General features: G+C 34.3%; 3 protein-coding genes and 2 long non-coding RNA genes across 10 annotated transcripts in view; 3 read left to right on the forward strand and 2 right to left on the reverse strand.

Moving 5' to 3' along the window:
- The first annotated feature begins 18,747 nt into the window (after positions 1-18,747).
- On the forward strand, positions 18,748-20,235 carry LOC123535867 (uncharacterized). Its single transcript, XM_045318622.2, has one exon. It carries the CDS (start codon positions 18,748-18,750, stop codon positions 20,233-20,235), a length of 1,488 nt encoding a protein of 495 aa, XP_045174557.2.
- Positions 20,236-28,290: 8,055 nt separating this feature from the next.
- On the forward strand, positions 28,291-85,124 carry LOC123537020 (TNF receptor-associated factor 6-like). Of its 5 annotated transcripts, none has more exons than XM_053529333.1 (8): positions 28,291-28,309; positions 54,580-55,109; positions 55,647-55,815; positions 63,630-63,786; positions 64,509-64,670; positions 74,381-74,452; positions 77,486-77,563; positions 79,036-85,124. In XM_053529333.1, the coding sequence occupies exons 2-8, from the start codon at positions 54,653-54,655 to the stop codon at positions 80,266-80,268; spliced, it is 2,328 nt and encodes a 775-aa protein (XP_053385308.1). In that variant the 5' UTR covers positions 28,291-28,309; positions 54,580-54,652; the 3' UTR covers positions 80,269-85,124. The 5 variants fall into 5 exon arrangements, with proteins under 5 accessions (XP_053385308.1, XP_053385307.1, XP_045176492.2 ...); XM_053529332.1 differs by lacking the exon at positions 28,291-28,309 and adding an exon at positions 28,379-28,466; XM_045320557.2 differs by lacking the exon at positions 28,291-28,309 and adding an exon at positions 46,061-46,214.
- A 14,512-nt stretch (positions 85,125-99,636) lies between these two features.
- Positions 99,637-144,179, reverse strand: part of LOC123536581 (acyl-CoA synthetase short-chain family member 3, mitochondrial-like) — a 58,983-nt gene continuing 14,440 nt past the window's right edge. Inside the window, exons 10-18 of one of the 2 annotated variants that reach the window (XM_045319894.2) lie at positions 142,256-142,359; positions 132,595-132,690; positions 128,371-128,437; positions 127,562-127,643; positions 127,024-127,146; positions 124,679-124,778; positions 108,313-108,488; positions 106,408-106,495; positions 99,637-105,104 (exon numbers count right to left, since the gene is read on the reverse strand). In XM_045319894.2, the coding sequence (XP_045175829.2) occupies positions 105,088-105,104; positions 106,408-106,495; positions 108,313-108,488; positions 124,679-124,778; positions 127,024-127,146; positions 127,562-127,643; positions 128,371-128,437; positions 132,595-132,690; positions 142,256-142,359 (853 nt within the window). In that variant the 3' untranslated portion in view covers positions 99,637-105,087. The remainder of the gene's footprint in view (positions 105,105-106,407; positions 106,496-108,312; positions 108,489-124,678; positions 124,779-127,023; positions 127,147-127,561; positions 127,644-128,370; positions 128,438-132,594; positions 132,691-142,255; positions 142,360-144,179) is intronic. The other variant, XM_045319892.2, reaches the window with a different exon arrangement.
- LOC128550382 (uncharacterized) lies at positions 117,553-121,003 on the forward strand. The gene is made up of 3 exons (XR_008368250.1): positions 117,553-117,626; positions 118,564-118,683; positions 120,851-121,003. It is a non-coding gene; the product is annotated as an uncharacterized LOC128550382 (long non-coding RNA).
- On the reverse strand, positions 134,122-137,071 carry LOC123541055 (uncharacterized). Its single transcript, XR_008368251.1, has 2 exons — positions 136,559-137,071; positions 134,122-135,393 (listed from the first exon to the last, which is right to left on the reverse strand). It is a non-coding gene; the product is annotated as an uncharacterized LOC123541055 (long non-coding RNA).

Genomic DNA, 144,179 nt, shown 5'->3' on the forward strand with positions numbered 1-144,179 from the left:
AAAAAGGGTAAAGTTTGGGTTTTGAACTATCTAAAGATTATGCAAAACCCCCCCTGGAACAAATATTTATTTATTTAGATACTACTCTACGCGGGCCCCCTATAATAATTCTTTTTTTTTGCTTTTAGAAAAGGTTTAAACCCCAAAGGGGTAAAGAAAGTAAATATAAGATTCCTTTAAAAAATTATTCATTTTTTCGGGGTTTTTGGGAAAACAAAAATTTTTTTACCTCCAAAAAAATTCAAATAACACTCCCAGCTGACAGATGAGATGAATTAATTTTTTAGAGCAAAAGCTGCGGGATCCCGGGTAGAGTAATTGTAAAAAAAATTTTAATTCTAGGGGTTTCCAAATTTAAATTTTTTTTAATAAATTTGGGGTTTTTGATCTAATTCTACTGAAAGATTTTAAAAAAGCAAAAATGGTCATATTTTAGGGAAATGATGACGCAATCAATTTGATACACAACAAACTAATAAACCTTTAGAAAAGGGCGGTTTAAAAAAAACCCACAACTGTTATTTTTTTTAAATTTACAACGACCTAAACAAAAGAAATTCAAAAAGAACAAACCCCCATTTTTTAGATACATTTAAAATTTAAAAATCCAGATAATGATAATTGAAATTTTGAGCTCCGGGCGTTTTGGGAAGTTGGAAAAGGGGTTTTTTTTATCCAGAAACAGAATAAAACAATACATCAAAAATTTTAATGAGGGATTTTAATAATTTTTATTAAAACAAAATAACAAAACTAATTGAAAGCCCTTTTAAATAGTTTTAAATTTTTTAAAAGTTTTTTTTGGATTTGTTTCATTTTAATTTTGGGAAAAAAAAAAGGGAAAGTAACTACAAAAACCCTAAGCATTTTCTTTAAACAGCTAAATTAAATTTTCCCCACCAGCACTAATATTCGGGGTTTAAAGAAATTGTATTGTTTTGAAAAAACGTTGAAATAAAAACTATTGGAAATGAACTTTTTTTTGGGTTTAAAAATAAAAAAAATTTTTAAAATATATAATGTCATCAATTTATTGAATATAAAGTTTAACCTTACAGAGGGACAAAAAAAAAAATTTGGGGCCCGGGGCCTAAAACAACAAAACTCCAAAAAAATTTAGATTAAAACATAACAATTACAGGAAACTTTCCCTTTATTTTTTTAACAAAAACAAAAATTTAAAATCAAATTAAAAAAGCTTTGCAAATAAAAGGGTTTAAAAGAAATTCCCAATTTCAAAAAAAAAAAAAATGTCCAGTAAAGGGGCCAAAATGGTGGATTTTTAGGACCCCTTTGGGCGGTTTGTTAGGAAAAAAAAATTCTTCCAATGGCAGCAAAAATACCCCAAAAAATTTTAGCCCCCTAGGCATTGGTCTTTATCTGGGCTAGCCAGTACGGGTGTTAGTAAAATACTTGGAAATGGAAATGTTTTAAAGTAGCAAATGATAAGAAAATATGATTCACCAACCCTTACAAAAAATAAAAAGAAAACAATTATTAATCTGGATGTTTAAAATTTAAACCACAAAAAAAAAAAACAAGAGGGTTGGCTTTTTAGGAAATGTTGGCGGCAAAGTTAGGAATACCTTTGATTACACCCTTTTTTTTAAGGGGGAAAGGGGAACTTGGCCGGGGCATACAGATTAAATTCTCAAGGGAGACCTTACAGACAAATTCCTAAAGTAAAAAAAAAAAAAAAATTTTAAAACAAACCAATATCTAATTTTGAAATTGAACAATGGGTAAAAAAATTTAAAAAAAAAAAAACCCTTTGGGGGTGTTTTTTTAGTAAAAAATTTCCTAAAATTAAAAAAAAATTTTTGAATGGGGAAATTTAAAAAATTTGGACGACTCTTTTGGGCCCTGGAACACTTTGGGGTTTTGTTATTTAAATAATATGTACTTAAAACCCTTTTGGACCCCCTCCACCAAAAGAATAATTCAGAAATAAACCAAATGAAAATACAACAATGTTAAAAATTCAAAAAAAAAAGTATGTTTTTTTGGAAATTATTTTTTATTTTTCATTAAAAGGTTTCAAATAAATTTACCATTGAAATGATTTATTTTAAAAAATACAAAAAAATTAAAAATCAAAAAAAAAAATGAACAAACTATTAAAAATTTAAATTTTAAAAAAAAAGGGAAAAATTTTTAACTGAAATTTTAACGGGAATTTTAAAATAAAGGGGAAATTTTTCAATAATTTTAAATGAAAAAGTAAATAAAATAGAAAAACAAATAGAAAGGAAATTTAATAAAAAACCTCCTTTGGGGTTTTTTAAAAAATTAAACCCAAAATACTGATGGGGGAAATTTTTTCCCAATGGAAAACGTAAATCCTAGCCCCTGGTTTATTCAAAAAGGTAATAATGAAAAATTTAAATTTTTAATTGTCTTAATTATTCTTTTTTAAAAATTTAAAATTTAAGAAAAAGGGAGAAGCAAATTTTAACAACTAAAAAATAAAGAAAATGTAATTCTTAAAAATTACAAGAAAAAAAAATAACAAAAAAAAAGAATCTTTTTCTTTTAAAATTTGCAAATAAATTTAAAAAAATATTTAAATTTATTTTAAATTCTTTAAACTTAAGAATTTCATTTTAAAAAATTTATGGTTCTAAAATTTTAAGATTTAAAATTTAAAAAATTAAATTTAAAAATTTAATTTTTGGGTTTTAATTTAATTTTAAAATTTAAAAGAAAAGCTAATGAAACAAAACCCAAATTATCAAAAATTATATTTTTTAATCGTCATAACTTTATAAAGATTTTTTTAAATTTATACAAAAAACAGGAAAGATTGTTTTTTAAAAGAACAATAACTTTAAAGGTGTGTTTACGGGGGTTTTTGAATTAAAAAAAGTATCTTTGTTTTTTTTATGAACTATTTTTTTCTTTAACAACAAGTTTTTTTTTTTTTTCCTTTACTTTTTTTTAACATTAACTTCGTTTTCTAATAAATATGAAAAAACCTTTTATTTCTTAACCCGAAAAATTTTCCCCAAAACAATTACTACCCCGGCAGCTTCCATTTTTTAAATTTTCCAATTACTTTTTTTTTGTAATCAAAATAAAACTTTAAATTTTATTTATCGTAATCACTTTTAAACAAAAAAATTCTTTGTCCTTTAAAATCTTTAAAATGCATCTTTGGTTTTTATTTCAAACATAATGAACCAGTGTCAGTAAACAATTTTTTAACAATTACCCCCCTTTTTTTCCTTTTAATATAATTAAAGGAAAATCAAACTTTAAAATTTTTTTTTGAAAAATCTAGAATCACTTTCCCAAACCCTAACAAGGTCTGTTTAATAAAAACTTTCTTTTATTCTATAAAACCCAAAAAAACAGGTTGGGTTTAAAACCCTTTTTTGAACTAACAAATAAATTTTTTGGGCCCTATGATTTTAATAAAAAAAATTTTCCCATCATGGGGAAATTTTTAATTTTTAACCCCTTTTGCGTAAATTCCCATCGTTTCCCCGAAAACAAAATTTTTTCATTAATTTTAAAAAATGTCCTTTTTCAATAAATTTTTTGCTTTAAAATTTTTTTAATTATTAAAATCAATTTATTTTTTTTAACCCGGGACTTTCCGAAAAAGGGTTAAAAAATTTTAGGGTTTTTTTTTGTTATTTTTAAAACCCAAAAATTGTGTATATATTTCAAGTTTTTTTATAATAACCCAAACATAACTTTGTTTTTTCATTAAAGTTGGAACCAACTTCTTTAAAAAAAAATTTTTCCTTTTTTCAAAATTCCCCTGTTTAATTTTTAAAACCTATATCAAAAGCCATTAAATCGGTTTTTTAATTTTTTTCAGGAGCTAAAGGAAAATTTCTTTTAAGGGGTTTTTTTAATGTAATCTTTTGGAATTCAAAAATCACTTTCAACTATAAATTTATTTTTAAACCCCTTTTTAAAAATTTAATTTTTTTTTTAAATTTGGGTTTTTCCCGGTAAAAAATTTTTAATTTTCCCAAAGGGGGGTAAAGGTTGCAAAATCCCAACCGTAAAGGTTATTGGCGCCGAGGTACTAAGTATTTGCTTTCGCCCTTTTGAATTATAATCCTTCATATATTTTTTGGGTTTTGCTTTACTTTACCCTTTTTTGAAATATAACTTATTCCTCCTCCAGCCCCTTTTTTCAATAAAAAGAAACATATAAAATAAAATTTTAATTAAATCAAATTTTAAATTCCATTTTTTTTTTAAAACTTTCACCCCAAACAAAACCGGGCTACTAAAAAAATGACAAGGATCAAATTTTTGTAGTACTCTAAACATAGTTTTCAAAATTTTCGAATACTTTCAGCAAAAAGTAATACGTCATTTTTTTAAATATAATCATGATATTCTCCCTTTGGTTTTAAAATTTTAAAAATTTTATTCCAAACTTTTTAGCATGTTTTATATTTATTAAACAAAAATTAGTTTTTTTTAAAATTAAAAAAAAAAATCTTTTTTAGGAGGTAATTTTTTTTTCTTTTTAATTTTTTAAATGAATCCAAGTAATCATAGGGTAAAAAACCCTTTTTTTTTTAAAATTCTAAAATTTTTTTTCAAATTCTTTAGATAAATAAAATTTTAAAAACTGGAAAATTTTTTTAACCCCAGGTTTTTTTCCAAAGATTGAGACTAAACTGGGAAAGAATTCAATTTAAAAAAACCCAAAGTCCCGAAATCATAAATGCCAATACCCTTTTCCCTATTGTTTTGGAATAACAAAATTTTTTTTTAAATTTCCCAAATTTTTTGCATAAAAAAATGACCGTCATAAAACCTCTTAAATTATAAAAATAACAGGAATTTGTTGTTAGTTTAAAAAAAATATTTCATTCGAGTGGCACTTCCTCTGAATTTTCCCCGTTTTTTGACAATGGGCACGGACAGGGTTTTCATTTTTTCCCTTTTATTCTTTTTCAAAAAATAAAACAAAAATTTTTTTTTTTAAATTCACCCTTTTATCTTTTTTTAAAACATTCTTAGTTCTTTTTTAAAAAAGTTCTTTAAAAATTTTTTTTACAATATTTTCCCCTTTCCCAAACATTTTTTTTAATAAACTTTCAAAATGCATTAGGTCCTCTAAAATTGGGGTTGGGTTTAAATATATTTTTTCGTCATAACAACAAACAACTTTAAGCCGTAACCAAAAACTATTTTGATTTTGGGTATGGTTCAGTAAATGAAGATTCAGTTGGGTGGTAAAGCAGTTAAAAATTTTTTTTTGTTAATTTTTTCAAAACCCCATAAATTTAAAAAAAGGGAATGCTAAACCTTTATGATAATTTTTAAATTGTACTTTTCCTTTTTCCCCTTTTTTGGGATTTTTTTTCACTTTGGGTACCATTTAAAAGCTAAACAATTTGGGGGAAAAAGTTCATTTAATATTTTTTCTTGAGTAAAATGTTGCAGAAATTTTACCCAAAAATTTTCCCTTTTTTTGAAATTTTTTTTTTTGTTTTTCATTAATCTATTAAAGTCTTTTTTCCAAAAAAATTTTTTGGGCTACAGGTTTTTGAGGGCTTACAGTCATCATCATTTTTTTTTAAACATTTAATTTTTTCAATTTTTTTTATCATTATAAAATTGCAAAAATGTCACAGGGGTTTTTTCGAATGATATTTTGATAAAGTACAATGGATAAATAAATATTTTTTTTTCCCTATCCCCAAAAAAATTAAATGATATTTCATTTAAAACTTTTATTTTAGGGGAAATTTTAATTTTAAAGTAACAGGGAAAATTTTAAAAACCCTATAAAACAAGATCGTTTTAAAGTTTTTATAATTTGAAACTCTTTCAGAATGCTTTTTAACAGGAAATTTGGGAAGCAAATGACACCATCTAAAAAATTCATTATCATCATTCTTTATATTTATTTAAACCTTTTTAATTTAAATTTTTTAAGGTTTTGGGAATTCTAAAAAAAATTTAAGCAGCCAATGGCTATACTTATATCTATTTATATAATGAGGGAACCCCAAATGACCTATTTCCAGCCACTTCCTTCAGAAATCCCCAAAAACCAAACATTTAAAATTTTTAAACAAAAACTTTATGTAAAAAATTTTTTTTTTTCGTTTTTGGGGTTTTAAAAATTTCTAAAGCCTTTGATTGAAAATTAAACGATTTAATATTTTATCATTTTTTAACCCTTTTTTTCAAAAGTTATTTTTTAAAAAAAAACCCTTTATTTTTAAAACCTTTTAAAAAATTTTTAAATTTAGATTTTTTAAATATTTCCCTAAGAGTTTGGGTTTTTAGTTTTAAAAAAAATTGATTTTTTGGGTCTTGTCTATATGTAATTTTAATTTCAAATTTCTTATAATATTGTTTTGAAGACCTCGATTTCCATCCCATATAAAATTTTAATTTTAAAAAAAAAAACTTTAAACAAAAAAAGGATTAAAAAAATTTAAATTAAAAAAAAAAATTTTAAAAAAAAATAAAAAAAAATAAAGTTTTTAAAAATTTTCTTTAAGAAAAAAAAAAAAAAATTTAAATTTTTATCTTTTTCCATTAACTTTGATATTCCACATTTTACTCGGTTTTTCCCTCACCAAAACATTTTTATTAACCCAGCATTTTTTTCCAAATTCTTTTGATCTTTGTAAAAATGCTTTTAAATATTTTTTCTTCATTTGTACACAGGGCGGGGTTTCAAAACCCTTTTTTTGGATTGTTTTTCGATAATTTTTTGGTCTGGGACAATCACAAAAACTTTTAGCATTTTTTTTTTTTCATTTTTAAAACAAAACCACAGTCCCCCTTAAATAAAGTTTTTTTTAAAAGAAATAAGGATCTATAACATTTTGAAAATTTTTCAAAGACAAAAATTTTTTTCATCGCTAACTATTTGGGTTAAGTTTTTATTTTTTAAAAACATTTCTTTCTTTTAAGAACTTTCCCTTTTATTAATTTTTGTCTGGATTCATTATTTCTCCTAAAGTGCTTTGATAATTTTTGGGAAAAATCATTCTATCTACCCCCCTATAACCATCATATATAATATACTTATAGAAAAAAAAAACTTTAAAAAAACCCCCACCTAATTAAAATTAAAATTGATTTAGAAATTTTTTTTATATTAAACTATTTCTTTTTAAAACGAAGATAACATTTTTAAATGACTGTTTTAAAATTTTAACTGGAAAAAAAAGGGAAAAAAATATTTGAAGGTTCTTGAGCAGAAGTTCAAAAAGGTTTTTAAAAGGGTTTTAACTTGCGAAGGGGGAACCTTTGGTTTCACGTGGAACCAAAACATTTTCCATTCGTGAATTTGGTTTTTGGAATTATTTTTAAAATTAAGGGTTATTTCTTTAATAAAATCTAAAAAAAAAGTACTTTTTTTTTGATGCAAAATTACCTTCCCCCGATATAAATTTTTTTTCATTTATAACCCAAAAAAATTTTAAAAAAAAAATCTTTTAAATTTAAAATTAATACAACCCCTTCCCTTTTTTTTTTTACTTTTAAATCCGGTTTTAAATTTAAATTCCCTTTAAATTCATTTCAAGAGGTTTAATTTAAAATTTTTTTCTTTCTGCTTTCAATAGTAATTTTAAAAATATCCTGAATAACTTTATTTTATCTTCTTATTTTCATTTTTTAACCTGCTTTTGTTAAAAGTTGTTTTATTTTTTTGGAAAAAAAAAAAAAATGTGTTTTTTTTAAAAAAAATTTCTTATCGTCAAGGTTTTTTGTCTGTTTGTAAAAATGGAATTACTGATGGAACAGCGCCAAACAAATGCTACAAAAAAAGGGAAAAGGGTGGAAAAAGTACTAATGCTCTTTAACAACCAAAAAAACCTGCTGTAATTATAATCCATTTAAAAATTTTCTCTCCCACCAAAAATTTTTAAATTTTTTTTGGGAAGAGCAAAACTAGTTTTGTTAAGTGAATAAAATTTAAATTTATCTATTTTTGTAATTTTTCCCTTATTATTAGAAATTAGATTTTTAATTTCCCCCTTTAAATAATTAAAAATTTTTTTTTTCAAAAATTTAAAATTTTTTTCAAAATCGCTAAATGGTACCCCTAACTAAAATTTTTTTCCCCTATAACCTTTCCTTTTTAAATAAAAACTTGTTTTTCTTATAGTCTCCCTCTAATAAATTTTTCTTTTCTAAAAACTTTTTGTGTAGTAAAGGGAAAAATTTCTTTTTCAAAAATGAACCTTTAATTTTTTCATCCAATTTTTAAAACTTTAAAAGTGGGATTTTTTTGGGGTTTTTATTTTTAAATTTTTTAAATTTTAAAAATTTTCCCCCTGTCCAATTTGGGTTAAAACCTTTTTCAAAATGTCTTTTTAAATTTACTTAAGCCCAAAATTTGATCCCAATTTTTAAAAAATTTTTTGGCCCCTTTGGTAACCCTTTTAAAACCCCCGTATAAATTAAAGTAAACAGTACCTTTATTTAAGTTTTTTTTCTAGCTTCGGTTTTGGGGTCCCTTTTTTTTACCCCAAAAAATTTTGTTTTTTTTATATTTTTCAACCATATCCTGCAATTTTTTTAAATAAGTAAAAATATTATTTTCTTAAAAAATTTCCACATTAAATTTTTTTTAAAAAATTCTATTAAATCTTTCTATTACTACAGCTTTGCCTTCATTAAATGTATGATACATATTAATCTTATTTTTTTTTCAAAAATTTATTCAAACTTTTTATTTAAAATTCTTTTCCTTCCTCTACCCATAAATTTTTCTGGGGAAAACGTCCTTCCCAAAATTATTTTTTCAAAAGCCCTTTATTTAAAAGATTCTCCAGTTTTTTTTCTTTAATGGAATAAAACCCCAAACATATTTAAATAAAAAATATCAATTAAAAGTTAACAAGTAATTTTTCTCCTTTTTTTTTTATTTTGAAAAGCTTGCAAAAGTCGACCCAAAATCAGCTGCCAAGTTCATCAATATCATTAACAAACACCTTTGTTTTTCCCAAATTTTTCCTTTTTAAATTTGGGTTTTTTAAAATTTAAACTGCTAATTCATCGCTCCAGCGGTAGCTTGGTGCAGTGAATCCGGGGTATACTCTACCCCCCTTTTCCCGTTTTTTGACTTTTGTTTTTGTCCGAGACCAATTTGGTGTATTTCGTTTAAATTATGGGTTTCACAACTAAATTTTTTGCAATCTTTTCTCCAAATGTTTTTGATTTAGTTTTATTTAAATTGGAAAGCATTTGCTTATTCACATGTACCCTTTTTTACATCACTGTCAAAGCATAAATCATGGTCCATACATACTGCATCCATTCTTTGACAGGGGGTCCATTATCGGGGGGAAATTCCGGGCCCCACAATAATTATATCCTGGAAGTGTTAAACCTTTCTTAGGTAATAAAGGTAACATTGCTTTGTGAATATCTAAATTACCCCCTGTACTTTTAAAACAAACTTTGATTTCACTTTCCACAAGATGAACAGGTAGCTTTTATCATTTTTTTCCTTCCTCCATTTTTGTTATAACAAATGGGGTTTATATTATCATAATCTTCTTTCTTTCAAACAATATATTTTATTTTGTAAACTCATCTATATCATAAAGTATTTAATTTAACTTTAAAACTTTTAATTGGGTTTAAAACCTGTGGATTTTAAATTGACCGGCATTGTCGGTTCGGACCAAGGGTTAAGGTCAGGGGGGTCAGTCCGGACCAAAACAAATCTTTTTTTGGTTAACCAAAGGTTTTCATTCGGTTTAACTAAAGATTTTTAAAAGGTTTTAGGGTATCAAGGGTATCAAGTTAGTATTTAAGTTTAGGGTAAGATTAAAAGTCCACTTATAGAATAGGGTCAAGGGGTCAGGGGGGTCAGATTGACTTCGCACAAACAATTACTATACTACTACCGATATATTTGACAGTAAATAAATATTGATTTTAATAAAGGACTTAACACCTAATAATATGTATTGTAAATATTTACAGTGCAAATCGCTCTCTTTAATTTACGCGCATTGTTATAAAATGTCCGTCGGAACTGGCGAACCAACTGTAGTTCAGCATTATTACAATACACAGTCGGTATTGAAATTGTGTTTCCAATACATGTGCTCATTAGATAAATCCTCAATATCAAAGTGAAAATAAGGGATATTTTTGTATGGTTGCAACACGTGAAATTGCTCTAATTTACTGACAATGACTGAAAAAAATAGGAATTCGTACGATAGATAGATACTGGTACTGTGATAAACCCGAACAAAATGAGGTTTTTTTACCTGTAACTTTTTTATTTCTGCAAAATGAAATCAATGGCCCGGTTTTCAAAAAAACTAACCTTTGCAGAAAACTTTATATAATTAAAATTTTAAATATTTAATAAGCCAACTCACAAGAAGTGATGGCCTGAAAGGGAAAGTAAAAAGGGACTTATGAACGTTGACTGATATAAATTCAAACCCCTTTGCATTACAAAATTCCCCTTGGTATTATTAATATTGAAACTTTCCCCCAAAAACTGCAACAGTCATTCTGATAAAGGTAATGAAAAATTTAAACCCAAATGTCAGGCCTTAAATGTGTCGACAGTGAGCATGCGCAAAAAATACCCCCTTCCCCAGTAATTTTGAATAAATTTTTTATACAAATTAAATTTTAAATCATTTATTATACGAATATTTACCAATTTTGTTTTTGTTTACACCATTGGTGTTGTAAGTGAAACTATTTGATGGTGTGTCAATTTTATAAATAACCGATTGCATACGAATATTTCCAAGGTGTTCGACTTTATCATCTGTCCGGGTTTATCATCAATACCAGTAGACAAAACAACAGTGAGGTAACAATATATTCTTTTATTGTTTTAATGTATGAGTTGTAAGCTACAATAAAGAATACCCATTTTATGAAAATCAAACTGGAAGTTAGAAATAACAGAAAAAATTAATTAGGTCATGAGTCATCATATACCTGTCAAAATTTGTCATTAGTTTTCACGAGCTGTCAAAATTATTTTTATCTCTCTATTTTGCAAATTCATTGTTTTTGAAAGTATCTTAGACGGACATTGTAATGTGTAACTTACTTACATTCCACTTTAATATTTGTGCTTGAAATTGCTTTGTTGAGCTCACCGACGTCACATATGAATGTCTATTGTTTTAGTTTATTGTCTGTTATAAAGGTACCAAATCTCAATATTAAGATATAAAAATTGTTCCTTTCTGGTAGACAAAGGAAACTATTTGGTTGAATCATGATATAACGGTTTTTGGAAAGAACTGAATATTCTTTGGTTTTTTGTTATTCACCGGAAATTCAAAAAGTGACATCACCTTAAAGAAGCCGTTCCGGACGAAACCTAGAAATTGGTACCAGCCCTGACTGTCTGAATAGCTACCTCAGCAGTTTTTATTTGACGGTTAAGAAACAAAATGGAGAAGATTATGAATGGCAACGGAAGGGCGGTCAGCATCCAAAACATGTCTGCTCTATAATTCAGTTTTCGTCGGATCTTCACAAAACGTGCTGACAATGTTTGTGGGCATTACATCTCGGCCAATTTCGATAACCAGCCAAATTGTACCAGGCACTCTTTGATTATAGTCCTTGAATTACTCGAAAAACGGGGAATTTAGCCTTGTCCGCTCTTTTAAGTCGAACAGTTTTTTTTCCGATCTTCACCAAATTTGCTGACAATGTTTGTTGGCATAATATCTCAGCCAAGTATTATTGCCACCCAAATCGCCAAATGGCTGTTGTAGGGAGGTTGCACCGTATACTTTTTTAATGATGATACGCAGAAAAAACAACATTCAATGAATTACGTATATTACGTTTGAAGTGAAATAAATATAGAATAAAAAGGTCATTTAAGGTCTAACATTGTTCTGTATAATATATATTTGCACTCGTACGAAGCTGGGAAAAACTAGAAAAGGCAGGAATACAATATTCAGTGAAACATTTTTAATTTAAACTATTATTATAGTAAGATAAAATAGATATAGAATAAAAAGGTTATTTAACATTGTACTGTACAATACTCGTACCCAGGGTACTCGTCCAAATGTATCTCCGTATTGTACAGAACAATGTTAAATAACCTAATAGTAAAATCGTTCAGTCTTAGTTTTAACATCGTTTAATAAATACTCTTATATTAATCCGTTGCCGCCGCCAGAAGAACGACATATTTCGATTATGTCGCTATCAACAGATCTACTAAAACAAACAAATCAAATCGTTATCTCACACCTTCTTTCAATATTTGGTCTACAAAGCTACCCGAGGTTTGTTTACCCAAGCAGCAACATTTTTTTTCGGCGACGCCGTCTAAATTCGTTTTTGTTACCTATGCCACGTGACTTCACTTTGCAAATCAAACTACTTGATAACGCATTATAGATAATTTATCAAAATGGAAGATTTATGCAACACTCTGCCTGATTGGACGAGAGTGTCAATTTCTTTCACTCTGTTGATTGTGCTACGCTGAGTGAAATGTAGACAAAGCGTTTATCCTAAACGACGCTGTTCACAGTTTTAAAGCTAACTTTGGCTCAGTATATTTAGCAAGAATATTGATATATCTCAAAATGATAAGTAAGTTTAATAAATATGATAAAAACCTGTTCAAATACCAACATATATCAAATTAAAGAAAGAGCTGAATACGGTCTGCGTATCACATGAATAAGGGTGTGATAAGAGTCTTTTATGTAGAGAAGTGCTTTTTAAAAGATTTTCCTTGGTACAATTGTCGTCTGTTTATGAAAAGGTTTCTTGCTTTTGTGACTTATTCAGATTGCATATTAAAATGAGTACTTGTTTGCTTTGATATATTTGTTATAAATTATCTAACTGATTTATTATATATGAATATTTTTCTTTAGTATGGTATGCAAATATTGAACTCAGTTGAAATCTGTTTTATTATATATATGCTATATAATGGCTGAATCTCATTACTCTGAAATTAAGGTATCTATGTGATATGACTACGGTCAAACTTTGCTTATGAAACAGAAATATTGAAATAATTACAATTGTATGTTTTGCTTGACCTTCACTTTTTTATAGGTGTGACGTCATTGTCCAAAGATTCATGAAGGGCGAATATGCATTTGTTAAAGCAGGATCAGTTGGCCTATTTTAGAAATAAATAAAATAATAAATACATGTAAAAAATCCTTTAATTGATTTTTTCTCATGTATTCTAATCAAACTTGATTTGTAGCATCTTTATTAGGCTCGCAGCCATCTTTGTTCAGCTGGGACATTTAACCCATTTTAGGGGCTGCTAGAGCTAAAACTAGAAATGCCTTAATACAGCGTCTCATAAACAGCTTGGTGGATCTTTGTCATACTTGGTCTGGAGCATCATTATAAGGTCCTCTTCCAAATTTATTTATATAGGAACTTGGGCCCTATTAGGGACCACTATAGCTAAAAGTAGATATGCCTTTCTTCGCATTAACCACTAAAATGTAATGGATTTTTATCAAACTCGATGTGTCACAATATCGTAAGGTCTCCTGCGATTTTGTTACAAATGGGGATAGGGACCAATTTAGCTAAAAATATAAACACGTTTAATGACCTCTTCTCATGAACCGCTTCATGAATCTTTATCAAACTACTGCTGTAATTATTCGTCTAAGGATAAACGAAACAAATTTGCAACCCTACGAAACCTTTGCGAAAAATTAAAAGAGAACCATTTAAATTGTTAAAGTGCGGTGTTTAGTTTTGCAATTTGAAAAATGTTAGATGAAAGATGAATGTTAGATGAAAAATTCATAAACTTCTTTCCTTATTACCATTCGCCGACCATCATTTTTAAAGATATTTCTTGTTAAACCTATATATATTTTAAATCTTTTCAATGTAGGAGATTTATCGTTATAGAGCATTGTGCTGCCTTTTAGCTCGACTACACGAAGTATAAGGAGAGCTATCCTACACGGCCCGGCGTCGGCGTCTTTCCGCGTCCCCACCTTGGTTAAATTTTTTAACACTTTCTCTTTTTTTCATCATATCTCTGTAATTACTTCATTGATTTGATTCAGACTTAAAATAGTTATTCCTCATCATCTAACATAAGGGCCATAACTATTGCACCAATATTTCATGATTTATCCCCCCTTTTCACTTAGATTTTCAGGTTAAAGTTTTGATGCACTTTCGCTCTATTTCTGTTATTACTGAATGAATTCGTTTTAAACTTAAAATAATTGTTCAACATCATCACCTACATCATATGACACAAGGTGCATAACTCTGACACAAATTTTTAATTAATTATTCCCCCTTTTTACTTAGAATTTCCGGTTAAAGTTTTGATACACTTTTAATCTCTGTTATTACTGAATGGATTTGATTCATACTTGAAGTGGTTGTTCAACATCATCACCCACATTATATGACACAATGTGCATAACTCTGGCAACAAGTTTCATGAATTATGCCCCCTTTTACTTAGAATTTAAGGTTAATTTTGATGCATTTTCACTATATCTCAGTTATTACGAAATGCATTTGATTCAAACATGAAGTAGTTGTTCAACTTCATCACCCTCATCATATGACACAAGGTGATTAACTCCTGTACCAATATTTTATGAATTATGCCCCTTTTTTGGTTAGAATTATAGTTATGTAGTGTTTTGATACACTTTATTTACCTCTCTTATTGCTTGATATTTTTGACACAGACTCAAGCTGTTGTGCAATATCTTCATCCACCATTGGAGTCACTCCAGTGACAGCTCCAGCTTCCTCAGATGTGCTCAGTTTCACTATCCAGCTTCGAAATAGTCGAGCGCGCTGTCTCCTGTGACAGCTCTTGTTAAATTGTCTGCTGACCGCGTTAGACGGGGTTACGCGATATAAAGGGACATTATATAATGAATTCGAACGGTCGGACCAGAAAGTGACTGTTCCTAGCTGGATCACGTTATATGCTAGTATCCGCTAAAATTAATGCAAGTTAGACAATATAGTGACCTTAAAATGGTTAAGCAATTGTAGTGACATTAAAATGGTTTACATGTAGATAATTCAATTATAGTAACCTTAAAGTAGTTTAAATGTGGAAAGATGCCAACTATAATGAGCATAAAATGGTGTATATGCATTTTTACTATGTAAAATTTTTATTATAATGGGTCACAGTTGGAAATAGTAAATACATTTAAATATCTAGGTGTAGTTTTTACGTCTGGTGGAGCATTTAACGAAACCGACAAAACTTTATGTGGACAGGCACTAAAGGTAATTTTCCAAATGAATAAATATCTGTATAAGTTCACGGCCATCCCTCCAAAACATATTCTTGAGCTCTTTGATAAGCTTATTCTACCGATAGTAAATTACTCGTCTGAAGTTTGGGGTTTTAACAAGGGTATTAATGTTGAAAGAATATCTTTAAGCTTTTATAAAAAAAAGTGTTAGGGGTTAAAGTTTGTACACAGAACAATTTCGTTTATGGAGAGTTAGGTCGGCTCCCATTGTTTATACAAAGACAGATACATATTATTAAATTTTGGTTGAAATTATGTCACTGTGACGACTCTAGGTACACTAAAATGGTTTATAATCTACTTAAATTAGAATCTGAATCGCACCCAAATAAGCCCACATGGGTCACCAAAGTCAAATCCCTGTTATCAAAACTTGGCTTTTATCAAGTATGGCTGAACCAAAGCGTTGGAAACCCAAATATGTTTTTAAATTTATTTAAACAACGAGTACGCGATGTATATTACCAAGACTGGAACGCTAGCTTGCAAGAATCAAGTAGGGCACTATTTTATCGAAATATAGCTTCCTTTGAATTTCAATCATACCTTTCTTACGTTAATGTAGAAAAATATAGAATTGCTTTGTCTAAACTAAGAGTGTCATCACATCGATTAGAAGTAGAATGTCGCAGGTGGAAAAAGCCAGTGAGCACTCCGTATAATGAAAGAACATGTCCTTGTTGTTATTAGCTAGAGGATGAATATCACTTTGTATGTGAATGTCCTTTATACAATGAATTACGTAAAGTATATATAGATAAGTACTATCGTGTCAGACCAAGTTATTACAAATTTATTGAGCTTTTATCAACTGATAACGTAAACTCCATGAGAAAACTGGCAGCATATACCTTTAAAGCCTTTGAAAAGAGAAGAAATCTGTAATTCATGTCCGTTTTTGTTAAAATGAATCTTTCCAATATAGTCTATTACTGCCTAGAAGCAACAGTCTCTCCCGCTTATTTATTCACTTGTTTGCTTATATAAGCGTTTAAAAATTGTGTATACTGTTTTGTTTAGTTATAGGGATATATGTTTGCAATTATCTGCATGTATATGAGATATTATATGTACATTGTATGTTCATGGGCCATAAATGGCTTACAACAAAATAAAGAAGATATATGTTAATTCTGTGTCACTAGACAGAAATGTGTGGGAGTATATTAGAGGTACTAAGCATCTGCGTGGAGGTTATGTGTTTTGTTCTCTTTAATATTGTACAAAGCTCTAGATTAGAACAGAATTTTTTGATAAAGTTTAGAGTAATTTGAAAGCTTATTTTGCCATATTTACTAGTACTATGTGTGTTTTGATATAGATGATGCTTACAAAATTATTTGATATTCTAACACGACCAGCAAATAACCTATATACACATAGGAGAAAAACAATCAACGGTAATTTTGCAATAACCCATGCGCATGCAAAGTATTGACATCATCCTCTATGTACAGAATGATCCATGCGCGTAGCACGAATTATAATTTTTGTCGTAAAAAGTAAAGTTACCAGTTGATGACTAGTATGTCGTGTTAGAATCGAAATAAATCGTTTTTTATGCGAAAGAATATATCGCTTAGGCATACGGCCTTCGTGATATATTCTTACGCATAAGAACTCAAAACATCACAATAAACCACGCTTGGGAACTTATCATTTCTTAAAAAAATGAGAGGGCCTTTAATTGTAGCCAAAGAGATAATGGTTGCTTACTCTGAATCACTTTCACTTTACTTCAGGTCGTCATGTGAGGAAGACCTCCAGCTTGCAGATAGTTGGTGGCTCACCAGCAGACGATGACATATCACTAACAGACGACACTTCTGTCAAGGTTTTAAAAAAGTTAAAGGTCTTTTTGTGATAATATAAGTCATTGAAAACTTAAAAAAAATATTTCAGTTTGGAGATATTAACAGCGTGAATGAAGTTTGATATATTTTTTATTTAAACATGCTTCATGATTGAATGACAAGTTGCGTTTCTTTTATAGTTACGTATCAGCTTTTGCATAACTTTGGTTTGTCTGATTTTACTCCTTTGAAAATGATACTGTAGTTTTAGGAAAAGTGTGTTCTTTCAACGTAGGTATTCACATTTGATCGCTGTCCTTGATTTATTGTTCATGCTGAAATTGTACTAGATACTTTGTCGGGATAAAATACCAAAACTCATTGATGGGCATTACTGATGTAAATAGTTTGAAAGTAAAGTACATGTAAGTTACAGATGTATCACTATAATTGTATGTAAGTAACACATCTTTTCTTATTAGTGTATGTAAGCTGCAAATCTATTCCTATAATTGTATATAAGTAACAAATCTATTCCTGTAATTGTATTTAAATTTCAGATCTATTCCGATTATTGTTTGTAAGTTACAGAATTTTCCGATTATTATATGTAATTTACAGATCTATTCCCGTTATTATATGCACGTTATAGATATATTTCAATTATTATATGTAAGTTAGAGATCTATTTCTGTTGTTATATGTAAGTAACAGATCTATTCCTGTAATCATATGTAAGTTACATTTCTATTCCTCTTATTATATGTAAGTTGCAGATATATCCCTATTATTATTATTGTATATCCAAAACTGTAAGTTACATACCAGTTCCTATAATTATCTGTTAGAGATCTATTCTTCTTATTATATATAAGTTACAGATCTATGCTTATCATTGTATGGAAGTTAAAGATCTAGTCATGTTATTGTACATACCTTTTTACTGCGTGATTAACGTTGTAGCGAGCTTATATATATCACAGTATACATACGTTCAAAAGTGAATAAATGAATAAATGCTTACTTGAATATTTTATTGAATCGCTTTGTCTTTCCTAATTACAATAACTTACAAATTTAGATTTTCGAAATGTCTTACATAAATCTTGGCGGTTAACTCCCTTATAAAGGAAACTTTTCTTTCAGAAGCCAACTGTTACTATAATGAAGTATTGCATAGAATGATGAGGAGATAAATCGTCACTGTTGAATTACGTAGAGACTTGTAGGGTTTTTGTCCCTTGATTACAGCAAAAGTTCAATTTAATTAGAACATGATATAAATAGACCATTGTCTCAAAAAGGAAGTAAAAATCGGACATATGAATATTTACGCTCAAAATGAATTTGATAAATTTTCTATTATTATTAAAATATTAAAGTTTATTTCAACAGGATAATTGTGGAAAACTATCAGCTCAATAAGCAAAGATTTTTGGAATAAAATAAAAAGTTCAAAGTTTGAACTATTAACTATGGCAGTTTCGGGTCGAAAGCTTTCCGATTTTCAAGGTTCTATATCCAAAGGGTCCGCAGAGGACTTTGACCATAGATGTGAACCATGTTTGGCGATTGGTCAGCAAATAGAAGTTCATGGATTTTGTGTGGACTGCCAAGAATACTTTTGTAAAAACTGCTTTGCTTATCATCGACGGATAAAGGCGACCTAACATCATCACCTGGTCAACAAAGTTAATATGGATAAACATGCTGTTATCAAGAAGGAGTCCGACGAATGCACTGAGAAGTGTCAGGTGCACAAAAAGGAATTTTTCTGCCCAAAACATGAAGCTCTTGGCTGCAACGATTGTATCGTCCTAGATCACAGAGCATGTGGCATTGACTATATACCTGATAAATGTGCAGGTATTGGGGACAGTTCAGAGTTCAGAGAAATACCGAGGGAGCTGGACCAGAAGGTAAATGAGGTCGAGGATGTTATAAAGCTGGCCTCATGTAGAGAAAATGAATTAGATTCATGCCATGACAGATTACTCAAAGAAATTATAATGTTTCGCAAGGAGATAAATGATCGCTTAGATCAACTACAGAAGCAAATGCAGACAAAAGCTGACAAAAAGAAAACCACAGATAAACAAACAATAAACAAAGTGCTCGGAACGTGTACAACAATTTCTTCAGACATCAAACAACTACAGTCAAGACTACAAGATTACAAAGCCTCACAGCAGAATGGACAACTTTACATTACAGTGAAACAAGCTAAATCCAAACTAAAGTCAGAAGAAATAAAAGAGGCAGAGAGAAGTTTAGAAAAGACAAACATGCAATACACATTTGAGCAAAACCAAGATCTGGAAAACATGCTTTCAAGACAAAATGCATTTGGAAAGCTCACACACTCTTCTTCTCTTGTAACTATAAAACAGGGGAAACCAGTTGAAAAATTAACCAACACAGGAAACATAAATATAACGACGAAATCAGATTGGAAAGGATGCTGGATTACAGGGTGTGCTGTCCTGTCCTCTAAAAAACTTGTGGCGGCTGACAATAAAAATAAAAAACTGAAAGTTGTTGACATAAAAAAGAAAGCTGTAATAGAAGAGAAAACACTTTCTTCACAACCATGGGACATTGCAGTAATGCCCCAGGACCATATTGCTGTGACAATGCCAGAGAAGAAAGAGGTCTTTATAATAACAACAGCAGGTGAACTGTCAATTATCCGCAAGTTTCCAGTTAAAGGAGAATGTAGAGGTATAGATTATCATCAAGGTCATCTATATGTAGTTTGCATGAATCCGAAGTGTATATTTATAATAGATACACAAGGTAACATCATAAAAACAATTTCACGGGATAAAGAGATATTTAGTGCACCCAACTACTTACTGCTAAGTAAGGATCTGAGACACATCTTCATCAGTGACTTTGATAGCCACAGGGTCGTCAGTATAACATTACAAGGTGATATATCTGCTGAATACAAAAACAAAGACTTTAAATTCCCCGTGAGAATGGTGATGCTAGACGATGGATCCTTGCTTGTGTGCTGCGGTTGGGCAAATGGCAGCATACGTCGTATCTCGGGTGATTTGAAGCAATGTCAGACAATGACAGATGATCTGTCGTACCCAATGTCTACCTGTTATAATCGTGATCAACATGAGGTCTATGTCGGATGTTTTAGTAATCAGATGATTGTGTTGGGTGTAAAATAATGTGTTTTATGACACAGTCAACATTTCGGATCATGCAAAAGTACAATTGTGTGACATGATTTTCACTTGTTACTGTATTTCATTTTATCATTTATATCTAGATAAAAATATGTAACTTGTGTCATAATATTTTAACTTTAAATCCCTATCATTTCAATATATTAGTACTCCACTTTTTTAAAACCACAGAAATATACCTACATGTATGCAACAAGTTATTGCGGATATAATTCTAAAAGTCTCTATTATCACACAACGTATAAAAAACTTTTGTTCAATGGACATCGGTTCCAGTGATGCAGGGACTTTGAAGACGGAAATATATATGAACGAAAATAAAGCCTCCTGTATGTGAATTTAGGAACTACTGACAACAGGGAGGACCCCGACATGTGTTCTCCAAGAAGACGTAACGTAAATGACTAAATATAATATTCCAATAAACGTCGGTTTCACGAACTATATTGCCCTATGTGTCTGTAAACTCGAGTACATGTACATCGTGGAGGGACTATTACATCCTGTCTGTGAACATCGGTTCCTGTGTGTCTGTAAACCCGAGAACATGTACATCGTGGAGGGACAATTAAGTCCTGTCTGTGAACATCGGTTCCATGGATAACATTGAGGGAAAATAAGTTGCTGATACATTATCATATGTCATCAGTCGTTATATTGATATCTTTAAAAAGTATTTCATAGCTACAGTGTTTCGTTAACTAGACTAAGCTGTATAATAGTAGAATGTCATGTTGCTCTTTTCATTTTATGTGTATTTTTTCATATCATATTTAAGTTTTGCCGCTGTATGAACACGTCTGCAGATTTTCATTTTTATCGTGTTGAGCGACCTGTAGAGTTTCCACTTTTTATGCCCCCCCACCCCCCCACCCCCACTTCGTTTCCAGATTATAATTTGAGAACGCTTGGATCTAGGATCACGAAACGTAATAGGAAGGTTGATCATGACTAGCAAATGACCCATTGTTATTTTGAGGTCTGTATGTTAAAGGGCAAGGTCACAATGACCTAAAATTTTCTGTTCCTTGTGCAATTACTGAATGCATAAATGAGGGACATTTCGTGTTCTACGAGCCCTTGTTCTGTTTTTATCGGTGTCTGAAAATGATAGTGCTCTTGCAATAATTCGTCGTCTTCGTATTTCTAGCATGCATAAATGCAAGAAATGAATGAAGGTTGGAAATAATCTCATAATAAAATACATAAGTTATAATCATCTTGTGATATATTTTTGATACTTCTGTGATTATTTGAAGTTACATCATAGTACTAGGAAGGATATTTGGAGATCTATGTACATGATGTCATTTATTTCATGTTTTCAAGTGGTTTACTGAAATAAAATGTATATTAGGATCTGTCATTGCTTCAGATAGTGGGACGTTATAAACAGCAGTAACAAGGATTATATCTATACTGTTGTTATTATTGTTGGTAATTTGCAGTTAAACTGTTATTATTGTTGTGACATCCAAAGAGCACAGTAGTAAATACTGATGTAACTGCTAAAATTTCCAGCAAAAATAGCTGAACATTGGATCCATGGAAAACATGGAGGGACTATATAAAAAGACGTGTCTGTGAACAGCTGTACCGCGGAAAATATAGTTCTGTCAGTAAACATTGGTCCAATGCACAGCATGAAGGGCAAAGCCTTGTCTGTGAACATCGGAACCACTGACAACTTGGAGGAAAAATAAAGCTCTGCCTGTGAGCATCGGTATCATAGACAACAAATACGGATAGTAAAGTCCTGTCCGGTGAACATTGATTGCATGGACAACGTGAAGGGACAATTAGACCCTGTCTGTAATCATCGGTTCCATGAATAAAAATGAGGGACAATTAGACCCTGTCTATAATCGGTTCCATGAATAAAAATGAGGGACAATTAGACCCTGTCTATAATCATCGGTTCCATGAATAAAAGCTACTTATACAGCATCGCAAGTTGTCCATGGTTATTCTGATTTTGTAAAAAGTATATAAACTAAGCTATGGAATAGGAGCATGCCCCGTTTGTCCTTTCATTTCTTATATTTAGTTTTCATATGATGCAATTATTACTACGGTGTGATCTGCGTCTGAAAATGATAGTGGTGTAATTGTGCACTCGTAGTGATTAGTCGTCTTCGTCTTTCTAACATATATGAATGCATGAAATGTACGAGGGTTGGAAATAACATCATAATAAGGTACAAATGGTACAATCATCTTTTGATATATTATTGGTACTTCTGTTATTAGTTGAAGTTAAAAGAACTTATGAATGAAGAAAAGAAATTTGTAGATCTATGTGCATGCCAATGTCAGGGCCTTATTTACTGAATCGTGGCATGGCCTATTTAAAGCTACTCGCCCGCAGTTTGTGTGAATTATTTCATCATGTTCATTTCCACCAAGTTTGGCATAAAATGTATATATGACACTGAAAAGATGATAAAGTGGGTGACAACAAAACTTAGATATTGGCATGCAAATACTCTTAGATATTTTTTTATAAAAATATCTTGCAAAAATGTTGTGTCAATAAGTTTGTTCCACTTGCCACTTTCAGAGTACCCACTTTTTATAGATTCATATGGATTCTAAAGAGATTTTTTGTATTTCGCCTAAAATGTGTGGCTTAGTCCTTTCTTTTAATATATGAGCCACATCGTGAGAAAAACAACATAATGCGTTTGCGACCAGCATGGTTCCAGACCAGCCTGCGCATCTGCGCAGCCTGGTCAGGATCCATGCTGTTCGCTAATGGTTTCAAGGGGGCGTTCCTTATCAGAAAAATCGGATCTATCCATTGCAATAGGATTTGAAAGCGAACAGCAAGGATCCTGACCAGACTGCGCGGATGCGCAGGCTGTTCTTGATCCATGTTGGTCGCAAAGCCATTATGTTGGTTTTCTCATGGCGCGGCTCATATAGTTTTCATATTATGTAATTACAGATTTTATCAGTTCCTCTCCTGCATCGTTCAGATGTTTGTGCATTGAACCACTGAGGCCTCCGAATGTTTATTATAATTTATCTATGTTTCCAGTGGTTTATTGAAATATAACGGTAGTTGATATTTGAAATATTCACTGCTTCAAACACTGTGATTATCATTTCATAATTTTCGCTGTTACGGAACTATATACATGTACGCGAATTATAAACAATCTTTCCGTGATATACATACAGTAAATATATAGAGGATATTTGAATTTATTAAACGATTTGAATAGAATGATAAAATGCGAGGCTCTGCCGAACATTTTATCAATTTTATTCAACTCGTTTAATAACTTCAATGTGGAAAGTGGCAAATGTAATATTCTTTTTATCACATGTTAGCCTTTCCTGTCGAAACATCAAAAAATCTACTTTCATTTACTTTATATAAACTAGTCGATTTACCAACGTCTCCTTAAGAAATAATTTATAGCAAAACAGTGCATTATCACTATTTATACACGATGGGCGCTTAAACGTCGGGCGTAATAATTTCACGAGGGCGCAGTATATGCACTCGTTCCTTCGCGGATAATATTGCGCTCCTAAACTCGCGCAATATTACCGCTGCAGAACTCGTGCGTATATCCACATACAAAGTTTATAACCTATAAGTATATTGCCAGCATATTCAAAATCATGCAATAAATGTATGCATTTTTTTAACAAGAGCCTCTATTTGTTGACGGGATCTAATGCACCTTCAAGCCCTATTAAATGTTGTAAACAACAGCAGTAAGAAGGATTATGTTAGTACTGTTGTTATTATTGGTGGTAGTTATAGCAGCTATTAGCAGTATACTGTTGTAATTGCTGTGACTTCCAACGAGCATAGCAGTAATACTGATGTAACTGCTAAAATTTCCAGCAGTAACAGCAGTAATACTGTTCTTAAGCAGTAAAAGTGTTGCTGGTACTATAACTTTCCAAAAGAAGCAACATTGATATTTCTGTCTTCCAGCAACTGATTAGCATTTTCTCTCTAGGCTCATCTCAACAGTATTTCTCCGATAGAGACGGAGGCAAGAAATGTTATAAATTTTGTCAGAAAGTGGTATCTGAGAGGATTGTTTTATGGCCAGGTGCTTTATATTTAATGACTCTAACGATTGATGCCAGTCTAGCAACTGATCTATTGCTAACTTCACAATGGTAGTGTAGGCGTCAGCTGCCTTGTCTGCTGGGACTAAGTCATATCTACAGGGAATTTCTGGGATCTTAGGTTTAGGGAGAAGTAGGTATTTATTGCAACGGCTTTATCGAATTTTATAGGAGAGTTGTTAGACTGGCATCAGTCGTTAGAGTCATAAAATGTAACGCACAGGCCATAAAATCAATTCTCTCTGATATCACTTCCCGAAAAAATTTACAATATCTCTTGCCTCTGTCTCTGTTGAGATGAGCCTAGAGAGAAAATGTTTTTCTGAGAAAATATCAGTGTCAGTATGAAGAAACTATTATTATTACAGATTATTTGATCTCAACAGACTTTGTAAGTCTAGAGAGTTGTCTAAAATATTGCGATTCATAAGCTGTTAAAACAGTGTTCTGACGAACACAGACAACTGGGTTCAACTGTCTCTGCCAACTGTAAGCCAATATCTTTCAGCATTTTAAAGTTGGAGATTATAGGTAATGTTTTGTTGTAATTTCAGCATCTTTAAAATATACCTATCTACGTTCAATATATATGTGGTGGTGAAGGGTTCGTTTGATTTCGGCACTCTCTGGAAATGAACCAATAGCCATGCAGGTCTTAAAATATCCCGTGCCATTAAAATATATCAAGGTTCACGACCTTAAGCTATCCCATCCACAAATAAGCAAGTTCTATATAACAGTGCCATTAAAATATTCTAGGTTCACTACTTTAAGGTATCCAGTCCACTGTATTTGATCAGCATTAATAAAATGCACACATTAGAACTTCTGAATAATGGTGCATTCTCCTTTATATTTTTATTACAATATTTCTATATAATGAAGTAGATAAAGACCAAACACGCTGTCAATTTCAAAATTTACTATAGTTCAAGCGTTTCAGCTACATGCCTTCTTCAGGGAATAATAACAATAATATATTTATATCAAATAAATGCATATTTGTATGTCTGCTATATAAAGAAGACATATAAGATATATAAAGTTTCTGACGTGACGCCAATGGTACACCGAGGGAAGAAATGAAGAAAAAAAATCCCTAAACATATGACATTTTATTAATGCAAAGGCGTATAAATTTCGGGTGTTTGTTTTTAGCATTGTATATTACACGGCTACTAAACCCTAGCGCCATCACCAAAAAATAGTGATAAGGAACGGAGATGGTGCAGCTGTCGCCGGTTTTAAAATGTAAACAGGTCGTAAAAGCTATTATAAAATTAAGCGAAGCGTGCGTGTGAACAATTAGTAAACGATTACTTTTAATTACACTATAAAACTTTTATATACTCAGTTATCAATATGACAAGTTAAAGCATAGCAAAAGTTCCTTCTAGGGCACATCTATATAAATATATAATGATCATCTTGTAAAATTTTGGTTGCAATGTCTGTTTAAAATAGTGGTCATCAGTGTGCGGAACCCCTGGATCGGACTCAAGGACAAGACCATTCTACCTTAATGACATTATCCTCCCGTTTAATAAGCAGGGAGTTAGTGGTGCAGTGATTAGCCGTTTGGACTACAACGCCAGCGATCCACGTTCGAATACCGGACGCGGATCGATTCCCGGTTGCGGCTGATATCCCGACTAGAGTTCAGTGCGGCTGTGACTAAAAACAGATTTCAAAAATTGGTGCGCCTGTGATATATCACAGACTCCGGTATATACCAGATTCACTAAATTTGAACGAAAAATATCTTAAATGTATATATTTTTTAACTATGGTGATACTAACCCTAACCTTTAGTCAGTATGTTATAATGCATATTTTACGCTAAATGCATGCAGACATTTAAAACAATGCGTAATTTTGCCGTGCGTTCCAATTGTTAAACATTCCGGGCATGCGCAAAACGGCTGCACCAGATCTGTAATGAGAAACATCGGTTCAGTGCTGGGTGATTTACTTTAATTTGGTACTGATTCCAACAGTATCGGTCTAGACTGGATGCTGGGGAGGTAAATGAAACCTGCCGTGAGCTCGGCTGGAAATAAGTTGTTCCATCCATGCCAGGTGGGGAATTTCGTCGAAAAGAAACTTACTTATTTTAAGCAAAGAGCTATAAAAATAAATAGATTGGCAACTTGAAAGGCACATAGAGCAAATCTCGCCAACCTCCCGTGACAAAAAAAACGAGATCTCGTTTACCGGAAGTGACGCTTTCTCCACGCGCCATTTTGTGTGCGAAAGCAATTATTCATCGGTAAAATAATTATCACCGTACGTATGACCACGCTTCTTTCGATGGCAAAAAAAACGTGTACTTCGTGTCTTAAGACCATTTCAGATTAAACTAATTTTGGTTTAGAAGCTAACATGTATTTTAAATGTAGTTTTAAAGGTACAAATTGTAACTCCATGCTCGCCCATGTTTGTTTTTAGTAAGATAACGCCGAATCACGCTCTGACACGAGCTCACGCGAGATTACAGCCAGTTGCCATTCTGTGTATTTTATACTTCTTTGTTTTAAGCGCCACTGTGGGCGTTACATTTTGCACCAGGAGTGCGTTTATTTCTTTACCAAAAACTAAAATTTTGAAAAAGAACTATGTTGTTTTATACTGCCTAAAATGTCAAGTAAGCATTTACGCTAACACAAATTTTTAAATCTAACAACAAAGTACATACGTTACCACTTTCAATACGAATACACTGATTACAATGTATAAAAATTTGACACGGTCAATCCATTCTCACATGTTACGTGAATTTGTTGCGCATAATTAGCGGGTCGCAATGGGGTTTGTTTTCACATATTGACCATGCATGCATTTGAAGGTAACGATAATATTTATTTTGTTGATTACATGTAAATTTCCATATATATGTCTATCTGTTTGCACATATGTTATGCTCTTCAAGAATGGGGTAAATAAAAGAATCAATCAATCATTCTATGTTATCCGCGGAGCGCGTTCAGTCAGTGAGTCGCCTCAATTAGGAAATACTAAGTCTAACGTCAGAGGTTAAAATTATTTCTAAGGTAACGGAGTTTGATTGGCCAGCTTGTAATGTCAACAACTTCCGAGGTCAGTTGCTCAGTCAAGTGTGACTTACCGGCCCTAAGTGACAATAATTTCTGCATACACTATTTATCCATTGCAGATTGAGAGTTTCCAGCGAAAAAGGGAAAGTAGACCTCTCCTTACAAAGCCGAAATAAACAACATTATATCATGGAATTTGATGATAAAATAGTTATTTATAAGCATAACATATACCTTTATATAGGTGCGATTTTCAGAGTCAGGTTGGCTCTGTTAAATTATTTTCATCTCACGCTTTTTCTGTTTGTTTCTTCATACTGGTACTGATGATAAACCCGGACAGATGATAAAGTAACATAAAAAGTGGATTTACTGAAATTGTATTTGTTAACAGTAAATCTTTAAATGCAGTCATTCTCTGCTTCAGCTGATCTGTCAACAAGTAGCATTAACTCTTACAATAGAAAAGAAATCTCCCAAAGTCCGCCTCCATCAGTCTTCGCAAGGCTTTGATTAATTCAAATGTGCACAGGTGAGCGGTAAAGGACAATTTGACTCTCTCGTGATAATTTATAAGTTGTGGTGAAATTCGGTAAGACTGGATTTGATTCTGTGCAAGGTCCGTACCAGCCGTATTCACTTGGGAAATAAACGTAGTTTTTTATTGCGATGGCACTTGCGTTTTAGCAGAGGAGTGTGCATTTGATGCGATTGGATAAAAATAATTTGGGTATTCCCCGTAATGCTGGTTCCCTTTCACGCATTCGTTGACTGAAACGAAAAGCCGGGTGCAGTGCAAGAATTTCTCTTCCTGTTTTGTAAATTGTTTACAATTTTACCTTCCTTGAATAAATGATTGTACAAAAATTATAAATTTATGTTAAAATATAGTTTAAAATCCTGGAAATGTAAGTTTATTAAAAAATATTTATAGAAATTAGACATATAGCTTTGATATATCAGTTTGACATTAGATTTCGCGACGGACGTATTTTTTAACATTTGGATAGTTGACAGGATATAATTGACAGATGCAGTCAGCCTTCATTCGAAGACCATAACTGAGTATGTTGAACCTATTAATCACTTTTTGGCTCCTTTCCAGTCATCAAAATGGATAAAGTAGCAGATTAAAATGTAGTTTGTACTGGACACATTTGATATTAGCTAAAAAGATTCAGCTTAGACATGTTTATATGCTGTTAAAGGTCTCTGAGCTGAGACAAACCCCGTATTGAAACCTAACCAGAAATATGAAAATGCCATTAGACTTGCCTTTTACTTTAAAAATGTTTTTCTGTATAACGATATGTACGACGCAGGAACACTTCTGGTACAAGGTGTCGGATTTTTAATCCATTTTTCTTTGACTGTGACTCAATGCAGACTTGGAGCGCCGGTATAAATTACAGACTCCAGTATATACCGGATTAACTAAATTTGAACGAAAATATCTTAAATGTATAATTATATTTTGTAACCATCGTGATACTAACCCTAACCTTTAGTCAATATATTATGCATATTATACACTAAATGCGTGCGGACATGCAAAAATATGCATATTTTTGCCGTGTGCTACAATTGACAATTATTTCCGGGCATGCGCAGAAGACCGCTCCAACTCTGCAATGAGTGACATCGTTTTTCTTTTGATCAGACAGGGAGGGTCTTTTCACCCCAAGAAATCCCAAAACACCCAAAGACACCTAAAAAACAATAATTATCCTATTGTTTAGTATCAAAATAATAACATATTTTAAAGTAAATAGTGATAATTTTCATTTATTTTTAATCGTAGAAACGGAAACTGTAGAACATAATAATTTAAGGGGAACAATCCAAAAGCTTAAATGTAATAAAGCTTTAGGCATTATTACATTCCGATCCAGTTATTTCCCTTCTATTCAGAAGTTACTGTGTTTGTAAAAAAATTTAGTAAATTTGAGCAAAAAAGAAATGTTTTTACCTGCTAGGACGTCAGGCATTTGCAGAATGACCATATCCAAGAGAAACAACTCAATATGTAATTCACATAGAGGATTAATGTTAACTTTACCTCCCTTTAACATTGATATCAGTTTCCTTTCAGCTGATGTTCTTGCATGTATTTCCTTGAAAAAACCTATTCTAAAGGTATTTTAACTGTATTAACATGTCTTTTATATATATATATTTAATAAATGATACAAATAAATTAATATTCTAGGTGTCCAGGGGTGTCTTGGGGTGAAAAGACCGTCCGGATCAGACATAATATAAACCATTTAACATAATCTGATGATGAGTTATACACATGAATTTCAAATGGGTACTACTGTCAGCAATATTTTTCCCACCATTGCAGTTGTGACGTGATCAAGTTACTCTTTATTTTGAAAACGAAAAGGCTGTATAGAGTCGGTATTTATTAACCATTTTTGTGAATTTAAACCTTCTGTGGTATGTTTTTCATGAATTTGTTGAAAATGGTTATATTTATAATTCAATTAAATTCATAAATATACAAAATGTTTATCTTGATAATTCAAAAGTAACCATGTGCTACAAACTTCATGGACATAATCAGTTTCTCATGAGAGTCAGTGCACAAATGTTGCAGTTCGACACTGGTAATTAAGGTAACCACATGGGATTCATTTTTTTTTTGACATGCTAGGAACACAGCACTACCCTTTGAATTGGGAATTTTCGTGTTGTTCGCCACAAAAAAAGGACAGAACGAATAATTAATTTTGCAAGGGTTAAACTTCTTAAAATGGTCTTTATTTCATTTTAATACCACATTATAACACTATAAGAAGTATTTAAAATTGGCTGTTTAGATGACTTTTGAGCACTTTTTGCTTTTTCACACTTTTTGGACGGGCATTTCATTGGGAATTTTCTTCAACTAATTGGGAAAAACACATACTTTTTTGTAACTGGGAACAGGCAAAAAAAATCCCTGGGATTGCTCCATAACTTAATGGATGTGTGTGTGACTATCATAAAATGAAAATAGCATCAGTTTAAGTTATCAGGTAGCCAGAACTAATTTGATATAATAATTATGAAACTCAGCATTCACTACCTAAAAGATTTTGTTTAGTTAATCGCTCATGATATGATGATACACAAAATGAAGACATGATGTTTGATTTTGCAGTTTTGACTAGAGTTATTGCCCTTTGATGTTGTGCTTCAGTGTACAGGATATAGACATAATTTGTGAATTGTTGCTTACCTAACTCTTTATTCACTTTAAGGTAGTTTTGCATGTTTTACAAAAATTGTTCTTCAATGTTGAATTTTGTTATTCCATGATTTTTCAAAGAATCTTTTTTCCGAGGAAAGTAGTGCTAATAAAAAGATAGGGTCATTTGCTTGTTGTGTTTGTACCATATACAGAGGTTATGCTGTATTCTTGAAACAGCAGAAAATATTAACAGAAGTTATGCTGTATTTGTGAAACATAGGCTGGGTACAGTTAAAAGGGGTTCTACTGTATACATTAATCATTGGGTACTATTAACAGAGGTTCTGCTGTATTTAACACATACCAGGTACTATAAACAGAGGTTATGCTGTATTCTTGAAACATAGAAGGTTTTGCTGTATTCATGAAACAGCAGGAACCATTAACAGAGGTAATGCTGTATATGTGAAATATAGGAGGTTATGCTGTATTCATGAAACAGCAGGAACCATTAACAGAGGTTATGCTGTATATGTGAAACAGCAGGAACCATTAACAGAGGTTATGCTGTATATGTGAAATAAAGGAGGTTATGCTGTATTCATGAAACAGCAGGAACCATTAACAGAGGTTATGCTGAATTTGTGAAACGTAGGAGGTTATGCTGTATTCATGAAACAGCAGGAACCATTAATAGAGGTCATGCTGTATTCATGAACCATCAGGAACCATTAACATAGGTTATGCTGTATTTGTGAAACGTAGAAGGTTATGCTGTATTCATAAAACAGCAGAAACCATTAACAGAGGTCATGCTGTATTCATGAACCAGCAGGAACCATTAACATAGGTTATGCTGTATTTATGAAACGTAGATGGTTATGCTGTATTCATGAACCATTACCAGAGAGTATGCTGTATTTGTGAAACGTAGAAGGTTATGCTGTATTCATGAAACAGCAGGAACCATTAACAGAGGTTATGCTGTATTCATGAAACAGCAGGAACCATTGACAGAGGTTATGCTGTATTTGTGAAACATAGGAGGTTATGCTGTATTCATGAAACAGCAGGAACCATTGACAGAGGTCATGCTGTATTCATGAAACAGCAGGAACCATTAACAGAGGTTATGCTGTATATGTGAAATATAGGAGGTTATGCTGTATTCATGAAACAGCAAGAACCATTAACAGAGGTTATGCTGAATTTGTGAAACGTAGGAGGTTATGCTGTATTCATGAAACAGCAGAAACCATTAACAGAGGTCATGCTGTATTCATGAACCAGCAGGAACCATTGACATAGGTTATGCTGTATTTGTGAAATGTAGAAGGTTATGTTGTATTCATGAAACAGCAGGAACCATTACCAGAGAGTATGCTGTATTTTAGAAACATAGAAGGTTATGCTGTATTCATGAAACAGCAGGAACCATTAACAGAGGTTATGCTGTATTCATGAAACAGCAGGACCCATTACCAGAGAGTATGCTGTATTTTAGAAACATAGAAGGTTATGCTGTATTCATGAAACAGCAGGAACCATTAACAGAGGTTATGCTGTATTCATGAAACAGCAGGAACCATTGACAGAGGTTAAGCTGTATTTGTGAAACATAGAAGGTTATGCTGTATTCATGAAACAGCAGGAACCATTAACAGAGGTCATGCTGTATTCATGAACCAGAAGGAACCATGAACATAGGTTATGCTGTATTTGTGAAACGTAGAAGGTTATTATGTATTCATGAAACAGCAGGAACCATTGACAGAGGTTATGCTGAATTTGTGAAACATAGAAGGTTATGCTGTATTCATGAAACAGCAAGAACCATTAACATAGGTTATGCTGTATTTGTAAAACGTAGAAGGTTATGCTGTATTCATAAAACAGCAGGAACCATTGACAGAGGTTATGCGGAATTTGTGAAACATAGAAGGTTATGCTGTATTCATGAAACAGCAAGAACCATTAACATAGGTTATGCTGTATTTGTGAAACGTAGAAGGTTATGCTGTATTCATGAAACAGCAAGAACCATTACCAGAGAGTATGCTGTATTCATGAACCAGCAGGAGCCATTAACATAGGTTATGCTGTATTTGTGAAATGTAGAAGGTTATGCTGTATTCATGAAGCAGCAGGGACCATTACCAGAGAGTATGCTGTATTCATGAACCATCAGGAACCAATAACATAGGTTATGCTGTATTTGTGAAACGAAGAAGGTTATGCTGTATTCATGAAACAGCGGGAGCCATTAACAGAGAGTATGCTGTATTCATGAAACAGCAGGAACCATTACCAAAGGTAATTCTGTATTTGTAAAACAGCAGGAACCATTAACAGGGGTTATGCTGTTTTTGTGAAATGTAGAAGGTTATGCTGTATTCATGAAATAGCAGGGACTGTTAACAGAAGTTATGCTGTATTTGTGAAACTAGGAGGTTAACCTGTATTCATGAAACATAGGATACTGCTTCTTTGGTTGTGCAATCTGTATATGTTAACACAGGTTTTATTCTATTCAAGAATCTGTTTGCATAGATTGGTCAGTTATGGAACTCGGTATTACAAAAAATTACTCATTTTAGTATCGGGTTTAAAAATGTGTGTGAAATCTTATATTACAGTATTAAATCTGGTAAGAAAATCTGTATTTTTTCTGATATGATAGTCTGTATTCATTCCTGGATAATTTTTGGATGAAAAAATTCAGTTGGTCACAGATGAAGGGGACAGGAAAAAGTGTTTGTTTTTTTTAGTTACAGATCAATGATTGTAGCTAAAATCAAAACTACGACACTGTCCCCCCCCCCCCCACAAAAAAAAAAAAAGGAGAGAAAAAATCTGGGTTACATATTTTCTACTTTTTTGCAGTCCATTTTTTTCCTTAAGTTACTTGAAAGAAAGTAATACATTATGATTGTTCAGTTGTAAATAATCTGTGAATTATCTGTGAATAATCAGTGAAGAAAAAACTTCACAATTCAATATCCTAAGCCATAGGTTATGTAAGCAAACAAAGAATTGTATTCATCATTTCCATGAGGAAATATTGAAAATATTGCATGATTGCTCTTGTTTATCTAGATTAAATTATTCCACTAAATGTTTCAAAGTTATTGCTGTCAAAGATAGCATAACAAGGCAGTATTTTCACTTCCTGATTTGATAGGACTTATTTATTTGCACACAGGTAGTTTTATCTTAAAAGGGAGATAAGTTTTGTTTGACTTTAAAATGCTACCCAGGGCAGAATGCTGTTAAATCATGTTCTATTGTTCTATAAAACAAAGTCTGAAATATAAAATGCAATTTCACTGAGAAAAGCAATATAAAAGTTATGCAATGGCGTTATTATCCCCCGCCGATGAAATCGGGAGGGGGGTATTGAAATGGCGTTGTCCGTCCGTCAGTCCGTCCGTCAGTCCGTCCGTCCGTCCGTCCGCAGCCATTTCTCAGTAACTACTTGGTAGAATTTCATGAAACTTGAAATAAACATGAACCAACATACTGCGATGATGCCCGTCAAGTTTTTTTTTTGATTGGTCAATTTCCCTCAGAGTTATTGCCCTTGATTTAATAAAAAATGTCCGTCTGCAGCTATTTCTCAGTAACTAACAGGTAGAATTTCATCAAATTTGAAGTAGACATGAACCAAGATACTGTGCTGATGCCCGTCAAGTTTTTTTTTTGATAGGTCAGTTTCCGTCAGAGTTATTGCCCTTGATTTAATGAAAAATGTCCGTCTGCAGCCATTTCTCAGTAACTAGCAGGTAGAATTTCATCAAACTTGAAACAGACATGAACCAAGATACTGCGATGATGCCCTTCAAGGTTTTTTTCGATTGGTCAATTTTCCATATAGTTATTGCCCTTTAATTGTTTAAAAATCCACAGATCTGTACATAACAAACCAACCAATTGGAAGAATTTCATTAAACTTCTTTCATTCTTTTCCATGAACATTTATTATAAACATGTGATGTTGTGTACCTACACCTGGTCACCACCTTACCTTGGTCACCCCCCCCCCCCCCCCCCCCCCCCCCCCCCCCCCCCCCCCCCCCCCTTTTTTTTTTTTTTTTTTTTTTTTTTTTTTTTCATTTTTCATTTTCTATCAATATTTATAATCAACATGTAAACTGTTGTTTCCTCCCCCCCCCCCCCCCCCCCAGCCCCACCCAAACAAACCATTCATTTTCTTTTAATTTGATTTTGACTAATGAAATTATTTGCTTCTTGGTAACATTCTTAACTTTTTGCTGGATATATTTTTTTGCCGTTCCTCAACTCTGACCCTTTCGGCGGGGGATTCCAATTCATCGAATTTGCTTGTTATACTTGTATCAATAAATTTTTGCCAAGAATTTCAGGTTGACTTATGTGTTTGCATTCACTAAACTTAAAAATAACACGGTGGATTAACTTTAAATGTTAAACATTGTTCCTCATCATCATTTTATATTACAATGATTATTGCCTTGACTCTTGAATCAATATTTTCATGAATCCACTCCCCCCCCCCCCCCCCCCCCCCCCCACTTTACTGATGATTGAAAAGTTTTTATTCTCTTATTCATTACCTTTCAGACATTCTTGGTAAATTCTTTGAAGGCTATAACATTTCTGACATTTTTTGTAAATTATATTTAGGCTATGACTTTAATAACATTTCTGATAAATAATATAACTTTTTATAACATTCCTGGTAAATTACATTTAGGCCTGGGAGATTTTAGTTCTGCATGCTTTGTTGGCAAAAATGTTGTTTTCAAGGGCAGATAACTCTTTCTATACTGGTGACCTGTGACATTTACTGCATATCTTTGTTTCTTTTAATAGATGATTGTCCTTCAATATCCAAAGTTTGAAGAATTCTGTTACTGGGAAAAATTTTACCCATCTCATATACAGAGACTCTAGGGTATGCCTTGAAGAAGTTCATGAATAATAATACTTCTAATTTTGCACAAAATAACTGTAGATCTATGAAAGTAAATGCATAAGTAATAAACTGATTATTAGCTTTTGCATTAAGAAATATTGAAATTCAATTTTTTTTCATGAATAAATTGAGTACTAAAGTAGTGCGATTTCTCGAAAGTGTTTCTGAAAGCAAATCTACTTTTATACTCTGAAATCATTGATTTTATTAGGGGGACTATTCTTTTGTGGATTTAGTGTGGGCTGATCGTGATCTACACTGGTTGCAAAGGCAGAATCAATCGTGTCCAGCATGATAAGGGCACTGTCATGTAAAGTTTCATCAAAGTCTGTGCTAATATAACAGTGATGGAACAGAAAGAAAAGTCTAAAGTTTATGACTTAAAATTTGTGTCAGTCCACAGGATCAAATAGAATTCTCATTCATTTTATCATTCAAAAGTTGAAGTCTATGAATTCGTATACCTTAGAAATAGCTGTTCTGGCAAAGACTTGAAATGTCATACCCGCAAAATAAATTGATCTCGCAGTAATCTATAAACTCATAATTTAATCAAATGGTTCTGTTCAGTTGCGTGTGTTTGTACTTTTAATTACATTGCACTTTGACCGGGAATGAGGAAGTTACTATCTAACTGATTTGCTCTATAAGAAGGTTTATCATTGATTTGTAAGATATATAATATTTAAATGAGTAACTTCCTATCCAACTTAACCAATCAACCCCTGAAAAACAGCTGATTGGGCAATATTATTATATTTTACGATACAGCCTGGTGGGAATGTACTTGAATGGACTTTGAAACTTTTAAGGTCGTAAAGTAGCTTCATAAAATTTATGTACTTGCAGATCTGTCAGAAAAATTTCCTGAAGGAGGCCATTCCTTCATTGGCCAGACCAAAATGTAAATAAATACTAGTAGAGGGTCCTCCATTTGCTGAGTGGTATAAGTGGCTGACTTTGAAGCACTTATCCCTCACTTCTGTGGGTTTAAGCCCTGCACTTGCTGTCACATGGGGAATACTGCTGGCCCTACCAAGGGGACTTCTCTTGCCCAAAGGTGCACCTGGGGGTCTTATTCAGCCATTTAAGCTGGCAAAATCACCATACGACCTCAGGCTAGTATTCATCAATGTATGAAGTGCAATGGCTCTATGGCTGCATTTAGGCTGCTCTGTGCTTCTGGGAAGTCTACCTTTACCTTTTATCTTTTAAGCTCATCTAATTTTTTTGAAAAAAAATTGATTAGTTATTGTCATCTCTTGATCGGCGTCGGCATTGGCGTTGCCTGGTAAAGTTTTATGTTTAGGTCAGCTTTTCTCCTAAACTATCAAAGATATTGCTTTGAAACTTGCAACCCCTATTCACCATTAATAGCTGACCCTGTACATCAAGAAACATAACTCTATCCTGCTTTTTGCAAGAGTGATGGCCCCTTTTGGACTTACCAGTAGAAAATATCAGATTTATTGGTTAAGTTTTATGTTTAGGCTTTTCTCATAAACCAACAAAGCTATTGCTTTACAGTTGTTTACCATCATAAGCTGACTCTGTACAGCAAGAAACATAACTCCATCCCGCTTTTTGCAAGAATTATGGCCCTTTTTGGACTTAGAAAATCATAGGTAGGACAATATTTCTGTTATACAGACAAAAAAAATCAGATGAGCGTCTGCACCCACAAGGTGGTGTTCTTGTTTAGAATTTATCCTTATCATGCTGGACGCAATTGATTCTGCCTTTGCAACCAGTGTAGATAATGATCAGCCTGCACATCCATGCAGTCTGATCATGATCTGCACTGTTTGCTGTTCAGTGAGTGTCTTTTTTGTAAGCACCCCTTTTAGCAGTTAGTGGTACTGTCCAAATTGGAAGACGGACAAGTTCATTATAGAAATTTAGCATGGCAAGGGTTAAGAACTGTGAGTAATGCCATAACTTTGTTTATAGCAAATCTATATGAATGAAATTTGGCCGAACTGTTTGCAGATATAGAATACACTTTCATGCAAAATTTTAGTACAATCTGTGCTAATTTAACCCTTATTCTACTAGATTTCTATAATGAACTTGTCCATCTTTCAATTTTAACAGTACCATTAACTGTTAAAAGTTGTGCTAAACCAAAAAGATACTGACTGAATGGCGAACAGTGCAGATCTTGATCAGACTGCATGGATGTGCGGGCTGATTGTGATCTACACTAGTTGCAAAGGCAGAATCAATCGTGCCCAGCATGATAAGGGCACTGTCATGTAAAGTTTCATCAAAGTCTGTGCTAATATAACAATGATAGAACAAAAAGAAAAGTCTAAAGTTTATGACTTAAAATTTTGACAAATATGGGCCCTAGACTGTGTGGTGTGACTTAAAAACATACTAAAAACAACTGAAAAAATATGCCTCAATTAAATGTGCTTTGTATTTTATATATTTTTTTTATTTTATGCAAATTGAATAAAATCTGGATAATAGACTTACGATCTGTTTTAAAACTTCCTGATCTGAGCTTTGAGATCTGATTGCAGGACCGTAAATTTATACATGACTGTGTAATTGTAATTTAAAAGGAGTTATTTTACAAAGGACATTTTTTTCCCAGATTTTATATTCCTGTTTTAGAATTTAAGAACATGTTGGTTAACAAGTGTTACTGATGGAGTTTCTACAGATTGGCTATGTATAAATTTAATTATTATTAACTTAGTCTGTAGATAAAAATCATTTGTTTAAATCATACTTTTATTGCAGAATTTGATATTGATTTAAAATGTGAATGTTACAAATTGCTATTTTATATGTATCAGTACTTTTATGCTATTTTGTAATCTAAGTTGTAGCAGGTATGCAACACCAAGTAAACTATTTGCTGTAAAATTATTTCATTTCCTGGACAGATTTTTTTGGGGTTACATTTTAAACAGAGTCTGTAGATTATCATCCACATTTAAGAAATATTGCATAGCAGAACCATGTTTAAATATATTTAAACATGAAAAAGAGGTTATGCGCTTGCAGAATAATCTCAGGTGGGCAGCGTCAAATAATATGTGACATGATATCAATAATTATTGCTGTGCTTTAATGAACATAAATAAATATAATTTTGCAGATTAGAATTTTCATTTAAAAGGGGAGTGAGGTAGGTAAGGGGTCGTTTATTTTCTGTTTCTAATTAATGTATGTAAAGAAAGCACAATTAGCTTAGATAACAAAATATTATATGCAACAGAGTTAAATTCAGTTAAATCAACTGATGATAAAACATGTACCCTTGTTTTGTAAATTTATAATGTCATTGCTTCAGATAGTGTGATTATAATTTAATATTTTTCACTGTTACGAAACTACACTTGAACGCGAATTATAAATAATCAGAAATTCTTTCCTCGATATATATTCAGTACATATATATTTGTTCTGACTATAGACCGGACAACCAGACAGTGTCAGCAGTATTATTACAAATGCAAAATAACCACAAAATTACAATTTTAAACAGATCTGAACGTTTTTCATCACCTCATAATACATTTAATTGCTAAATTTGATTTCAAAGTGTATCTCATACACTCCATGACGGTGACTTAGACTTATCGAGGCCACAGTTTTCGCACTGAATAACAGCAGTAACTGAGCACCAAGCATGTTCAGATTCCATAATTAAACAATCTTTGGACGCACGTTGCCAGCATATTCAAAATCAACCGGCAAAGCAACACGTGTATCTCATTCTCTATTTGTGACGCGGTTCAATGCATCTTCAAGCCCTAGCTATTAAACGTTATAAACAGCAGTAACAAGGATTATGTTAATTAGCAGTTAAACTGTTATTATTGTTGTGACATCCAAAGAGTATAGTAGTAAATACTGATGTAACTGCTAAATTTTCCAGCAATAATAGCTGAACATTTGATCCATGGAAAACATGGAGGGACTATATAAAGACGTGTCTGTGAACAGCTGTTCTGTGGAAAATATAGTTCTGTCAGTAAACATTGGTCCAGTGCACAACATGAAGGGCAAAGCCTTGTCTGTGAACATCGGAACTACTGAAACATGGAGGAAAAATAAAGCCCTGCCTGTGAACATCGGTTTGATAGACAACAAATAGGGATAGTAAAGTCCTATCCGGTGAACATTGATTACATGGACAACGTGAAGGGACAATTAGACCCTGTCTATAATCATCGGTTCCATGCATAAAATTGAGGGACAATAAGCTACTAATACCGCATCGCAAGTTGTCAGTGGTTATTCTGATTTTGTAAAAAGTATATAAACTAAGCTATGGAATAGAAGCATGTCCCGTTTGTCCTTTCATTTCATATATTTAGTTTTCATATAATGCAATTATTACTACGGTGTGATCTGTGTCTGAAAATGATAGTGGTGTAATTGTGCACTCGTAGTAATTCGTCGTCTTCGTCTTTCTAACATGTATGAAATGTACGAGGGTTGGAAATAACATCATAATAAGGTACAAATGGTACAATCATCTTATGATATATTGTTTGTACTTCTGTGATTAGTTGAAGTTACGTGATTGTACTAATAAACGAAGAAAAGAAATTTGTAGATCTATGTGCATGACGTTGTCAAGGCCTTATATACTGAATCGTGTCATGACCTATTTAAAACTACTCGCCCACAGTTTGTGTGAATTATTTCAACATGTTCATTTCCACCAAGTTTGGCATAAAATGTATATATGACACTGAAAGATGATAAAGTGGGTGACAACAAAACTTAGATGTTGGTAAAAATACAAAAAGAATGTAATTTTTCTGCATTATTTCAAAAGCGTTGTACAACGGTGTACTACCTTCTGCACAATATATTTTTTTTATAAAAATATCTTGCAAAAATATTGTGTCAATAAGTTTGTTCCACTTGCCACTTTCAGAGTACCCACTTTTTATAGATTCATATGGATTTTAAAGAGATTTTGTATTTCGCCTAAAATGTGTGGCTTAGTCCTTTCATTTAATATATGAGACACATCATGAGAAAAACAACATAGTGCGTTTGCGACCAGCATGGTATATGGATCCAGGATCCATGCTGTTCGCTAATGGTTTCACTAATTGCAATAGGATTTGAAAGCGAACAGCATGGATCCTGACCAAACTGCGCGGATGCGCAGGCTGGTCTTGATCCATGCTGGTCGAAAGCCAATATGTTGGTTTTCTCATGGCGCGGCTCATATAGTTTTCATATTATGTAATTACAGATTTTATCAGTTCCTCTCCTGCATCGTTCAAATGCTTGTGCATTGAACCACTGAGGCCTCCGAATGTTTACTATAATTTATTTAGGTTTCCAGTGGTTTATCGAAATATATAACGGTAGTTAATATTTGAAATATTCACTGCTTCAAATCCTGTGATTATCATTTCATAATTTTCGCTGTTACGGAACTTTATACATGTACGCGAATTATAAACAATATTTCCGCGATATACATACAGTACATATATAGAGGATATTTGAATTTATTAAACGAGTTGAATAGAATGATAAAATGCGAGGCTCTGCCGAAAATGCGAGGATCTGCCGAGCATTTTATCAATTTTATTCAACTCGTTTAATAACTTCAATATGGAAAGTGGCAAATGTAATATTCTTTTTATCACATGTTAGCCTTTCCTGTCGAAACATCGAAAATTCTACTTTCTTTTACTTTATATAAACTAAAGTCAATTTACCAACCCCTCCTATACTATAAACGACGTCAAACATGTGGTATATAATAGTTCTGACTGTAGACCGGAAAACCAGACAGCGACAGCAGTATTACGACAAATGCAAAATAATCACAAATTTTAAATTTTAAACAGATCTGAACGTTTGTCATCATAATACATTTAATTGTTAAATCTGATTTCAAAGTGTATCTCATACACTCCCTGACGGTGAAAGTTTCGATGCTGACACAGCAATAATTGAACTTAATACATACCTAAAATTATTTTTCATTGAGTTTCAATGGACCGCGATCGTGCAATATTTTTCCATATTGACGTTGAACGCTTTCATATCGGACGTTGAATGTTTTCTTAATGTTGTAATGGAAAGAATCGCGTGACGTCCATGGCGTCCACGCGCACGTTGCAACAACAAGTTGACGTCATTTTCGCGGAAAAATTAATGCGCGTCAGTTTGATTGTCTGTCACATTTTCGGAGAAATTCTTATTGTATTTTTCCTGTCTTTCGTTAAAGAACGATGATTTTGACACATATCAATTATTTGATAGTGGGTATGTAATAAAAAAGGTTATCATCTTTGTATGTGGATATACATGTATGCACTCGTTCCTTCGCGGATAATATTGCGCTCCTAAACTCGCGCAATATTACCGCTGCAGAACTCGTGCATATATCCACACACAAAGTTAATAACCTATAAGTATATTGCCAGCATATTCAAAACCATGCAATAAATGTATGCATTTTTTAACAAGGGCCTCTATTTGTTGACGGGGTCCGCAATGCACCTTCAAGCCCTATTAAATATTGTAAACAACAGCAGTAAAAAGGATTATGTTAGTACTGTTGTTATTATTCACGGGTGTTAGTTATAGCAGTATTAGCAGTATACTGTTGTAATTGCTGTGACTTCCAACGAGCATAGCAGTAATACTGATGTAACTGCTAAAATTTCCAGCAGTAACAGCAGTAATTCTGTTCTTAAGCAGTAAAAATGTTGCTTGTACTATAACTTTCCAAAGAAGCAACATTGATATTTCTGTCTTCCAGCAACTGATTAGAAAGTCTGTTGAGATAAAATAATCAGTAATGATATTAATTTCTTTCTTCATACTGACACTGATATTTTCTCAGAAAACCATTTTCTCTCTAGGCTCATCTCAACAGTATTTCTCCGATAGAGACGGAGGCAAGAAATGTTATAAATTTTGTCAAAAAGTGGTATCAGAGAGGATTGTTTTATGGCCAGGTGCTTTATATTTAATGACTCTAACGCTTGATGCCAGTCTAGCAACTGATCTATTGCTAACTTCACGATGGTAGTGTAGGCGTCAGCTGCCTTGTCTGCTGGGACTAAGTCATATCTACAGGGAATTTCTGGGATCTTAGGTTTAGGGAGAAGTAGGTATTTATTGCAACGGCTTTATCGAATTTTATAGGAGAGTTGTCTAAAATATTGCGATTCATAAGCTGTTAAGACAGTGTTCTGACGAACACAGACAACTGGGTTCAACTGTCTCTGCCAATTGTAAGCCAATATCTTTCAGCATTTTAAAGTTGGAGATCATAGGTAATGTTTTGTTGTAATTTCAGCATCTTTAAAATATACCTATCTACGTTCAATATATATGTGGTGGTGAAGGGTTCGTTTGATTTCGGCACACTCTGGAAATGAACCAATAGCCATGCAGGTCTTAAAATATCCCGTGCCATTAAAATATATCAAGGTTCACGACCTTAAGCTATCCCATCCACAAATAAGCAAGTTCTATATAACAGTGCCATTAAAATATATCTAGGTTCACTACTTTAAGGTATCCAGTCCACTATATTTGATCAGCATTCATAAAATGCACACATTAGAACTTCTGAATAATGGTGCATTCTCCTTTATATTTTTATTACAATATTTTTATATAATGAAGTAGATAAAGACCAAACACGCTGACAGTTTCAAAATTTACTATAGTTTCAACGTTTCAGCTACATGCCTTCTTCAAGGAATAATAACAATAATATATTTATATCAAATAAATGCATATTTGTATGTCTGTTATTTAAAGAAGACATAAATTTTGAAGTTTCTGACGTGACGCCAATGGTACACCGAGGGAAGAAATGAAGAAAAAAATCCCTAAACATACGACATTTTATTAATGCAAAGGCGTATAAATTTCAGGTGTTTGTTTTTAGCACTGTATATTACACGGCTACTAAACCCTAGCGCCATCACCAAAAAATAGTGATAAGGAAAGGTGATGGTGCAGCTGTCGCCGGTTTTAAAATGTAAACAGGTGAGAAAAAAATTGCATTTTATTCTATATTTTCATTTATGGAACTTATTTACTCTAGGTTGACTGTTACTTTGTTGTTTAAATATTACGTATATTTTGTTGTCAAGAGCTTTGCTCCTGATTCGCATATTTGTACTTTTTGACCTCTGTATGAATTCCAACTACATTTCGATGCGTAAACACACTATTAGAACATGCGAATACTCTAACTTTGTATGATGAATACAAATACAAACAACAGAAGCAGTGAAATCTCCCCTAGAATCAATATACAAGTATTTTTCAAAAGTGGTAGCGCTATTGCATCAGTGATGTCGCTATTTAGTTGTGGTGGCGCTGTGGCGACGGACGGTTAGCGTTAGAATATCTGACTAGAAATAAATAGTATTATTCCCAAGAAATCTGGTATACTTCCATGGATTGTCATTTACCTTTTTATTCTGATGTCGTAAAAGCTATTATAAAATTAAGAGAAGCATGCGTGTGAACAATTAGTAAACGATTACTTTTTAATCACACTATAAAACTTTTATATACTCAAGTATCAATATGACAAGTTAAAGCATAGCAAAAGTTCCTTCTAGGGCACATCTATATAAATATATAATGATCATCTTGTAAAATTTTGGTTGCAATGTCTGTTTAAAATAGTGGTCATCAGTGTGCGGAACCCCAGGATCGGACTCAAGGACAAGACCATTCTACCTTATTGACATTATCCTCCCGTTTAATAATCAGGGAGTTAGTGGTGCAGTGATTAGCCGTTTGGACTACAACGCCAGCGATCCACGTTCGAATACCGGACGCGGATCGATTCCCGGTTGCGGCTGATATCCCGACTAGAGTTCAGTACGGCTGTGACTAAAAACAGATTTCAAAAATTGATGCGCCTGTGATAGATCACAGACTCCGGTATATACCAGATTCACTAAATTTGAACGAAAAATATCTGTATATATTTTGTAACTATGGTGATACTAACCCTAACCTTTAGTCAGTATGTTATAATGCATATTTTACGCTAAATGCATGCGGACATTAAAAAAAATGCGTAATTTTGCCGTACGCTCCAATTGTTAATCATTCCGGGCATGCGCAAAACGGCTGCACCAGATCTGTAATGAGAAACATCGGTTCAGTGCTGGGTGATTTACTTTAATTTGGTACTGTTTCCAACAGTATCGGTCTAGACTGGATGCTGGGGAGGTAAATGAAACCTGCCGTGAGCTCGGCTGGAAATAAGTTGTTCCATCCATGCCAGGTGGGGAATTTCGTCGAAAAGAAACTTACTTATTTTAAGCGCCACTGTGGGCGTTACATTTTGCACCAGGAGTGCGTTTATTTCTTTACCAAAAACTAAAATTTTGAAAAAGAACTATGTTGTTTTATACTGCCTAAAATGTCAAGTAAGCATTTACGCTAACACAAATTGTTAAATCTAACAACAAAGTAAATACGTTACCACTTTCAATACGAATACACTGATTACAATGTATAAAAATTTGACACGGTCAATCCATTCTCACATGTTGCGTGAATTTGTTGCGCATAATTAGCGGGTCGCAATGGGGTTTGTTTTCACATATTGACCATGCATGCATTCGAAGGTAACGATAATATTTATTTTGTTGATTACATGTAAATTTCCATATATATGTCCATCTGTTTGCACATATGTTATGCTCTTCAAGAATGATGGGGTAAATAAAAGAATCGATCAATCATTCTATGTTATCCGCGGAGCGCGTTCAGTCAGTGAGTCGCCTCAATTAGGAAATACTAAGTCTAACGTCAGAGGTTAAAATTATTTCTAAGGTAACGGAGTTTGACTGGCCAGCTTGTAATGTCAACAGCTTCCGAGGTCAGTTGCTCAGTCAAGTGTGACTTACCGGTCCTAAGTGACAATAATTTCTGCATACACTGTTTGAGAGTTTCCAGCGAAAAGGGGAAAGTAGCCCTCTCCTTACAAAGCCGAAATAAACAATATTATATTATAGAATTTGATGATAAAATAGTTATTTATAAGCATAACATATACCTTTATATAGGTGCGATTTTCAGAGTCAGGTTGGCTCTGTTAAATTATTTTTATCTCACGCTTTTTCTGTTTGTTTCTTCATAATATAAAAAGTGGATTTACTGAAATTGTATTTGTTAACAGTAAATCTTTAAATGCAGTCATTCTCTGCTTCAGCTGATCTGTCAACAAATAGCATTAACTCTTACAATAGAAAAGAAATCTCCCAAAGTCCGACTCCATCACTCTTCGCAAGGCTTTGATTAATTCAAATGTGCACAGGTGAGCGGTAAAGGACACTTTGACTCTCTCGTGATAATTTATAAGTTGTGGTGAAATTCGGTAAGACTGGATTTGATTCTGTGCAAGTTCCGTACAAGCCGTATTCACTTGGGACAAAAACGTAGTTTTTTTTATTGCGATGGCACTTGCGTTTTAGCAGAGGAGTGTGCATTTGATGCGATTGGATAAAAATAATTTGGGTATTCCCCGTAATGCTGGTTCCCTTTCACGCATTCGTTGACTGAAACGAAAAGCCGGGTGCATTGCAAGAATTTCTCTTCCTGTTTTGTAAATTGTTTACAATTTTAGCTTCCTTGAATAAATGATTGTACAAAAATTATAGATTTATGTTAAAATATAGTTTAAAATCCTGGAAATGTAAGTTTATTAAAAAATATTTATAGAAATTAGACATATAGCTTTGATATATCAGTTTGACATTAGATTTCGCGACGGACGTATTTTTTAACATTTGGATAGTTGACAGGATATAATTGACAGATGCAGTCAGCCTTCGTTCGAAGACCATAACTGAGTATGTTGAACCTATTAATCACTTTTTGGCTCCTTTCCAGACATCAAAATGGATAAAGTAGCAGATTAAAATGTAGTTTGTACTGGACACATTTGATATTAGCTATGTTTATATGCTGTTAAAGGTCTCTGAGCTGAGACAAACCCCGTATTGAAACCTAACCAGAAATATGAAAATGCCATTAGACTTGCCTTTTACTTTAAAAATGTTTTTCTGTATAACGATATGTACAACGCAGGAACACTTATGGTACAAGGTGTCGGATTTTTAATCCATTTTTCTTTGACTGTGACTCAATGCAGACTTGGAGCACCGGTATAAATTACAGACTCCAGTATATACCGGATTAACTAAATTTGAACGAAAATATCATAAATGTATAATTATATTTTGTAACCATCGTGATACTAACCCTAACCTTTACTAAAGGCTTTAGTCAGTATATTATGCATATTATACAGTAAATGCGTGCGGACATGCAAAAATATGCATATTTTTGCCGTGCGCTACAATTGATAATTATTTCCTGGCATGCGCAGAAGACCGCTCCAACTCTGCAATGAGTTACATCGTTTTTCTTTTGATCAGACAGGGAGGGTCTTTTCACCCCAAGACATCCCAAAACACCCAAAGACACCTAAAAAACAATAATTATCCTATTGTTTAGTATCAAAATATCAAAATAATAACATATTTTGAAGTAAATGGTGATAATTTTCATTTATTTTTAATCGTAGAAATGGAAACTGTAGAACATAATAATTCAAGGGGAACAATCCAAAAGCTTAAATGTAATAAAGCTTTAGGCATTATTACATTCCGATCCAGTTATTTCCCTTCTATTCAGAAGTTACTGTGTTTGTAAAAAATTTTAGTAAATTTGAGCAAAAATGAAATGTTTTTACCTGCTAGGACGTCAGGTATTCACAGACTGACCATATCCAAGGGAAACAACTCAATATGTAATTCACAATAGTGACATAGAGGATTAATGTTGGCTTTACCTCCCTTTACATTGATATCAGTTTCGTTTCAGCTGATGTTCTTACATGTATTTCCTTGAAAAAACCTATTCTAAAGGTATTTTAACTGTATTAACATGTCTTTTATATATATATATTTAATAAATGATACAAATAAATTAATATTCTAGGTGTCCAGGGGTGTCTTGGGGTGAAAAGACCATCCGGATCGGACATAATATAAACCATTTAACATAATCTGAAGATGAGTTATACACATGAGTTTCAAATGAGTACTGCTGTCAGCAATATTTTCCCCACCATTGCAGTTGTGACGTGATCAAGTTACTCTTTATTTTGAAAACAAAAAGGCTGTATAGAGTCGGTATTTATTAACCATTTTTGTGAATTTAAACCTTCTGTGGTATGTTTTTCATGAATTTGTTGAAAATGGTTATATTTATAATTCAATTAAATTCATAAATAAACAAAATGTTTATCTTGATAATTCAAAAGTAACCATGTGCTACAAACTTCATGGACATAATCAGTTTCTCATGAGAGTCAGTGCACAAACGTTGCAGTTCGACACTGGTAATTAAGGTAACCACATGGGATTCATTTTTTTTTTTGACATGCTGGGAACACAGCACTACCCTTTGAATTGGGAATTTTCGCGTTGTTCTCCACAAAAAAAGGACAGAACGAATAATTAATTTTGCAAGGGTTAAACTTCTTAAAATGGTCTTTATTTCATTTTAATACCACATTATAACACTATATGGATATCAGAAGTATTTAAAATTGGCTGTTTAGATGACTTTTGAGCACTTTTTGCTTTTTCACACTTTTTGGACGGGCATTTCATTGGGAATTTTCTTCAACTAATTGGGAAAAACACATACTTTTTTGTAATTGGGAACAGGCAAAAGAAATCCCTGGGATTGCTCCATAACTTAATGGATGTGACTATCATAAAATGAAAATAGCATCAGTTTAAGTTATCAGGTAGCCAGAACTAATTTGATATAATAATTATGAAACTCAACATTCACTATCTAAAAGATTTTGTTTAGTTAATCGCTCATGATATGATGATACACAAAATGAAGACATAATGTTTGATTTTGCAGTTTTGACTAGAGTTATTGCCCTTTGATGTTGTGTTTCAGTGTACAGGATATAGACATAACCTGTGAATTGTTGCTTACCTTACTCTTCATTCACTTTAAGGTAGTTTTGCATGTTTTACAAAAATTGTTCTTTAATGTTGAATTTTATTATTCCATGATTTTTCAAAGAATCTTTTTTTTCCCCAAGAAAGTGGTGCTAATAAAAAGATAGGGTCATTTGCATGTTGTGTTTGTACTATATACAGAGGTTATGCTGTATTCTTGAAACAGCCGGAAACATTAACAGAAGTTATGCTGTATTTGTGAAACATAGGCAAGGTACAGTTAAAAGGGGTTCCACTGTATACATTAATCATTGGGTACTATTAACAGAGGTTCTGCTGTATTTAACACATACCAGGTACTATAAACAGAGGTTATGCTGTATTCTTAAAACATAGAAGGTTTTGCTGTATTCATGAAACAGCAGGAACCATTAACAGAGGTTATGCTGTATTTGTGAAACATAGGAGGTTATGCTGTACTCATGAAACAGCAGGAACCATTAACAGAGGTTATGCTGTATTTGTGAAACGTAGGAGGTTATGCTGTATTTCTGAAACAGCAGCAACCATTAACAGAGGTTATGCTCTATTCATGAACCAGCAGGAACCATTAACATAGGTTATGCTGTATTTGTGAAACGAAGAAGGTTATGTTGTATTCATGAATCAGCAGGAACCATTAACAGAGGTTATGCTTTATTTGTGAAACGTAGAAGGTTATGCTGTATTCATGAAACAGCAGGAACTATTAACAGAGGTTATGCTGTATTTGTGAAACATAGGAGGTTATGCTGTATTTGTGAAAAGTAGAGGGTTATGCTGCATTCATGAAACAGCAAGAACCATTACCAGAGGTTATGCTGTATTCATGAAACAGCAGGAATAATTGACAGAGGTTATGCTGTATTTGTGAAACGTAGAAGGTTATGCTGTATTCATGAAACAGCAGGAATAATTGACAGAGGTTATGCTGTATTTGTGAAACGTAGAAAGTTATGCTGTATTCATGAAACAGCAGGAATCATTGACAGAGGTTATGCTGTATTTGTGAAACGTAGAAGGTTATGCTGTATTCATGAAACAGCAGGAATCATTGACAGAGGTTATGCTGTATTTGTGAAACATAGGAGATTATGCTGTATTCATGAAACAGCAGGAATAATTGACAGAGGTTATGCTGTATTTGTGAAACGTAGAAAGTTATGCTGTATTCATGAAACAGCAGGAATCATTGACAGAGGTTTTGCTGTATTTGTGAAACATAGGAGATTATGCTGTATTCATGAAACAGCAGGAATCATTGACAGAGGTTATGCTGTATTTGTGAAACGTAGAAGGTTATGCTCAGCTGTATTCATGAAACAGCAGGAACCATTAACAGAGGTTATGCTGTATATGTGAAATGTATGAGGTTATGCTGTATTCATGAACCAGCAGGAACCATTACCAGAGAGTATGCTGTATTCATGAACCAGCAGGAACCATTACCAGAGGTAATTCTGTATTTGTAAAACAGCAGGAACCATTAACAGAGGTTATGCTGTTTTTGTGAAATGTAGAAGGTTATGCTGTATTCATGAAAATGCAGGGACTGTTAACAGAAGTTATGCTGTATTTGTGAAACTAGGAGGTTAACCTGTATTCATGAAACATAGGATACTGCTTCTTTGGTTGTGCATTCTGTATATGTTAACACAGGTTTTATTCTATTCAAGGATCTGTTTGCATCGATTGGTCAGTTATGGAACTCTGTATTACAAAAAATTACTCATTTTAGTATCAGGTTTAAAAATGTATGTGAAATCTTATATTACAGTATTAAATCTGGTAAGAAAATCTGTATTTTTTTCTGATATGATAGTCTAGCTGTATTCATTCCAGAATAATTTTTGGATGAAAAAACTCAGTTGGTCACAGATGAAGGGGACAGGAAAAAGTGTATGTTTTTTTTAGTTACAGATCAATGATTGTAGCTGAAATCAAAACTACCACACTGTCCCCACCCCATGCTCCCCACCCCCCCACAAAAAAAAAGAAAATAAAAATTAAAAAAAAAAGACAGAAAAAATCTGGGTTACATATTTTCTACTTTTTTACAGTCCATTTTTTTCCTTAAGTTACTTGAAAGAAAGTAATGCATTAGGATTGTTCAGTTGTAAAAAACTTCACAATTCAATATCCTAAGCCATAGGTTATGTAAGCAAACAAAGAATTGTATTCTTCATTTCCATGAGGAAATATTGAAAATATTGCATGATTGCTCTTGTTTATCTAGATTAAATTATTCCACTAAATGTTTCAAACTTATTGCTGTCAAAGATAGCTAACAAGGCAGTATTTTCACTTCCTGATTTGATAGGTTATTTATTTGCACAGGTAGTTTTATCTTAAAAGGGAGATAAGTTTTGTTTGACTTTAAAATGCTACCCAGGGCAGAATGCTGTTAAATCATGTTCTATTGTTCTATAAAACAAAGTCTGAAATATAAAATGCAATTTCACTGAGAAAAGCAATATAAAAGTTATGCAATGGCATTATTATACTTGTATCAATAAATTTTTGCCAAGAATTTCAGGTTGTCTTATGTGTTCGCATTCACTAAACTTAAAAATAACTCGGTGGATTAACTTTAAATGTTAGACGTTGTTCCTCATCATTTTACAAGATCATAATTATTATTGCCTTGACTCTTGAATCAATATTTTCATGAATCCACTCCCACTTTACTGATGATTGAAAAGTTTTTATTCTCTTATTCATTACCTTTCAGACATTCTTGGTAAATTCTTTAAAGGCTATAACATTTCTGACATTTTTTGTAAATTATATTTAGGCTATGACTTTAATAACATTTCTGATAAGTAATTTAACTTTTATAACATTCCTGGTAAATTACATTTAGGCCTGGGAGATTTTAGTTTTGCATGCTTTGCTGGCAAAAATGTCGTTTTCAAGGGCAGATAACTCTTTCAATACTGTTGACCTGTGACATTTACTGCATATCTTTGTTTCTTAGATGATTGTCCTTCAATATCCGAAGTTCGAAGAATTCTGTTATTGGGAAACATTTTGCCCATCTCATATACAGAGACTCTAGGGTACGCCTTGAAGAAGTTCATGAATAATAATACTTTTAATTTTGCACAAAATAACTGTAGATCTATGAAAGTAGATGCATTTGTAATAAACTGATTATTAGCTTTTGCATCAAGAAATATTGAAATTCACTAATTTTTTCACGAATAAATTGAGTACTAAAGTAGTGCGATTTCTCGAATGAAACACTTAAATTCTTAGTGTTTCTCAAAACAAATCTACTTTTATACTCTGAAATCATTGATTTTATTAGGGGGACTATTTTTTTGTGGATTTAGTGATTGTGTCAGTCCACAGGATCAAATAGAATTCTCATTCATTTTATCATTCAAAAGTTGAAGTCAATGAATTCATACACCTTAGAAATAGCTGTTCTGGCAAAGACTTGAAATGTCATACCCGCAAAATAAATTGATCTCGCAGTAATCTATAAACTCATAATTTAATCAAATGGTTCTGTTCAGTTGCGTGTGTTTGTACTTTTAATTACATTGCACTTTGACCGGGAATGAGGAAGTTACTATCTAACTGATTTGCTCTATAAGAAGGTTTATCATTGATTTGTAAGATATATAATATTTAAATGAGTAACTTCCTATCCAACTTAACCAATCAACCCCTGAAAAACAGCTGATTGGGCAATATTATTATATTTTACAATACAGCCTGGTGCGAATATACTTGAATGAACTTTGAAACTTTTAAGGTCGTAAAGTAGCTTCATAGTAGAGGGTCCTCCATTTGTTGAGTGGCATAATTGGTTGACTTTGAAGCATTTTGAAGCACTTATCCCTCACTTCTGTGGGTTTAAGCCCTGCACTTGTTGTCACATGGGGAATACTGCTGGCTCTACCAAGGTGACTTCTCTTGCCCAAAGGTGCACCTGGAGGTCTTATTCAGCCATTTAAGCTGGCAAAATCGCCATACGACCTAGGTTCGTATTCATCAATGTATGAAATGCAATGGCTCTATGGCTGCGTTAAGGCTGCTCTGTGCTTCTGGGAAGTCTACTTTTACCTTTTATCTTTTTTAGACTTTAAGAACTGTGAGTAATCAGTTTGCCATAACTTTGTTTATAGTTTTTCTGTATGAATGAAATTTTTCTGAACTGTTTGCAGATATAGAATACACTTTCATGCAATGTTTCAGTACAATCTGTGCTAACCCTTATCCTGCAAAATTTCTATAATGAACTTGTCCATCTTTCAATTTGAACAGTACCATTAACTGTTAAAAGGGGTGCTAAACCAAAAAGATACTGACTGAATGGCGAACAGTGCAGATCTTGATCAGACTGCATGGATGTGCAGGCTGATCATGATCTACACTGGTTGCAAAAGGCAGAATCAATCGTGTCCAGCATGATAAAGGCACTGTCATGTAAAGTTTCATCAAAGTCTGTGCTAATATAACAATGATGGAACAAAAAGAAAAGTCTAAAGTTTATGACTTAAAATTCTGACAAATATAGGCCCTAGACTGTGTGGTGTGAATTAAAAACATACTAAAAACAACTGAAAAAATATGCCTTAATTAAATGTGCTTTGTATTTTATATATATTTTTTTATTTTATGCAAATTGAATAAAAACGGGATAATAGACTTACGATCTGTTTTAAAACTTCCTGATCTGAGCTTGGAGATCTGATTGCCTGACTGTAAATTTATACATGACTGTGTAATTGTAATTTAAAAGGAGTTATTTTACAAAGGACATTTTTTTTTCCAGATTTTATATTCCTGTTTTAAAATTTAAGAACATGTTGGTTAACAAGTGTTACTGATGGAGTTTCTACAGATTGGCTATGTATAAATTTTATTATTATAAACTTAGTCTGTAGATAAAAAAATCTTTTGTTTAAATCATACTTGTATTGCAGAATTTGATATTGATTTAAAATGTGAATGTTACAAATTGCTATTTTATATGTATCAGTAATTTTATGCCATTTCGTAATCAAAGTTATATCAGGTATGCAACAGCAAATAAACTATTTGCTGTAAAATTATTTCATTTCCCGGACAGATTTTATTGGGGTTACATTTAAAACATAGTCAGTACAGAATTATTGCTAGATTATCATCCACATTTAAGAAATATTGCATAGCAGAACCGTGTTTAAATATATTTAAACATGAAAAAGAGGTTATGCGCTTGCAGAATAATCTCAGGTGGGCAGCGTCAAATAATATGTGACATGATATCAATATTGCTGTGCTTTAATGAACATAAATAAATATAATTTTGCAGATTAGAATTTTTTTCATTTAAAAGGGGAGTGAGGTAGGTAAGGGGAAGTTTATTTTCTGTTTCTGATTAATGTATGTAAAGAAAGCACAATTAGCTTAGATAGCAAAATATTATATGCAACAGAGTTAACATCAATTAAATCAACTGATGATAAAACATGTACACTTGCTTTGTAAATTTATATGAGCCGTGCCATGGGAAAACCAACATAGTGGCTTTGCGACCAGCATGGATCCAGACTAGCCTGCGCATCCGCCCAGTCTGGTCAGGATCCATGCTGTTTGCTAACAGTTTCTCTAATTGCAATAGGCTTTGACAGCGAACAGCATGGATCCTGACCAGACTGCGCGGATGCGCAGGCTGGTCTGGATCCATGCTGGTCGCAAACCCACTATGTTGGTTGTCTCATGGCATGGCTCAATTATTACAGGTGAACCTGCTTAAGCAGCCACCTGAATTAAGTAGTCACTTGCGTTAAGCAGCCAGTCAGCTCACATCCCATATGGACAAGTAGTTATTTCCTCCTGACTTAAGCAGCCACCTGCGTTAATCAGACATACTTTGTCATTCCATTGGCTGGCTGCAGATGGTAGTGGACTGGTAATGACACTGCGCAATTTCCGTATGATCAACTACCCTACTACAGGTTCAACTATATGGGAGTATATCTCTGATGAGTAGCATTAAATTTAGTATCTAAAGAAGAGATTTTCTATTTCCAGGTGTAACTTCTTTACAACCATTATGCATGGACAGGAGAATGTCGCAATGGCAGCAGATTATATACATTAGCTGATGGAGAATTCATGTCGTGCTGGGTCTTTTCCTAATCTACCTCCAAATACGGGTCAAGATGTTACGAGTTTAAGCGGCTCTCAACCTTCATTAACTTCTATTCACAACCGCCAAAGTGTTCGAACACCAAGGTCTGCTCCATTAGGGAGTGGAAATGTCAGTCATCCGCCACTTTGCAGAAATGTATCGGCGGTGACTGGTGGTGCATCCATTGTTTCGGGTAGTCTTTATTTTCCAAGCGGCAGTTCATCAGTAGAGACTGGGAATATTCGGTTAGCAACTGGTAGTCTGCCTTTTGCGTCAAATTCTTCATGGCCTTCAAGTGCAGTGCCGAGAGCTAATGCTTCATTAGCACCCAACAATGGAGTCTCATCGGCACCAAGTACCGGGCAGTTTCCCGCAACAAATGCCGGTAACCGTGACAGCAGTGGCAGCAGCAGTAGCGGAAGTAGTGGGGGTAGGTTTGCTTTTCTTCAGACATGCTGAATGATAGTCTGTATTGTAGTAGTTTTGTACATCAGCTGGTTTCTCAGAAACTGTTTTAACAACATGTTTACCAACTCTCTACAATTTTTGGCATCATGAAATGGCCTCACAGGGCATGTTACGTAATTGTATCTTACTTTTTGTCAAAATTATGCCTCTTTTTCAACTTAAACATGTTGATGAAAGTGGCTTCTCATCCACTACTTGGCTGAATGCTTTCAACCTCCACACACATCTTTGGTATTTTGAGACAACAGGGCAGGTTGCTAAATTCTGCCTCATATTATGTCAGAAGTATGTTTCTTTAATCTTTTGCATTTAAGCAAGTTTTTCAAAGTTTTGTGTGTAAGCAGGTTTCTCGAAAACTTCTAGACCAAGTGCTTTCAAACTGCACGTAAGTCTTCAGTATAATGAAATAAGGGCTCTGAGCCTGGTTCTGTAACTCTGACTTCATTTTACTTCCAGTTTATGATAATGTTCCCATTTTCACTTTTTTCTTCTGTTACAGATAGTGGTTACGCCCATATCTTAGACAATGAAGAAGGTTGGGACTTGGTGTTTGTGCCACATCGATCAGAGAAATACGACTGTCCAATATGTCTGCTGGTTCTGCGCGAGCCCATGCAGACGGAATGTGGCCATAGATTTTGTCGTGCATGTATACTTAAATGGCTCAGGTAACTTACTTTTAACCACTTACTGTCATTTTTTTTTCTAAAAAAAAGCTTTGGTACTAAAATACATTTTTATACCCTTAAGTCTCTTCTCTTAAACCTTTTGTTTCCATCGACCTATCAGGTTTAAGTTCTTAATGTTCACCTTTGTAAACTATTGGATTCCTGATATGGATTATTGTATAAAAATAAAATAATTCTGAAATACATTGATGTTTATAGCGGCTCTTTCCTCATATTAGTGATGAAAAAATTAATTGAAATAAATTGTGCTTCTTCAACATGATTGCTTAAATGAGGTTCATTTTACATGTTTTAAGTTCAGGGCCTAGTTGTTTGAAACTTTAACTGGCTGTTGAGTTAATGGCCGGTAAAACGCCAGTTAAATTTTGATTCAAAATACTAGTCTTGGTGGGAAGAACTAGTTTGATGTTTTGAGTTTACTGCAAAGAAACTCCATAACTCATAAATTTGTTTTATTAAGTCTTCTAAAATGTCAAAATATAACCCTGAAAATTAATCGACTGTTAACTTGATCACCTGTTAAAATTTTGCAGGACAGGGTCCTCTGATACCGGTAATATAAACTGGAACAGAATTCTTCAAATGTTCAATATTATAAAAAAATTAAGACATTAATCAGTTATATTATAGGGATTTAAACAGGGTTTTGTTTGCACTGGTGCATTATATAGTTATTAAAATAAAAATGAATTAATATGTCAGTATGACGAAGTAGTTTATTTTAGTTGAGAGAAGTGAATTTTGACGTTAAATGTGCAAAATACTGCAGCAGAATTTGAATAGAAATACTGGAATGCATTAAAAGTCATTCACTCTGATAATTAAGTACATACATGCCAAACCCAGTGTAAGATAAAAATTTCCTTTTCTAAGAATGGAAGAAAATTAGGTTGCATAATGTTAACACTACACGTAACCGAATTTATACCTGATATCTATTGAATACCGAGTATACATGAATAGTCAACGTACTACTTTAATAGTTAGATACATGCTTACTGCAGATTATATATAGATTACTAGGTACTAGCTCAGTTTTTAGAAATTTTCAAGGTCATTCGCATATAATGTAATTTACCTATTCCAAGAAGACCCAGTTTTGTGTGACTGACTTATTTAATTTCTACTGTAAAATCATTACTACTTGTCAGAGACTATTATTGTGGACTTTATGTTTAAAAGTAATTCCCAGTATAGAAACAAAGTTCTCATTTACACCATCTTTAAATTTGAAATCATAAAAAATTACATCTAAGTTCTGTAACCAAGAAATTTTAATCAAGCTACCCGGTAAGTTATTGCTAATGAGTTAGAGTCCTTACACAAAGTGGCTTGTATTCCAAAATAAAATCAGTAAAAAGATCCTTTGGAAGCATAAAATGCAACCAAGCAGAAGAACAGCAGACTCTATTCGATTGAGTCTGTTCATGGAAAAAGAAAGATTAGTTACAGTCACTTACACACAGCCTGTATGGTTAAAACAAATCTCTGACAGCTGTGTCAGGGAATTGACTCTTTGGCTCAGTGGTTAGAGGACTGGACTAGGTTCGAATCCCGCCACAGGCAGCTGGGATTTTTTGTCATAAAATGCTATGCTGTTTGATTTATAATGTTGAAAAAGTCAGAAGAAAAGAATGACAAAATATTATAAGATAAAATCGTTAATTGTATATAATGGTACAAATAATAAATTGGCTTTTCAATAATTAGACCCTATGTTACATTTATAGGGATATGAAATCCATGAATTTTAAATTTTGAACCTAAAATAAATGGCAATTTTGTGTGATCATTGTGATTTAATTCCATGGATTGACTCCATCACAAAATCCAGGACAATTAGTCCCCTAAGAATATTAATGATTTCACAGCATACAGTTCATTGAATAACATCATTGTTTGTTGTTGAGAAGCATATTATGTAATTCGTACATACCAGAACTCTTAAACGGTGACTTTATTTCATGATAAAATCACTGTTTGGGTTTTACTGTTTAATACTTGAATAGCATTTCAAACTCATGAAGGACTGTGTTTTATATTATGCATTTCATTTTTACCTTTATTGGAGATGACTGGAAAACTGTTGTAACTCACTAAATTTAAAGGACAGCTTACGACAGTTTTCCGTTCAACCCTCATATAAATAATTTATAATCCTCCTGTCTTAATTTCATATTGGAACCTCTCCTCATGGCTTAAGATATTATGTTACATAAGCATTTGTCTGCTATTAAATTTGATTATTGTAAGTTAATAGCCTGAAGTCCCGTCCCTAGATTTGCCACCTAATGCCACTCTTTGCCACTTATTTCCATTAAAAAAGGGTGGCAATTGGTGGAAATAGGTGGCATTAGTTGGCGTTTGGTGTAATTCAGCTCTTTTTTAACCTAAGTGGTAAATTTGCCACCAAAAGCCACTTTATTTTGGTGGCATTTAGGTGGCATTAGGTGTAAATTTGAACATAGTTTTTCTTTATGGTGGTAGAAAGGTGTAAATTGGTGGAAAGTAGAACATAGTTTATTTTCATGGTGGAAATCGAGTGGCGTTTAGTGGAAAATAGGGACTTAGCAAATTTTCTTGGTGGCGAATAGGTGGAAAAAAAACTTAGAAATTTTTGTGATGTTTGATTAAAAAGAGAACTGTAAGACATTGGATTACCCTGTACAAAATCTTCACATGGACTCAGGTTGGAATCAAGGTGTAATGGACAACTTCAGGTCTAATTGACACAGAACCTGACTTTGCTAAAACTGCACATTGACAACAACTCATAGAACACAAAATGCTCCCTGCCCCCACTTGATGCATTCAGTAACTGTACAAGAAACAGAAATCGTTTGGTCACTGTGCACTGGACGTTTGATATACTACCTTTAAATCAATAATTATGGGCCATTTACCAGTTATAAGTGACTTCTGTATCAAATGTGATCTTAGACCAAAGCATTCTCTAGTTATTGGGCAAAAAAAGTTCTAGTGTTCTGGGTCAATGTGACCTAGACCTTTGACCATTGACTGACCTCAAAATCAGTAGGGGTCCTCTGCCGGTCATGATCAACCTCCCTATGTAGTTTCATGATCCTAGGTCAAAGAGTTCTCAAATTAACATCCAGAAACAGCTTAACTGTTCCAGCTCACTGTGACCTTGACCTTTGACCTACTGAACTAAAAATCTATAGGAGTTATCTGCTAGCTATGTTCAACCTTCCTACTCACTTTCATGATCCTAGGCTCAAGAGTATTAGAGTTATCATCTGGAAACTGTTTAACTGTTCCAGGTCGCTGTGATTTTGACCTTTGACTTACTGGCCTCCAAGTCAATATGGGTCACTGCTGGTCATGACCAACCTACATATAAAGTTTTATGATCTAAGGCCCAAGCATTCTTGAGTTATCATCCGGAAACCAATTGGTCAACATACCAAATGACCGACAGACTGACCAACATCTGCAAAACAGTATACCCAGGCTCCTTCTTCAAAGGGTTTCATTAAAATGAGAATAAGTCTATGCTGACTCTAGCTGGACAAAAATAATATTCTTAATGGTATACAGAAAATTTGAATTTTCATTCTTTTGTGAGACAGAATATTTATTGCTTATTATAGCTTTGCATTATATTCAATGAAAGACAGAAAAGGTGGAAAATAGGTGGCAACTAGTGGAAATTGGCTGTACTAGCTGAATCTGAAAAGATTATTTTTAAATGTGTCTGCAGTGTATTATTTCTGCATGAGTGAAAGTTGGTTAAAGATAAGATTAATGATAGATCAAGTTACAAGCTCCCACACAAATGTATAGAAACAACCCCAGGTGGAATTTGGGTCAGTTAAGATTTATATATGCAGGCAAACATCAGGTCAGATGCAAAGAAATAGTTCTTGCCTATTCTCTTCATTAATTGAAAAAAAAGAAGTGTTTATAAAAAGGTTGTTTTTACAATAGCTTTTCAACTTAAGGATTTAACACCTTCTTTAGCTGACCAAGAAAGTGTATGATTGTGTGGAATCAATTTATCTGTGTAGTAATACCAAATTTTAAAATCTGGCATTTGATGAGTCAGCCTGGGAGAAACTGGAAACACATTGTGAGAGGTAACAATATTATACTGTTTATTTTTTTTTTAATTATTACTGTCTTTAACATTGTCTTAATTACTTACTCTTAACAAAAACATGAATTTGAAACAACATTTACCAAACTGCTTTGAATTAAAGTCAACAAATCTCCTTTTATGTCTTAGGAAGATTGGCAGATGGATCAATCCCAGATATATTTTCTGGAATATAGCTCAATCATGTTTATAACACTGTTTGTAAAATTGTATCATTTTGTAATTATTTACATTATTGATTAGCACTTAGGAAACAATATGTACTTTAAACTGTTCATACCAGGTACCTTCTGTGAAAAAAGTGCAACTTTGTGACATGATATGCCTGCCTGACTGTATACCTGAGCAGCATACAGCTTATTACTGCATAAAAGAAATTTATCAAGATAATTTTGAATCAGGTAAATATTATATGTTTTTATAAAAGCTAATGTTTAAGTGAATAGCATTTTTTTTACAATGTAGATTTTGATGAAACTTCTCACAGTTATAATAAAGATGTTGCATATTACTGTGAAATCATTTTTTTTCACGTAGGACGAATTTTCGCGTATTTCGCGCTAGAACCGATGCGTGAATTTAAGACCGCGCTATTATTATTTTTTAATTTATTTTTTCATTTATAAATAGAAGAGCCCGCCCGCTTAGCTCAATAGGTAAGAGCGTTGGTCTACGGATCTCGGGGTCGCGAGTTCGATCCTTGGGCGGGGCGTATGTTCTCCGTGACTATTTGATAAACGACATTTTGTCTGATATCATTAGTCCTCCACCTCTGATTCATGTGGGGAAGTTGGCAGTTACTTGCGGAGAACAGGTTTGTACTGGTACAGAATCCAGGAACACTGGTTAGGTTAACTGCCCGCCGTTACATGACTGAAATACTGTTGAAAAACGGCGTTAAACCCAAAACAAACAAAACAAAAATAAATAGAAAATGTGAGAATTAAAGCCCGCACGAAACAGTCCTTTTTATGTTTGCTTGAAATTTCATGCCAGCGAATTTAAATGATTTCACAGTATTTGACATTGATTAAGTTTGTAGAGTTCTTTGTTATGTCAGTGAGTTACAGTTTAGTCTTTCGATTTCATATATTTTCTAGAGGAAATTTACAATTTTCTGCAAAATTATTCGGAATGTTAGAAAAATATATCTATTAATAGATGACATTGTATGCTTTGCTGTTACAGATTGTGTGCTGGAAAAATGGCCTTACATCCAAAGGAGTGAAATTTGGAGAGTCATTCGCCATCTACTTAAGCCATCCTGGAATATGATAAAATAAGACTGCATTGACAACATCCTGATCCTCGTGTTCAGATCTTTTGTGATTTCTTGTGAAGAGTCTTTGATTTTTCATAAAAATAAAAAATATATTAATATAATTTGATTTTTGCTTACTACTGAGTTTTTTCAGATTCAGCAGGTGCAGCCGATTTCCACTAGTTGCCACGTATTTTCCTACTATTGCCAGCTATTTGGTGGCATTTAGTGGAAAATAGGACTGCCACCATAGTGGCATTTTGGTGAAATTTTGTCTGCTTACTGCCACCTGTTAGGTGGCAATTGGTGGAAGTAAGTGGCGTTTAGTGGAAAATATTTTTACACCATAATGGTGGTATTTTAGTGGTAATTTGTCTAAATACTCCACTTACTGCCACCATGAAGGTGGCTATTGGTGGAATTAAGTGGCAAACAAATTTTCCACCATAATGGTGGCATATTGGTGTAAAACTGTCTAAATACTCCACTTATTGCCACCTAAAGGTGTACACCAGTGGAAAGAGGTGGAATTTAGTGGAAAACGGGTTTGCCACTGTCCCGTTCATTTTTTCACCATTTTGGTGGCATTTTAGGTGGCATTTTGGTGGAAAATTGTCTAAATACTCCACCATTGAAAAAGGTGGCATTATAGTGGCAAATCTAGGGACGGGGTTGTAGATATCAGAATTCTGAGTACCTAATTAAAATTCACATGAGCCGCACCATGAGAAAACCAACATAGTGGGTTTGCGACCAGCATGGATCCAGACCAGTCTGTGCATCCGCACAGTCTGGTCAGGATCCATACTGTTCGCTTTCAAAGCCTTTTTGCCATTAGAGAAACTGTTAGGGAACAGCATGGGTCCTGACCAGACTGCGCGGATGTGCAGGCTGGTCTGGATCCATGCTGGTTGCAAACGCACTATGTTGGTTTTCTCATGGCACGGCTCATATTTTAACAGTAAGCAGAGGTGATTGCATATTCTCATAATATATGAAAAGAAAATTCACCCATTGGAGAGTGGGTGGAGTTAAGTGGGGTGGGAGGGGATGGGGTTAAACATAAATTTTGTTTAAAGGTGCCAGTCCTTCCAGATACTGGTCTTTTTTTTGCACAGTTGTAAACATTTGATAACTCTTGTTTATGGGTATCAAAACTTGTATTAAAATCTAGGGGAATTTATGATTGTAAACATAATATTATATGAGCCGTGCCATGAGAAAACCAACATAGTGGCTTTGCGACCAGCATGGATCCAGACCAGCCTGCGCATCCGCGCAGTCTGGTCAGGATCCATGCTGTTCGCTAACAGTTTCTCCAATTCCAATAGGCTTTAAAAGCGAACAGCACGGATCCTGACCAGACTGCGCGGATGCGCAGGCTGGTCTGGATCCATGCTGGTCGCAAACCCACTATGTTGATTTTCTCATGGCACGGCTCATATAATGTTGTGAAGTTTCAAAAGGTGCATAATAAGTTACAGTTTAGTGTGTTATCTGTATCATAAAGTTGATGATACAATTTTTTGCAAAAAAAAAAAAACCCACTTTTTTTAAGGAACAAATCAGAACTATCAAGGTATTTGATTTTTATCCAGTTTAATGTAAAAATGATGAACTGATACGCAATTCTACCAGCCTAACTAGGCCTGGAAGTCTTTAATATGTCTGTAGATCAGTGCTTTATTTTGCTGTTTAATATAAATATAGTCGTAAAGATTGCATACCTAATCATTCAAGATGATGAAATTTAACAGGAGTAACTAAATAGTAAATATGGAAGAAACCTTGCATCAAAGTCTGCCAAAAAAAAAAAAAAATAATAATAATAATTAGATTAAATAAAGGTAAATCGTCCTCAATTTATGTTGATAAATAATCTTTCCTGTTTAACATTTAAAGGAGAAACTGTTCTGTCATAGATCACAGAGTATGACATCATTGCAAATAATTTCCTTCAATATTATCAACAGAAATTGTAGTTTTAGGTCTCCCACTTTGCTTAGTATGTTGAACACACATCTAACGAGCATGGGGTTTGATTTCAGTTCAACAGTGTGTAGATGATGTCATAAAACCACTAAAATTGCTGCCTCCATGATGAGCCATTTTCTTAAATTTCAAACTGCCATATCTTTTTCAATACTGGTCTGATTTTAAAAATTCTTTTAGCGTTATGAAAAGCTTTGAGGTAGCAAAGTTTCACTCAAAATTGATTTTACGTCACCAGAATAATTCACCTTGGCTAGGCTCTTGTGAAAATATTCCATGGACATATAATAATCTCTTTTTTGTGTATTTATAATGTTAAAACACAATTTTGCTGTACATTATTTCTTAAATGACAAGAAGGAATAAAAGCTATAGAAAGTCATATTGTTGTAAGAAGTTGTTATGCTGGATGTATTTTTTCAGGGAATCCGAGGCAAGATGTCCGGTGGATAATCAGCCGCTTCAAGAAAATCAGTTGTTTCCGGATAATTTTGCCAAAAGAGAAATCCTCATGTTAACTGTAAAATGTCCCAATTGTACAAAGGGCTGTGATCAAATTGTTGTACTTAAACATTTACAGGTCAGTATTATATTTAAGGTAGTGTATCCATATTGACTTAAACATTCACAGGTCAGTATCTTCTTATTTTAGGTAGTGGACCTACAACGATAATTGGTAATTTTCAGACGATAATGATTTCCCGTTTCCTCTGCCGGTATTCTTTGGATTATAATGTAAGCTCATATAAGCACAAAACCTTTCTTACTTCAGGAAAATATCCAAAAACACTTGACATAGAATACTTAATCAAACAGAAGTTTCCAATTGTCATTTTGGACCCAAATCCTCTAATTAACTGATGTAATATTTTTCATGCATTTTGTGTGTTTTCTTTGGCACTGTATGGACTGAGCAACTTATTTCCAACAATAAAATTGAATGCTTAATTTCATTTAAAGTTTCTGTCTGAGGAAAATTAGCACTTACCTAAATCTAATATCCTCCTACTAATTAATATAACAGCCTTACAACCAGAAAAAAAATTCACATTAAAAACAAACAAATAATCAACCCTTCTTGTGATTTTGCATTTACTCTGGTAAGCAATTTTGTAACAGTTACAATTCTTTGATAGACACTTCTGATAAATGGCAGTCTCATGTATACAGAACATATATTTCTTGTATAACAAGGTATTTCATGCAAATTTACTTGAGGGATTATTTTTATTTCCATTCTGTCTTTTCAAACTGTGAAAGATTTGTTTTGAAAACTTTTTTTGTTTTACTCTTAATTTTCAGACTCATTTAGACAATTGTGTATTCTCATTAACTCCATGTCCCAATGAATGTGCCAACGTGTTATTGCGTGGTCGATTATCAGAACATCTTCTCAACCAGTGTCCAAAAAGAATAATCAAGTGTTCTCTGTGCCAGTTAGATCTAGTTGCAGAAAAACAACAGGTAAACTTGATTTATGATGTAATAGACTAAGTATGATATTGCTTATTAGAGCAGTAAGTGGTATGCGAGTCTGTTAGATTAATATGGAGCTAGGGTTTAACATCTTTTCCAATAATTTTTAGTCATATAGACAACAGTGTCTATTTGCAGCATTGACAGTTCCAAACCTTTTAGTACTACATCACTGGAATATCACTCTTTAGACAAGTGACATGATTCCCCACCCAAACATATTATATTGACACTAGGCTGACCAATCCTAGAGTTAACGTCTTAATGCCGAGCGAGGAAGCTACTAGTACCATTTTTCAGGTCTTTGGTATGACACTGCCATTGAGTTAACCCACAACCTCAAGCACTGGAAGTGCGCCCCCTACTACTATGCTGCTGAGGCAGTTTTAGACCCCAAAGACATTTGATATTAGTCAATACTTATTCTTAAACTTTACATCTTGTACAATCATTTTGGTCCATTGATATCTTGTATGAATCAAAAAAGCATTCTCAACTATTAATTTGACACACTGTTCAAGAACAACTTATTTCAGACTTCAGTTTTTATCAGGTATATATTTCTCACGAACATTTTCAAACTTAAAAATTTAATGCCTTTCAGAAGGCATTTGAAAAAAATTATTACACAAAAATGTTCACTGATACGGTAAACATTTTCAATGCCTTGGATTGTTATGAAATATTTTCAGGTCATTCACTTATTGTCATTAACCTTTAGCATGCTAGATAAATTGTCGTCTGCTGGAAATGTCGGCTGCTAAAATTGTAAAGTTCATTCAATTTGCTCCAAAATTGGAAGAAATATTATCAGAGTAGCAAACAGCTTGGAACCTGATCAGACGCCGATTTAATCGGCGTCTGATCTGGTTCCAAGCTGTTTGCAAAGGCTGTTAAAATCGCCTGCAGCAGGCTAAGGGTCAAAGCACTCAAATATCGTTTTTTCAGAAAAATGAGAAAAAAAAATGTGTTTTGTAGTATTTCAGTCACATAATATGCCATTAAAATTGTGCAAATCAGTGAAATGTCAGATATTTTTCCCTGAATTGCTATATTTGTTAGTAGTAGATAGAAACTTATTATGAAAAAATTGTTTGATCTTTTTAGCTGAAGTTAATATATCTGTTTTAATGATGATGCAATTACACTTTTGAGACTTTTTTTCTGCGCGGAGCACTGACCCTTTTTTATTTACTAAATTTAGCAAGAAATTTGCCGATAATAAATTTTCACCATTGGATTTAAATTGGCTATGCAAAATAACTGAGGGAGAAAACATTCTTTGAAAGAATGTTAAGATTAGGTTACAGGTAGTTGAGATTTTAAAAGTGATATCTTATCAGGTGTTGAAGTGAGCGACATTATGACCATGTGACTTCCTTGTTACTTGCAAGAAGGCAGACACATTAAATTCAGATTTTTTATTCATCTCTTAAATATTAGGACATTTTTAAGATATGGTTTTTAGCTCAATTAGTTTTGCCTTATAGCCATACAGTTAAGGACATTATTGTTTTAGGGTCTTCAGTATTCAGTAAGTTGATTTACATGGCTTTTGAGCAGCTAAATTTAGAAAAACTACTGTCCTGAAATGCAACTTCATTTTTCCGCCGTATTCTCAAAATGGATGTAACAGATATTTACTTTGCCTGTTGGGTAAATGCCTTACGAGATGCACCAGCTTATTTGTGTGACATTTGGTGTACAAGCGTTCTGTAAAGATTGATTGCAGTGAGTGAGAAATATCTCTTAGTTTCTGAAAATGTTTGGGTTTTACTTTGATAAAATGTGCAAAACATATCTCAAAAAAAGTTTGCTCCATTTTGGCTTAGTCACTTTATTTAGGGAAGAGATATTGCATCCAATTTTGGTGGGTATGTAGCTTTCTTTTGGTTACTGGTGTGAAGGTCAAATTTCCTGTTTTTGCTCAATACTGATATGTTCAGTTAGGAATTGGGTATTGCAACCAAACTATATGCGTCAGTATCTTGCTTGTAGACCAAGATTTAGTCACATTGTAGCCTAATTTTAGGTTATTTGGTTTAGGTCAAGGTCACTGCAGCTGCTATTTATAACAGAAAAAAGTTTTGACATAATAACTTCAGTTAAGAATGAGATATGTTAACCAAACTTGGCATATAGTTAGTTTGCATTGAGACCAAGTTTTGATTGCATTTTGGGTCAAGATCATGGTTGCTGAAAAATTGTTTTTGGCTTTTAAACCAAGGTTCAGTTGCATTTTGTGTTTGGTCTAATTCTAGGACACGTTTACTTGAGTTATAGTAAAACAAAGACTTTCAATCATGAATGAAATATATGACCAAACTTTGTACATAGGTTGTTTACATAAGTGACCAAGGCTTTGTTTCATTTTGGGTCAAGGTCAGAGCTAAGTATAGGTGGTTGTCCCTCCGAAACATTCCAAGCAGAAATAGTTTATCTACCATTTCCTTGAATTTGCTTGTTTTTTTGTAAACCAACTGCATAGTATTTTATTTCTTTAGGGGAAAAAAAGATTTATGACTTTAGGCCTTCGGAAAATTTCATTTAGTGGGTTGTCATCAGCTCTGAAAATTTAAAATTATGAGTTCTTGGAAATAATTATATTGATTCTCTTATATTTATTAATATGAGGTTTAATTTAGTAAATGCTTACTAGTAAAATCATAGGTTATGATTGAGCTAAATATTGATTTTGTTCCCAAACTTTGATATTTCAGTTAAAATTTAGGTTATTGAAATATGGACAAACTCCCACTCTCTGTTAAAATTGACCAAACGGACCAGTTGACCACTTCATTTTTTTTTAAAAACATGCTAATTTTTCACATATTACACTCAAAAATATATATTTTTGACCTGAAATATTTATTTTTTTGAATTTATGTTTTTTTGATTATTAAATGTTTAATTTATCGAGATTAAAAGGGGAGAATTGTCTGGTCAAATTGCACAACAGGGAGTTTGTCTGTGAGAAGCTTTTGTTCTACATTCAGGCTATCCTGTTGAATTTAGCAGTGGGGATTTTGTCCATGAAAGGGTTTTGTTCTACATTCAGGCCATCCTGTTGAATTGAGCAGTGGGGATTTTGTCCATGAAAGGGTTTTGTTCTACATTCAGGCCATCCTGTTGAATTGAGCAGTGGGGATTTTGTCCATGAAAGGGTTTTGTTCTACATTCAGGCCATCGTGTTGAATTGAGCAGTGGGGATTTTGTCCATGAAAGGGTTTGTTCTACATTCAGGCCATCCTGTTGAATTGAGCAGCAGGGATTTTGTCCGTGAGAGGTTTTTGTTCTACATTCAGGCCATCCTGTTGAATTGAGCAGTGGGGATTTTGTCCGTGAGAGACTTTTGTTCCTCATTCAGGCCATCCTGTATGACCCTTATTGTACTTTTATCATGTTTTCATTTTTAAGATAGAAAAATGAAATTAGAGATCATAAACTTGTTGTAGAACGAGTGTTTACATTGTAAAATATAAAACCATTAATTTTGTATTTAATAATTTATACGTTTATTTGATCTTCCTGTTTGATAAAGACAGTGTTAAGGAAGTTCTGCACATTTGATAAACTGGAAATAATGGCATACTGTCATTTATCAGGAAAACATACAATCAAGCCTGGACTGGGTAGACAGAAATGAAAACCTGTGAGTAAATACGGCAATGTTACTATCTTTTTTTAAAGAAAAAAAATGTGATATAAAAATGTTTGATATGTAAAGTTATTCCAAATAATGTCTTAAGATAAGAGTGTAATGTGCAGATCTCTTTAATAATGGGCAGATATCCCAACATCACGCAGACAGACCTATAAACTTTATTCTAGGATATTATTCTTTTAAATCATTAGACCATAATTTACTATGTCTTTGAGAAGTTTCGTTAAAATCTACAATGTAGAAAAAATTCTGTTCATGAAAAATGTTATCAGTATTGTGATTTTCCCATAGATGCACATTATAAAAACTTGCATAAGGTCCCAGTTTTTGAAATCAGTTTGGCAGAGAATCAAGCACATGACCCTGTCTTTTTTATTTGCTCAATTTTCTAAGTATATCCAATCTGAAGTTTCAGACAGTCAGAGTTTGATCAAATTATACATTGTAGAAAATGTTTTGATCCAAACGTGTAGAACTACCTTAAGTCCCAGTAACCAGCTGTCAACTACATATCAGCCAGTCGTTGAACTTGAAAAAAAAATTCAAGATTAAACAGTTAAGAATCAGTCTAATTTAGATAAAGAATCAGGAAGTGAATATAACATTAACATATATCAGATTTTTTTGGCAAACTTTCAACATCATACAGTTAATTGAAGTTGTAATACGTAGTTCAAAGCCTTAATTGATATATTTGGAATACTAATTGAGTGCATATTCGTCAATAGTCACATTGTTATTGTTGAATTTTAATTGCTTCCTTAGTTTTTGTATTTATAATTATTTTTCAATATCTTCATCTGAAAACTTCCTACTGTTTTTGCTATTAATCTGTGATTGGCGTATGTATTTAATGTGTGTGTGTGTGTGTGTGTGTGTGTGTGTGTGTGTGTGTTGTGGGTTTAACGTCTCTTTCATGAGTTTACTTCCTGCTTGTTAGTTCGGAAAGAAAAAAAATAGGCAGTGATGTAGGCATAGAGGGGTTATTTGCCGGCCATGAGTGTGAATCCCAAGTAAGAGTGGAATTTTAATGGCGGCTGCCATAATGCATTAGTGAGTGCTTGTAAAACAGACGTTATTGTTTACATAAGTTTTAAAAGCTTTTAACTTCAGCGTAATGTTAATATGTATCATTTTGTCTACCGGTAAACATATTTATCTGACTATTAGAAATTATTTGCATGTTTTTACAGCGCTAAAAGTTTTAACAAAGAAGACCACACCTGTGGTCTAACCCAATGTTCCTTTTGAAACATACCTGTAACGTATTTCTAATTCAGCTCAAGTTTGTATTAAAAAAGGGGTGGGTGCAGTGGGAGTGAATCTTGTCATCTGAGAAGTGTGTTGAAATTTATATCGTTTTTACCACGATATATTTTTTTGTCTGTTGGTCTATTTTTATGTCTAGTAATTTATAGGTGTTGAATTTGAGTTTGGCAAAAATAAAACAGACAAACGTAACAGGCACTCAAGTTGTATTTTGCAAAATTGGGGCATTTATTTAGGGGCCCAATTTCAATTTAGTTTTTTCAATTTTTTAGTTCTGTAACAATATACATTTTTTTTTGTAATTTTATATTAAAATCTAAATGATTTTTTTTTTACTTAAATAAACTGAATTTCACCTACGACACTGCTAAAAAAATATTTTGTTTATAAGGGGAAGGTATGTTTATAGGGTAGCATTCAGGACTGATAAAGAGGCCCAAAGATTGCACAAACAAGAATGAAAATGTTAAAAGGAACTTTTTGCAAGGGTGTGGTAGACAGTGACATGTTTAGAAATATTGTTGTTTATTTTCCTGCCTACCAAAGGTTAAAACTTGTCATAAATTAATCAACCAGTTGTTATTTTATCTGACAGCACCTTATAAAAGAGATGACAATGAAATTTTTGTTAAACCTATAAAATTGAGAGCACTGATGCACAGTTAATTGAAATGTGTAAGGACATGATTGCTCTTGTCTTAATTTAATTAATAAGTGACATGAGAGGAATTCAGTGCCATTTAGTTACAATTACAAGAAAAAAACAACCTTACCATTAGATAAAACAAAATAAAGCGGCAAAGTATTGCCAGTAAAAATAAAGATAATCACCTGTCTGAACTGCTTTAAATGCATCCAGGGAATGTTACCTTTCTGAACTTGTTTGTGCACAGGCATATGAAGATGTCCCATTTCATTCATTCATATATTTTGTAAAATAACTAGTTGCCCCATTGTTAAAGGATGAGTGTAGGTAAAAATTCTTTAATAGCATATGGCAGACAGTTTTTTTCAGTAAGAACTATAATATTCAATTGTAGGTTGAAATATGGCCAGAAAGTTTGCTTCTGTATCTCTGTTTGTGAACTTAATCATCTAGATTTTGGTATAAAATGAGCCGGGCCATGAGAAAACCAACCTAGCGGGTTTGCGACCAGCATGGATCCAGACCAGCCTGCGCATCTGCGCAGTCTGGTCAGGATCCATGCTGTTCGCTTTTAAAGCCTACTGCAATTAGAGAAACCGTTAGCGAACAGCATGGATCCTGACCAGACTGCGCGGATGCGCAGGCTGGTCTGGATCCATGCTGGTCGCAAACCCACTATGTTGGTTTTCTCTTGGCATGGCTCAAACGTAAGAAATGAGGAGAAGATGTAACATAATGAGGGGTACTGGAGTACATTTGCAAAATCACATAGGATAAACATTTTCTTTTATTTCAACAGTGAACAATACACATTTGACCTACATACTTTGTTCCTTGTTAATAATACGTCTGCTTTGTTTGACTGTAGTCTAGCAATTGTACAACCAGGAAGTGTTTGGATGTATGTGCAGGTGTTGTGACATGTAATTACAAGTATCTAAACCTGTCACCAGGATTTCAATAGAACATTTTATAAGGTTTTGTTTGATGTAAGTTTCCAATACTTCCTGCATTCATTTCAAAAGTTATGAGTATTGTATATTGCCATTAGTTCAGGCTATGTTTGGCATGCTGGAATAAGCTTTAATTATTCCCATCCATGAAAGTGATAGGGGGGTTTAAATGCAGTCTTTTTAATCTCTCTGTCCATGTCACACTTTTTGACTAGGTGATTACTTATGAACATTCAAAAGAATGTAATGAAGATTCAATTTTGAATTATCTCCCATTTTTGGCCGGGCTGACTTGCATAAGCGAAGACATAGTTGTCCAAATGTCTGTTTGGTGTATGTGTGCATTTGTCCGTGTGCGCGTCAGTCCGGATTTGTTTGTCCAGATCATAACTATGACATGCATGGAGCAATCTTGTTTATATTTGGCTTGAATATTAACCTCAGTGAGACGGAGTGTTAAGCGCAAATTCCAGGTTCCTATCACAAAGGTCAAGGTCACAGTTGGAGGTCAAAAGTCATGTTAGATCTTGTCTGGCCCATAACTTTGACATGCATTGAGGAATCTTGTTTATATTTGGCATGAATGTTTAACTCAATGAGACAGAGTGTCATGTGCATGTGAAATACCAGGTATCTAGTTGTACTTTATTCATGACTCCCCCTCTCACCCCCCCCCCCCCCCCCTGCCCCACCAGCCATTCCCACCTGCACTTAACTCTACATTTAACAATATTTTAATGAACTGCCTTTTTTGTACTTGTATTTTTTTTTTACAGTTTTTTCAATTGGACCAATGGCGAGGTTGCTTTCTGAGATATATTCTCAGATTTTGTTTCAGTCTTGAAACAAGAAACATAAAAATGCTGAGTCAGAATGACTTGTATTTGAAATAAGATATGATATACAATATATATATAAGCATCCTTGTAAATGCTAATACTACACTGGATCATATGTAATTATATCAGCAGGGTCTTCACCGAGGAGCTTTGATAATGTTTTAAATTACCTAATGTAATGAAAGTTTATATCTGGAAATGTTTTTGGTGGCATAAATTAAGAATGCTTTTACAAGTGTTTCGAATGGAAGGTAATATTAACCTTTAGCATGCTAGATAAATTGTCGTCTGCTGGAAATGTCGTCTGCTAAAATTGTAAAGTTCATTCAATTTGCTCCAAAAATGGAATAAATATTGTCAGAGTAGCAAACAGCTTGGAACCTGATCAGACGCCGATTTAATCGGCGTCTGATCTGGTTCCAAGCTGTTTGCAAAGGCTGTTAAATTCGCCTGCAGCAGGCTAAGGGTTAAAGGGTTATCACAAGTACATATGTAGATTGTTACAGCCTCATTATATGGACTGTTTACACCAAACAGGAAGTGACTACGTACATAAGTGTAACATGTAAAGTAGTCCAGAATATAATTTCATGTTGTTGATAAGATATGTTGTAGGTATGACTGTTACATTTTTAGTTTATTAAAATAGTTCATGGTTTTGATAATCAGACTTGACCACTGTCATTGTGTGCTTCCATATTTAAGTTTTCTTCATAAAGTAAATTTCTGTATTATGCTTAATCAGTGAACAGCCTTTTATATTGTAGCCTTTTGAGACAGTGTTGTTTTTTTTACAAAATGGAATATTTTTCTCAGATGTAACATAACATCTCAATACTTTTCTTAAAAAAATTTCGGTAAGTACACTTGTTATAGCAACTTGCTATGAATGATTTTTATAAAAACCTCCAAATTATTGAAAAAGTATTGGATGATTTATTTCTATGAAATAAATGAGCCGCATCATGAGAAAACCAACATAGTGGGTTTGCGACCAGCATGGATCCAGACCAGCCTGCACATCCGCGCAGTCTGGTCAGAATCCATGCTGTTCGCTTTCAAAGCCTATAGTAATTGGAGTAACTGTTAGCGAACAGCATGGATCCTGACCAGACTGCGTGGATGTGCAGTCTGGTCTGGATCCATGCTGGTCGCAAACCCACTTTGTTGGTTTTCTCATGGCATGGCTCAAATATTGAAATGAATTAGTATCATATAATATATGAACTCATTCACAGGTTCTGTAGATTTGTTATAGTTCATGATGCTTTTATTTTTGCTAAATTTTGCAAACTGAGTGACTTGTGAATTCAAAGCATTCATTGATATATCTACCTTAAGCTGTGAAGAGCACATGCGTATCAAGATTATAAGACTTATTTTTAAACATAACACAAAATGGAAGTGTTACAAAAAATAACAATCTACAGTAACATGGCAGAGAAAAAAATCTCTCAGAAAGAATAAGAATACTGTCAACTTAGAACCAGGCCACAAGGTTATAAAACTGTTTGAAAACCAGTCTGAAAAACTAATGCAGATTTGTCATAAGTCAATTTGAGCCCGTAATCATCCATTCAGTGTGAAATGTATAATACAAAGAATATGTTCTACTGAAATCACATTCAATATGAAATGTAAGATACAAAGAATAATTATGTTCATACTGAAATCACATTCAATGTGAAAAGTAAGATACAGAGAATATGTTCATACTGAAATCACATTCAATGTGAAATGTAAGATACAGAGAATATGTTCATACTGAAATCACATTCAATGTAAAATGTAAGATACAGAGAATATGTTCATACTGAAATCACATTCAATGTAAAATGTAAGATACAGAGAATATGTTCATACTGAAATCACATTCAATGTGAAAAGTAAGATACAGAGAATATGTTCATACTGAAATCACATTCAATAGGAAATGTAAGATACAAAGAATAATTATGTTCATACTGAAATCACATTCAGTGTGAAATGTAATATACAGAGAATATGTTCATACATAAGAATCACATTCAGTGTGAAATGTAAGATACAAAGAATATGTTCATACTGAAATTAACATTCAATGTGAAATGTAAGATACAAAGAATATGTTCATACCAGAATCACATTCAGGGTGCAGAATATATTTACATTTTGTATACTAAAAAAGATAAAAAGTAAAGTTCAATTTCTGCGGAAGGGAAATTAAATGAAAAACACATTCAGGTTGAAAATATGGTTCATGGAATATTTTCATACTAAAAGCACATATATTGTTAAAAGTATGATGATATAGAATATGATCATACAAAAATTGCTTGTCTTTTCAGGAACATATGTTGGACTGTCCTCAGGCCATAATTGACTGTTCTTCATGTGAACTTCAGCTGAAAAGGCATCTGGTAAGAGATTACAACAGTTCTTACAGTCACACTTTGAATGATGTCTTAAGGTCATGCACCCATATTAAAGAGTTACCATCTTACTTTGTCATTTCAATAATGCTTTAAGGTAGTGCACCCATAAGAATTACAGTCCCACTTTGTCAGTTCAGTGATGTCTTAAGGTATTGCATCCATTAAGTGTTACAGTCCCACTTTGTCAGTTCAGTGATGTCTTAAGGTAGTGCATCCATTAAGTGTTACAGTCCCACTTTGTCAGTTCAGTGACGTCTTAAGGTATTGCATCCATTAATTGTTACAGTCCTGCTTTATCATTTCTACTGTGTTGTTTCAATGATATCTTAAGGTGATGCAGCCACTGAGGCATTGATAAGGAAATATAAGATAGTCATGAAATACAAGCTTTCATTTGATTAAGAAGTGAATTCTATTGTAGTTCCTGTAGACAGATATAAACCACATTGGGACTTCTTGCATATCCATGAATTTCACTAGTGATTCATGGGTGATTTGCAAAAAAAGTTCAAAATTAGTATGCTTTTAACTCATCTAAATGCACAAAAATAGCATTCAGTACTTATATTTACATTTTTACAGTAGTTTGCTGCAAAATAATTGGTTTGTTTTCCATGAGTATCAGAAAATCCAATTAAATGTCAGAATATATTGATCGTTTTAGTCTCTAAATATTAAAAGACCTGGCGATAGTAAATTGTAATTCATCTTACAATAAAAGTACAGTTACTGATTTTTATTTAAAATATCTTAAAGTCCAGAAAAAATCATATAGTTGTGTCAATGCAGTTTTAATCTTTATCATAAAACGTGAGTTTATGCTGTAATTTAATGTTGGTTTTTTTTATCAGTTTTGGTGTCCAATTTTGAAAGATGTTTTCAAAACACGCCATTAAGTTAATCTTTCTTTTTCTAAGTAATGTCAGATCGTGCTTGCAGTTTCGTGGAAGGGACCATCCTTGATATTATTGCACCCGCAATGTTGTTTATGAAAATAATTATTTTTTCTTCCTTTACGAATCATACAGTCATTGTAAATATTGAATTAATAATTTGAGCCGCGCCATGAGAAAACCAACCAAAAGCCTGCGTATCCGGGTAGTCTGGTCAGGATCCATGCTGTTCTCTAACTGTGAGTTTCTCTAATTGCAGTAGGCTTTGAAAGCGAACAGCATGGATCCTGACCAGACTGCGCGGATGCGCAGGCTGGTCTTGTTCCATGCTGGTCGCAATTGCACTATGTTGGTTTTCTCATGGTGCGGCTCAGTTATGTTCACCAGTACCAGTATCTTATTTTATAAGAAAGAGCGCAATGACACTGACCGAGATATTAAATTTTACTTCCTTTTTTGATGCTGCCCTAATTACAGTTTAAAGAAATATGAAAATATCTGTTTCAAATACATATTTATTTTCCTAGAGGAAGTCAAGTTTTATGATTTTCTGTTTCATAGAAAATACAGGTATATTTTCATGGAAAAATGCAAGCATTTAATAACATGTATACTTAAGTTGGATTCAGTGAATAAAATTGGTTACTTTTTAAGTTTTTTAAAGGCTGATTAAATATATAAGGCAAGTGTTTGACTGGGTAAAGCTATTCTAAATGTTGTTTAATTAAAGGTGATCATTTTACAGATAAAGTAAAATTTTCAATATAGATTGAACTTTTTGATATTAATTAAAGGTATTCATTTACAGATAAAGTAAACTTTTCAATATAGATTGAACTTTTTGATATAAATTTAAGGTATTCATTTACAGATAAAGTAAACTTTTCAATATAGATTGAACTTTTTAATATAAATTAAAGGTATTCATTTACAGATAAAGTAATCTTTTCAATATAGATTGAACTTTTTAATATAAATTAAAGGTATTCATTTACAGATAAAGTAAACTTTTCAATATATTTACAGATAGACTGAACTTTTTGATATAAATCAAAGGTATTCATTTGTAGATAAAGTGAACTTTTCAATGTAAATTAACAGGTAGAATAAACTCTTTTTGATATAAATTGGAAGTATTCATTTACAGTTAAAGTGAACTTACCAATGTAAATTAAAGGTATTCATTTATAGGCCAAGTGAACTTTTCAATGTAAATTTACAGGTAGAGTAAACTTTTTAATATAAATTGAAAGTATTCATTTACAGATAGAATAAACTTTTCAATATAAATTAAAGGTAGTCATGTGCAGATAGAGTAAACAGTTAGACATTCATTTACAGATAGAGTCAACCCTTTCAATCTGTTCTTATACATACAGCTTTCATCATCTTGTTTGAGAAAGCACAAAACCTAATATGAAAAACACTATCTGTGTAATGGAAAAGTAATTACATAACTACATTTACAGTCATGTTTACTTGTTATGATTACGGTTTGATGTAATCGTAATTTCTGAAAATAACTGTTTACTTCCAAGAACTTGGCAGAACATCTAAATATACTTGATAACATCTGATTCTGATTGTGATTACAAGGACAGTTAATGAAAACAAAGGACAAAGAAAACAAAGGATAATTAATGAAAACAAAGGACAAAGAAAACAACGGACAATTAATGAAAACAAAGGAAAATTAAAGAAAACTAAGTCATTAGAGACTGGTTCTGTTACTTATTTTCACAAAAATCTGTTTACAAGCCTCAATGTTTCAATAGACAAAATTGTCAAATAGAATGGCGCTAACTGAAAAAAACAAAAGACTTATTTTGTTGTCGCACATTATTAAATGTTGCTGTAATTATTATTAAGTGTCACATTTTTATGAACTTTGAAGAAACTAGCACCAAGACTTTATAATATCCTTAAATCGTTTTCAACAACTACTTAAAATGAAATACTTTTCCTGAATAATCAATTTTTTGGTGGTTCAGTTACATTTTGAAAAATATTTCATGAAAATGACCATTCTAAGAGAATAGTTATTTATGTAAAAACAAATATTTTGTACTTTTATTCATTTATGTTTGAAGTTTCTGTATATAAAATAAAAATTTGTATTTTTCAGCTGTCACAGCATCTCAATACAGAATGTAAAAAGGCATCAACTAAGTGCCAGTACCATATGCTTGGCTGCCCCTATCAGGTAACTTGATTATTTATTATGTCTCCTCATATATGGGGAGATAAACTGATTTTTGTCTTACTATCTATATCAGACTTCTCATTTGTCTGTCACATTTTTTCTGGACGATTCTTTTAAAAATACTGGTTAGATTTCAACCAGACTTCATAGAAAGGTTAAGTATTAAGGTCAGTTGTGTATATCTTCAACATTTTTCCATTAGAATGTTTTTTTATCAGAGTTGTGGCCCATTAAATGTCACAGATGAAGGTTGTCGGCACTAACTTCCCTATAGTTTCTGGGAGAATTTGAATGAATCTTAATACAATTGATTTATACCAAGTGTTATTCTGCATATTATATGATTTTTTTGTTTGTTTTGAGGCAATATGGACCTGTAAATTTTTATATAAAAAAGTTTTCAGGAGTACTTTTCTGAATACCACTTCATTGAAACACTACCTGTTCCATAATTTCAATCAAAACTTTGTTAACGAAACTTTATAGGATTTTTAAAAAACAAGGCTTGGTTTGCACAATTTGGCTTTTTCTGAATGAAACATTTTTGGTAACATTTGCTTTGAAGGTCATTTCCAATATTTTCAAATAAAGTTTTTCCTAACTACTTCACTTGTCCAGTTGATAGGATTTGATCAGTACAATGTACCTAGCCCAGTAACACATATTTTATGGCATACTTCATGGCATGAGTTATGAGCCTTTGAAATATCAGATACTGTTTAACCATTAATACTCATTGGGGACAAATTTTCATGGATTTTCTTGTTTTCACAGTCCACAAAATTAAACCCTGACAAATAAACGCGTTTTCCATTCATTCAGTCTTAACCTTTAGCATGACTTTGCCTTTGCGACCAGTGCTTGCTTATCATTGTCTGCACTGTTCGCTATTCAGTCAGTAAATTTTCAGTGAACACCCCTTCGAATAATAAATGATATTGCCCAAGTTGAATGACGGACCAGTCCATTTTATAAATTTTGCAGGGTAGGAGGTAAAAATTTGAAATCCACAAATTCATTTCCCCACAAAGCAGTTGATTTTGCAAAAAAAATTTAACACAAAATTTTATGCCCACAAAATTAAATGATTTTACAAAAAAGGAAATCTTGTCCTGATTACTTACATGAAATTGCTGAAAAGATTTCAGCTATTATTTGTAAAGGTACAGCTTTAGCCTACTATATAAGTGAAACATTTCCTGTTTCAAGAAATATTTTAAGATATTAGCCAGCATCAATTTCCATATTTACCAAGACAGGTCATTTTGATCAATAAAGTAATCAAACTTAACTTATAGGCTCTTCATTTTTTCGGTTGCACTTTGTAAAGTTTTTGATGTGGGAAAGTATCTACTTATGTAGTATTTAGACCAGTAAGGTGAATTGCCATGCTTTTTTTTCCAGTTTTATTCTTCTGTGGCCACATCACAAAGTTAATCTTGTTTTTTAAGTGATTATTTTATGTATTTTAGGGAGAAAGAGTGACATTAGAGGATCACGAGAATTCCAGCCTTGCCTATCACATGTCTCTGATCAATCTGAGCATCATACGGCTGTTCACCTTGTTGCGTATCAACCCTCAAAACCTCCAGTCTGCCCACAGACCCTCGTCACTAGGTTACCAACCTACCGAGGGAGCTGGAGGCTCGGGGGCTTCGAGTTTTCCATCGTATTTCGTAAATCCTAAAGAAAGCATGAACCTGTTGCATCATCTGTTTCAACAGCTTCAGTTGAACCCAAGTGATTTAAATAATGTTACAGTTAGTGAAGTAAATGTATGTCAGAGTCTACCTACATCAGGAAGTAATGTGGAAAGTATGCAAGCAAGTGGTATGAATATCTTGTATGCCAGTCCAGGAAGTGTTTCCATAGCAACCGCACAAAACCTTGGCATACCTATTAGTCAAGCTCAGGCAAGTGGGCAAAACACGGAAGATGAACAAAATGATAGCGAGCGAACTAGCTCCAATCAGACAAGGTATCAAACGTTAAGTTATACATCGGAACCGTCAAACAGGCAAGACAACAAGGAAGTTCCGCAGATGTCATTGAATGAAAATCAGCTTTTCACGATTAAATGTCAAAATGACATTCAGGATGAAAGTTTAGCGAGACATGATCAACAGTTGTTAGATTTATCGCATCAGAAAGACTATCATGACAAAGTGATCCGAGAATTGAAAGGGAAGGTGAAGAGTTTGGAGAGTACGATCCAGGATATGGAAGGTAGATGCGGGAATGGTATTTACGTTTGGAAAATTAAGAATTATTTAAAATTGAGACGTGATGCTGAACGAGGAGAGATTACAGCAATACATAGTGCATCATTTTATTCGGGTTATTACGGATATAAACTGTGTATTAGGGTTAATCCAAATGGTGTAGATAGTGCAAAAGGTACGCATCTCTCATTATTTATTCATTTTATGCAGGGAGAGAATGACGATTTATTGGAGTGGCCATTTAGCGGAAGGATAGTTCTTACAATAATTGATCAAAATCCTATTTGCGAAATGCGCAATCATATCTCAGAAACCCTCATGTCGAAACCAAATTTGGCTGCATTCCAGCGGCCAGTGAGTATGAGAAATCATAAAGGATTTGGGTACATGGAGTTTTTACCGCTTAGTGTAATAGATGGATCAACGTACATAAAAAATGATACTCTTATAATTAAAGCAAATGTAATTCCATCAAGCCCATAGCATGTTTTGTAAACTGGATAAACTTTAAGAAGAAACATGCTTATGTGACAGTTAATTTATTCGTTGCCTAACTGGAAATTTTAGTGCTGTTGAACTTAGATAAATGCATGTGTGTTTCCAATTTTTTTTTTTAATGCAATTTTAGAAATAAAATAAGTCAGTGGAAGTAATGAGTTTAGCTTTCCAATTTTGAATTCATTTTAAAAAAGTATTACCATTGATAATTCTAATAATGAAAATTTTTTTCTTAATTTTTTTTTCTTCGAATTTCACAAATTAAATTTACATCTCTACACTTTGTATTTTAGAAAGGCTCTCTTACACAGCTTTATATACTTACCTTCCATATATTTGATCTCTACCTTTCTATTCAGTCATTTTATATGAAATTTAGTAATGGTACATGTATTTGTCTTAAGGCGGAGGTTCTGTGATCAAATACGTATCGGACCCTCTATCCCTATTATTAGCAAAATCACTGAAAATTAAATCTTAACCCACTGAATTAGGTTGTGAGTTAACCCTTATCATGCAGGACACAATTGATTCTGCCTTTGTGGCCATTGTAGATAATGATCATCCTGTACATTGTGCAGTCTGATCAAGATCTACACTGTTCGCCATTCAGTCAGTACCTTTTTGGTAAGCACCCCTTTCAAAAGTTAATGGAACTGTCCATATTGAAAGATGGACATGTTCATTATAGAAATTTAGGGTTAAACATTTTCTGTTGCACTTGATTTCCTGTTGCTGAAACAGGTTTGATGAGTCCATCCATTTAATAAATTTTTACCAGCATTTTGGACATGGTAGAATGTAGAACTATTGGCTACTTAAAAATCTGTATTTTTTAGTTACCGTACATACCTAGAGGTTATGGAGCTTAGTCTCACATCTTAGAGACTGCAGGGTTTAAGCCCAAGTGTTTTCATGACAGACCCTCTTCTTGTATACGGTAAAGAGTTTCGTTACAAGTGGACATAATCATTTTATCATAGATTAAAAGTGCTGAATTTTATAGGGTTTAAAATACTACATATAATATAAATAAAATATATAATAATAATAAAAAAACAACATATTATTTAATGACTTGTGTTTGAATTGCTCAGAAGAGGAAACATTGAGAGATACATTGAACAAAAAAAACAAAAAACATGGCGTGGATATTGTCATATCATGACATGTAGTTGGCCATGTTTACATCCACCATATGTAACTTCTTGCATAGAGGATATAATTTGAGTGTCTTTTCATATTGAATTATTAAATAAATTAATGTTGTACTCTGCCGGGCATTTTGTCATATGTATTCAACAAGTTTAATGAATCCAGTGAGGAAAAACACACATGTAATATTCTTTTTATCACATTTTAGTTTTTAAAATTTCCTGCTGAAACACTGGTTTGTTCTTTCTGAACCTATTACAGGCAAAGTCAACTGGCGTCTCCTACACTTGAAACGTCAGTGTTGAAATGTTATAGCAATAGTGTGATATCGAAATTACGTAATGACTTTATTTCACTCCTACAAGTTCAAACATATGATAGTTTATTTTACCACACTGGACAATTCATGCCACTAATGAGGCTACTATTCAAGGATTTTAAAGTTTCAAGTGCTTTTGGATGATAAGAATGTTTACATTAGCCTGTGATTTACAGTATGTATTAAATGAATTAATGCTTTAATTCTTGTGTTAACACTAGCAGCATTAGCTCAGGAATATTAGCCTGTCATCATACGGTGATCAAGCTGTTGGGTGGCGAACCCACTTGTTCTTTATGTAACAGGAAAAATTGCTCAATTCAGGTGACGTTTTTACTTATAATTTCGTTATTACTTGACAGATTCTAATAAAAAAAGGCATCAAAAACAGGAAATGGGTGCTTTCCTCGCAACAAAGTCTCTGCCAGAAATTTTTGATACTTCTCTCAACACTTTGCCCAAATGTTTTTTTTTCCCAAACAAAATGTATAAGTAACCTACAAATTGGTCTTTGGGTTGAAGACAGTAATGATCAAATGTGGCAGATGTTTTATTCTTAGGAATGCACTTGTTTTTCTGTCATTGACACTTTTTATTTTATTAAAATCCTTAAAGTAACAAGGAAATTACAAAGTTTAAGATAAATGTTACATGAATCTGGTGATTTTTCCTGAGAGTACAATATAGAAAAGTCATTTGAGTTGGTCTCCCGGAAGTTTTAGACTGTGCACATTATCTTGATTTTCTTATTATTGGTTTCAAGATTTAACACTGATTTTGGAGACCAGTCTAAAATTGCAAACTTTTTATTGGTCAGTTTCAAAATTAAGCTTAAAACCGGTCTCCAAACTCAAAGTTTTAAAGTTGGCCCAGTTTACCTATATTATCTGTGATAACACAGTTTTACCAGTGAGTCTGACATTGTATAAGGTACTGAAACAATAGTTAAGTGTCTGTCAGCCAGTCTTTCATCATTGTATTCAGTTTCTACCTAAATTTATGTATAGAATCTAGTTGCCATTCATTACCCACATGTGCTACTCTTCCACATGAAGGCTAGTAAGTTAATTTTGGGGATTATAGACCCAGACCAAAATACAGGCAAAGCTTCAATTCCAGAAATATGTCTAGTAACTGTTGTTTATCAGGCCAGGTTTAAAGCAGCTACCATACACAGAACTTTTTTCTGAAGGAATGCTAGTTATTCAAATTGGAAGAGTACGGGCTCAAACACACAACCCCTGGTTTGATAATCCAGTATTTAACCACATAACAATACTAAGTCTTGCAGTCATTCAGTTTAAATGATCTTGAAAATTTTATATTCAAGTTAACAGTCTGCTTCTCCAAGTACTGAAGTACTGAATCTCAATAACAAATATTTGTAAATTTATGAATAAATTATGCAAATTTAGCGTCTTGTCCCATTGGCCTTTTCTGTTTCAAGTGTTAAGTTAACCATCCAATTAGCTCAGTATATATATCACACAACTTCCTGTTACAAGCATGAGGAAGTCCTTATGTTTGAATCCTGGTTGAACCATACACTATCTGGCTGTACTGTCTGCACTGGCTGGCTGAAGATAATACATTCTAAAAATAGTTGTCTTCCATTTCTGTTTTATGTAGGCAAACATAAACGTATCTTTAAAGCTCAATAATGCTTTTAATTTTGTGTAAAAAAAGATGGAGCAGCTGTCCAAATACAGAATATGCATAATTGCATGGTTTAAAAGGTATTACTTTAAAAACTGCTCATGAACTGGCACAGTTAGTGTCATAAAGGGAAGTAATTGGAAAGAATAGATTCAGTAATACTTCCTACTATGTTAATTACTAGACGAATCTTTGACAAATATTTGAGAAAATAATTTTTGAAAATATTATTTAAGAATTCTTTATGCCCCCGAAGAGAGGCATATTAGTTTTCAACTGTCCGTCTGTTCGTTAGTTCCTTCGTCACAACGTTAACTTTTTGCATGAAGGCACTTTACTCGCAAACCACTGCACCCAGGCCCTTCAAACTTTACATGCTGATAGTACTTATTGAGTACACCACTCCTACTGACTTTGGGGTCACCAGGTCAAAGGTCAAGGTGCTGCGGGGGCATTTGTCACCATTAGTTACAGCTCTTGTTTTGTTCATAAAAATGTTGCAGCCACATCATAAACAAAGGCATTATGACCCTTTAAAAATCTTAAGGGCCCACTGGAATAGGATATGAATGAAATAGTAAGACATTTATGTTTGTCTAAAGACATTTTTTAGTAATCCTTGGAATGAAAGTTTTTTTTTCTCACCTACGAGATAAGAGTATTTCTAATAACTGGCTGTCTCACACTGGTAATAGACTACCATAAGTCCTTGTAGTTTGATATATTTTACGTTTTATTCATGCTAATGTTTGACATATCTACTTTACCAAGTGTCAAAAAGATATCGTCTTTCGAAATATGGACTGTTTACCTACAAACTTGATAACGTCTTCTTTGTACAACCCGTCAATGATACCACTTATGTTTGCCATTTTTAGTTATTGATTATATAAAATGATCATGTCAGCAAAATAAATTTACCATGCAAGTTGTGATAGTTAGCCCTTATCATGCTGGACACGATTGATTTTGCCTTTGCAACCAGTGTAGATTATGATCAGCCTGCACATCCATGCAGTCTGAGATCATGATCTGCACTTTCCGCTATTCAGCCGTATCTTTTTGGTAAGCACCCCTTTTAACAGTTAATGGCACTGTCCAAATTGAAAGATGGACAAGTTCATTATAGAAATTTAGGGATGATGAGGAAATCTCAGCCTTAAGTAGTACTTTCTTATGCACAGCTAGTCCACATGGTGGATCCACTTCATCTCCTGGTATTACAATGTATGTAGTTTAACTGAGCATAAATGTGTTGTGCTATACATGGTAGTGAAAGTCAAGAAAATTGTATTTGTCAAACTAAGTTTTATGAAATTTATAGAAGTACATGTCGAGGGATGAGAGCGAAACTGTCCTAGGTGCATCTTTATCTATATTTACTAAGAACACTTTTGCTCTGACCCCTCGGTGTATTGTTTCAAGAAAATAAGACATCATATGCCATTATAGTTTGTTTTTCGTGTATCAGTGCATGATACCATTCTAGTTTTATCCTTGACGCTGTAGCAATATAAAAGTAGTTTATACGGTTAGTATATATGATACATATTTAATTTATATTGTAATTATACATGAGACAATGCCTGTATCTTAGGTACCCTAGTGAATGAAACAAATTCTTCTCTAGTTCATTACATATTAGCTTTTTATCAAGTTTTTATGTTGTATGTATTTACTATTTTGAAAATACATGTGATATCAACTTACACGTACGTCTTATTGTTATTCTTGCTAAATTACACGTGCATGCAGCAGTTAGCATTGGATTCTCCAGCTTTAAATGCACAATGAGGTGAGTCTTGGTCTGTCCATGTGTATGTCATTCTTCCATTAAATTTTGATTCCGCCCCCCTAAGCTCAATAGAGAGAGCGCGGATCTACGGATTGCAGGGTCGTGAGTTTGATCCTTCGGCAGGACATATGTTCTCCATGACAATTTTATAAAATACCTCTGATTTATGTGGGGAAGTTGGCAGTTACTTGTGGAGAACAGGTTTGTTCTGGTACAGAATCCAGGAACACTGCTGAGGTTAACTGCCCGCCGTTACATAACTGAAACACTGTTGGAAAAACGGCGTTAAACCAAAAACAAACAAACAAAGTCCATTAAATCTTGTGTAGGTTTCTTTAGGGTTTTTCCAGACTACTTCACCTCTCCTTAAGAAGAACCTAATGGGTTAGCTCAGTACATAGTCTATTAGAGCTATGAGTCAAAAGGTTGAGTGTTTCATCACTGGGCCCTATCCTGCTTCGCCAATGTTTTCCGTGATTGTTTGACAGAAGACAGTGTGTCTGGATTCATTTGTCCACCTGATTAAGGTAACATGTGTTTAGTATTGACCCCCAACCTTGAATAAGTGAGTCTTCAAGTACCATTTTGTTCATGCCTACTTTACAGTATTATAGATATGCCATCATTTATAAAATCTGATCTGATAAAGCAAACACTTGACTGTGCCTGTGTGTCTGTCACAAACTTTCCAAAAAGAACATGTTTAAAAGTAAATCACAGTTACCTGGTATGTACCGTATATTTCATATTTTTCATTTTGGAATGAAAGCCCTTATGAACAAGAGTTGTTTGTAAAGCACATATCGCTTCTGACTTAATGGCCTATCCTAGGAAGATTGAAAACAGTAGGCCAAAGCATTTTCCATTATTGATAAGACACTGTTTGCGGTCCCAAAGTCACAGTGACCTTGACCCTTGACCTATAAACTTTAGGGCCCACTACTGATAAGAGGCAATCATCTTGTGTAGTTTGACCACTATATGCCCAAGCCTTTTGCAGTAATCGTGCAGATTGTTTTCAGTTTCTAGGTCAATATGACCTTGACCTTTGATCTATTCACACCAATACAAATTGGTCATTCACTGACCACAGTCAACTGTCTTGAAAAGTTTGACTACTAAGTCCAAAATGTCTCGGTTACTGAGCTGAAGACGTTTTCACTGCAACATTGACCTTTGACATACTGACCTCCAAAATCATAGAGGTCATTTACAGACCACAGGAAATCATCTTATTTAGTTTAATTACTGTAGGTCCAAAGATTCTCAAATTTGACCTACTGACATTAAAAACAATAGGACACCCTACTGACCAAAGGCAACCATTTTCAGTTTGTAACTTTTGACCTGTCCGCTCCCAAAACAGTAGGGGTCATCTACAGATCCCAGGCAATCATCCAGCGAAATTTGATGAAGATGCTCAGTTGCTGAGTGGGAACAGCTTTTAGTCTGAAGGTCACTGTGACCTTGACTTTTGACCCTACACCGAAACATATCCTGACCACAAGTAATCAACTGAGCCGTGCCATGAGAAAACCAACATAGTGGGTTTGCGACCAGCATGGATCCAGACCAGCCTGCGCATCCGCGCAGTCTGGTCAGGCTCCATGCTGTTCGCTTTTAAAGCCTATTGGAATTGGAGAAATCGTTAGCGAACAGCATGGATCCTGACCAGACTGCGCGGATGCGCAGGCTGGTCTGGATCCATGCTGGTCGCAAACCCACTATGTTGGTTTTCTCATGGCACGGCTCAACTAATGAAGTTGGAATACTGTAGGCAAAAGCTTCTGAAAACAACCTGGCTTACAGCATGTTATAACACTCAGAAAAATTCATACATCTGTCAATTATCATTTTTTTTTAAATTTTCATTCTTTTCATAAACCCTCCCATCCAAACTCCAATCCAAAAGTCCTGCTTGTGCATACATTTTTAAAGCAGGCAGTTTTTAGCTCAATTAATCAAAAATTTTCAAACAGGAAAGCTTTAGTTATCACCCTTTGCATCAGCAGCAAAGGTTTTAGATAAAAGTAGTTTGCTAAACAAGAAGCTGTGTTCAATAAACGCTTGATGCCCCTGGTGGCATCCTTGTCGATACAAAGCAACCTAAGTCCAAAACGAGGTCAAGTTCAAGGTCAAACTGAGGTCAGGTGATGTCTGAAGATGAGGAATGGTCAGAGGTTACATCTGCATTAGTATCAAGTCATTCTAGTAAGGGGTATTTATGCTAGACAAAACGGTCCCATTTGGTTAACCAAGTGATGGCCAATATAAAGCAACCTAAGTCCAAAATGAGGTCAAGATCAAGGTCAAACTGAGGTCAGGTGATGTCTGAAGATGAGGAATGGTCACAGGTTATATTTACATTAGTATCAAGTCATTCTAGTAAGGGGTATTGATGCTAGACGAAACGATCCCATTTGGTTAACCAAGAGATGGCCCATATAAAGCAACCTAAGTCCAAAATGAGGTCAAGGTCAAGGTCAAACTGAGGTCAGGTGATGTCTGAAGATGAGGAATGGTCACAGGTTACATCTGCATTAGTATCAAGTCATTCTAGTAAGGGGTATTGATGCTAGACGAAACGGTCCCATTTGGTTAACCTCGGACGGACGGACGGACAGGACGATCACTATATGCCTCCCGCATCAGTAGATGCCGGGGGCATAAAAAAACTACTAGGGCAAATGCTTCTACACTTCAGGCATGTATTTTGTAGCACAAGAGGAACCTATTGACAAGTGACATAGCCCTAGCTTTTATTTGTCATAATTATATCCCCCTTATTAACTTTTAAAATTTTGCTTCAAGTTTTGGCTAAGGCCAAATGCTTTGAAATTTCACTCGTGTCTTCAGCATCAAAAGATGATTTCACAGGACCATTTACGTAACTCTAAGCTTTTATTTTGTCAAAATAATGACCATTTTCAACTCAGAAAGTTTGATTTAGGTTTTTTCTTGAAAAAACTTAAATGTAAATGCTTTCAAACTTCATACGTCTTCAGCATCATATGACCACACAGGACAAAGTACACAAGTCTGGTTTTTATTTTGTCAAAGTCATGCCCCTTTTTATCACAAAATATTTTGTTTCTCAGAATTTTACCAAGTGTCTTCAAACTCTCTATATTGTTTGCATCTTGAGATGACCTAACATGTCAGTTTTCACATCTCTAGCTTACTTTTTGGCAAAATTATGCCCCTTTTTCCTTAAGAATTTTGGTGAAAATTCTACATGTAATTAAACAGGTTTCTCAGAGGAGCTATTGTACTGATTACACCAAACTCTTCATTAGTCTTTGGCATCATGAAATGACCATACTGAGTCAGGTTTTATATCTCCACTTTGCAGTTAACAAAATTATGTCCCTTTTTCAACTTGGAAAAATTTGGTAAAACTTTTAGATGTAAGCTAGTATGTTTGTTTGTTTGTTTTGGGTTTAACGCCGTTTTTCAACAGTATTTCAGTCATGTAACGGCGGGCAGTTAACCTAACCAGTGTTCCTGGATTCTGTACCAGTACAAACCTGTTCTCCGCAAGTAACTGCCAACTTCCCCACATGAATCAGAGGTGGAGGACTAATGATTTCAGACACAATGTCGTTTATCAAATAGTCACGGAGAACATACGCCCCGCCCGAGGATCGAACTCACGACCCCGCGATCCGTAGACCAACGCAAGCTAGTATGTGGAAGGGTTTAAAATACTGGAACATGCTTCTATTTGACAGCTTTTGTTATTTCATACTTTTAACTGTGTTGCAGACTTGCTTTCAACTTTGGCATCTCACTGAGAATACTTCTATAAAATTCATTTTCCTTGAATAGTCTAATACAGTATGTGTCTTGTTAATACTATCTAACAGGGGAGCTGAACAATATTGTACACTCTAGCAGCGTAGCTAAAACACCTGTGATGACTGTATCATAAACAAGATGGTCAAAATTTGTTTGATTCACATCAAGTGAAGAAAAATAAACTTGATTCATGTTCCACTGCTTTTATTGTCCATAATAGTACAAAATGAGTTTTAGTACAAAAGTATTAAACATTAGACAACACAACTATTTTCCCTTGTACTTGAAACAATATTACTACAGCAAAAACTCCAAAAACTGGACCTAAAATGTCCACACAAAGACCACAGACTGGTTTTCAACAGATCTGTTCCAACTTTCAGAGTTCTTGTCAAAAAGTTATGTGGTGAGTATCATTCAACCTGATTTGCCTGTGTAAGTTTAAGGTGATTTATTCCTTGTTTCTGACCAATGTCTGACACTGTTATAAATCAAATGCACACTGAAATAGAATGTTTGCTATATCATTTTCTTCATGAAAATACATCCCTCCATGATATAACAAGAGGACCATGATGGTCCTGAATCGCTCACCTCTTCCCACACGACCCAGTTTTGAGTATGACGTCGTTTTTTCTATTATTTGACATACTGACATAGTTTCTGAGCTCACGTGACCCAGTTTTGAACTTGACCTAGATATTATCAATATAAAAATTCTGACCAATTTTCATGAAGATCCATTGAAAAATATAGTCTCTAGAGAGGTCACAAGGTTTTTCTACTATTTGACCTATTGACCTAGTTTTCGAAGGTACGTGACCCTGTTTGAACTTTACCTAGATATCATCAAGGTGAACATTCTCACTAATTTTCATGAAGATCTCATGAAAAATATGGCTCTAGAGAGGTCACAAGGTTTTCTATTATTTGACCTACTGACTAGTTTTTTACGGCACGTGACCAGTTTCGAACTGACCTAGATATCATCAAGATGAACACTCAGACCAATTTTCTACAGATCCATGAAATATATGGCCTTTAGAGAGGTCACAAGGTTTTCTATTATTGACCTACTGACCTAGTTTTGAAGGCACGTGACCCACTTCGACTTGACGTAGATATCATCAAGATGAACATTCTGACCAATTTTCATGAAGATCTCATGAAACATTTGGCCTCTAGAAGTCAAAGGTTTTCTATTTTTGAACTACTGACCTAGTTTTTGACCGCACGTGACCAGTTTCGAACTGATCTAGATATCATCAAGGTGAACATTCTGACCAATTTTCATGAAGATCTCATGAAATATATGGCCTCTAGAGAGGTCACAAGGTTTTTCTATTTTTAGACCTACTGACCTAGTTTTTGACCGCACGTGACCCAATTTCGAATTTGATCTAGATATCATCAAGTGAAATTTGACTAGACCAATTTTCATGAAGATCTCATGAAATATATGGCCTCTAGAGAGGTCACAAGGTTTTCTATTTTTAGACCTACGACCTAGTTTTTGACCGCACGTGACCCAGTTTCGAACTGACCTAGTCATCGTCAAGATGAACATTCAGAACAACTTTCATACAGATCCCATGAAAAATATGGCCTTTAGAGAGTCATAGTTTTTCTATTATTTGACCTACTGACCTAGTTTTTGAGGGCACGTGACCCAGTTTCGAACTTGACCTAGATATCATCAATTTGAACGTTCTGACCAATATTCATGAAGATCTTGTGAAATATATGGCCTCTAGAGAGGTCACAAGGTTTTTCTATTTTTAGACCTACTGACCTAGTTTTTGACGGCACGTGACCCAGTTTCGAACTTGACCTAGATATCATCAAGGTGAACATTCTGACCAATTTTCATGAAGATCTTATGAAACATATGGCCTCTAAAGAGGTCACAATGTTTTTCTATTTTTAGACCTACTGACCTAGTTTTTGATGGCACGTGACCCAGTTTCGAACTTGACCTAGATATCATCAAGATGAACATTCTGACCAACTTTCATAAAGATCCCATGAAAAATGTGACCTCTAGAGTGGTCACAAGCAAAAGTTTACGGACGGACGCACGCACGGACGGACGGACGACGGGACACCGCGCGATCACAAAAGCTCACCTTGTCACTTTGTGACAGGTGAGCTAAAAATATTTAAAACATAGACTTTTTTATGTCAATATAATTTCGAGTTTACCATCGCATTTGATAGACATCTGGATGCTTCAACAATCTGAAAAGAGGCAAGTTTTAAAACAATGTGTAGCTTATGATTTCACTTATGTCCCATCTATCTTGATAACACAACAAAAGACAGACAAAGGGAGGTAATAAAAATTTTACAAACTTGCATTTTTAATGATTTTTGGCTAAATATTTTTTTTTTTTCAAATCAACTTGTTGACAAATATAATACAATAGTTCTGATATTCATAATATTCGCAGGCTAAGTATATTTATTGAATCTATACTTTTGCTACAATAACTCTAACTTATATTTAAATAACACTACCTTGATTTGACAACCAAGTTTTCCAAAAATACCTTTAGCAAAATTCTTACTTATATTCAGCACTTAGTAAACAGAAATAAGTGTAAATGATCTGTTGCTAAATTTTTGGACAGATCTATTAATTGACCAACCACCTTCAACTACGTATCAGATTTTTTTTACCTTATTCTCAGGAAAAAATAGGTTATCAGTTGTTTTTAAGTTTATGAAAAAAAGCATGATTCCACGCTTTAAAAGATTGTCTGTTTTGAATTGAATTCTATCCAATTTTAAACACGATGATTTATAAGTGGTTAACTTTGTCATGTTCATACCGCTGCTACTAAAACAGTACTGCCGAGTCATGTACCAGTAATTTGTCATGTTTCGTGACAACGTTTACTTCCTGTTTACTGTTTGGACAGTAAACAAGTGATTAACCTTTACCTGCTAAATTTTCAAAATGTACTGGTCCATCATTCAATTTGGGCAGTACCACTTAACATTCCAAAGGGTGTTCACTAAAAATTTACTTACCAAATAATGAACAGTGCAGACCATGATCTGCCTGCACTGGTCGCAAAGGCAAAATCACTTACCACCAGTAGGCTAAAGATTAAATGTCTCCACTTAAAAGGCTTCATCCTACAAAAATAAGATCTCACATCTCCTTGCATAACAAATGGCAGTTTCGGGCATTTTTACTGGTGCGAGGAAAAACTTGCCTATACACTCAGGAATGTAGGATGACTTGCGTGGTACGTGTACATTACTTCCTGCAAACTAAACTGTCCTCATTTCATACCATTTACCCGTGTTACTAAATTTCAAAATGCGAACTGTCCATGATTATCAATTGGGCAATCCCAAATGCATAATACTATCAAAGGGGAGATTGCCTTAATTTACTAAATTATATGTTCTAGAAATGACAAACCCTTTGAATCTGTGCAGAGCCATGCCATTGTAAGAGCATGCTGACAGGAAATATGTGTAGGTGGCTGACATCTTCCGGTACGTTGCCCCTGGGTGCATGGTTGCAAAGGCAGAATCACTTGCTGCCAGCAGGCTAAAGGTTAATGAATGAATGCATTAATTGACATCAAACTATTAGAAAATAGTGCTTGAAGACAATCACTTATTTCATTCTACTTCTTTTGTAATTTGTAGAAATCAGCATGCAAGAAAAAGAATCTACCATAATATTCCCTTATTAATATCCTCCCTACAACAGAAGCCCCACTCCCACTCCCTATTGCAATTTTCCTCATGAAAAGTTTCATTGTAATCTGTGCTAATTTAACCTTTACCTGGTAAATTCTAAAATGGACAGGTCTATCATTAAATTTAGGAAGTACCAACAGTGCGGACCAAGATGAGCCTGCACGTCCATGCACGCTCATCTTGGTCTGCACTGGTTTGCAAAGTCAGACTCACTTGCCGCAGCAAGCTAAAGGTTAACAATGACAGAAAAAAAGAAAAAGAAAAAGAAAAATTAGCTGTGTAAAATTTTACTATGAACTTAAGATTTTAAATGTTTGCATATAAAAATTTCAAAGAACAAAGAAATTACTTGAAAGTAAAAGAATCATCAGCACATTCAACAATAATTCTATGATGCTATCTAGTGATGTTTTTTTATCGTTCAAGTGTTTCGGCCGTCGTCACTGTTCAACTTGTACAACACTTAGGCTTGTGTAACTATAAACAGGTGTACTACTTTTAATAATCAAAAAAAGACAAAAAACTCTAATATAAACTCTAAGCCGGTCACGAAAATGGTCATCTTCAAAAAAACTAGGTCACATATTCAGTACAATTTCAAAGAAAAATCTTATGTATAAATCGATAAAGCATGTATTTATCATTTAGCTTCATGTAATGAGTGAGCATGTAAAAAACATTTTTATTGAATCTAAGCAGGTCGAAAATTATCTTCGTCAAAAACAGGGCAAATAATATCAAAGGAAAATTTGTAATCGTGATATAGACGGTTTTTTACAACGATAATATTCATCATTTGGTCAATAATTGAAAGACAGTTGATAATTAATGCATTCGAAAATGTCATTCTGATGAAATAACTATTTCACTAGTTATATCAAAGAAAAATTTGTATGCGATAAAACTGTAAATTTTGTCAAACTTCTAACATGAATGTGTCAGACATGAAACACCTTGATGAAATTTAGCCCATTCGAAAAATGTATTTCAGGATCAAAAACTAAGGCATAATGGTAAATAAGAAAACTTTGTATGACATATGAGTCATTATTTTTCAAATGATTAATGATTGTGACAAATTGATTTGCCTTGAATGAAATCTAAAGCCCGAGTGTCGATAATGGTCCATCTCAGTGTCATAAAACTAGGTCACTAGGTCAAATCAAAGAAAAACCTTGTGTATGCATAGAGGTGGTATTTTTCAATTGATCTTCATGAATTTTGGTCAGAATGATTACCTTGATGAAATCTAGGCCGAGTTCGAAAATGGGTCATCTGGGGTCAAAAACTAGGTCACTAGGTCATATCACGTAAAAACCTTGTGTATGCGATAGAGGCTGTATTTTTCAATTGATCTTCATGAATTTTGGTCAGAATGATTACCTTGATGAAATTTAGACCAATTTCGAAAATAGGTCATCTGGGGTCAAAAACTAGGTCACTAGGTCAAATCAAAGAAAAACCTTGTGTATGCAGTAGAGGCTGTATTTTTCAACTGATCTTCATGAAATTTAGCCAGAATGATTACCTTGATAAAATCAAGGCCGTGTTCGAAAATGGGTCATCTCGGGTCAAAAACTAGGTCACTAGGTCAAATCGAAGAAAAACATTGTTTATGCAATAGAGGATGTATTTTTCAATTGATCTGTATGAAATTTGGTCAGAATGATTGTCTTGATGAAATCTAGGTCGATTTTGAATATGGGTTATCTGAGGTCAAAAACTAGGTCACTAGGTCAAATTAAAGAAAAATCTTGTGTATGCGATAGAGACTGTTTTTTTTCAATTGATTTTTATGAAATTTGGTCAGGTTGATTGCCTTAATGAAATCTAGGTCGAATTTGAATATGGGTCATCTGAGGTCAAAAACTAGGTCACTTGGTCAAATCAAAGAAAAAGCTTCTGTATGTGATAGAGGCTGTATTTTTCAGTTGATCTTCATGAATTTTGGTCAGAATGATTGCCTTGATAAAATCTAGGTCGAGTTTGAACATGGGTCATCTAGGGTCAAAAACTAGGTCATATCTAAGAAAATGCTTGTTTTATCGCAAGAGACCAATTTTTTGGTCCAATCTTAATGAAAATTGGTCAGAATATTTGTTTCCTTGAAATCACTAGGTCAAACATGTTTTACACTGTTATGGAGTGTTTCTTAGGTGAGCGACCTAGGGCCATCTTGGCCCTCTTGTTTTTTATTCCTATCTATAAAAATCTGTTATTTTTATCAAAATTACAAGTGTTTTACAAACGGGCCAGTCGAGTAAACACTTCAAACTTTTAACAACAAACTTGGTTGTGACCGATATAACTATTAAACATGTGACCTACTTAAATAGATAAAAAAAAACAAAAACACTTCTAAATATAAACTCTAACCCAAAGTGTCAACAGAAAACACTTGTAAATATCATAACAACATCAACCTATGTAAATATTTCTACAGTATCACATGGTTTCAAAGAGAAAAATCTTAATGTAATAAAATCAGATTATCAAGCTATGTATTTATCATTTAGCGTAACATGTCAACTGAGCAGACGGATGTAAAAACACATTTATTATTTTGATATCTAATATAGGTGAATATAACTATCGTCCTGGACATGATTTAGCAGTAAATAATTATAGGTTATAAGATTTGAATCGTGAAATATGCACGAGTTTTACAACGGAAATATTGCATCATTTCAGGAGTGCAATATAATTCCGCAAAAGAACGAGTGCATATTTTAGATGCAAATCTAATATTCTTTTTATTACATACACATATTACACTTATAGTTATTATCTAAATGATATAAATTTGTTATTAAGCCTGGGTAAAACTTAAAATTTTGTCGTAAAAAAACTGCTAAACACGACGACACGCATGAAAGGATGTCATGCCCTTGATATGAAATTTGAACGTCAATATGGAAAATAATGATATTTCAGGATCTACTGTAACTTAATGCAGTTTATAATTGAGTATGTAATAAGATGTGAAACTATTCTTGATGAGCAATTAGTTCACTTATATCAAATGATTAACCCGTATCATGCTTGACACAATTGATTCTGCCTTTGAGACCAGTGTAGATCATGATCAACCTCCACATAGTATACGTGCAGTCTGATCATGATCTGCACTGTTCGCCATTCAGTCAGTATCTTTTTAGTAAGCACTCCATTTAGCAGTTAATGGTACTGTCCAAATTGAAAGATGGATAAGTTCATTATAGAAATTTAGCAAGGTAAGAGTTATTATATGAGATGTTTATGCCCATCTGCTCATCTGACATGCTGTCCTTAATGATCAATACTTTTTTCTTCTAAATAAAAACAATCCTTTCACATAATAATATTTAGGTGCAGGCCTGGGAGTCAAACATCAAAAGCCTGAAAATCTACATGTTTAAACCTGAAATCTCCTTTCTCAATACAGAGTGACATTCTGGCAGTCAAAATCCTAAAATCAGGACCAATACTGAAAAATCACAGGCCTGAGATGCCAAAATCAATATAATGTAAATGGTCTGCTATACCAGGTTCCAAGTTAATAAAAGTTTGGAAACCAGTGACAGAATGCAGCCATGCCATTGGTCAATTTCAAGACTGTGCAATGAAACAACCAATCAGCTGCTGGAATACACTTTTAATATCTAGGAGACTGGTTCTGTATATATTTCTAGATCACCTACTCATTATTTCATATTTCCAGCTCAAACATTTTAGAAACAGATATTCAATCAATTTTTGCATAGATTTTAAAGTGTAAATGTGAAATAAGTGTAGATTTCTAAAGAAACTACGCACTTAAACAAAGAAGTATAAAATACACAGAATGGCAACTTGCTGTATTCTCGTGTGATCTCGTATCAGAGCATGAATCGGCGTTATCTTAGTCACAACAAACATCGGCAAGCATGGAGTTACAAATTGTCCCTTTAAAACTACATTTAAAATACATGTAAACTTCTAAAACAAGAGGGTCATGATGATCCTGAATCACTCACCTGAGTAATATGAGCCACAATGTTTTAAATGGCAAACTGATGCTAAAATATTAGAAAGTAGGTCAGTAGGTGACAGTCTACAAAATATGATCTGATAATTTTTTAAGATTTATTCCTATATAACTCATATAACAAGTGACCCCCAGGGTGGGGCCTCTTTCCACCCCAGGGGCATCATTTGAACAATCTTGTTAGAAATCCACTAGGCAATGCTACATATCAAATATCAAAAGGTCTAGGTCTTGAACTTTCAGACAAGAAGATATTTTCTCCCTATGTAAGTCTATGTTAAATTTGGGACCCCCAGGGCAGGGCCTCTATTCACCCCAGGGGCATAATTTGAACAATTATGGTAGAGGACCAGAAGGAAATGCAACATACCAAATATCAAAAGCCTATGCCTTGCAGTTTCAAGCAAGAAGATTTTTAAAGTTTTTTCCTATATAAGTCTATGTGAAACTTGAGACCCCCGGGGCAGGGCCTCTTTTCACCTGAAGGTAATAATTTGAACAATTTTGGTGTAGGACCACAAGGTAATAAAACATACCAAATATCAAAAGCCTAGGCCTTGCAGTTTCAGACAAGAAGATTTTTTCAAAAAATTCCTATATAAGTCTATGTTAAAATTGAGACCCCCCTGGGGCAGGGCCTCTTTTCAACCTAGGGTAATTATTTCAACAATTTTGGTAGGGGACCACGTGGCAATGCTACATACCAAATATCAAAGGCCTAAGTTTTGTGGTTTTAGACAAGCAGATTTTTAAAGTTTTTTCCTATATAAGTCTATGCAAAACTTAGGACCCCCGGGGCAGGGCCTCTTTTCACCCCAGGGGCATAATTTGAACAATTTTCATAGAAGACCACGAGATGCTGTCACAAGCCAAATATCAAGGCTCTATCCTTGCAGTTTTGGACAAGAAGATTTTTAAAGTTTTTCCTCTTGGTCGCCATGGCAATCAGAGTTCTGCATGGAATTCAATTCTTTGAATAATTTTGAAAGGTGGCCACCCAAGGATCATTCCTGTGAAGTTTGGTGTAATTCTGCCCAGTGGTTTTCAAGAAGATTTTTTTTAGAAATTGTTGACGGACGGACGATGGACGACGCATGACACATCGAGCGGTCACAAAAGCTCACCATGAGCCTTTGGCTCAGGTGAGCTAACAACATTAGTTTAATGTGAAATAGTCTTAAGACCCAAAATACACGTTTCTTATCATCAAAAGAAGCATTGTCATACGGTGATAAATAATTTACCGATGAATAATTGACCATGCATACAAAATGGCGCGTGGAGAACGTGTCACTTTCGGTAAAGAGACCTCGTTCAGCTGTCAGTTTTTTTTGGCGAGATTTGCTCTATATGCCTTTCAAGTTGCCGATCTATTTATTTTTATAGCTCTTTGACTTAAATAATCAGAATTTTAGCATTGACACCAAAGGTTAATGGCCAAAATATAAATTTCATAACACTTCAATAAACATGATGAGATTGCTTTTAGAAATAATGAAAATGTTCCTCCGTTTTACCATTGCACGAGTTCAAATAAGAAGCAATTTTTAAACCATTTAATTGTGTTAGGGTATATACTGCATTATGGAATATATAAATATGGCACTTTTTACAAAAATATATGTGTAACAAACAACAGGGTCATTGACCCTAAAGTTTTACCTGTGTTAAGGGCTTAAAATGTGTTTGTATAACATAATGGTGCAAGTACAGAATATAGGTTTATATAAATATCAAGGCCTTAGCTATTATGGGTTCAGAGTAGATGTTCAAAGTTTCTTTAATATTAGCCTATATTATATACATGTCACACACATGGGCAGGGACATTTGTAAACTTACGGCAATGATTTGAATAATTACAGTAGACAGTTAAACCCTGATCTTATATGCCAACCATCGAAGAAACATTTGTGTAAAATTGTGTTAAAATTGGGCCTGCTGTTTCTGGCAAGAACATTTTAAAAGTTTCTAATATATACATATAGGGAAAAACTCCCCCTAGCTCCAATGTTTTATGACAAATCAAAATAATTTGGTCATGTAATTTGAAGAATCGGATTAACCTGAACTATCTTAAAGTTTGTAAAAGGTCACACAAGGGTCCATTTTGTGTGAAATCATTTTAAAATTGGGCCAACAGTTTCATACAAGAACAAGAAGCTGCGTTCAATAAACGTTTGATGCCCCTGGTGGCATCCTTGTCGATACATAGCAACCGAAGTCCAAAACGAGGTCAAGTTCAAGGTCAACTGCGGTCAGGTGATGTCTGAAGATGAGGAATGATCACAGGTTACATCTGCATTAGTATCAAGTCATTCTAGTTAGGGGTATTGATGCTAGATGACCATTTGGTTAACCTCGTACGGACGGATGAACGGATGGACAGGACAATCACTATATGCCTCCCACATCAGTAGATGCCGGGGGCATAAAAATTTTCTATTATCTACTTATATGAAAAAGTGACCACACCCTCTGAGGGACATGTTTTTTGACCAATAACAATAATCAGAACATTCTTGGACAATCTGTGTGAAATTATTCAAAATTTGGCCAATATTTTAATACAAGAAGATTTAAAAAATTACCACTTATTCTCTACACGTACAGTTGAATATCGTTACCGCGATATTGGTTAGCTCAATACTCCGGTTAACACACTGTGTTTTAGTCGGTCCCGACTTTTCTCTATATATTTTAATGGTATTATTTATCGTTACCTCGATATTATTAGCTCGATATTTTGTTTAGCTCGATGGGACAACTTACCTGTACTAGCTGTTTTTACACCTGGTTTCGTCGATATCACAGCTTGTCAAAAATTGTCCATGTTATTTGTAAGGTGTGAAAATCAACCTATTGTTGTCCGGCGATGTATTAATCATAATCAGGTTAGTTTGCATGTTTGTTTTGTTTGTTATTTAATCTTTAATCCGATTTAAATGTTAGCAAGTTTGCATTTAATTCCCAATAATTAGTCTAAAAAGCATGCAAGCTGTCAAGCTGTTTTCAATATAACAATTAATTTGGACGAAATATTTTTTCTGTTTGACAAAGTCAAAAATCTAACATTTATGATCGAGTAACAATATGCGTATTTAACTGGCAAATGCTAATGACGACATGTGAAAGTTGTATATAAAGAATTTATGTGCTATTGTTCATATCTAAATAAAATATATATTAATAAAAATGCTAATGTTTACATGTAAATTAAAAAAAAAAAGTTGTATGTATGTACTACTGAATTAAGATGTTTTATTTGTCAATAAAATTTAGATTGTATTTACGTTTTATATCATATCTTTCCCCTTTCGAACCGTCTAAAAGAAGCATGGGATGCAATGACAATATAGACGTCCTACACAGATACAAAATGTAGTCCCAGATAGACGATATCATTACGTCGAACTTCGGATACGTCGATGCAATTTTAGCAGTCCGTTGAATATCGAGGTAACGGTATTTGACTGTATATACGTATAGGAAAAAGTTACCATGCCCTCTGGCGACCATATCTTTAAATGAATTAGAATAATCTGAACACTCTTGGTAGAGGGTCATACAAGGACCATTTGTGTAAAATTATTTTAAAATCAGGCCAGCAGTTTCACACAAGAAGATTTTTTAAGTTTCCACTATAATATACATATTGCCAAAAAATTACCATGCCCTCTAGCGAAAAAGTTTTTTGAAAAATCGAAATATTTTGAAAAACTTTGGTAGAGGATTACATTAGGAGTAGTTGTGTGAAATCATTTCAGATTTGACAAGCGGTTTGGGAGACGCTGTTCCAAAATTTTTCTATTTTTAGTTTTGGTGGCCAATATGTGCAACAAAGCTTAACCATTTGAGCAACTTTGGTACCCAAAGAGCTTCAGGCCAAATTTCATCAAAATCCATTCAGTGGTTTTGAAGATGTCATTTAAAGTGATTATTGACAGCAGATGGTCAAACAAACAGATGCACGACAGACACAGTGGGATCACAATAGCTCAGTTTGAGCTCACGTGAGCTATAAAACAATATTACCCTCTATAGAGTACTGGCATAAAACTTTTGTCACAATTCAAGCAATAATTTTATTACATACACAATATATCTCAAACATTACTCAGTTCTGCAGACTCTATTTTACTTAGACTAGCCACTAGACTGATAATAACTATATTTCTATATTTTTCCCTTTTTTGACAAATTCAATTTCATAGAGACAAAAGCCAGTCTATTTTAGAGATTTTCACATAGGACTGATGTTGAAATTATTATGTGATATTGGACATAGGATATAGTCTGGCTCAGTTCACTACATTCAATCATAAAAATGTAAAAAGATATATCATAGTCTAGGAGCTAGTCTACCTTTCACTCAGAACAGTATATTTTACTGTCAGTAAGTGATAGTTTTCGAAACCACATCCTGTAAAACAGCAGTTTCATAGTATCTAAAGGCACTAAAAAAACAAGTTTTCTTTTTTACAAAAAAGGTATCTGGTGTGTAAATATAAACGAAAAAATTACCCAGTTTGGTTCCAAGGTCACAAAAGTTTGAACAGCAGACTCCAAATGCAGCTTTACTATTGGACATTTTCAAGATGAGCTCAGAAATGACCAACCGGATGCTTGCATTTTCAGATCAGTTTCCTAGGTCGTTTTTTTGAAACCAGTCTCAAACCCCAGGCTCTGATTGGTTGTTTCTGAGCCCAATTATGAAACTGACCAATGGCAAGGCTGCATTCTCAGACTGGTCTCCAAACTGAGTTTGATAACCTTGGACTGAGTCTCAATAAGCTTAAACATGTGACAGTACATCTTAACAATTAATATATTTATAACTATATGCTAAAACTGTATTAATAAAATATTATTAAAAAATAAAATATTTCCAAACAAACAATAACCCTACAAATATTTGGACCTCTAAATATCTACTAGTAGCTGGGTAACTTCAAAAGTATAAAATATATACCTATCAAACTATATACAAAATACCCTTAAAAGTGCAAATTCAATTACTGGCAAAATTAATTCATGAACTTCATGGTTGTATAATATGTTATAAAAAAATTCTCTAAGTTTCGTAATCATTTTTTAATGTTATACATTATATATACATGTTTTCCAGACATAAGAAAAAACTTCAACATCATATTTATTAATTCAACAATAAATTTACAAACATTTCAGCACTTTGCGGAAAAGATTACAAGTTAAAAAAGTTTCTCTTCTTTAAAATTTCAAAGTTAAACACATTTTAATTTGCTACATATTTAATCTGTTTATAAAGATTCTGAATAATAGTCAAAACTGACCAGACATGGCAAAATAAATTCAACCTAAAAATAAAGCAAACTGAAACTAGAGCTATCAATAGAGGTGATTAGTACCCCCAGACACAGCTTTGATAAATGTTGTCTTGATGAGGTAAACAAATGATGCTAGTTATATGAAAATCCATACAGCAGTTAAGAATATATGGAGGGGACATGAAATTAAGCTATCTGACTTTTGACCTCCAAGACAGACCTTGACCTTGAACCTATAGATTCTGGTCTTGTGTGTATGTGGATGCATTTTGATGGTAAACATTAATATATGTGTAGCAATTTGATGATCCACTGGCATCGTTTCAGATATTTGCTCTCCGGAAACAAATGGTTGGCAGAATAACCAATGTACATTACTCCCAATATAGTCCCTATATACCTCATACCTCACGGAAGATTAAAGGTCCATTACTAAGGGAAAGTGAGTTGGCAATTTTTTTCATAGCCAGTGCATAGACTTCTGCAAGACACTAAATAATGAAGATTGGCAGGTCAAAATTTACAGAAAGTCTTTGGAACTCAAAGAAATGTATGTGTATTATGTTGAAATTTCAATAAATCGACAGAATGACCCCCCAGGTCTTTTTAACTTTCTTCATACTTCATAGAAAAATAATTGTACATATACTGCGATTTATTTCGAATTTCTACATACCAACTTTCATTTTCCAATAAAATGAAATAGTTTCTGTGCTTTTTAAAAGAAATTAAAATGTTCACTTTCCTTAGTATTGGACCTTTAAGGCAGTTTTTAAAGTTTTAGAAAATAATCATGATGACCATGCTGCAATGATACACACTGTTGTGAGAATTCAATGAACTTCATAACAACACAATAATGGCAATCAGGTACATTTAAATACACTTTTTAGAGTAGCTTGCCTACCTACTGACAAAAAAGAACCTTCAAGGCATTCTGATTATACAAATTTACTAAAGGTAGTGAACTGGCAATGACATTGCATTTCCCGTATGATTACAAACTTTAGTTGTGCAGTCATGTATTCTTTGCACGTAAATTTAGCTGAATGTACATTTTCTCGTAAAAAAATGTAAAATGTCGAAATCACATTCCATTAGTATGTAATCTACTGTTTGTCATTACGACTCCACTACCTTAATATGACATTCAATTAATTCAAATTAGTCATTATACAAATACACTGAATTGTTTTCTTTTTCATATATGAAACATTAAATATTTCATTGCCATTCACTAGTTACTGTAAAATCATAAGTATTGGTAGAGTAATAATTTTCATGGATTTCATTGTTGAATCAACCAATGAAACTAATTTAAAATTAAAATATCAAAAACATTAGAATTCGCAAATGATCAAATTCCATCAATTCTTTTCCCAAGAAATCCCTGTTTTGACAAAACCATGAAATTTGTGTAAATGAAATGAAATGATTTCACTCTAACTGAAATTTGTAACATGATTACAGTAAAAAAAAAAAAAAAAAAAAAGCACCATTAGTGTCTCTGCTGCCCATGATGTTTTATTTTACCAACATGTATATTATTTGAAAGGTTTTCAATGACCAGGCAATATGAGCCGTGCCATGGGAAAACCAACATAGTGGGTGTGCGACCAGCATGGATCCAGACCAGCCTGCGCATCCGCGCAGTCTGGTCAGGATCCATGCTGTTCGCTTACAGTTTCTCTAATTCCAATAGGCTTTAAAAGCGACCATCATGGATCCTGACCAGACTGCGCGGATGCGCAGGCTGGTCTGGATCCATGCTGGTCGCAAACCCACTATGTTGGTTTTCTCATGGCGCAGCTCATATCTTTTTTTTTTTCCCACAATGTCTGGTCCAATATGATCTGGGACAGACCTTGAAAATATTACAAAGGCATTACATTACAAAACATCATGAAAGTAGTCCATATAAATCTCTTTCACACACTTTAACATATAATTTAAAAGAATAAAAATATTTTCAAATAATTTCATTATTAAATACAATAGACTTGGATTATATTATACTATAAGACTATAAAGTACATAATGCATATACTCAACTACATGTATAGACAAAGCACAAAAAATCTGGGCTACAATAATTAAAGAGACATCACATTCAAAATAAGCTAAAATTCTACAAGCACAGGAGTGTACATTATACCATATTTATATAGCCCCCTTTTAATGAATCTTCCCATACAAAGGCAGTCACTAAGAGTGCCAAAGTCATCCTCTACAAAGTAGACACAGAGCAGTATGACCAGAGGGACAGAGTAAGGGAAAGCACCCAGAGCTGAGAGAGAGAAATCCATTAGATGCAGGCATGTCTGGCTTACTTAGTCTAAATCTTTGCAAACAGACACTCGGATACTTTAACTTGCCCATTGTGTAGCTAAGAAACATGCTAAGCTGCCTTTCCTGGGAAGAATCAGTACTGGCCTCATAGTTAGGTGGGAGACACTCAAGAGCATCTCAGAAATTTCCAATGCCTGGACTGGAATACAAACCCAAGACCCCGGCCAGACCTTTGGACTGACAGACAAACGCGTTTCCATCAGATCACCTGGCCACCTATAAATCTGGTATGGTAACAGTAAAAGAGGAGATCTATAATTATGATAATCTCTGTTTAAAATACAGATAACACATTTCTAAACACACTTCTGTGTTAAACACAAAATTGAGCAAGCTTTGTGTTGGCTACAAAAATATGTAAAGGTATATTGCATTTTTATGCCATGTTAGTTAATAAACACTGTAATTCCAACATCTCATACAACTGTGTCAGAGTACTGATATATCCATCTACATACACACATCTGTATATATCTATGCATATGGTTGGCTGAAAGCAATAGTGTTGTAAGTCCACCTTTATCGAATACGAAATATCACAGTATTGCATTCAACCCTAGAAATTCATTATGTTAAACTACATGTAGACTATGAGGTAAATTTAATATGGTTCTGCTTGTTGACTCCTCTCTGATTGTCCAGGTGTAAACCCCACAGCTTTCAGTGCAGCACTGATGTCAACATACACCGACTCATCTTCAATTGATGGCGGTATCTGAAATATTTAAGAGATATTCTTTTACTACGAAGATTACATTGTAATACTGCAGTACCTTATATTTTAACTAAATTTCTAAAATGGACTGGTCCATCATTCATTATTTATTATTCAAAGGGGTGTCCTCTGAATTTTTACTGACTGAACAGTGAACAGTGCAGACCATTATCAGCACTGGTCGCAAAGGCAGAATCACATGCTGCCAGCACGCTAAAGGTTAACATGGCATTTTGTTTTCAAAATTTGATCAGTCTTATAATACAAGGTTTAATTAAGCTGCAAATTTTTTTAATAAAAGTCATTAAAAACCGAAATATCCACAAGGACTTACTTTTTGCCAAATGAGTACTAAAGAAGAAATAAAAACTCACAAGCTGACCTATATGGCCTACCATAATATACATAATCTGTTAAAATGTTACAAAAATAAAACTGTTACATGACATGAATATTAGAATACAATACATTTAATGATTATTCATGCAGTGCTAGATCTATCACAAGTAAGTGAATGAAGTTTTGCCATGCAATAGTAAGTCCCCTACTGGAAGGCACCTGGTTTTCTCTAATGCAGTGCTATATGGCATCTATGTTAGAATACCACACATTTAACAAGTATTGTAAAATCACTAATATTGGTGGGGGACTAATTTTGGTGGATTTCATGGCTGAGTCGATCCACGAAATTTAATCCCAATGAACAAGTAAAATTTCCATTCATTTTATGTTCAAAAGTTGAACTCCATGAATTCGTATCCCCATGAAATTGCCGTTTTGACCAAAACCACTAAATTTTATGCCCACAAAATTAAATGATTTTATAGTATTCATGGAGTTCTATATGAAAGCTATGTTAGAATACCACACATTTAACAAATATTCATGCAGTGCTATATGAAATCTATGTTAGAATACCACAAATTTAACAAATATTCATGCAGTGCTATATGGCATCTATGTTAGAATACCACAAATTTATCATGCATTCATTATGTGCTATATGACGTCTATGTTAGAATATCAAAAATTTAAAAGGCATTCAGGAAGTGCTATATGAGATCTATGTTAGAATACCACATATTTAACAGGCATTCACAAAGTGCTATGTTAGAATACCACACATTCAACATTCACGAAGTGCTATATGACATCTATGTTAGAATATCACACATATAACATGCATTCATGAAGTTCTATATGAAATCTTTGTTAGGCTACCACACATTTATCAAGCATCTATGCAGTGCTATATGACATCTATGTTAGAATACCACACATTTAACAAGCAGTGCTATATGACCTGATGGCGGGTCTGGAGCATATCCGATATCCTTTAATGCCAATCTGATGGCAGGATATACACTGTCATCTTCAATGGTCACTGGTATCTACATATATAGAATAAATTAGAATACAATGCTAAATGAAATTACATGATTAAAAGTGTTAATCAGTGTTGCTACAGAATTTTTGGAATTTTGAACACTGCTAACTTTAACAAGCTGGACTGTAAAGTAAGAGGAAGTATATACTTTAACATATAGCTCTGCATCGCAAGAAAATTAAAGTACATATGTGAGAATTGCAAGAAAAGAGAAAGTAGACACTTTTAAACATATATGGGAACTGCAAGAAAATAGGAAGTATATACTTTTAAACCTACGTGGGAATTGCAAGAAAAGAGGAGAGGAAGTAGACAGTTTTAAACCTATGTGGGAATTGCAAAAAAGAGGAAGTAGACACTTTTAAACCTATGTAGGAATTGCAAGAAAACAGGAAGTATCTATTTTAAACCTACATGGGAATTGCAAGAAAAGAGGAAGTAGACACTTTTAAACCTATGTGGAAATGGCAAGAAACAAGAAAGTAGACATTTTTAAACTTATGTGGGAATTGCAAGGAAAGAGGAAGCTTATATTTTAAACCTACATGGGAATTGCAAGAAAAGAGGAAGTAGACGCTTTTAAACCTATGTGGAAATGGCAAGAAAACTGGAAGTATATACTTTCAAACCTATGTGGGAACTGCAAGAAATAAGTATTGTAGTGAGGCAAACAAATCAACTTCTGTTTTAGATATTTAGCCTCGAGCTTCTGCATGGCTCCGTTTTAATCTGATTTATAATATTTTTGGTTTAAAGTCACATCACACACATCCTGCAGGAGGAGTATTACAGTAATTTCCACTCACTCAGAGCCGATTTCTACACGTATTTACGAGCGGACGAGTGGATCTGTCGAGCCCTGTGTGTTTCATATTGAAACAGTACAATCAGATATGTTCTCTGGCCCACAACTATTAGAAAATCTTTTATTACCTGATACTGTTTTAAATAAAACAGGGCTACAAATTAATATTTTGTTTGTCTTAGAATTACTTGTTATAAACTACCCAGTCACTAAAGAACAACACAGAAACATAGATCTGATAATATCAAAATTTACTTTTCAGATTTTATTTACTTTCACCTGCTTATTCTGTTTATTAACCTTTTTAGATAGGTGCAAAACTCTTATAAAAGGTTACCCCGTTCTTTTAAAATTTAATATTACAATACAAAAACAAATTGTTTAAGATAGCATATTGATGACACTTGTACCAGGTATCTTATATGGCTAGGTCCTCTACATTCATTCATTCATACATATATAATTTCAGGGTACCTTCTAGTGTCTGCCTACATAAAGAAGATTTTATTTATATATATAAATCGAGTTCCTTCAGTACATTTCTTACATTAGAACAGACAGTCAAAAAAGAAACACATGAGAGAAATTCATTCAAAAAGTGTTTATTGTAATTACCCAAGAAAGGGCCATGATACAATAAACAAGGACTTCTCAACAATGAAAACCCATAATTCAGCTGGGGCAACATAAGCCTTTTTATTACTTACAGTTTTTAGGTGGGAGTGTGTAGAAGAGCGTTTGGGAAGTGGGGACTGGTGCAGAGCTCTGATTCAATCTTTGAAATTTAAATGATGTAGCGATTACAGAAACTGATATATACTAATTATTTTTATATATATACCACCAACTACTCAAACACACAAATGCTCAAGTTAAGTCAAGTAATGACAAATTATTTTCAAAACTGTTTAAAACTACTGAAAAGATAATTTACAACTAAATTCAAACATCATTTTGAAGTTCTCCAAGAGTTATGTTTGCTGTCCAAGTTAAAAAAGCAAAACATCTGAGCTTACTTTGAAAGGTTTTCCTGCTGCCATGGCAGCTATGGTGTTTCGAGCGATCTTTCCAGAGCGTGTTTTAGGCAGTTTTGGCACGAGAATGGCAAGTTTAAAGCTGGCAACAGGTCCTATACTGTCTCTCACATGCTTGATTACATCTCGCTTGATCTGCTCATCTGATTTGTCCATACCTGAGTGTAATAAACATCAAAAGTTAAGTAAATGGAAAATGGAAAATTAAAGGGGAGTTGTGGTCTAGTGTTTAAGGTGTTAGCTTCTCAGTCCGAGGGTTGAGGGTTCGTGCCCCACTGGTGTCATGACCACACCTTCTCATAAAACACTTGTTCTGGTTTTTTCCAAGAAGCGGACTCTGGGAGTGGTTCAAACAAGTTTCAAGCTTTCATCATAATCAAGTTAACATAAATTAGTATAAACTATAAATGTTAAGTTAATGTGACTTCCTTTTCTGAAAATATACACAAAACAAAGGAAATATACCTTACTAAAAAATTAGCATAATGTGACATTTGAGCAAGGATTGTATAATCATTTAATTTGGTGAGCATGAAATTCTGTAGTTTTGCCAAAAATGGCTATTTCATGGCAATTTCTAATTAATTTTGTGGACTGCAATTTTTAAAGATTAAATGACAGGGAATTTTATTCGTTTGTAAGATTTTAACTTTGTGATTTGAAACAACCACAAAATCCCTGAAAATTAATGATTTTACAGTAGATATAAACATATTTATCATTTAGTATCTGACATAGGTGTACACAACTATCATTCTGTAACTGATCTGCCAGTAATTAAAGTATAATTTTTTTTTTTGATAAGCAGCTGATCTACTTGTACCAAATAATCAATGTGTTTGTATCGATCTGTTCCACTGATATTTATCCTGAATGATTAATTACAAATGATGTAAAATTACTGTTTCTTTTATCAATGCAAAATTGAATCTAAAGTAAAGAAGAGGTCAAATTACCTAACATGGACTATACTTGAACAGAAAAAGGTTACTTTAGATGGAGATAAAAACTGAATCACAATAAGAGAATAACTTTAATCAGCATATTGGAAAAATCTTGAAGATGATCTGAGCCACGCCATGAGAAAACCAACATAGTGGCTTTGCGACCAGCATGGATCCAGACCAGCCTGCACATCCGCGCATTCTGGTCAGGATCCATGCTGTTCGCTTTCAAAGCCTATTGGAATTAGAGAAACTGTTAGCGAACAGCATGGATCCTGACCAGACTGCGCAGATGCGCAGGCTGGTCTGAAACCATGCTGGTCGCAAAGCCACTATGTTGGTTTTCTCATGGCACGGCTCATCTGTAAAAAGTACATAGCACACAAACAAGCAATGGCACACTCAGTTTGACGGAGTCTATACTTGAGAGGTAATGGACATCCTTCACACACCCCTCGCACCGGCTTAAGCAGAACTCTAGGACACCATATTCTTAAAGGACAAGAAAATATAATTATCAAGACTGCTGCTAGCAACTGCTACTGGAATCTATAAACTTTGGCAAAACTTAAGCAAATATCATGCTCAATATTTCAAGCAGCATTGCACAAGCAGAACTGAACAATACCATAGCAAACAAAAATCACTCAATAAATATAACATGATACATCAAAAACATTCCAAATTCATTAAACATAATCAATGTCAGCTTTTTAACCTTTACCCTGCTAAATTTTTAAAATGGACTGGTCTATCATTCAGTTTGGGCAGTACCATTTTATATTTGAAAGGGCGTTCACTGAAAATTTACTGACTGAATAGTGAATGGTGCAGACCATAATCAGCCACAGACGTGCAGGCTGATCTTGGTCTGCAAAATCACTTGCTGCCAGCAGGCAAAAGGTTAACCTTATCTAGCAAAATACTAAATAATTCAAAACAAGTGTCAAAGGTTATAAAAGTCAAATAAAACATTACTTCCTTTACTTCTTGTGTGACTAAACTAAAAACTGGGGTTATATTCTTCACATAACCTTACTCCAATTAAGATAAATTATTTTCAATTAAAAATAATTTGATTTATTTATTCAAGAAATACTTGTTATGCTCGTTGCCATGGTCACACGGTTATCTCTCGGTCTTTTTTTATAACTGGTTCCCGTCTTTCTGACTGATACGAATTACACATAATTACTGAGCCGAGAACAATCTTACTAACGGCTTATAAAAGCAAAAAACACGTGCAGCCTTTCTCACTTACGTCGTAGTCTACCTGTAAAGAACATCGAACTTACAACTTTTCTTCTGCTACGTATATATATATATATATATATATATATATATATATATACTAGTAAATCTACTCGGATTCTAATGCCGCGTGGGCGTGTTAGACAGCGAGGCGGCAGGGCTACGGCAGGAAGGCCAGCCAGGGCAAACAGAAATGCCGACGGCCAGCAGAATGAAGCAGGCGGCCAGCAGAATGAGGCAGAACGAGGCAATAACCATCCAAACACCCGCGGGCAGAAACGAAGAGCCGGTGACCCTTGAGTACGCTGAAAGGACACCGCCACGTGGTCCGGCAGAGCCATCAGATATAGATGACGGAGGCAATATACTGTTACAGGAAAATGCCGGTGGGTCTAATTTTACTGATTTTGAACAGGTTTTTCGTAGTTCAGGTCTTATGTCTTGTAACGGTAATGAGACTAGTTCAAGGTCAAATAGTACTTCTAATATAGGATTTGACAATGGACACGACAAAAATGTACCTCTGCCACCCCGTCAGATCAATGAAACGTGTCAGAATGCCTCCTTTAATCATAACTTTCCATCCGTTCGTTTATCAAATGATGATTTGACTGCACATGTACCATCATCGTTAAAACAACAAATCTGTCGTGGAGAATACGTTAATCTGGCCTCACTCCTAAAAGGGGCTATCGAACTGTCTGAATTTTGTAAGGGTAGTGTTTTCAAACTCTCGGCGGATGGCCATATTGAGTCATCTCAAAAAGAGTGCAAAGATAAAATTACATCTATAGAAAAATGGACCAATGCATTTATAATTTATGCTTCCATTTACCTGCAGACACATAGTGATAAAGTTCACGAGTTACTTCACTATATGTTTAACATACGGGACTGTGCAATGCGCCAAGGGGGCAACGGGTGGAGAATTTATGACGAACAATTTCCCCTTCGCCAGGCTGTATGTCCGTCCCCATGGTCACAAACAAATAACGAACTTTGGTGGCGATGTATACAGGTCAAGGATAATCAGTCTGCGAATCAGTCAGTTATAAATCCTCTCAGGTACACGTGCCATGATTTTAACAGAGGTAGTTGTTTCTGGTCAAACTGTAAATATCCTCATATGTGCGCAAAATGTTTTGCACCACATCCTGAGGTCACCTGTTCCCAGTCCGGTTCTTCAGGTCAAGGTCAAATGACAAGCCCTCAGTTTAATTTTCGTGGCAGGGGCTTTCACCGACCGTTCAGAGGACCTAAACGAGGTAAACCAAGAAAACAGTAAAACTGTAAGCTTTAACTCAACAAACAGCCCATCAGTTCAACAGCTCACCAATTTTGATATTTCTAATTTGGCAAAATCACCAGTAAAAGTGGAAGCCTTGAAACAATATGCACTCTTGTACGAAACCAGTGAATCTAAGTTTTTACTAGACGGTTTTATGAAAGGATTTTCCATTCAGTACACAGGTCCTCGTTTACCACGAGATTCAAATAATTTGCGTTCTGTTACACACAGGCCGGAAATAATAAAATCTCAAATTAATAAAGAGTTAGAAGCAGGAAGAATAGCTGGTCCATTTGTTCATCGCCCATTTCCTAATTTAATAGTTTCACTGATAGGCTTAGTTCCCAAAAAAACACCGGGAGAATTCCGAATGATTCATCACTTGTCACATCCCCCTGGCGGGTCAATTAATGACTTTATTGACCCAGATTTATGCTCTGTCCAATACACTAGCTTCGACAAGGCAGTTAAGTTAGTTCAAGATCTAGGACGAAATTGTAAACTTTTCAAGTCGGACATTAAAAGTGCATATCGTTTAATAAAGATTCACCCCGATGATTTTGAATTACTGGGACTTTGCTATGATGGTCATTTTTATTTTGACAAAGCGCTCCCGTTTGGGGCATCAATAAGCTGCATAACTTTTGAAAGGTTTGCTAGGTTTCTTGAATTTTGTGTTAAATTAAAACTACAGTCAGATAGCTTGATACACTATTTGGATGACTTTCTAGGGGGAGACAAATCTGTTGATTCATGTACTCGTACTTTAGAAATTTTTAAGAGTACAATGTCTGAACTTGGTGTGCCTTTAGCGCTCGACAAAACTGAAGGCCCTACAGAGGTTTTGATCTTTTTAGGCCTAGAACTAGATTCAAACCATATGACGGTAAAAATTCCTATAGCAAAAATGCAGGAGGTTATACAAAAAATTGAAGAAATTCTTTCACGAAATAAAACAACATTAAAGAAAATGCAGTCTCTCATTGGGTCATTAAACTTTTGTTGCAGAGCCATAGTAGTGGGTAGGCCTTTTATACGCCGACTAATAAACTCAGTTTGTGGTCTCACGAAGCCTTTTCATCGCATTCGAATTAAAAAAGAGATACGGCTTGATTTGGCAATGTGGTTAGTTTTTCTAAAAAAAAACAACGGTATCTCTGTTTTTCATGACCGTTATTGGATCATGAACATCGATACAGAGTTATACACTGATAGTGCGGGTGGCAAGGGATTAGGCTTTGGTATATACTTCAAAGGCCATTGGTGTTCGGCGAAGTGGCCGGACACGTGGCACACGTGCGGCATCACGTCAGATATAACAGTACTGGAATTGTTCCCGATTTTGGTAGCTATATTCATTTGGGGAAAGGATCTGATGAATAAAAAAATAAGATTTAACAGCGATAATATGGCCGTGGTTCACATTCTTAACAAATTATCCTCTAAAGCAGAATGAGTTATGTGCATTGTCAGGATTTTAACGTTGAGATGTTTTAACTTGAATATTTTAATCAAAGCCTCTCATGTCCCGGGCTGTAGCAATGAAATCTGCGACGCTTTATCTCGCTTTCAGTTGAACAAGTTCAGAGAATTAGCTCCAGACGCAGACGTCAGCCCCCATTCGATACCAACTTTTCTATGGGACATCTTCGATCTAGAGCTAGACAGCTGCTTCTGTCAGGGATTTCAATGAATTCGAGGCTAACATATAATACTGCCTTTTGGGCATTTGAAAATTTTAGGCGGTTATACAATCTTTCAGACAGTTGGCCTATACCAGAACAACAAATCACTTTATTCATGGCTTATTGTTTCGAAAAAGGGTTGTCACCCAAGACAATCACGACGTATATAGCTGGGCTAAATTATTTTCACAAACTTTCTGGATATTATGATATAACCCAGGTTTTCATTGTTAATAAATTACTAGAGGGTTGCCATAGGAACCGTATCACACATGATAACAGCCCCACTAACTCTGCCTATTTTGACGTCTATTTGCAGAGTTCTAAGAGAAACATGCTTCAATGCGTATGAAACAAAACTGTTTACTTCGCTCTTTACTTTAGCATACTTTGGATTGTTCAGGGTTAGCGAACTAGTTGTCTCCTTTAGGGGACAATTTGATGGGCCCATTAAACGATCAGATTTGTTCGTGATTGATAACCAATATCTTACAATTCAACTTCAGCATAGTAAAACAAACCAAAGGGGAAAACCGACTGTGTTAAAACTACCCAGAGAATCTGGGCCTGTCTGTGCAGTGCAAGCATTAATAGATTTTTTGGCCGTAAGACCAAAAAATGAAGGAATATTATTTTGTCATCAAGAAGGCACCCCGGTTACCAGAACTCAATTTTCAGCCATTCTGTATAAATGTCTGAGTAACAAGAGCTGTCCGTAAGACAGCCAAGCTCGACTATTCGAAATATTGTCACAGAAGCAGGAAAATATTACCCAAAAAGGTTAAATATCAAAAGAGTTTTAAGTTCAAAAGGGGGCATAATTTGACCAAAATGCATATCAGTTATGGGACTTGCTGCTATCAACTAGTTTTATAACCCCGAAGGCACATGTGAAGTTTCAATTCAATATCTGCATTAGTTTTGGAGATAGAAACTCGCATGTAAAACTTTAACCAGAATTTTCAAAGTCCAAAAGGGGGCATAATTTTCCCAAAATACATGCCAGAGTTATGGGACTTGACCCAGTGAGGTTGGTAATTGATCTAGAAAAAGAAAAAATAAGTTTCAAATCTATATGCCTTTTAGTAATTGCCGTATGTACTTGCACGCAAAACTTTAACCAGTATTTTCTAAGTCCAAAAAGGGGAATAATTTGCTCAAAATACATGTCAGAGTTATGGGACTTGATCCAGTGAGGATAGTAATTGATCTAGAAAAAGAAAAAGTAAGTTTCAAATCTATATGCCTTTTAGTAATAGCTGTATGTACTTGCACGCAAAACTTTAACCAGAATTTGCTAAGTCCAAAAGGGGGCATAATTTGGCCAAAATGAAGGTCAGAGTTATGGGACTTGCTGCTATCAACTAGTTTTATAACCCCGAAGACACATGTGAAGTTTCAAATCAATATCTGCATTAGTTCTGGAGATAATAACTTGCATGTAAAACATTAACCAAAATTTTCTAAGTCTAAAAGGGGGCATAATTTGCTCAAAATACATGTCAGAGTTATGGGACTTGACCCAGTGAGGTTGGTAATTGATCTAGAAAAAGAAAAAATAAGTTTCAAATCTATATGCCTTTTAGAAATAGCTGTATGTACTTGCACGCAAAACTTTAACCAGAATTTTCTAAGTCCAAAAGGGGGCATAATTTGACCAAAATGAAAGTCAGAGTTATGGGACTTGGTGCTATCAACTAGTTTTATAACCCCGAAGACACATTTGGAGTTTCAAATCAATATCTGCATTAGTTTTGGAGATAGTAACTTGCATGTAAAACTTTAACCAAAATTTTCTAAGTCCAAAAGGGGGCATAATTTGCTCAAAATACATGTCAGAGTTATGGGACTTGACCCAGAGAGGTTGGTAATTGACCTAGAAAAAGAAAAAATAAGTTTCAAAGCTATATGACTTTAATTGATGGCTGTATGTACTTGCATGCAAAAACTTAACCAAGGTGTGACGCCGACGCCGACGCCGACGCCGACGCCAGGGTGAGTAGAATAGCTAGACTATTCTACGAATAGTCGAGCTAAAAATCAAATTACTGGTACATTTAAATCGCATAGCTTTAGAATCGGTCGGGCTACAGACTTGGCAACTAAGGGTTATTCAGCGAGTGTAATTATGAAACTTGGTAGATGGAAATCTAATTGCTATAAAGTATACATCCGAACGTAATTCTACAGTAAAGAGGTGTTTTCCCACTCTTAACTGTATCAGCGGACAACATTTTAAAAGTACATTGAAGTCAGTTCTTCCTGGGAGTTATTCCGTTTAAAGCGAATTTTCCACATTTAAGGTATTCTTGTCAATTCCATCTAAAAACTATTTGTAGATGTGTGGGTCCTGGGAGATTCAATTCCGTTCTGGGCTGGTAAACGAGCAGCAGACACCGGTAAATCCAACCTTTCGTTACCCGATATAACTATAGCTTGGTGGGGAATAAGCGGACTTCGATGGACATCATTTCGCCATTCAGTACAGACTCAAGTATTACTGTCATCGCCACCAAGGGCTATCATCTTACATTTAGGTGGTAACGATTTGACAAGTTTATCTTCTATCGAGCTAAGGGAGTTAATAGAAACAGAAGTGAAATATCTACGCGATGCCTTCCCCGAGACAATTATCATTTGGGTAGATATTTTACCAAGGAGGGTCTGGAGGGGGGCCTGTAATGTCAAAGCTATTGACGTCAAACGCAAACGAATAAATAGATCGGGCCGGATTATTACAAGTCGGTCTGGCAGGAGTGATATAGTGAGCCCAGATATTGATACGGCTACTAATTTTTTCAGATCTGACGGGGTCCATTTAAATGAGGTGGGGTTGGAGTTTTATCTGTACTATTTGAAATCTGCCATAATAAAAAATCTCTGTGCGTCTCAATAATAATTTTGGGGGATAAATTGAAATTTATTGTGGCGGTAAAATTCTTATTGGCCGGAAGGTGACCAGGCTATGCAGTTTCTATGAAGTAAATTTAACAAGTTATCGTTATTTACAATTTCAAATTTCGCTTACTTCAGAATATGGGCGTGACTTCTCTCCTCGATGGCATTCTATTTTGCGTTCAAGAGGAGACATGGCCGTCCGTATTCGGATTTTTCTATCTTATTTGAGCTGGTAGTGTGATTATGGGTCCTTTGCTTTCAAGGTTGGTACCGATTCACGGTACGGTCAACTTGGAAGCTGGGGTCTATGATTGCACGATCAGTGGGACTCCTTTGGTAATGCGACGTGTAGCAATTGATGCCATTAGTAATATTTTCAAAGGTGACTCGGCGATTGGGATCCTTTTGGCAATTTCACTTGTAATGTTTGGCACGCTTGGTCCCTTCTGGTCGATGAGCTAGCTACCAAATTTGAGCGGCCGACACAACCAAACTTATTAATTTGAAATGATATGAATATACATGTAATTCGTAAGCAATATTTCAAGGTTTTATTATCACGTACCTATATCTATTTGAATATATTGTCGGTACAGATTGGTGACATGTTTAATAAATTTAGAGAAGGCTGTATGTATTGTTTTTTATTTCGAGTAATATCAAATAAGATAAATTATTTTCAATTAAAAATAATTTGATTTATTTATTCAAGAAATACTTGTTATGCTCGTTGCCATGGTCACACGGTTATCTCTCGGTCTTTTCTTATAACTGGTTCCCGTCTTTCTGACTGATACGAATTACACATAATTACTGAGCCGAGAACAATCTTACTAACGGCTTATAAAAGCAAAAAACACGTGCAGCCTTTCTCACTTACGTCGTAGTCTACCTGTAAAGAACATCGAACTTACAACTTTTCCCCGCCCGCCTCAGCCCGCAAAAGCTACCATATTTTTGATTACTAAGATTGTTTCACCTATACTATACCATGTGATAACTATTTTTGGTCAGGAATTGCTGTTGGTTGTATATATTTTCAGGATACCACATTACAAATTTCTGTTGTATCAATGTTGAATTCTGATGGTGTCACCAACTTATGTACCCAGAGCCATAAGACGAATGCAATTCAGATGTGAAAACAGTATATTGTTATCAGGGTGCATGTACCACGTGACTTTTTCGCTAATCTGGGGTGCCAAAAACATGGCGGATTCCTCGATAAAGGTAACATTTTCTTAAATATCTTTTCACCAACTTGTTCAAATAAAAAGAAACATGGATGAGTGCCGTCTCATATGAAAATCCAACACTCGGCTACAAGTTTTTTGTTTCAAAGTCCGCTCGTTTTCTCTTAAAGTGCAACCGCGCATCTGAAGTGAACAAATTTGATGATGTTAAGACGGGGGACATTTCGCAAATTCTATAGATAAACCCTTTAAAAGGCCATAAAAGACTACTTTGCGACACGGATATTTGTACGAGTGTTGTCTTGACGTATACACTTTAAGAAATTACAAATTAAGAGCCTTCAATAGCTTCCGAGTCCAGATTTATCAAATTGCTAAGCAGGGGTCCGTATTTCTTGATGCTAAGACGGGGGCGTGATTAAAAGATGTGTTATTGGAAGTCTTGTATTTCATTAACCTGCTTCATTTAAGTTTTTTTCCATGTTTATACTGCTTACTTTAAGAAAAATCTAGCTATATGTCTGGTAAATTTCAAATTGTTATGACAAATGAAAGCTTTTCGCCGACTGTAAACTGTAAAATTTTACCTAAAGTGAACTACTTAGTACTTAATTTGACTGATTTAATTGAAAATGCATCAACTTTCACTTTATGTACTACATTTCTAACGCGATTAAAGTATCATGTCTAGATAATTTTATAGTAACCTTTGTAAAGAATACTGTTAAGTTTTTGAAAAAGCATCAGTTTATATTGAATTCTGTTTCAGCCGAGTTAACTTTAATTTTTTTTAGGCTGAATAAAATACATCTGCGCATCTGACATTAGCGATAGTAAGTTGCCAAATGAAATCGAAATGTATATGTTATTTCCAGATATCTTATTTTAAGACATTTTGTTCAGAATGTCCTTTTTGGTTTTAAAAATATGAATTATTATTATCATTGTAGTACTAAAGCGCATTTACATTTCAGACATTTGTGTGCCAGGAATGCGGAAGGGCTTATAATTCCAAAAAAAGCCTTCTGCGCCACGAAAGAGGCCACAGAAATCTTGGACCTTACATGTATAACTGCGGCGAGCGGTCTTTTCCGGTGAGACTAATAACATTATTATATTACGATCTCACATTGGCATATTTTAAGCATTGCACATTTTGTCCATCTCTTCTTACTTCTAGAATTTGGATTGACTATAATTTGGATTACTTTACATTTTTCACAGCTGATACTGCCGTGGTTTGCAGGAGACCGTAAAGGGTGGATATTTTGGTCCTGTGTTTCAATGACCCTTAGTATGATCTGGTGCCCAACTTCTCAATCAAAGTAAATTTGAAAATCATTTCGAATTTCAAAATGGTCATTTATGATTTACTTTTGGTCGGAAAGGTAGCGCTTTTCCCCTTTATTTTTTTTATAATTATTGTTCTTCATTAATTTCAACTGAAGTGCATTAAGTATATTAATAAATGGGTTCAAAAGAAAATTTTGTGACAAAGATGCATTTAAGAAAAATTCTTGTTGATAAGAGTTCTTTTATTTTTGAATGTGAATTGAGGCTTAACAACCTGTAATGATTGTACTCGACTGCCTTGATTGTAACCAAATGTTTGAAATTATTGTTACCAAAAATGTTAGTTTATTGCTAGGCACGTTTTTGTTTCGATGATATTGTTGGTAAAAATATGTTTTTTTTTGTATCGAATAGCCTACACAGCCCACAGAATATCATTTTACTGAGCCTGTAAATGTCTCAAGTCGTTTGAACGAAGAATCGGTCTGCGATGTATACGCTTGAAACCGATTCTCATCTTTTTTGTAGATCGAAAGGGACTGAAATTGGCTTTAATTCTTTTTCAGTGCTATTAGCTTTGCAACAATTTACTAAGAAACTAGATAGTGTCAACGTTTTTGCATGCATTCATAAATGATTTTACCTTCAACTTATTAGTCTTTATGTATATTTCATTTTATGAAATTTAATGCCAGTTGTATTGTGGTCAGTTTATCGAACCATCGTTCCTGGGAAGAACCGGCACCATATTCAAATCTTCTTAAAGAAAATGTCCACTTTCTTTCATAAGAGACATGGTCGGTTTCGGGCTTCGAATCACGGTCGTCTGTGAGAGAGATCTTAGAACTTGACCTCTTTATAGTATGATTAAGTATCAAAATGATCACTGCGTCTATTAAACTTGCAACGTGTTTTATGATAAATATTGGCTCTGAATTATGTTTTCTTCTGTGGTAATTCAATGGTTTAAAAAAATTCTTTAAACTTTAACCTTCGAACATTTACTATGATTTCACAACACATGTGAAGAAATTACCGGCACATACTCTGATAATTCAATACATGTATCTAAATAACATTATTAAAACTTTGAAAGTATGATAATTTATTTCATTTCAAACTGCAGTTTAGATATATATTCCAATAAAAGCCGTAAAAATAGCACACAAGATCTAAAAAGACGAATACGAATACGAATACGAATAATTTATTCAAGCATAAAAACATTCATTACAATGTTTATAGCCTATACAAAAATATGTACAGTGTAAACATAGATCTACCAAAATCTGGAACTAGATGGTACAAACATAATTTTCAGGAGAGATATATTCAGTGAAACATTACCAGTAATACAATAGCAATATGTTTCAATGTTTAACAAGACAACAATATCTATATCAGAATTATTACTAGCTTGGAAAACCCTAAGGAATTTGAAGTTTGTTAGCAAAATATATGAATTTAGCCAGGTTGCAAATAACTTTTTTTTGATTTTGCAGACATCATAGATTCAGATTTATTCAATGTGGGCCAGTGACAGTAATAAGGTCTAAAAAGACAAATTTTGAGATTAACATTGCTGTGCAGATTCTAAACCATTTTCAGAAGCAAAGCAAAAGCAAGAACGGTTCACATTCTTAATAATTAGAGACCTGTTTCATCTAGAGTTATCGAAAGTTAAACCAAAGAAACCAATTAACTTAAACAATGAAGACAAAACGAATGCGATAAAAACCAGACTTTTCCAAAGCCGACTTGGAAATGTAGTAATATTGTTAAGAAGCGTCAACTTGACACATAGGGTGTCACCCAAGTATTGAAGTACTTCCGGGTCGTTGTATCCTAGGAAGCAGTTCTTTGAAATTTGAAGTTCCCAATTTGAAGCCATCTCTTCTTTGACTTGTTAAACATTTTGTGTCATTTCTGATGTCTTTAACAGTTGTTTTGTTCGTGTGTTTTTTTCAGGACAACATTTCTGTGCGAAAAGCTATTCCAGACTGGCGGCCATGACAGATGTGGGTGAGAAATCATAAAGAGTGACTGAGTACTTTGATATGTAGCAAAGAAGTTCATTGTTGATGATAGTGTTTCTTTATGATTTATTGAATACGATCAGAAATACAGAGCTCTCAATGCTATAAACTTTTTGTTGTGAAATTCTCCGCTGAATCCATTTCCAAAAGTGTTCGTTTTACTATACAGCAAAGAAGGAGAAATTGTACCGGGCCGACACCACAGAGTGAAAGTTGGTGCATTTTTCATTAAATCAGTCAAATTAAGCATTTCACTTTAGGTAAAACATGCAGTTTAAAGTCGGTAGAAAGCTTTCATTTGTCATGACTATTTTAATTTTAACATACATATAACGGGATTATTCTATAATGAGCAGTATAACATGGAAAAACTGTAAGAAGCGGGTAAATGAAATACCAAGGACTTCCATTACCAAATCGTTGAATCATGCCCCCGTCTTAGCATTAACAAAACCGGACCCCTACTTAGCAATTTCATAAATCTGGCCCCGGAAGCTATGTAAGGCTCTTATTTTGTACTTTCTTAAGGTGCATATGTCGAGAGAATATTTATACAAATATATGTGTCGCAAAGTAGTCTTTTTCGGTCTTTTAAAAGGTTAATTTATTGAATTTACGAAAATGTCCCCCGTCTTAACATCATCAACTTTGTTCACTTCAGTTGCGCGGTTGCACTTTTAGAGAAAACGAACGGACTTTGAAACAAAAAACTTGTAGCCGAGTGTTGGATTTTTATATAAGACGGCACTCATCCATGTATCCCTTTATTTGAACAAGTTGGTTAAAAGCTATTTAAGAAGATATCACTTTTATCGAGGAATCCGCCATGTTTTTGGCACCCCAGATTAGCGAAAAAGTCACGTGGTACATGCACCCTGATGAAGACTGTGATTTTATCAAATAGATGGTAACAGGCGCCTTAGCGGTACCTGGAATTAATGCTGATGTGAACAGTCATTTGTAATATACTTATTTAGTGTGGACACTGATTTATTGGAAGTGATTTGTCAGTTAATGATCATAGTGCTCGGGTATTTGATTGTTCTTATTACACATTTTATGTGCATTTATATCGTGTGACAGTTTGTGCTAGCTTAATGGGACAATTATCTGACATTACATGTATACTAAGCAGCATAATTCTGGACATTTAGTGTATTTACTTCATGAAGAAGTAATTCTATGCCTAAATAATTTAAATATATGTATATAAAGAGTCGGACAGTCTATCTTAAGGTTTCATTCATATATGTCGCTCTATTTATATGTTGTATATTGCGGTAAAATTCTTATTGGCCGGAAGGTGACCAGGCGTTGCAGTTTCTATGAAGTAAATTTAACAAGTTATCGTTATTTACAATTTCAAATTTCGCTTACTTCGGAATATGGGCGTGACTTCTCTCCTCGATGGCATTCTATTTTGCGTTCAAGAGGAGACATGGCCGTCCGTATTCGGATTTTTCTATCTTATTTCGCAGGTCACTACTTTATGTAAGCTGTTATTGTTACTCTGAGTCACCAGGTTATTTCAATGGTTGTCAACTGGACTGTTGCTTCCGGTTACTTGTTTACTTATTGTTGTCGACCCAAATGTTGCTTCGGGTCACTAAGTAGTGGTAAACTCGAATGTTGCTTCGGGTTTGTTTGTAGTCTGTCGTTGACCTGAATGTTGCTTCGGGTCACTAGGTCTGGCCCATGTAGTTTTGGTAAGGCCTAGTCGACGTGTTTGCTGCCAGTAACGCATTACAGGTTCTACCAGCATACCTCGTATCGAGCTGGTAGTGTGATTATGGGTCCTTTGCTTTCAAGGTTGGTACCGATTCACGGTACGGTCAACTTGGAAGCATGGGTCTATGATTGCACGATCAGTGGGACTCCTTTGGTAATGCGATGCGTAGCAATTGATGCCATTAGTAATATTTTCAAAAGTGACTTGGCGATCGGGATCCTTTTGGCAATTTCACTTGTAATGTTTGGCAGGCTTGGTCCCTTCCGGTCGATGAGCTAGCTACCAAATTTGAGCGGCCGACACAACCAAACTTATTAATTTGAAATGATATGAATATACATGTAATTCGTAAGCAATATTTCAAGGTTTTATTATCACGTACCTATATCTATTTGAATATATTGTCGGTACAGATTGGTGACATGTTTAATAAATTTAGAGATGGCTGTATGTATTGTTTTTTATTTCGAGTAATATCAAATAAGTGAAAATTGTCATCTCAAAATTAGTATCCTTTATTTTTGTATCCAATGTTTTATTTGGTGCAAAAGTATGAGAAATTTAATGACCAAAATAGGGCTCTTAAAACTTTCTTGTTGTACAAATGTTAATGCTATACCTGGTGTGTAATGATAAAAACTTTGAACATGCAAGCAATGTTCAGCACATTCTTTTCTTTCTCAATTTAACTAAACTAAATAAAAACAACAAGTATCATTTAACTAAAGCTCTAACTTTCAAACAACTACATGCTATACCTTACCCTCTGGTAAAAGAAAAAAAAGAGAAGAATGTAGTGCGAAGTAAATATTACTGGTAAAAGGAATTATAATTGTATGAGGGTTCAGAGGAAAACTGTTAAAACTCAGTCGTAACTTAACCCTAAACCTCCTAAATTTCTATAATGAACTTTTCCATCTTTTAGTTTGAAGAGTACCATTGGCTGTTAATAGGGTTGCTGACCTAACAGATTCTAACTGAATGGCAAACAGTGCAAATCTGGATTAGATTGCACGGATGTGCAGGCTGATCATGATCTACACTGGTCACAATAGCAGAATCAATCGTGTCCTGCATGATAAGGGTTAAGGAATCCGGTCCACAAATAAGCAAGTTCCATATAACATAGCTATTAATATACATGTATATGAAAAATTGCCTGGTAAGCTCATGTAAGTTTGGTATCGTTTGAAAGTACATTGTACATTGACTGCTGAAAATGAAAATATACTATACATGACAAAATATGTTATAGAATTTTTATTTTTTACTTTATAGTTTTCAAAAATACTTCAACAGAAATCCAGTTATTACAGTGTAATATTTATCATTTTGCAGTAAAAAAAAAACCTGACTGTAGTGATTCATGCATATTACTATGGTCATCTTATCTACTAATTCTTGTTTCAAATGATATCGAAATATCATGGGGTCACCAGAAATCGAAATGTTACCTATCTGTGGATCGGATACTTGAATGCGAGTTACAACAGTTTTCCATCCAATACTGTTATGAAGTTCCATTTTCAATGAAATTACATGTACTATATCCTTCCATTATACTTAAAGTTAAGTTTAAATTAAACAAGAGCTGTCACTTATGGTGACAAATGCCCCCACAGCACCTTGACCTTTGACCTGGTGACCCCAAAGTCAGTAGGGGTGGTGTACTCAATAAGTACTATCAGCATGTGACGTTTGAAGGTCCTGGGTGAAGTGGTTCGGGAGTAAAGTGCCTTCATGCAAAAAGTTAACGTTGGCCCCTGTGACCTTGACCTTTGACCTGGTGACCCCAAAGTCAGTAGGGGTGGTGTACTCAATAAGTACTATCAGCATGTGAAGTTTGAAGATCCTGGGTGCAGTGGTTCGTGAGTAAAGTGCCTTCATGCAAAAAGTTAACGTTGTGACTAACGAACGAACGAATGGACGGACAGTTGAAAACTAATATGCCTCCCATCGGAGGCATAAAAATATAGAGTTTAATACAAAAGTGAACACAACGTCTATAGAGACAGACAAGTAAGCAGTTACCATGTTTGGGAACACATAAACCAAGTGGGACTTCTCCCTTTAATTCGTCTGGTACACCTATAACAGCAGCTTCTGCTATATATGGGCTGTCAATGATTGCCTGAAATGTTCCATATTCAATAATCATTTAAGTACTTCTTTAGAAAATAGAATCCTGCACCAAACGTCACCCATTACCCAGTGTGGTTATACTTTAAACATGTTAAATAAACTTTATGAATATTTCCAAGAAGTAATTTTCAAGTTTTAACTTTTAATTCAAAAGCTACACTTCATCTATATTCTGTTTAGGTCAGCAAACCAAGACTTCACTGAAATCTGTGGTATGAAAACAAAAAGGTATTTTGTGCAATTCTGGATAAATTATAAGATGTTTACAGCTGATAAATTAGAAGAAAATTACAAGTATCACATATCTGCAAGATAAACCAGACATTTTAAAAGCATTATCTCTTCCAGGGCTCCAGCTGAAAGATGATGCCCAGCTACATAGTAGAATTCTTACCTCTTCCAGGGCTCCAGGTGAAAGACAGTGCCCTGCTATATAGTGAAATTCTTACCTCTTCCAGAGCTCCAGCTGACAGATGGTGCCCAGCAACATTAAGGTGGCAGGGGAGCGGTTTTGTAGTTTTGGCCCCTGTCGCTTTTCTGTATAAACAGGACAGGGTAGATATAAAGGCATATCTATCTTACTGGTTATTTATCATTATTAATTCTTTAATATATCTGGGGAATGTGGAACGGTTAATGATTCTACATGGCGGGTGTTTTAAAATTCCTAGCTCCGTACTTCCGGTTGAGGCTAAAACATAAATATCAGAACAAGAAGTCGGCCAGACGCGCAGCTGTCATCCATCCACTTTTTTCAAGTGAAAATTAGGGAAATAAAGTGGTGGTTGGCAGACACATTCCATGCCACCTTGGTATGCATCTATGTTCGTACTCTACATATATGCTACAAAATTGGATTTAAAAATAGAAATGGATGAATGGCAGAGTTCAAAGTGATGCCCGGTTAGGCTATTTTTGGTCTATAAAATTTGGGTGCTTTGGCCGATTTTCACTACATCTGGCATGGAAAGCGACAAGTGCATATAACCGGAGAGGCGTCTTTATGTAGTCTATAGTATTTGCAATGGTCCATAATTTTCAAAGAAAAACAAGAGCACCGCCTTGCGGGTGCTGACGCTCATCTGATTTTTTTTGTGTAATAGAAATATTGTCCTACCCATGATTTTCTAAAGTCTAAATAGGGCCATCATTCTTGCAAAAAGCAGGATAGAGTTATGTTTCTTGATGTACAGTGTCCACTTATGATGGTGAAAAACTGTTGCAAGTTTTAAAGCAATAGCTTTGATACTTTATGAGAGAAGTTGACTTAAACATAATACTCAACCAAGAAAATGATTTTCTAAGTCCAAAATGGGCAATAATTATTGCAAAAAGCAGGATGAAGTTATGTTGCTTGCTGTACAGGGTCAGCTTATGATGGTGAACAAGTGTTGCAAGTTTCAAAGCAATAGCTTTGATAGTTTACGAGAAAAAGTTGACCTAAACATAAAACTTAACCAAGAAATCTGATATTTTCTAAGTCCAAAAGGGGCCATAAATCTTGCAAAAAGCAGGACGGAGTTATGTTTCTTGCTGTACAGGGTCAACTTATGATGGTGAACAAGTGTTGCAAGTTTTAAAGCAATAGCTTTGATAGTTTAGGATAAAAGCTGACCTAAACATAAAACTTAACCAAGAAAACTGATTTTCTAAGTCCAAAAGGGGCAATAAATCTTGCAAAAAGCAAGATGGAGTTATGTTTCTTGATGTACAGGGTCTGCTTATGATGGTGAACAAGTATTCCAAGTTTCAAAGCAATAGCTTTGATAGTTTAGGAGAAAAGTTGACCTAAACATAAAACTTAACCAAGAAATCTGATATTTTCTAAGTACAAAAGGGGCCATTAATCTTGCAAAAAGCAAGATGGAGTTATGTTTCTTGCTATACAGGGTCAGCTTATGATGGTAAACAAGTATTCCAAGTTTCAAAGCAATAGCTTTGATAGTTTAGGAGAAAAGCTGACCTAAACATAAAACTTAACCAGGCAACGCTGACGCAGACGCCAACGCCGATGCCGACAACTGCTCAAGTGATGACAATAACTCATCATTTTTTTTCCAAAAATCAGATGAGCTAATAAGTGAAAACGCGATTTCTATGGATATTTCAACACTGGTACCCACACGTCAATGTGGAATTCACAAATTTGCAATCCCCTGCCACCTTGTGAAATTCTTACCTCTTCCAGGGCTCCTGCCAGAAGATGGTGCCCAGTTTCATTGAGAAATTCTTACCTCTTCCAGGGCTCCAGCTGATAGACGGTGCCCAGCAACATTAATGACATCATCAGATCTAGACATGACAGCAACATAACCTTCTTTGTCTCTATACCCCGAGTCCATTGTGTTGTAAAAATTCTGAAAAATATTCAAATATAAATAATGTACTCAAAGGAATTTTTGTAATCCAGACTCAAAGTATACAAATATATATCATAATACTTTTAGAATATGCTCTACCATCTATTCTTAAAAACCAGGGAACTGAGAATGACTAGAGAATTACCAGTAGTGTTATATACATGTTTACACTTTCAAAAGTCGCTATTTCCCATCAACTGTTATTGACTTTCATTCGGTAAATGTTTTCTGACTGCTTGTCTCTTTATATAATTTGTATGTGAAATCCCAATATGTGACTAGGTTAATCAACTGATTACATAAACTATAAAAAGCTTTCCAATGATATATTTTCTGAGAAAATCTTAATGAGAAACCATGTCAAACGAAAGATTTAAAACAGCATTTTCTGTAGATCATTGATATTAACAACCTTTTTCAGATCAAAGTATGTATTCTCAAATCTATAGTCATTTTCCCATAGAGTACTGAAAGACCCTGGTGGCAGTGGTAATCTGAAAATATCAAAACAGAGAATCATGGGTACAAATAAAACAGAGAATTATGGGTACAAATCAATACAGAGAATTGTGGATACAAATGCAACAGAGAATAATGGGTACAAATAAAACAGAGAATAATGGGTACAAATAAAACAGAGAATAATGGGTACAAATAAAACAGAGAATAATGGGTACAAATAAAACAGAGAATTATGGGTTAAATATCTTTTGAGCTATATACAGTCAAACCTGTAGTATAGCGCAGCAGTGTAATAGGTTCACTACTGTGAAACCTGCACACAAAGGTCATTACTTTCTCCACCTGTGCAACAATAAATAGTGCAAATGTACCTGTGTTAAGAGACCATATATCAATTAACAAGGACAATTTATTCTTTTCAGACAGGTTTGATTGTAAACTGACTAATATGTAATTTTGTCACATAGTCTGTGAAATCATTTGATTTTGTGGTTTTGCAAAAAATACCCCAACTATTTCATGGGGATATGACTTTGTGGATTACTAAGATAGAATGAAAGGGAATTTTGCTTGTTTGTTGAAATTTTTGTGGAATGACACTTCCATGAAATCCAAGAAAATTAAAGTCCCCCATGAATATCAATGACTTCACAGTTTTCTATATAATGAAGATCCATGGAACTAATTGATCAAGATGTAAATAAATAAGTTTGGATTAATCAAAAAGCTGATATACAATATAGAAGATGATTTACTTACTGTACAATTATCTGTCCTAGTTCTGAATCTTTAGTTTCTTCACTAAAGTCATCTTTTAGCACTTTCACTGAAGAAAAAAGCATTTACACTCATAGATTCATAACACAAATTACCTATAGGCATGCTCCAAAAGGTTATAACACACTAAATAGTTGTTGTTCTTTATTCTATATAAAACTGACCTATTTCCAATGGCCGCAGCACACATCAGGACCCATTTTAAATGTCTGTAACCTACATTTTCTTGAAGAATATTGTCAGTGCTAAATAAAAATCAAAAGAAAAGTGGGTGTCATGTCTGATGCAAGAAAAATAATTTCAGTCAAACACACAAACTGCAAAATCAGCTAAAAAATGAGACCCCAAATTATTGGTGGTGAATGATCTAAGTTTCCATAAAAAATTTTGTCATGCTGTTATTTCATTATCAAAATGCTATCTACATGTCAAGCATAGATCTGTCATGTGATTTTACCAAAAAAAAATGCAAAGAAAATAAGGAAAATAGCTCTACACAGCAAAACAAGAGGACCATGATGGTCCTGAATCGCTCACCTCTTCCCACATGACCCAGTTTTGAGTATGACGTCGTTTTTTCTATTATTTGACATAGTGACCTAGTTTTTGAGCTCATGTGACCCAGTTTTGAACCTGACCTAGATATTATCAAGATAAAAATTCTGACCAATTTTCATGAAGATCCATTGAAAAATATGGTCTCTAGAGAGGTCACAAGGTTTTTCTATTATTTGACCTATTGACCTAGTTTTCAAAGGTACGTGACCCTGTTTTGAACTTTACCTAGATATCAAGGTGAACATTATCACTAATTTTCATGAAGATCTCATGAAAAATATGGCCTCTAGAGAGGTCACAAGGTTTTTCTATTTTTATACCTACTGGCCTAGTTTTTGACCGCACGTGACCCAGTTTTGAAACTGACCTAGATATCATCAAGGTGAACATTCAGATCAATTTTCATGAAGATCCATTGAAAAATATGGCCTCTAGAGAGGTCAAAACATTTTTCTAATTTTAGACCTACTGACCTACTTTTGACCGCAGTTGACCCAGTTTCAAACCTGACCTAGATATCATCAAGATGAACATTCAGACCAAATTTCATACAGATCCCGTGAAAGGTATGGCCTCTAGAGAGGTCACAAGGTTTTTTTATTATTTGACCTACTGACCTAGTTTTTTAAGGCACGTGACCCAGTTTCAAACTTGACTTAGATATCATCAAGGTGAACATTCTGACCAATTTTCATGAAGATCCATTCAAGGGTATGGCCTCTAGAGAGGTCACAAGGTTTTTCTATTTTAAGACCTACTGACCTAGTTTTTGATCGCAGTTGACCCAGTTTCAAACTTGACCTATATATCATCAAGATAAACATTCAGACCAACTTTCATACAGATCCCATGAAAAATATGGCCTCTAGAGAGGTCACAACGTTTTTTTCATTATTTGACCTACTGACCTACTTTTTGATGGCACGTGACCCACTTTCAAACTTGACTTAGATATCATCAAGATGAACATTCTGACCAATTTTTATGGAGATCCATTCACAAGTATGGCCTCTAGAGAGGTCACAAGGCTTTTCTATTTTTAGACCTACTGACCTAGTTTTTGACCGCACATGACCCTGTTTCGAACTTGACCTAGATATCATCAAGATGAACATTCAGACCAATTTTCATGAAGATCCCAAGAAAAATATGGCCTTTAGAGAGGTCACAAGGTTTTTCTATTATTTGACCTACTGACCTAGTTTTTGACGGCACGTGACCCAATTTCGAACTTGACCTAGATGTCATCAAGATGAACATTCAGACCAACTTTCATACAGATCCCATGAAAAATATGGCCTTTAGAGAGATCACAAGGTTTTTCTATTATTTGACCTACTGACCTAGTTTTTGATGGCACGTGACCCACTTTCAAACTTGACCTAGATATCATCAAGGTGAACATTCTGACCAATTTTCATGAAGATCTCATGATATATATGGCCTCTAGAGAGGTCACAAGGTTTTTCTATTTTTAGACCTACTGACCTAGTTTTTGACCGCACGTGACCCAGTTTCGAACTTGACCTAGATATCATCAAGGTGAACATTCAGACCAACTTTCATACAGATCCCATGAAAAATATGGCCTTTAGAGAGGTCACAAGGTTTTTCTATTATTTGACCTACTGACCTAGTTTTTGATGGCACGTGACCCACTTTCGAAATTGACCTAGATATCATCAAGATGAACATTCAGACCAACTTTCATACAGATCCCATGAAAAATATGGCCTCTAGAGAGGTCACAAGGTTTTTCTATTATTTGACCTACTGACCTAGTTTTTGAAGGCACGTGACCCACTTTCGAACTTGACCTAGATATCATCAAGGTGAACATTCTGACCAATTTTCATGAAGATCTCATGAAATATATGGCCTCTAGAGAGGTCACAAGGTTTTTCTATTTTTAGACCTACTGACCTAGTTTTTGACCGCACGTGACCCACTTTCAAACTTGACCTAGATATCATCAAGATGAACATTCAGACCAACTTTCATACAGATCCCATGAAAAATATGGCCTTTAGAGAGGTCACAAGGTTTTTCTATTATTTGACCTACTGACCTAGTTTTTGATGGCACGTGACCCAGTTTCGAACTTGACCTAAATATCATCAAGGTGAACGTTCTGACCAATTTTCATGAAGATCTTGTGAAATATATGGCCTCTAGAGAGGTCACAAGGTTTTTCTATTTTTAGACCTACTGACCTAGTTTTTGACGGCACGTGACCCAGTTTCGAACTTGACCTAGATATCATCAAGTTGAACATTCTGACCAACTTTCATAAAGATCCCATGAAAAATGTGACCTCTAGAGTGGTCACAAGCAAAAGTTTACGGACTGACGCACGCACGCACGCACGCACGCACGCACGCACGCACGCACGGACGGACGACGGACGACGGACACCGCGCGATCACAAAAGCTCACCTTGTCACTTTGTGACAGGTGAGCTAAAAACTGAGGACTATTTGTATCCGCCATTATGCGACTCCCATTTTTTTTCGCGCAATTTTGCTATTTAGTGTCTGTATGCCAAAAGGCAACTGACCTCAACAAGAATATATCGGTAAAACCAATAAATGCTCCACGAAATATGATTATTGCATATTAAAAGCACAAAAGATGAATTCATCGACTGTACACATACCTCTTCTTAGGAGTGAAGCTTTCAAAGAAATTTCTTTGAATTCAAGGAAGTAGTTGTTGAGAAAAAAAGTGCATAAGATAGGAGCATCTCCTCTTGGGAGTGAAGCCTCCTACAAAGTTTCGCTGAATATTAACTAAGGATTGCTAACGAATACTCATGACAAGGATGGCACTAAGGTTTACTAATGTTGAATAATCAAAGGGGAATTACTCAATGAATAAAATCATGTGACTAGAACATGGAGATAATATGCCAATCTCCTCTTGAGAGTGAAGCATCCTATGAAGTTTCGCTAAATCCCAGCAAGTGGTTGCTGAGAAATGCTCCAAACATTCTTACAATACAGTAGTTACGTGGCTACTCCTTTGTTCTCTCGATTGTTCTATTTAACCACATAATAAACTTTAGCCGCATAAAAGAAATGGAAGGAATAGAATTATCATTATCTATTGTTCTCCTAGCATCAGAACTACCCCACTGTAAGTGCAGACAGACAGACAGACACATGAAGCAGCAGCTATATGCTTACACCTTCGGGGTACTTATAAAAGAATTAAAACTGTAAATCCTGACCAAATAAGATTCTAAACTGTGTTGGGGCCTCTATGACTGAATGTAAGGTCACAGACTTTGAACCACTTGCCTCTCAAGGACATGGGTTTAAAATCTCACTTGGGCTGTAGAATTCTTCATTTTTGAAAGCCATCCAGCAGGCTTATAACATACAGTCAATGATTGTACAAATGTAAGATTTATTATAAGGTTTACCACAGTTATTCAGCAGAATTTCAGTTATGTAATGGCAGGCAGATAACTCAACCAGCATTCCTGAATTCTGTACAAGTACTAGCCTGTTCGCTACAAGTAACTGCCAACATCTCCACATTAATCAAAGGTGGAGGAAAAATGATTTCAAACACAATATCTCCTATGAAATCGAAGTGTAGAAAATATGCCCTGTTTGAACATCAAACAAATGCCCATTTACTCACCATTCCAACCAGGTACAGGCTTGCCAGTGACACCTGGTGTGGGATGTAGTGGCATTCCTAAACCTACACACGTAGATGTTATAGCCCAACCAGTTTCTAAAATATAATTATTTAATGTAACATCAACACAGCTTTTTCATAAATGTTTTAATGAGAAAGCCATCATCATAATGTCTCAGCATTAAGATGGAAAATGGAATCATTTAATTTCGTGGGCATGAAATTTTGTGGCTACTACCAAAATGGAAATTTTGTGGGGACATTAATTCACAGATTTCATGTTTCTAAGATAAAAGGAATGAGAATTTTACATGTTTGTTGTGATTTAATTTCGTGGCTTGATGCAACCACGAAATCCATGGAAACTAATGATTTCACAGTATAACAAAATTATTTATTTTATTTTATTTTGTTAGGTTTAACGTCGCACCGACACAATTTAGGTCATATGGCGACTTTCCAGCTTTAATGGTGGAGGAAGACCCCAGGCACCCCGTATAACAAAATTAACAACAGAACTCAGGTGTATGTGTTGGTAGTGAGAGAGGCTTACTAAAGCTTTTAATGTCTCAGAAAAAACAACAGTTTTTAAAGGCAGAGTATAGCTGACTAATATAAATCATGTATCTAGAAATTTAAAAAATCATTGTGTAACAGGACACCGTTATTGGTAAAACCTTCTTTTCTGATCTGTGATAATACCATAATCAGAATTTCTTTGCATTTTACTTAAAAAGCATCTGATGAAATGATCAGTTTGATACAATGTCACGATTTAACAAGAAAACAACCCCTAACAATTCTGCCCTTACAGAAGCAAGCCTCTGTGGCGTACATGCTGTGTATTTGCTGTGTATATGCCGCGAACACAATAGTACGCCAGAGGAGTACATTTTACATACACCGCATGCCGCGTACATGCCGCGTACATGCCGCGTACTATTTCGACAAGTACACAGCATGTACGCAGGAGGTCACTAGTACACTTCAAGTACGCAGCACAGACTCTGAAAATTTAAGGAGTACACTGCATGTATGCAGGAGGGACTTGTACAAGAAAATAGTACACTGCATGTACACTGCAGATACTTTGAAATTTGTGCAGTACACTTCATATACGCGGGAAAGACTTGTACAATTTCTTTTAGCATTTATACTTAGTTGTTTTTTTTTTATAAGTTATTGTATGAAGTAAACTTCATATATGCGGGAGGGACTTGTTCATTTTCTTTTGGTGTTTATACTTTGAATTTTTTTAGGTAAAAGTCTGAAGTACACTTCATTTTGAATTAATCCTGGAGCTTTCTAACTTGGATAATTGAAAAGCCTTATTTGAACTTCGTTGCATTACATTTTGTAATACATGAAATAATTACCAAGATGCCTCAACAGCGCCCGAATGAGAAGAATTAATAGCTCTCACTGTTATTTGAATACTCTTAAGCAAAACACCATCCTATCATGTTTTATAAAGGCTATAATGCTCATTATTCTAGGACTCAATTTCATAAAACTACAAACCCGTGATAAGTTTTTTCCATTTAATAAATTATAATATCATGTAAACCAAAACATCATTCTAATTTAAGCATAGCAGATTCAATTCAGAATAAAATGGAGCAAAATGGTCATGTCCGCAGTAGTTTCAATAGTTAACAGCTATTGAAACTGAAAAATTCTCATACATGGAGACAACCAAGGGCATATAATGAAGAAAACCAATCCCCGTTGCGCCCCCGATTATTTATACTTACCAAGCACGCTCCTCTCGTGCTATGAAATAATACCAGGTACCCCGTTGGTACCGTAATAGAACCAGGTACTCCGTTAGTACCATAATAACACCAGGTACCCCAATGGTACCAAAATAACACCAGGTACCCCAATGGTACCATAATAACACCAGGTACCCCAATGGTACCATAATAACACCAGGTACCCCACTGGTACCAATATAGAACCACTGGCGCAACGTTGTGTAATTCCTACTAAACCTACTACGAAATATTCCTATAAAAATGGGGGAGTTACTATAAGAACGGCTAGCCCTTTTCGCTCTGGCCAGTTCTTAAACCAAAACCTAGTCCCAAAAAACTATAATGTTTTAGCCACATGAGGCCAATGCCTTCAAAGTTAACAGCTCTGACAGGCTTGGAGACTCATGTGTATGCAAAAGAGATTTTAATTATTGTATTTAATGCCCCTGTTCCTATCTGATACCCTCGATCGCCTCCAAGCATAAGAATTTTCCGCAGACACGACAAAGAAAGGAAAAGAAGATAATGAGAAGTTGAATGAAAAGGGAATGATTAAATCATATAACATGCATCAATAATATCAATAGACATGTATTTAACATGGATCAACAAATATGATTTTTTACGGTATTACTATAATATAGCACACATGAAGCAACACATAAATTGTTAGAGTTAATGTTTGTTCTATTTCAACCCTAAATTTATTTCAGTTCTCTTAGATACATGAAATATTTTCATAACATATATTCAAATATTGTCAGAGTTCCCATGGCGCGTAAAATTACTATTTCACTCGAGACTGTAGAAAACTTGTACACATAAACCTACAAGGCTGGCTTTCACACCACACTGAACTGATACTGTAATGTTTATCCAGACAAGATATATTCACCAGGTAACTCCAATTAGTTTAAGCTATTCAGTTCTGTATTGTTCCATATTTGGTTAACCACAATTCTGCAGCAGTTCAGCTGTATACGTAATTGGTGCGATAGCTTACATGTCTCATTTGTGTGCTTCCTGCCCGTTAAACAATGAACTGAAATATATAAGCAAACTGGGCGACAGAATAATTATGACAATCTTTATTAACACAAGGTAAAAATAAATCCTGGGTTTAACCAAATTAATATTAAATCTCGAGGGTGCGGTGGGTGGGTTTATGTTACTTCGACCTCTACAAAATCAGTTGTGCGCGACAACGTGGCGGTCACATGACTTTTTATACCGGTTTCTATCCCGTGAAATATCGCGAGTGTATCCATGGAAACGATCTAAGCGTCGCTTGGAATTATATATTACTTCCGTATATATGAAACTACCCTTCCAGAAAGAAATTGTAACCAGAATAAACTAGATTAATCGAAAATATTAATCTTTATTATTCTAGGACTCAATTTCATAAAACTACAAACCCGTGATAAGTTTTTTCCATTTAATAAATTATAATATCATGTAAACCAAAACATCATTCTAATTTAAGCATAGCAGATTCAATTCAGAATAAAATGGAGCAAAATGGTCATGTCCGCAGTAGTTTCAATAGTTAACAGCTATTGAAACTGAAAAATTCTCATACATGGAGACAACCAAGGGCATATAATGAAGAAAACCAATCCCCGTTGCGCCCCCGATTATTTATACTTACCAAGCACGCTCCTCTCGTGCTATGAAATAATACCAGGTACCCCGTTGGTACCGTAATAGAACCAGGTACTCCGTTAGTACCATAATAACACCAGGTACCCCAATGGTACCAAAATAACACCAGGTACCCCAATGGTACCATAATAACACCAGGTACCCCAATGGTACCATAATAACACCAGGTACCCCACTGGTACCAATATAGAACCACTGGCGCAACGTTGTGTAATTCCTACTAAACCTACTACGAAATATTCCTATAAAAATGGGGGAGTTACTATAAGAACGGCTAGCCCTTTTCGCTCTGGCCAGTTCTTAAACCAAAACCTAGTCCCAAAAAACTATAATGTTTTAGCCACATGAGGCCAATGCCTTCAAAGTTAACAGCTCTGACAGGCTTGGAGACTCATGTGTATGCAAAAGAGATTTTAATTATTGTATTTAATGCCCCTGTTCCTATCTGATACCCTCGATCGCCTCCAAGCATAAGAATTTTCCGCCACAAAATAAAAATAACATTAGATTTCTTAATATTTTTATTTCCCCAAAATTCTTACTTAAATCTGCTTGTATTTCCATTTTTCTTTGTTTTTCGTACATTCATTTTCCCGAGTAAGTTGTATTCATCCCGAACACACGGGACCATTTATAAATAAAGTACGGAAAAGCGAAGATGTCAGCAACCTATGCATTTATTTTGCATCAGTAGTTATCTCCCTCTAACTCGCGCGATCTGTCAAATCTGCACGTGTCAGTGTCTACGCATGCGTGGATCTAAAATTAGATGCATTTGGTTCCCGTTCCTGTTTAGCATAGCTGTGTAATGCGTACCCGATAAAGGAATCGAGAGTACATGTACATCGCGGAGAGTTATTTATAGTTTGATTTCGAGGTCATTGATGTTATTTACTTTTAAAATTATTTAGATAAAGTAGATCTAAATTATGCCGAAGACTCGTCGAAAAACTGAATTATCATAACGTTAAAGCTGCTATACTGATAATATTTTACGGTTTATTTCCATTTTTGATTTGAAATCTATAATGGACGTACATTAAAAGATATTGTGTTACAACCAACTTTCTTTTTTGGGGGAGGGTTGGGTTATGGGTATATTTTATACGATCTTGTGACGTCCAAAAACGTATTTAGCATCCGAACGTTGTTTAAATAACGTTATGTTAATGTGCAGAATAGTATACGTTTGATGATGTATATTGTTGCCTGTGTATTTCACTGTCTCTGTGAAATTGCTCATGATTAGATACCCAAAATCTATCGTGAAATACTGATATTCCATTACATTGTTTAAAGAACTGTAACCACATTTTAGATCCAGTTTTATCCCCTTATTCGCCCGGACATGATTGTAAGATTGTTTTATGCCGCAAGTAGAGTTTATCAGCCCAAAATGGTCTACCGACGGCGATAGCGCGGCAACAGAAATTTAATGACCCAATTAAGGACTGTATTTCTTTTAATGTTACTAACTTTTCGGACAAAATGATTTCAGTTTTTTGAACTACTTCAGTAATTTTTGTGAACAGGATTCGAACTTCCATTTTTTGAGAATCTAATTCTAAACCTAACATTACTTGAGTTGGGCTTTCGGTCTTCTCGTCGGCGAGAGGCACACCTGACTCTTGCATGACTGACTGAAATACGTGCATGACTGCTTTACAAACGTTTCCTTATTTTCACCGCCTAAAAAGTCGTCAAGATAATGTATCATGTGACTTGACTGCGTTCTTGTTTTAACACAAAATTCTAAAAAAGTATAAAAAAAATTCAAAAAGACTCGGAGAAATACTGCAGCCAAATGGTAAAGCTTTATCAAAAATATATTTTGTCCTTGAACTTGAACCCTAATAGCTCGTAATTGTCAGGATGAATAGGTAGCAACCTGAACGCGTTTTTTATGTCCATTTTGAAAAGATAACAGTTAAATCTCTAAATCTTGAATCATTTGAATCGCTTCATCGAACTCTGTGTATTTAACGGAGCATAATTTTGGGTCAATGAAATTATTTGTGGAGTGGCCTTCTGGATATGACAAGTGGTGGATTAACCTATATTCGTCAGGTGTTTTCTTGGGAATAATACCAATTGGTGTAATTTGAATGTTTTTAACAGAACTGCTATCAAATGGGCCACCAACTCGGCCAGCATCAATTTCTTTTTGAATTTAACGTTGAGCCACTTCCGATAATTGATAAATGGATTTAAGACTTTTTGACGTACGAGCTTGACGAGTCCCTATTTAAAACCATTCAAAAGATGTTAGCATCAGAGGATTATATTTTCTCAGCCAGAATTCTAACGCTTGGATTTTTATTGATGAATTAGCTAAGTTGACGTGTTTTTTTCTTGCACTACAGGTTCATTCTCAATTTTTTCTTGCACCTCGGTGATTGCTAGGGTAGCCGCGCTGGCCACGCCATGACCCACGACCCCAAAAGGAATTACCAAAATATGCATGGTCTCCGGAATTTACGTTCGGTGACGTTTGTTGCACGGTTTGAGGTTTTGAACTTATATTGCAGTCAAGAATTGTATGAGAACGACCGCAATGGTAACAGACATGCTTGAACTTACAATTTTGCCAGTTGCATGTTCCTTTATTGAAAGGTAAACAAATATTTGCCGGTTTTTGTGCAACCGTGAACTGTTTTGAAATTTCATTTCCGAGTGGCATACATCTTATCCAAAGATCATGGTTGATTATAGCCCACGACGACGGTACTATTGATTGGCGCATGCGAAATTGTTGATCATACACTTTCCAAAATTTTTCACCGTGACGCGACGCACATTCACGGATTATAAAAAGGTATTGTCAAAGCTCGTGGATTTTATGTGGATGAGCTGTTAAGTAAATTAACATGTATATAATGAAAGAATCTGTCCAGCGTTCTACTGAGCCGATATCATCTCTACATTCCTTTGGACGGCATTTTATGGTGCCGTTATTTGATAACCTTAAAGTACTACCGGCAGTAAATTCGGCAAGATCCACCGCACCCTTCAGTAAAGATAAATTCACAAATTCGCCTTTACAAATTTTTTGTTTTAGGCTGGAGGGAGCGTGTAGAGCAATATCATCTTGAGCTAAGCGTGCGACGTTATAACCTTGTAACAACAGATTATCAGAGTTTGATGTTAGGTCCAATACCGACCTCATGTACGTTTTGTCGCCATTATACGCTTGCTGTTGCTCACTGCTGATAAAGCTTTGGTTCGAATTCGACCTGGCACTGACGGTCGCAGAGTTTTCTGACGAGTTAGCGCTATCATGCCCGCTAGGCTTCTCAGCATTAACATGTTCTCTATTTTGAATATCATGCGATATTTGTGAGGCCCGAATAATTTGTTCAAAATCAATTAGATTACCTGAATCCGGGTCTGTTCCGTCATCCATGGCAGGTTGTCGGCGTTTCTCCCGACCGGCTCCACTACTGGTGGGCTCTATTGTATCCGCTCTGGGCCGTTTTCTTAGGCCTTGTCTCGTTTCTCCCTGCCCTGTTCCCCCCTGTGCCATCGTCCCGGGTCTGCGTCTCAAATTTATCCGTTTTCCTCTCCCTCTACCCGGCATTGCTACCAACTTGCTTAATTTATGTTACTTCGACCTCTACAAAATCAGTTGTGCGCGACAACGTGGCGGTCACATGACTTTTTATACCGGTTTCTATCCCGTGAAATATCGCGAGTGTATCCATGGAAACGATCTAAGCGTCGCTTGGAATTATATATTACTTCCGTATATATGAAACTACCCTTCCAGAAAGAAATTGTAACCAGAATAAACTAGATTAATCGAAAATATTAATCTTTATTATGTTAACTCATTAAGGCCTCACCAAATTAAAAAGTTGTTCATCGGATTTGCCGCTTGTATATTTTCAGAACGTCCAAAATATTTTGGTGCGCTTCTTTTTACGGACGTAAAAGTGTATAAATGCTTATATAATTCCAGTCCTAGATTGTTCTCAGATGGCTTTTAATCAAAATAAATACATACTACGCACACATCGTCTATAATAAATCATAACACTTATATTTAGTTGCATTAAAGTTGTTTCCCCTTGATGCAGTTACGCCATTTTCTTCAAATGTTTACCAAATTACATGCTACAAAAATGGATTTATTTCATTGAAAAGTGGATGGAGAAAAGCATACTAGTTTATTTGATAACGTCAATCTACATTATTTTGGTAAGGGTAAATACTTATTGATGCATGTCACTTATCTTTTTTCTGTTTTTTTTCTGTCCAAATGATCAGAATTTGCATACGAAAGTTGGTGGGGTAAGGAATTTACATTATCACAGCAGTTTTGCCACAAGAGTACACAGCATGTATGCAGCAGGAGTACACAGCATGTACGCTGCAGGACTCCGGCCAGGAGTACACAGCATGTACGCCGCAGGAGTACACAGCATGTACGCCGCAGGGGTAGTACACCGCAGGCTCATTTGCATGTGAAAAGTGTATGTGCCGCGTACATGCTGCGTACTATTTCCCGCATACTAAATTCCTCCAGCGTACATCATGTGTACTATGTAGTCCACAGCATGTACGCAGCAAGTAGTACGCGGCAGAGCTCATTTGCATGTCAAAAGTGTACTACAAACGTACTATCGGTGTATGTGCGGGGTATATCCTGCGTACTATTTAAAGCCCTTGATTTCAGTACACATCATGTACGCATCATATACGCTGTATGTACACAGCAAGAGTACGCAGCAGGCCTTTTTCTTCTGTAAGGGATGTCCTATCAATTTTCTTTGCACTCAAATAAAATAAGAATATTTTACCTAGATTATCAGTGTTTACTATAAAGCTAAAACAAATACTAGAAAACAGTTACAATGATTACTGTAGATTGGGGAATATTTGTCATGGGTTTATTTTCATTAATATTAAGTTAAACATTAATTAAAAATATTTGTGAGTATTATTCTGCAGCATGTCCTAAAACATAAACTCCTGTGTGTCGAAAATTCTTAACACTGCAAATGAGGATGCTAACCATAAACAAGAGCACCGTGTGCCGCTGTCTTGGCTTGTCTGCAAGTGTTGGACAATATGTAAGAAAACAGTGATAGTTCAGATTTTCTAAGTACAAATAGGGCCAAGATTATAACAAAATGCAGGTCAGAGTTATGGTTATTGGCCTACATAGTCCCCTAATGATGATAAACAAGTGTGCAAAGTTTCAAAGCTTTAAATCTTATACTTTTTGAAAAAAGGTGGGCCTGAACAAACATTTTAACCAAGAAACTCAAATTTTCTAAGTACAAAAAGGGCCATAAATCTGACAAAATGCAAATCAGAGTTATGGTTCTTGGCCTACATAGTCCCCTAATGATAATAAAAACAAGTGTGCATAGTTTCAAAGCTGTAGCTCTTATAGTTTTTGAGAAAATGTGGACTTAAACAAAAATTTTAACCAATGCCGATGCCGACGATAAGTGACAGCAGTACGTTGTACATTTCTTTCAAAAATGAGACGAGCTAAAAACACTAAATAAGACCTATGAAACAAGAGCTGTCAGTGGACAGCGCGCTTGACTATTCTCAGTGCTTGATAGTATAATATAAGCAATGAGTAAAACTTTAACATTACAATAAGCATATGCTAAGTCGAAAAGGGGCCATAATTCAGTCAAAATGCTTGACAGAGTTGCCTCCTCCTTTTTACAGACTGGGGTCATGATGGTAAACAAGTATGCAAAATATGAAAGCAATATCTCAATGGACCTTGAAAAAATTTGGGGTGGTACGCAAACTTTAACATTTATTCTAAGTCAAAAAGAGGCCATAATTCAGTCACAATGCTTAATAGAGTTGCCTCCTCCTTTTTACAGACTGGGGTCATGATGGTAAACAAGTATGCAAAATATGAAAGCAATATCTCAATGGACTTTGAAAATATTTGGGGTGGTACGCAAACTTTAACATTTATTCTAAGTCGAAAAGGGCCATAATTCAGTCAAAATGCTCGATAGAGTTGCCTTCTCCTTTTTACAGACTGGGGTCATGATGGTAAACAAGTATGCAAAATATGAAAGCAATATCTCAATGGACTTTGAAAATATTTGGGATGGTACGCAAACTTTAACATTTGTGTGACGCTAACGCTAATGCTCACGCCGACGCCGGGGGCGAGTAGGATAGCTCCCCTATTCTTCGAATAGTCGAGCTAAAAATTACCTACTCTACAGAAAAGACCTAGTTTATCTACAGTAGTTTACCTGTTTGCCACCAGTTGTCTAGTACTGGACAATTAAAGACTTTCTTTGTCCATTCCATAGTCTCTCTATCACAGTGTTCACCTGCCACAAACATGTTACGAAAACTGAAATTATAATAATGTTTACATTAGAACTGTAAATCATTAATAATTTTGGTGGGAGAAGGGTGTAGTTTTTTTAGGAATTTGTGATTGAGCCAATCCTCAAAATTAAGTCCTGATGAACAAGTAATATTTCTACTCATTTTATGCTCCATTTGAAATCCACAAATTCATATCTCCAAAGAATGTAAGTAGAGTAACTTCGGGTATATTCGACACCTTAAGCATAAAAACGGTGAAGCAATTTTCGGTTCAGAATGATCGGTGCGAACATTTCATGAAAACGAAAGTAGACCTTTTCTGCGTCTTCAGTATAAAACGCTGCCCAGTGTTTGCATCTACATCGTCAATAGGATGGATATTATTCTGATTGTCGTCGTCGTGTAAGTTCGACATCTTTCGGGCAAATTCGGCACCCTGGTACAGTTTTAAAAAATATACAAGTTGAAGATTTATCTTTTTTATATAGCTACATTAAAAACAGCAAATGTCGCAATAGACATAACACAACAGTTTTTATGCTGATGAGTAGGCTCTAATTTTTTCAGATTTCATAACTCGATCAAGCTATAAAAGTAAAACAAAAGAATAATCTTTATTAATTGTTCAGCAGATTATACAAACGCCGGCTAATTGTTTCGGGAAACAATAAAATGTAGCCTCATTAATTATGTTTATTTATTTATTCGCTGCTGCCTTCTTTTTTGACAATGGTACCATTTTCTACCATCTGAACGGTGGGGGCAAGTTTTGATGGAGAGTAAGAGCTCTGCAACACTTCGCACGAATTTGTCTGGACATTTTAATTTCAAATAAGGCGTATTTGTTACCGAAACCATTGGGTTACTCGGCTATGATTGTTTTAAATAACGATGATATGTTCTTATTATATCCTATTCAATATATTTTACTTTGCACAAATTTTGATTGTCTAATTAATTGTCATAAATTTGTACTGGTCCCAGATGTAAATATGTGCACGCTAATTAAATGCACAGGTGCTTTTTTAATGCACAAATCAGTGACGTAATTAGCGACGTCAGCTTAGGTTAACATACTTTAAGAATCTGCGTGGACAAAATTAGGAAAGCATGGATATGGTTAAGAAACACACTTAAACCATTTGTATGCCGTAAATATCCTTTAAAGACGATATAATCGAATAATTTTGATAGTATGTCGAATTTGCACAACAGTGTTATATCTTGTCGTGCAAATTCGTCACCCCTAGCCAAGGTCATGCTTGGAAACCGGGGAATATTATTTGTTTCTAAATATCAACATCAAATATATTTCTGTTTGTATTTCGGTTAAGTAAAGTCAAAATGCAATTGTAAGAATAGTTTTAAATACCTTAGCTCCGCTGACCATTCTTACAGAAAACTGTAACTACGATTTTCGTTCAAAATGAATTTGAATGTCGAAGTTACCCGATGCGCGTATCGGAAAAGGAAAGAAAGCCTGTGTGATCAAAATGTTCTCATGATGTCATATACAAATATGACGTCATAATAATTACTTAAGAAAAATTATTCAAGGACATTATGGGTTTTTCCACGTGGATATTAATTCAATGTGTCGAATATACACGACTGTCGAATTTTCCCAAAGTTACTCTATCTTACGTGCCTGCCTGTGTAAGACAAGTTTTTCCCTACCTGAGTGACAGTGTGGAATGGAAAACCAAGCATTGACGACGTTTTTATCCAAGTTGTCCCGAGGGTTGGGAAAACAGCTGTCTTACACAGGCAGACATGTTAGATCATTTTTCTTGCCTATCATGTTCAAATAGATCGTGGAAACAAATAGATTTGGGTATTTTC

Source organism: Mercenaria mercenaria, chromosome 17 (assembly GCF_021730395.1).
Source record: "Mercenaria mercenaria strain notata chromosome 17, MADL_Memer_1, whole genome shotgun sequence".
Taxonomy (NCBI): Eukaryota; Metazoa; Mollusca; class Bivalvia; order Venerida; family Veneridae; genus Mercenaria; species Mercenaria mercenaria.

Excerpts from the sequence above, each read along its gene's own strand:
- LOC123537020 (XM_053529333.1), top strand. The coding sequence starts at position 54,653 with ATGGAGAATTCATGTCGTGCTGGGTCTTTTCCTAATCTACCTCCAAAT. Across the intron at positions 64,671-74,380 it reads TAGTTGCAGAAAAACAACAG|GAACATATGTTGGACTGTCC; the intron begins GTAAACTTGATT and ends TTGTCTTTTCAG. Across the intron at positions 74,453-77,485 it reads TTCAGCTGAAAAGGCATCTG|CTGTCACAGCATCTCAATAC; the intron begins GTAAGAGATTAC and ends TGTATTTTTCAG.
- LOC123535867 (XM_045318622.2), top strand. The coding sequence starts at position 18,748 with ATGGATAAACATGCTGTTATCAAGAAGGAGTCCGACGAATGCACTGAG.